A 144179-nucleotide genomic window follows, 5' to 3' on the forward strand; every position below is an offset into this window, starting at 1 on the left:
GGCCTGGAAAGCTGAAGCTCAGGCGCAGGGCAGGAACTGTGTTTTTAATAACATACCTGAATTCTGAAATTCTAAACCAAACGAAAGTCTGACAACCACATTTTACGTGCTAACATGAATCTCCTTGGCAAGATCTCCAGCCTGTATGATCACCACCAAGATGACAGGGAGCTCGATCCCTCACAGGTCAGCCCATCCATCTCATTGGAGCGAGTGTCCTGTTCATAAGGTCCCTCCCAGCCTCATGTCCCTCTGCGAAAAATGATAGGCAAGGGAGAAAAAATGAGAGTGGGATTGGCAGACGGGAAGAGGGGGAGACAGAGGAAAATACCTGGGCTCAGGGGGAGAAGGCAGGTGGCACTAGGGCGAGAAGTGGCCAGCTCTGGCTCCCTCCCCAGTGCAGTCGCCCTGGGTTATTAAAGGGAAGAAGAATGAGCCTCTGTATCTCAGCGGAGCAGGGCAATAGTCATCGGCAGCCGTTATTAAAATCTTTTCCTCACCAGTGAAAGGCACTTATCAATCTTCATCACCAACGCGCTCTCTTTTTCAAAAGGAAAATCAACTTAACAGGTGGGGACTGACCTTTCACTCCTCCTGTGAAAGAGTCCAAGGCTGCCCCCAGGCAGCTTCAAAACTGGTGCGGGGCTCACAGAGCACCCCCAGAATGGCAGGAGAGCAACTTTGGAGCTCAGTGTCTTGGTGCTGTGCTCACACTGCAGGGAACACAGTGCGGGTGGCAGTGGCGGCAGCACCTGGATGCTCCGGGTGCCAGGGATGACACACTGCTGCAGAGCGGCCCTGGATCCCTAAACAAGAAACTGTTTGGGAGGAGCCCTGCTGCATGGCCGCGGGGGCAGGGCGGATCCCAGCCGCAGCCTCCGCATGGGCGTCCTTGCCCCTTCTCTCACCTCCCTCCTCCAGTCCTCCAACCCGCAGAGACATCTCTCCTGAGCACGTCACTCCCTTGCTGACAGATGCTCAGAAACAGCTCACTGCGGCAGGAATCCATCTACACGTCTTAGCCCAGGCCCTTGGCTCAAGGCTCTTCCCAGACTGACCCCAAATGACCCTCCAGCCCTCTACCCATCTCCCCTGCTGGGCCGCAGGCTAGCTGCACTAGTCACTATTCCCCAATCCCATGCTGCTTTTGCTCAAGGCGGCTGCTCTGCCTGTAGTGCCTTTCTCCTTCTTCTCTGCTAGGTGATCTGCTTAACAACCCAGCTCAAATGTCCCCTCCTCTGGGAGGTCCTCCCTGACCTGTCCAGGCAGAGCTAATGATTTCCTCCTCCAGGCTCCCATAGCAGGCAGGCTACTCTTTTAACAATGACCCCACTATATTCTAGTTGGTTGTAATCCTTTGTTTATATCTGTCTCTCCTCATTACAGGGAGTCCTAGGAGGAAGGGGAGGAGGGCTGTATCTTGCTCCTTTTTGTACCTCCCACGGAACTAGGCGTAGTTCTTAATAAAAACATGCACTAGCTAGCACGTCCTGAGGGCTTACTCAGCACTCTGAAGGTCCTTCGTGTACATTATTTCATGTCATCCTCCAGGTTATTAAACCTGTTTCACAGATGAAGAAACTGAGGCTCGGAGATGTGAAGTGACCTGTCCAAGGACACACGGCTAAATTGTGGCAGAGCAGGAAGTAGAAACCAGCACGGCTTGAACTCAATAAATTTTGCTGATGGGCTGAATGACCCCCTCCCCCTGGCTTTGGTGCCAGCAGCCCCTTAGGTAGACTGGCAGGGGGACCTGTGGTGGTGTCTAGCTCCCGAGCCAGATCCCATCCATCCATGCCCTTCCGCATCTCTGTGAGCTCGGGCTTTCTCTGCTTCCAGGGCATAATACTACTTGCTCTGAAGTCTTTTATCCATTTTCCCCTGGACAAGGTAAGGCTCTGGAGAAAGTTCTCTGCCACCTCCCCAGAATGAGCCCCCATCACCCCACCCCTCTCTCTCTCCCCAATCAGCAGCCCCTCTGGCCATCACTTTCTGTGCCCTCCCCAACCTCAGCTCCTTGAGCAGTATTTCAGCTTCTCTCTCCTGCATCCCAGGCCCCAGTGCTCCTCCGGCTTCAGGCTAAGCCCTGGAAAACCTGCACAGGCTGGTGTTCCGGTTTCTGCCCCAGGTTTCAGGTAATTCTGGAGGGGATAGAGCCCAGCTGTCTCACAGCTTCTTCCTTCACTGGGGGATTCAGGAGGAATGCCTCTCTTCTTTAGCCCCAGTTTTCAAGACCAACTCTGATTTTAAAACTTGTAAACTTTCTGAGAACAGCAGCTGAGTTTCTTTCATCTCTGCAGGCACCACCATCCCTCGTCCAGAGCTGTGCACCCAGGTGATGCCCGGTAAATGGTGAATGAATGACTCCACGGAAAACCCCAAGAACACTCCATGGATATACTCTTCATCATGCAATAGCCTATCCTTGCATCAATCTTTTTATCACTCCCTCTGGTTCTAGAAATGATGGTGTCTCCTCTCCTCTCCAGCTGACGCCTTCCTCGTTATTGTCCCACTTCGTGGGGCAGCAACTCTCCAGCTGCTCCAGGGCAGGCCAGCAGCCCTGAGGACCCGCCCTCCCTGTGCTTCCGGGGCTCAAGGACACTGAATGGACCTCACTGTAAAAGACCAACAGGATTCATCTCACTTCTGTGTTCATGTAACAAAAGGTAACTGAATACCAATCATAAACTAGCACCTGCAATCAAGAGGGAATGTGGGTCAGGGCTACCCCGAGGGGTGCAATCGCCAGTAGGGCAAATCTCATTGTTTTGTTCACTGCTGGCTCCCTACTGCCTAAAACAGTGCCTAGTACATAATTAGAGCTCAAGAAGTATTTGTTGGGTGGATAAATGAATGAATGGCCATTGTGTTTCTTGTACTTTTCTGTTCATTGTAGACAAGTTTCTCTAATATCACCATCCTTCTACCTTGCTTACTCCAGGGACCTCTCTCCACCCCCACCTCCCAACCACACTCAGTTCTCACTTTCTCATCACCCCATGACCCCAAGTTCTGTGACACCCCTCTGAGGACCCCCAAAGCTCCCACTCATCCATTTCCATCAGCACAACTTTTCAGCCCCTGGGATCTTCAGTTTCTCCCCTCCTCCCAATTTCCTAAATAGCCCCATGTGTCCTGTCTTTGCTCGCGTCGCTACACAGCCTGCCCCACAATGAACCATTTCAGCGAAGAACTTAGTCATCTCTTGGTGACCCCTGCCGTCCTCACCCACCACTTTATCAGTCTTTGGCTTTGAAAGCTCCCCACTTTCATTTTCCCTGCGAAAGGAGATTGCCTGAGAGCCCTGCAGATCAGCTTCACTGCAAAGCCATGCTGACTAGCTTCAGCTGCTCGGCACCTCTTTAAAAAATGTGTATTTAAACAATTTTCTAAAGGAGAAAAAAATCTCTTCGCCTCCTCACACCAAATGTTTGTGTAATTCAGTGACCTTTTATGAACCATCATTGTATAAGCGTCATTTTCCAGGGTAGAAATCAACTCATCCATCCCATTTCGTACTCTACCTTGTTCACCTAACATTTGTCTGTATACACTTTCTCATGTATTGAGAACTCACATTTATCATTTGAAATGGTTATATAATATTCTACCACATTAATGTCCCATAGTTTGCTTAACCATTCCCCAGTTGTGGAGCATTTGGGCAGTTTCCAGGGTTTTCCAATAATGAACAGGGCAACAATGAACATCTTCTTGCAAATAGTGTCTATTTGCTTTTCAGTTATTTTCATGGTGTATATTCCTAGAAGGAGGATTATTGGGTCAAAGGCTAGGAACACTTTCACGACTTTTGTTGCAAGGTGCCAGGCTGCTCTCCAGAAAGACTGCACTAATTTGCAATTCTCCAGTCTTTTTATTCTTGCTTTGTAACCTCCTAGTGTATCCCTCCAGGGGTTGTTCCAAATCTTCTGGGCCTGCCTGGGGTGTTCAGCTACCCTCACCCTCCAGAGGTGGTTTTACTGAGAGAGTTATAGGCATGTGTCCTCGAGTCTCCTCAGCTTCCTTCCAAGGCAACCTTTCTATTTTCACCCTAGCTCCCCTCCTGGGCTGATCTGCAAGGGAGAGGTGTCCAATTTCCTCTCCAAACAAACCTCCTTCTAGCATATTTGACCTCATTTCCTCCTGTCTCTTCAAAACCATGCTGCATTAGTTATTCTCCTCTTCTCACATCATCTTTTTCTCCCTCTTCTCCTGCTCTTTCCCCATAGCATGCAAATATCCTTTTCCTAAAAGCAATAAGATTTCCCTTCTCCCCTTGAAGTACTCTTCTCTTCCATCACCATCCATCTTGCTGAAAGAATACTCTACATGTCACCTTCTCATCTTCCAGTTCCTTCTCAGCCTTTTGCTCTCTTTAGCTGATGCCCAACACGCAACCAAAGCGGCCAACTCAAGGCCACCAGTCATTTTCTTAATCACCCAAACAAATGACCTTTTATCAGTCATCATCCCCACCACCTTGTTGGCTGTTGTGTCCTCGTTGAGACTTTCTCTGGTCTGGGGTTCCATGGCAGAGCAATTTCCTTAGAGCTCCTTGCATCCTACCAGTGTTGTACCTGCAGTAGAATCTGTTCTGGGACCTTTTAGTGAACTCTAAATTATCCTTACCTCCCATTGTACAGCTGCCAGGAGAATTGGATGGAATTGATTTCATTTCCAGCTCTCATGGTGAGCTTATGACTGATCTAAGCCCTTTAGTATAAACCCATTCCTCTTCCCGCAGTGATGGTTCAGGGAAAAGAAGACCAAAGCAATCAACATGTGACATTTACATGTGACCTATGGTGACTCAACTAGAACAAAGCTCAAGACTTTAGTTTTATAGTTGAGGAAAGCCAGTTCTTTCTCTCCTCTTGGTATGAATGATAAAGCATTAAATCTAACTGCTGCTGGCCACCAGCTTACAACCTTGAGAGAATCTAGTGTAAAGGTGAAGCCAAAACACGGAATAGAGAAGGGTTTAGAAAACTGAAGCATAATGGATCCAGATTCCCGATTGAACCATGCCTGAAGCCCACTTTACTGGATTTTACAGTTACAGAAGTCAATAGATTCCTTGTTTTATTTATTTATTTATAATTTATTATTATTTTGAGCAGAGAAAGGTTTATCACAGGGCCAAACAAGGAGAACAGGTGCCTTATGCTCAAAAAAAACCCGAACTCCCTGATGGTTTTGGGGGAGAAGTTTTTAATAGGCAAAATTTAGGGTGAGGGCTACAGAGTGGGTTACTTTCTTCTGATTGGTTGGTGGTGAGGTAACAGGGCAGTGCTCCAGGGATCTTGTGCTCAGCCTGAAATTCCTTGTATTATTTAAATCATAATGTGTAGAACTTTCTGTTATTTGCAGTGGAAACATATAACCATTATAGCCCTCTTCACTATTCTCCCTTTATAATTTATATCTCATTGTTCTCACCCGTTCCAGTAGCTTCCATGATCACATCTATGTGGATGATTCCTCTACACTCCTACCTGACACCTGTCTCCTCACCTCCAACTCCAAGCACTACTAGCTTTTTGCCAGGTAGCTGTATGTTGTCTATGAAGCTTTAATCTTAACGTGTTAACACCAAGATTTTCACCACCACCGCCCAAGCTGGATCAACCTCGCTTCCCTATTCCCCTATATCTGATTATTCCTTTGACCAAGTTTGAAACTTTAGAGTCATCCATATCATTCTCTCTTTTATACCCCACAGCCAGCCGGCTGCCATGAGCTTGCACTTTTGCCTCTAGCTGCTTCTTGACCTTTAGTACCTCTCTCTCAAACTGACTCTCTTCCCAGTTGGTCTTCTTGCCTCCTGCATACCCCAGCTTCTGATCACCCTACACACCTTTATCAAAAACATCTTCCTAAAACTTCAAAGCAGTCAAATATTTTCAATGATTTCTCAATATGTTTCAGATTTAGTCCAGATTTTTCAAGCAAAATCTAATTCTTCCACAACAGGGTCTTTCCATTATCTTCCCCGTCTTATAATCCCTTTACTCTCTCGTTGGTGCCCAAGATACAGCCAAAGTGGGCTGTTTTCTATTTCTTCCACATCTTGCTGCCAATGAGATGAATCCCATCTGGACCACCTTCCCTTCATACTTCATCTATTAACATCCTACTCAGCCTTTAAGATTCCTTTCAAAAGAAATCTAGATAAAGTGTGCTCTGATTTCCCTGAATAGATACTTCTTTTTTTGAACACACCTCCAACCCGTCTCTCTTGTGTCACACATAAGAATAGAAAAACTGACTTTTATTTTTGTTTTCCCAAAGCACATGGCCTTGAAAGTAGTAGGTGCTCAATTAATGCTCATTAAATCAGCTTGAATCAAGGGCAACCTTATGGGAACGAGATGCCACATGAGGGTGCTTGAGAAGATTCACTAAACCTCTTTTTTCTTTTTCTTTTTTATATTCCAGCTAAGGATTTATCAAGTCAACAAATATATATTTAGTGCTTACTATGTGCAAGTTAACACTGGGATCTGGGAGAAGCTAGCTTTGAAATCTTGTACCCTGAGATGACTCAGAGCTGTGGTTCTCAGAGTATGGTCCATATGGATGTTCCTGGCAACTGAGGTCTGATCTACCCTCCTACAGTATCAATATTTAGGGCAAATTCTGAGCTGGAGAGCAATTAAGGCTAATGGGAAAAAAGCAATGGACTAAGAGTCCATAGACCTGATCTGGGCCTGGATCTTTCACTAATTAGATGTGTGACCTCGCACAAGTCTTTAAACCTCTCTGGGGCTCTATTACTTCTTCACCTGTGAAACAATAGGGTTAAACTCCAATGTTTCTCAAAATGTGGTCCTCAGAACACTTGCATCAGATTCATCTGAGTGGCTTTTAAAAATGCAAATTCCCTGGACTCAAACCAGTGCTGTGGAAAACAAATCTTTGGGGACAGGATCTAGGGGTCTGCATTAGAGCAAGCTCCCCAAGTGCTTCTTGTTCCATTCAAGTTAAATACCTTTAGAATTTTGGAATTACAAGGTTCCTCCTGTTTTAAAATGTAAGGGTTACAGGATTAAGTAAAAATTTGAGTTATTTTGCAGAGATCAGTAGAATGGTCGAGTGAGTAACCGAGAAGACATCTTGCCCTGACCGTGTCTGTGAAAGAAAGCTTAGGAGGACCCCTGTTCCGTGTCCTGCTACCCAGGCCACAGCCCCAGGACTGTGCTGCCGCTGACGCCTGTCTGCCCACTTGCCTCCTTTCTTATCCCTCCTTCCCTCTGTCCCTTTCTTTTTTCCTTTTTCATTCTTTTCTTTCTTCCCTGTCCTTCTCTCCTTGCTCCTCTATCTTCCCTCCCTCCAGTCCTTCCTTCTTTCCTTCTTTTCTTTTCCAGTCCTTCCAAAATCCCATCAGCACTTGAGTATACACATCCTGAGCAATGCATTTATTTGCACTTACCTAATGTACTCTTTTTTGGTGAAGTCTTTCCGGCTCCCTCAATCAGGTCTGAGCATTTCCTGCTCAGAACACTCACAGCACTTTGAACCAACCTTATGCCATTAATCATACCTTGCCATGCAATATTTCTAGGTCTACTCTATTGTACGCCCCTGAGGAACATGCTGTTTACTCACAAACACACACACCCCTTCTATAGTGCCCAGCCTAGTGCCTTGCACATGTCGATGGTATTTTACATGTATGTGCTGTACACTAGTTTAATAAGTATTGTCACAGACATCAGTGAATAGCAGACACTGAACGAGTATTTACTGAATGGACCAATGAACAGATCCCTCTACTTTCCTTATCCTTTCCTTGAGATCGTCTTATCTCCTGTCCGAGTGGCAGGTTTGCACAGTGGCAAGGCCACTGACCTTGGAGTCAGAAGCTTGAGTTTGAAAACGTGTTCTACCTCTTTAATAGCTGGGTAGTCTTGGGCAAATTGTTTACCCTCTCTGAACCATATTTTATCTGTAGGGTAGAATAATACCTTATTTTTAGGGTTGGTGATGATGAACCGCAATTATCTGTGAAATAAGTATGTGCCACATTTATGGCACATAGCAGATAATTTTAAAAAGCTAGTTAAATGACATTCTTCCCTTCCCCCAACGCTTCATGTCCATTAGAATGTCCCTTAGGACAAACACTGGCTTTTCTAATTCTTTCTCTCTGGGTTTGTATGCTGTGTCTTGGTGCACTGCATACAAAGATGTGCAGAATACATTCTGTGGACTCTTAAAAATAGTCAATGTCATAAGGTGAAACACATATGGAAAACACTCAAACTGAAATGAAAGGATTATATTTGTCAAGGTTCTTTGTTGCAAGGTCCATAAACCCAATTCAAACAATCTTAAGGAAAAAAAAAATTTAATTGGCTCCCATAATTGGGAAGTTCTGGAGAGCATCTGGCTTTAAGCGCAGCTGCACCCAGGGGTTAAAATACTGAAGTCAGGATTCTGTCTCTTTTTCTCCAGCTTTGGGCCCTGCTTCAATGGCTTCATCCTCAGGCAGGATCTCTCCAGTTTGTGGGAAGGATGGCTACTGACTTGCAAGCTGAAAGGAAGAGAGGCCCTTTTTATCTTTGTGTTGCATGCAAATCTCATGGAAGGATTTTCACTGACTCTGGTTGGGTTCTGTGCCCACATCAGGACCAGTCAGTGGGTCTAAAGGACGAAGTACGATAGTTGGCTCAGCCTGGGTCACATGCCCACCCCTGTGGCCCATGGGGAAGGACACAGTGGTTGACAGTCCTTCAGACCACAGGAATGAGGGAGAGGTAGTTCCTCCAAAAGATGGGGTGTCAGCAGACAAGACCAACTTGTTCAGCACACAAGTAGAAAATACACCATTTCCCATAAGATGCCTGCCTACTTTGTGTCATTTAAAGGGCCCAGCTTCATTTACTTATTAATTTATTCATTCACTGTTACTGGGGAAAATAAAATCATTTTGAGAGTGTCCTAAGCCCCAGGCCCAGTGCCAAGGGTTGGGGTAAAGCGGTGATGAAGACAAACATGGGTTTCCTCTGGTGGAGCTCAAAACCTCTCCCTGCATGAGCCGCCACAGTTTCTAAGGTCTCTCCGCTAACCGTGACCCTTGGCTTCCAGTAAAGATTTCTGGAAGAATCAATGGGACAGTATTTTAACTGGGAGGAGCATCACTTTATCCTGTTATCACCCACTTAGCACAATCAGTTTGCTGGCTGAACTGGCAGAGATCAGAGAATCAGAGGCTGTGGGATGAAAGGACTTGTAAGGCCAGCTCCCTCAGAGCATGTGCTCGGTTCTGGAGAAGATCAGGCTTGTTTGTTTGTTTGTCTTGTCTCTGTTTGTTTTTGTAATGAAAAAATTTTTTAATTGTGGTAAAAGGCATAAACATAAAATTTATCCTTTTAGTCTTGCAAAACTGAAAGTCTGTACCTATTAAACAACAACTCTCCATTCTCTCTTCCCCCAGCCCCTGGCAGCCACCGTTCTACTTTGTCTTTATGAATTTAACTACCTCGTATAAATGGAATCATACAGCTTTTGTCCTCCTGGCTTATTTCACTTAGCACTATGTCCTCAAGGTTCACCCACGTTGTAGTGCGTGTCAGATTTTCCTTCCTTTTTAAAGCTGAATAATATTCCATCGTATGTCTATACCATGTTCGGTTTATCCTTTCATCCGTAGATGGACGCTTGGATTGCTTCCACCTTTTGGCTATTGTGAATAACACTGCTACAGACCTGGTGGGGGAGATCAGTTCTGATGGCAGGAACCCAAGTGTTCCGGAGCTTGGCAGGATTCACATGAGATAGGACCCAAGTAGAACCCTAAATGGGCAAGTCCTGCGTGTGAAGGGGCAGCATGAGCGTTCAGAGTGCCCTCTTCGGGGGTGGGCTGAGGTTAGTGGAAGGGATGGTTTCCTGGGCCTGAGGCAGTGTGTCCATGTCTGAAGGAGAGGGTCCAGAGGAAGGGAAATGCCAGACTTTATCTTCCTCACAATTTGTCCAGCCCTGGCCCTGATTTCACACTTTGTTGATCAATCTTTAGAGCTCTTGTCAGGTCACTGGAGGTGACTTCCAAACTACAACAGTGTACTAATTGCTTTAGGAGGGATCTTTACTCATTCTTCAGGACTCACCGCCCTCCTCTGCCGAGCCTTCTCTCAAGGCACACCCAGCAGCAGACAGCAAGCCCCCGCCACGCCCCAGCAGAGCTCAGCTCCCCTCCTGTGCTTTCACCTAGCCCCAGCTTCACTTTCCTTTGCCAGTATTGCCTGTATCAGACTTGGTAATCTGTCTGTTTTTCAGTTGTCTACACCGGACTGAGATTTGGAGCCAGCCTTGTGCCACGTGCCCAGCGTTGTTCCTGGCACCTAAGAGGTAGGCGTTCAACGTGGCTTTGTTTGAAGGTGAAAAAGGAGGGTCATACTGATTAAGCGGGGGCTGCTCAGTGATGCCCAGCATCAGTAGATTGTTAGCTGGAGGCTAAGCCAAATAGAAGTGGAGTGTCTAGGGGACTTTGAAATGGCCACTGAAGACAAGGAACTAGGCGACCCAAGAGCAGGTTTCACAGCCCAATAGATCAATACCGTTCCTTCTAAGGAAGCAAACAGGATCGATGATGGCTGCCCCAGGTCACTGAGCAGATCTGAAGGCCACGGGGCCCATGGGTGGAGGCTCCATGTGGACCTTGCAGAATACAACGTGTACCCATTTGGCAGACTGAATGACACTTTACTGAATTTCGTACCTGCTATGTTACCCGAGCCACCAAAAGCCCGCTATACAAGGCTACAGCAACAGAGGAACACACAATTGAAGCGTTGAAAGCGTCTTTCAATGTCGGGGCTGGCATTCTTGCTGCTGTTCCCTACTCCTCTACCCACAGCAGACCTTGCCTATTGGCATCCACACACTTGTTTGCCAAGCAGAGATGCAGCCTCAAAATGTTCTCTCCAGTGTCTCAGGCAGCCAGCGCCAAACAGCGCTCACGGCTGAGGCTTAACGTGAATGCTTTCTGCCTTTTCTGGTCTAATCCAGCCTAACATCATTTCAGCAGGACTACTTTCCATGGCTTTCTAGAGGGCTGCTCTAGAAGCTTTGTGAGCCTATTTAGTTGTTGAACTCCAATCCAATTAAAACACGTTGTGTTCCTACCACAGGAAAGGCCCGGGGCTGGGTGTTGAGAGGTCCTATACCTGCCTTCTGGACGACACACAGTAAGGCTCTCCCTGTGTCCTATGACATTCCTTTCACTACTTGAAGAGGGCTGTCATGCCTTCCATCCCACCGCCCCCATTCCACCTCAGTCTTTCTTTTTTCTAGAGGAAATCGTCTAAGTGCTTCTAGCCATTTCTTATAGTATTTGGTTTTTCAGACCCCTCAGTCTCTGGTTAGCCTCGCATGGTCATGCTCCAATTTGTCTACATTCCCCTTAAACTGTGGTGCCCAGAACATACACAGTACTTCATCTGTCATCTTACTAAATCAGAGCACAAGCCAACACAAAAGGACATTTGGTTGAGTCTTGATGGGTGAAAAGGAGTTGACAAGGCTCATCAAGGTGTCTCTAGGCAGGGAGAATGAGAACGTCCATGAAAGTGTGACCATGACTTGTTTAGGGTGGATCACGCAGGCTCTCGTATGGACCAGATCATTTTATTTTTCATGACTTAACCAGTATTGTTAGAATTACAAAACCTCAGAGTTCCAAAGATCTTTAAAAGGCACGATCACCCACTGGAAGATGTAGTTGCCAGGCTACCACATTCCCTGCAAAAGATTGGAGGTCTTGAGTATCTTCTCTAATAGGGAACTTTGTTAATTTTGAAGGCAGAGCGTTCAATTTTTTGACTTCTGTGTTCAAAATTTCCTCCTTTTCAGTTGAAACCTGCCTGATTGTAATGTTAGTCATTTTGGGGGTTTATCGAGCATTTTATTTGCTCAGCACTGTCCTAGGCATTGTGTGTACATGGCCACATGTGTGCCGGGGAACATGAACGCTCCACAGGGGTAACTGAGGTGGAAGGAAGGACAAGGACAAATAAACTCATATTTTTGTCTCCTAGGAAATCACAGGCCAGCGGGGAGACACACAAAAGAGTAAAACAAACACTATCATCAAGACATGGGCTAAATGGTGTACAAATACAGAGGAAAAGGTAGTTACTTCCAATGAAGAGAGTAGAGATGGTTTGTTCTTGTGTCTACACAGCAGCCAGAGTCCTCTCTTTAAAAAAAAAATCAGATCACATTACTTTCCTGCTCAAAACCCTCCAAGGTTCCCATCACACACAGAAATAGACCCGAGGTCCTTACAGTGGCCTGTAGGATCGTGTGTGGCCCGACACTGGCCACCTCTCTTTGCCCGCGTGAATGTACACTTTTCCACTCTGATCACACAGACCTTCTTTTTTTTTAATTAACTAATTTATTATTTATTTTTGGCTGTGTTTGGGTTTTCGTTGCTGCACGTGGGCTTTCTCTAGTTGCAGAGAGTGGGGGCTACTCTTTGTTGCGGTGCGCGGGCTTCTCATCGCGGTGGCTTCTCTTGTTGGGGAGCATGGGCTCTAGGTGCTCAGGCTTCAGTAGTTGTGGCACACGGGCTCAGTAGTTGTGGCTCGCGGGTTCTAGAGCGCAGGCTCAGTAGTTGTGGCGCATGGGCTTAGTTGCTCCGTGACATGTGGGATCTTCCCAGACCAGGGCTCGAACCCGTGTCCCCTGCATTGACAGGCGGATTCTTAACCACTGCGCCACCAGGGAAGTCCCCACACAGACCTTCTTGCCTCGAACCTGCTAGTTGCTATCTTAGGACTTCTACACTGGGTGTTCCATCTCAGGAACCCTGTCCGTTGGTCCTCCCCATGGCTTGATCCCTCACTTCACCCGGTCTCTGCCCCATTGCCACTTGTGCAGAGAGACGTTGTCATCCTCTTATCCTGCCTTATTTACTTAATGACATTTATAACTACCTGAAATTATCTTTATATTTATTAACTGACATTCTCCTAGTAGAATGTAAGCTTACAAAGGCATGGATTTTATCTGTTTTGTTCCTGTTATATCCCCAGTGCCAAGAATAGGGCCTGACACATAACAGGTACCAAATAAATATTTGTGGAGTGAACAAATGAGTTAGTCTCCTCGAAAACCTATTCTAGTAGCCGTTCCTAGTAGCATCCAGTGTTCTTGCCTATAGTTTCTCAAAACAAGTCCAATCTTTTTGAAAAGGAGCCCAGTTTCTCATTTGAAATCCTGTGGCATTTCCTAATTTTTATGATTTCTCAGAGATTTTGATGGTGACTCTGAGACTGCAAATTCTTTCAGTTGTCTGCGAGATTTTCCTCCTAGGCTTAGGGACCTAGACAAATTGCAGGCACAAAGGATGCACATCTAGCATGAAGGTTACATTCTCAAGTCAGCATAGAAAGCTAAAAAGTGACATATTGGAATTTTCCTTGAATATCCTTAGCACTGCAACAAATCACTGATTCTGTAGTTCTGCACCCAAGGAATTGGTTTGTTTGCATTAGGAAGCCACTAGTATGAAAAATGTGGACCTCTGACTACCTGACTCAATCTCAGCCCCTTAGATGCTCTTCTTATAGGAAGTGTTTGGGAACCAAGTCTAGTGAGTGCTGGGGCCAGACTGTCTAATTGTGAATGCTGGCTCTACCACTTGCTATGCGACTATAGGCAAGTTACTCAACCTCTCTATGCATCCATTTCTTCGTCTGTAAAGTGGGATAATAACAATACATACCTGTCTCATAGGGTTATATTGAGGACCAAATTCATTAACGTGTATGAGGTCCTCAGACTAGCACCTGGCACATAGTATTTCAATTAATGTTAGCGATTATTTTACTATCTCCCATTTCATGTTCATACTGGGGCATATGCTCAGTGGGTGGAAAGGCAAGCAGAATGTGCTAGACTATTTAAATTGTACTTGCTTGCCCATTCTCTCTTGCTCTCTTTGTCTCTATTTCTCTCTTTCCCCAAATGCCGGTAGTTGAATTTGTATGATGTGCCCTCACCGTAAATTGCTTAGGTGCTTTCCTTCTGCTGGAATTCTATGCATTCTTATATTGATTTTCGTACCATTTCTAGTTTGAACACCTTTGTAAAGACTGGAGAAGGCGAGAAGAAACAAACATGGACTAGTTTGACCTCCTTGTCTCTGTCACCCGCATATTCCCACACTTTCTGCCAACAGTGGCTTAGCCTTTTCTTAATGTTCTCCTGCAAACATGGGTATTGAGTCCCTTTGACTGCTTTTAGTTTTTCCTGGAGCACTGACTCCTTCTCTGGCTTTAGCTTTTTCGACACTATTCTTACATATTCATGTTTCTCCCTTTCTTTTAGCACTGAGAAAGTAAAAAAATCAGGAAGAAAGGCAACACTGCAGAAAATTCATAAAAAATAGCCAACCAGTTTTGTTGTTGTTGTTGTTGTTTTTTAATGTGAAGAGCAGAAAAGAGAGAGGAGGCCTGAGGAGCTGGCATGAGGAGAAAGGAGCATTTGCTGTTATATAGGCAGAAGCCGCTGTCCTACAGCATGTGCTGAACTCCCTGGGGCCAGAGTGACAGGAAGCATGCAGGGCTCTTGGGGGCGCTCCCACCAGGTGTGCAAGCAAGTTTTGACCACATCTGGAAGGTTCAGTTATTACAGGTATTTGCTTTCCTTCCAAGCCCTGGGACAGGATTCCTTACTGGACTCGTTCATTCATTCAGCAAATACTTACTGAGCACTTATGTACCAGGCATGAGGCAAAACATTGAGGGTAAAAAAGATGAAATAGACAGTCTCTTCCCTTAGGTTGCTTATGTCTGGTGAGAAAGTAAAACACAAACAGATAATGTTCCTACAGCAGGGTAAGTACCATGTGTTAAGCCGGGTGCCCCAGAAGCTGTCCCAGGTGGCAATCCGAGAAGGACCAGTAGAGGAGCTGAAGCTGAAATGGGGAAGTAAAGAAAACCAATACCGGGTGTGTTAATGAACATGTTACTGCTGAGGGCAAAGGGGGCTCAGTCCCACTGGGGATGTCTCACAGCTAGTGTGGAAGCTATCCCAGTGTTGCCCCATCTGAGGCTGAGAATCTGGGGTATTTGCCCATTGACTCCCACCCTCTAGTCTGCCCTGACCTCTGGCTATGCACATGCATGGCCCTAGGCAATAGAAAGCTATGGGTGTGTAGAAATGATGGCTTCGATAGGATGTGAGCAGAGCACTGACAGTATCTGCTGCACGCACTTACAGGAACAATTACAAAGCACTACAGAAGCTGTAAAGAGGAGCTTTCAACTCAACCTAGTTAGATCTAAGAAGTCTTCCTGGAAGAGGTGACAGTTGAGCAGGGTCCTAAAGGATGCCTTACTCCAGAGCTGTTCAGCAAGGTCTGGGGCAGAGTCTTTGCTGTCTTGTCACACTAAAGATTTTGCACTGAGAGTTCTGGCTAAGATGAACAAAAAATCTGTTTATCTCTATGCGTGGGGTTTGGGAGGCTGAGAACACGGCGAGAATTCAGAGGGTTGACGTCCTCACAGTGCTGTCCCCTCCAGAATTGAGTCATGAAAGAGAGAACAGCAAGCAACCCGTGTCTCCTGCATTGGCAGGCGGATTTGTGTTTGCTCTTTGTAAAGAAAGCCTGAGGACATTTCTGGGTTTGCCCAAAACCTACCCTGGGTTTCTGTCGATTTGTGGATTAGGTGCTTCCTCAGAACATCCTTCCTTCCAGAGCGGTCACTCTGCAGTGGAGCCCAACCCCCAGATGCTCTCTGCACTCACTCCTTCATCAGTACCACCTCCCAGTTAGGCCGAGGATGTGGCAATCGGGCTGCCCAGAATTGCTCTCCCCACCTTCAGCTGCCCTGAGCAGAGTTCAGATTGCACATTTCCCGACACTCAGAGATACCCATTAATATTTAGCATGTTACATTTCCAAAGCACTTTGCTAACACAAATTGATCTTTTCGGCACCCCCTTGTGAGGCAGTTCAGTACTGTTAGCCCTACTGGGGACATCAGGCTTTGGGAAGATAAGCCACTTAGGCAAGGGCCATGGCTGGGGAGTGATGGATCCAGATTAGAATCAAAGGTCAATGAGACCAGTTGTCTGAGCCTCCAGGTGGAACTCCAGAGTGGCCCCAGTGCCCCCTTTCTGCCCAGGGTGTCTTGGAACAAATCCAGCCTTCTGAAGTTTTAAATAGAATGGGCTTGTCATGTCTAAGACTGGACTGTTACAAACCAGCTATTGTTTAGGGAGTGCTTATTATGTGCCAAGAGCTGGGTGCTTTACATAGAATGTACCATTTAGTTCTCACAACACTTGCCCACCTCTGTGATGTCACTACTATTATTATTTTATGCATCAGAGAACTGAGGCACAGAAAGATTAAGTAACTTGCTTAAAGTTGTCCAGTAATTGGTAGAGCCAGGATTTAAACCAAGCTATTCTTCAGAGAACTTTAACCAATATGAACCAGGCTAAGGGTGGGTAGAGGGACCGAGTAAAGCAGAATCACTCTTGCTGAAGTTCTGCCTACTCCCAGGCAATTCATCATATGCCTTGCAAGATTACTTCTGGAGGTAAAGGAATTAGGTGGGGGTGAGGGGGCTGTCTGCGAAAGTGTTCTTGAGGAAGGAGAGTGTAAAGGAAAGTTGCTGGTTACTTGATTTCCTCTGATTCTACCCTTGGCTCTGCATTACCAGACCTGCCTAAAAGGACAGAGAGAGGATTAGTTCATCCAATAAGCAAGGGTGGGGCCCATGTGCCATGCATTGTGCTTAGTTATGACACTCGTGCTGGTGGGGTAGAGACGCACGTAAATCATTATGATTGGGTCGGGAGTACTACAACCAAGCGGTATGAGAGCTCATGGGACAGAGGAGGCAGAAGTGACTTGTTAGTCTAGGGAAGTTGGGGAAGTTTTGTGGCGGTGACACAAGTTAGATCCTGGTGGAGATGGAGGAAGGAGAGAAAGGGCATTCCAGGCAGAGGGGAGAACATGCACAAAGGAAGGGAGATGTGAAATAGCATGGCAGTTTGGAGTGCAACAAGTTCTGTTTATGTGGAAATGGGCTTCTTGCTTTCTTGATTTGAGTAAGCCGATTTGGGGTCCCACTGCCCTAGATGAGGGGCCAGGTTACCAATTCTAGGTTATCCCTGAGAATGTAACTCTTTGTGACTTGTCTAGCCAAATTCTTGGTGTTCTACGGCTGAGTAGAAAAGATGATTGTTTAGCTAATATTTAGCAAGTTCTACTGTGTGCAAGGCGCTGTGCTGGGTGTTGTGGATAAGGGATCATGACTCTGAGTGCTATGGGGCCATGGGAAAGAGTCTGGGGCCGAGGGACTGTATGCCGGGAAGGAAATTTTGTAAAAGGGTCACTCTGCCCCTACTACTCTGCTAAGGGAAAAAAGAATTCGTGTTGCAATTTAAAAAATCTCTTTGTTCCCTACTCACCCCTGTCCCTTATGAGCAAAACCTTGTGTAATGTGTATGTCCCTTTTCCTCGCTGCCTCTCTAGCGTTTACCAAACCATTTCCCATCCATTATATACTTAATCCTCATGATAACCCAATGACGCAGGTGGCCTTGGTTGGTCTCCATTTTATAGGTGAGGAAACTGAGGTTTGGTGACTATCCAAGGTTACATGCTTTATAGCAGTAGAAAGTTTCCCCATCCTGATCTCATGTTTGTTCTATTACACACACCGCCTTGTCTTCTAAGTCAGCGGTCAGCACAGCCTCTGTGCTGTGCGTGCCAGGGGTTCCCAATGGCACCCTGGGGTGGGAGGTGTCTTGCTGTACATCCTGAGGTAGGTATTGAGAATGTTAAAATCAAGGCACAGATGGTGTTGCATTGGAACCTAAAGCCCAGCTGTAAATATCTGGCTCAGTTAGAGCTGAGCCAGGAAATTCTAAGTGACAGAAGTTATTACACTATTTTCTCAATTATAGCTCGAAGGAGTCAAGTTGCCCTCAGATCAGGATGAATATGGACATAATATGACCTAGCCCTTCCCTCCAAGTGACATTGTGGTTTTGGATAGTTTAGCCGGACAAGCCTTGAGGTCAAGAGGCGGGTAGAATAGGCTTGGTGCAGGAAAGCTAATTGTGTGTGCGTGTGTGTGTGTCGTGTGTGTGTGTTGTGTGTGTGTGTGTGTGTGTGTGTGTGTTGGAGGTACTGGCACAGCTTGCTGTTGGATTAGAGCATCAGATATGTGACCTCACAGCAGACAGTCAACCAAAAAAAAAAATAGTTGCTGCCATGCCCCTTTTTTTAAAATAAAGGTATTTATTTTTATTTATTTATTTTTGGCTGCGTCGGGTCTTCGTTGCTAAGTGCAGGTTTTCTCTAGTTGCGGTGAGCGGGGGCTGCTCTTCGTTGCGGTGCGCAGGCTTCTCATTGCGCTGGTTTCTCTTGTTGCGGAACACCAACTCTAGGTGCGCGGGCTTCAGTAGTTGTGGCATGCGGGCTCAGTAGTTGTAGTGCACGGGCTTAGTTGCTCCGCAGCATGAGGGATATTCCCGGACAAGGGCTCGAACCCGTGTCGCCTGCATTGGGAGGCAGATTCTTAACCACTGCACCACCAGGGAAGCCCTGCCATGCCCTTTTAAAGGTGGTTTCAATTAGAGCCGGGAGATTTTTCTGGGCTCCTAACTAAGGCTTGGGGTCTGAAGTCATTGTTGCTCATCAGAGTCCTCTGTCATGTTTTCCTCATGAATTACATAGGAGCTGTCTGGTTGACACTCTGCCCTCCTATTGTCCTAAAAAGTCTTATTTTTCCTCCAGTTGATACCCAAGACTGATACAGTTCTAGATAGTAGCACTTACTGATGCTAGTCATGAGGGAAGGAACCAAGTGCCCAAAAGCCCAATAAAATTTGGATCCTTCTGCATTTATTGGCTGCAGGTCACTGAAGGAAAGAATTCTCAAGTTAGGAGGGACCAATAGGGCCCACATTTCCAAGGGGCAGGCTCATTTAGTCTCTCTTTCCTAATAACATTTTCTCCTCCACCATCCATGCCATCTGGGTAATTATAGTATTATATTAGGAGGATATTGAAACTCCAAGGAGACTGTGAAATGTCCCCAGCAGAGTTCTTCTTTTATATATGCCTTGTTCAAATTGTCCATTTTGAAGCTAGGCTGTAGATGACCAAGCCCTAATCATTGAACAGACAGGCAACATGGAATCTCCAAGAGTCCGAGGACCAGATATCCTCTATTAGTTACTCAAGGATTCCGAAGGGTCACACTACTAAAAGAGGGGGACCTGGCATCAGGAGATTGTGAATGAGAGGTGATGTAATTTAGTGGTTGAGAGCTCAGACTCCAGAGCCAGATTGTCTTGGTTCAAATGTCAGGTTTGTCAGTTATTAGCTGCACAGTCTTGGCTCTCAGCTGCCTCCACTCTAAAATGACGGTAATAATAGATGATACCTTGTAGGGTTGTGTGAGGATTGACTCAGATCAGGCATATAAAGGGCTTAGCACAGCTCCTGCACACATTAAGCACCTAAGTGTTAAACGCTATTATTTCTTAAAGGGAGAATTCTTTTCCTGCTCTAGGGTGTTTCTCCTCCTTATGTCCTTAACCCCCCATCCCCCTTGTTTATATTTCTGAAGCCAGCTGCTCCAATATCCTCTCTTCTTCTGGTCAGGCATGCAAAGGAAAAACAGCTTGCACATGGGCATATTTTCTTCTGTATTGCTTACAGCATCACCTTAAACCAATATACCACAGTTCATTTTAATCCAAGAGCTAAGGGCCCTTTAAACCAGCCATTCCTTATTTATTCTGTTAAAAAAAAAATCAAGGTCCTTTTGTTTCACATTCCTTTATCGTATTTTGTAAGGCACCGAGCACATATTGGATGCTATGTAAATGTGAAATACTCTAACAATAGTAACTGAGACAGATGAGAAACTCAAGGAAGCAAAGTTACCATTTTGAGTTTAGCTCTTTATTGATGGGCTGAGTGATTTGGAAGAGACAGTGTGGCTCCAAAGCTAAAGAGCCCACAGGGATTAAGAGGGCAAAGGTTTGAATCTCAGCCACAGCAGCAGCTCTGGCGACCCCAGCCAGGAAGCTTCCTTTCCCTGGACCTCAAATTCTCCCCATGAATACTAGGATTAATTTCACAAAACCGTCTCCCAGGGATGTTAAGCCAGGGCTGCCATATGTGGTTTTACAGACTATGCAGTGCACAAGGGTGCCAACTGAGGGGGTAAGTGGGGGCTGAAATGTAGCCCACACTCTGCTCATCAATCTCACTGCTGCTCATCTGCTCAGCACCCTGGTGATGGACAGGGTCCACCTGGAGAAAGGGACACTTTATTCTAATTTGCACAAAGTAGTATATGGGCTCGTAGAGGCCCTGTGTGAAGCAAGGTGATAGTGATAGGGCACAGAGCTCAGCTCATAGAATGGCTGCATTTATTCAACACCCGGTTTTTGAACACCTGCTATGTGCCAGGCCCAATCTAGGGGCTGAGGATATGGAGATGAATGTAAACAATTTCTGCCCTTGGGTCCCCTTTCCTTCACCAGCCCATCCTCCCCTAACGTTCAGTCATCAGCAAGTCTTGTAGACTCAAACTGCAAAATATATGTCAAGTCCACTCAACTTTTTTCTTTTCTTTTTCAGTCTTTAAAACATTTTTTTTAACTTAAAAATATTTTTATTTATTTTTATTTTTTAGCTGCGTTGGGTCTTCGTTGCTGGGTGCAGGCTTTCTCTAGCTGCGGCAAGCGGGGGCTACTCTTCGTTGTGGGGCACAGGCTTCTCACTGCGGTGGCTTCTCTTGTTGCGGAGCACGGGCTCTAGAGTGCACGGGCTTCAGTAGTTGCGGCATGTGGGCTCAGTAGCTGCAGCACGCAGGCCCTAGGGCCCGCGGGCTTCAGTAGTTGTGGCTCTCCGGCTCTAGAGCACAGGCTTGGTAGTTGTGGCACATGGGCTTAGTTGCTCCACAGCATGTGGGATCTTCCCGGACCATGGATCGAACCCGTGTCCCCTGCATTGGCAGGTGGATTCTTAGCCACTGTGCCACCAGGGAAGTCTACCACCCACCTTTTTCACTGCCAGCACTTCATTTTATAATTTCTTACCTAGACTACTGCAGCAAATGGGCTTCTACTTCTACTCTGGTCCTCCAAACAAAAGCAAGAGTGACTGTATAAAAATGTCAATCAGATAACATTACCCCCTTGTTTAAACATTCTGTTGGCTATAATTTAGTCCAGGGTCCTCATCATGTCCTCAAGGCTGTGCACATCTGGTCCTAATTACCTTGTCACGTCATCTGGATCACTCAACCCACACTCTTGCCATCTGTATGAGTCAGGGATTCTTCACAGAAATAGGAACCAATAGGATATATATGTATCTCCTACATATGTGTATATAAATAGGATAAATATATATCTCCTATATAGCTGTATATATGTATGTGTGTGTATATATGCATATATAAAAGGAGATTTATTGTGAGGAATTGGCTCATGTGATCTTATTGAGGCTGAGAAGTCCCATAATTTGCTGTCTGCAAGTTGAAGACCCCAGAAAGCCAGTGGTGTAATGCCAGTCCAAGTCCGAAGGCCTGAGAACCAGGGAGCCGATGGTGTAAATCCCAGTTTGAGGGCAGAAGAATACCAACAGACTGATGTCCCAGCTCAGGCAGGCGGGCAAGAAGGGAAGGACTCCTCCCTTTCCCCTTTTTTATTCTATTCACACCCTCAGCAGATTGGGTGATGCCCACCCACATTAGGGAGGGCAAATAAGCTACTTATCTGAGTCCACCCACTCAAATGCTAATCTCATCTGGAAACATCCTCATAGACACACCCAGAAATAATGTTTGATCTGGTCACTCAGTGGCCCAGTCAAGTTGACACATAAAATTACCTTTCACACCATTCCACAAAACTGACCATACTGTCCTTCAAACAGCCTAGCTCATTCTTTGTGTGGTCTCATCCCTTTGGCTGGAACACTGATTCCCTGGTTCTCCCCTTGATCATCTCTTTCTCATCCTTCAGTGCTCACTGGAAATGTCACCTCCTCAGAGAAGCCCTCCTGGACCACCTTGTTAAAGTAGCATAGTATTCTATGTCCACCACCACTCATTGCCAGTATGTTCTACAACAAAGCAGCCCAGCTCAATTTGTAAGCACACAGTTCTTTGTTTACATTCTGTCATATCTGCTAGATTGTAAGCTCCATAACAGTAGGGACCATGTTTGTTTGTTCTTCACTGTAAATCCCTTCAGCGTTTTGCTAGTCTCAGGTGCACAGTGATAAATATCAATAAATATTTGCTAAATGAAGTCGTTACAAAGAATTTGTCTCTCACATGGGAGTAATCACTACAATACAGTGTAGAGATGCATTTTGAGACACAGGCAGTGATATGCTGGTAAACTGATGCTCAAAAGCAAACAAACAAACAAAACCCCCCTGATTTGTCATTTGCTGATTTCCACGGTGGTGTAAATACTCCCATCACAGCTGATTTCAAGTTACCAATGGTTTAAAAACGGACTTGTAATATTCCTGAATATTAAACAGCTTTTCAAAGCTGGAATGAGCTGGCTCTAGCCTATCACTGAAAGAGAGGTCAGCATGGGTGCAATGAGAACCCAGGAAAGAACAATTAGTTCATCCTGGGAGAGCTCAGCAAAGGCTTCCTGGAGGAGGTGACACTTGATTTGTGTTTTGAAGGTTGGGTATGTTGGCTCAGGCCCTTTGCCTCCAAAGTGGCTAACACAGCCCTGCTGCCAGTAGCCCATGTTCAAATGTGCCTGGCTCCTCTACTCAGCTAGCTCATCTCTGCTTGCCCGGGAGTTATCACCTGACATAGTCCAATCCTCAGAAAATCCTTCCATGAGCCTGGTATTCTACTGGTTTGCTTCGAATGCAGCAGAGTAAGACAGAAGTTAGTCAAGGGAGAAAGGGAAGGGTTTTCCAAACAGAGGAACAATTTATGCAGTTCAGCATTTCTGTAAATCTAGAAGTATATAGGAGGCAGTGGGAGGAGATTAGCTCCTGACAGGCTTTGTTTGATATGCTGATTCACACCATAGGGTGGGTGGCAGAGGGAAAGGGAAAGGAATTGATTACTTTTCCTGCATAATAATTCCTGCATAATTCACAGCTGGTAATTGTGGGGTTTTGTTTTTGTTGGTTTCATTTTTTTGGTATGGGATCATTTGATCAATATCTATCTCTTCCAAGAGACCATCAACTCCACAAGGGCAGGGACTGTCTTGTTCACTATTATTTTCTCAGTACTCAGCACAAAGCCTGGTATATAGCATCAACCAAATACATCTTGCTGAATGACTGAATCATCTGGGGAATGTTTAAAACATGCCGATATCCACCTACCCTGAAACAAGATCTGCTATAAATCTCTCTTCTCTGAACCTCCGAACCACAACATGTGTAAGGATGGAGAGTAAGTAGTGGGGCTGGTGTCCATATTTTGTAAAAACCACTTAGGAGATTCACTTCCATTTCTCTTCCCAAAGCCAATCAAGTGGATCCTTTAAATGCTTTAACCAAAAGTGTGATATGATTAATTTTTGCTGGCTGCATAAATAGGCCTGATGGCAGTAGGGAGGACTCAGAGGTGCTGAAGTGCTGGGACCAGTAAGGAAGCCCACGCTGTGACCAGGTAAGAAATGAGACGGGTCTGATTTAAATCTCTGGCAGTGGTGTGAAGAGGGAGCAGATTCAAGAGATACTCAGGACATAGAATCTACACAATTTGGTGCCCATTTGGACATAAGTGGAAGAAGGAGTGAGACAGAGGGAGGAATCTAGGTTGAAGGTTGGAGTGAATATTAGTGAATAGGGAGGAGGGAAGAGTCACTTGAAATTGCTACATTTCAGATGCCTGTGGGACACTTAAATGTTAGTGTTCTCCAAGAATTCTTGTGAACACTAATATTTAAGAAGCAGGTTAGAAAAAGAGTTGTTGAAGGAGACTGAGAAGAATGACCGGAGAGGAAGAAGGAAAACCTGAATAGTGTCAGAAAATAAGTGATAATGTCCAACAGCGTCAAATGGTGCCTAAAGCTTAAGTTAGATGACATGAGTGATGGCAACAAGACCACTTTCTGTGGGGGCAGAAGCTGCCGGGTAGAGGACGAAGGAAGCGAAGACAGCGAGTTCAGACTAATTTTTTCAAGAAACTTATCTGTGGAAAGAGGAGGGATGGTATGATTGAGCTGTATGTGAGGAGATTTGAGCCCGTTTACAGCTAAGAGGTAGGGGAAGGGTTGAGCAGACGGGACCGCAAACACCTGCCCTCGCGCGCCATTTTGACTGCCTCCTCCTCCCACGTGACCGGGAGGCAGCCCGCGGAGGCCGGCCTCGCGGAAACTACAGCTCCCAGAAGGCCCCGCGGCTCTGGGGGGGGCGGAGCCGAGGCCTGGCGCGCGCCCCGACGGCGCGAGCGGAAGAGCTGGAACTTTGAGGAGGCGGCGGATGCGGGGAGCGACTGTGCCGCCGGTAAAGATCCGCTGCGCGTCCTTGTCCCTCCCTCTCGCCGCACACCAGGCTGGGGCTCGTTGCTTCCACTTCTCTCTCCACACTTGGCACAAGCTTTCTTTCCCCTTTGTTTGTTATCGGTGTTTTTCTTCTCAAGTGAGGCGTGGGGCCGGCCCCCTCCTGGGGCGGAGGTTACTGGGAAGCTTCCGCCCTTCGACCCCAGCGGGCCCTGGGTTGCTGGGGACCCTCTCAAGGCCCTTTTTACTTCCCAGGGCTGCGTGCTCGCTTGGGGCCCTCTCCCCAGTTACTGTCTGCGGAGGGGCCGTTTCTTTTCTGGTTTCAACAGGTACTGAGCGGGGACGTGGCGACCCCTTTCTCTCCCCAGGGGTACGGGGCTGTGGACGGCGGGGGCCGCCCGAGACGACCCCGGGGCTGCCGGCGATTTCTCTGGAGCGAGTCTGCCGCGCTGCCAGGGAGCCCCGGGCTGTCGGCTGGGGGTGAGCAGTCTAGTAGAGAGGGTGTACTTCCTGGTTTTCTTGGGCCGCCCTCGGAAAACTCCAGGTCCGATTATTAAAGTTTTCTTTATCAATAAAGCCTCCTCTCAGGGTTGAGTAGGGAAGAAGCACGGGATTTGGAATCTGATGTGCTGGGAGGAGTTTCGGGTATGTCACTTGCTAGATCTGTGGTCCTTTGTAGCACATTTACCGCAGCCTCGTTTTCCCAGTCCGAAAAATGGGGGTAATCGTCTTTGGCCTGCCTGCCTTCCGGTGTTATGGGGTTCAGCAGAAGTGACATGTGCGAGAAAGCACGTTTCAAATACAGCAAGCTCACTATCTTTCTGTCTACACACACACACACACACACACACACACACACACACACACACACACACACACACACGCTCGCTCGCTCGCTCCCCTCTTGCTTTGTTATAGCCGTCCTTTCCTCAGTGCTACACAGGTACGAGTATCCCAGAGAGCGCTTAATGTTCCTCACATGCGCTAAACTGATGCCTGTCTCCAGATGGTCTGCTGTCTCTTCCCCGTTTTCAGATACTGCTTGTGCTAAACCTAGCTCTGATTGTAATACGGTACTCCTATCCTGTGTATACTAGCTGAAACAAGAAATATTGGGGTTATTTCACAATATACACATTGAGGTATATGTGTTCAGAGTCTGTGTTACCTTACAGTTAGAATTCAGAATCTAAACAGCCAATATTCCAGCCTAGTTTTTATTCTGGCTGTTCAGCTCTGAGACTCCAAGCAGGTGGCTTTTTGTGGTATTTTTCCCCTTGTAGAGAGAGAGGATTTTACAAACAACTTTTTGTGGGTTTGGAGGTATAGTAATGAGGTAATCTTGTATTTATCCTGCAATCATTGGTTGAAGAATACCTGAATGTGGTTCTAAAAACAAAGAGGATGGCAGTACAGTGACTTAGTTGAATATACAAAGTTGAACAAATTTGAGTTCAAATCCCAGTGCTGTGACTTCTAGTTTATGACTTTTGGCAAATTATTTCTCCTCTCTAAGCCTGTCTACTAATTTCTAAAATGGAGATGATAGCATTTATCTCACAAGGTGTCTGTCTATAAGGATTAAATGAGATGTGAATATAAAGTAGTGTTGGAGTGAGTACGTGCTCATTATTTTGTTGCTGTTGTAATTGATGACTATGATGATGGTAAAAAATGACGATGATAATTTTAGGTAAAGTATTTTCTTGAGATTCCATTTCTTTTTTGTTGTTGTTTGTAAAATGAGGATAGTTATCCTTAACTGATAAACTTAAAAAAAAAGCTGTAAATAGAAGTGCTCAGATTGCAGGGTTGTTTTTTTTCAATTTTTTTTAAGCAATTGCATTTTATCTAAAGATTATATTAGGCTATTTTTTACTTTTAGAGGTTTCCAAAATGCTCTTGTTGTTGGGGTGTGCTGTTGGACTGGTGCTTCATTTATAACCCATAGTAAGAATGCAGTTTTCTGTCTGAACAATTATCTGTGTTTATGACTTAGATATTGACTATTTAGTAGGACAGAGTTTTATTTTTTTTTAAAACTTTATTGGAGTATAATTGCTTTACAATGTTGTGTTTCTGCTGTACAACAAAGTGAATCAGCTATACATATACATATATCCCCATATCCCCTCCCTCTTGAACCTCCCTCCCACCCTCCCTATCCCACCCCTCTAGGTGGTCATAAAGCATCGAGCTGATCTCCCTGTGCTATGTGGCTGCTTCCCACTAGCTATCTGTTTTACATTTGGTGGTGTATGTATGTCCATGTCACTCTCTCACTTCGTCCTAGCTCCCACCCCCACCTTGTCCTCAAGTCCGTTCTCTATATCTGCGTCTTTATTCCTGCCCTGCCCCTAGGTTCATCAGTACCGTTTTTTTAGATTCCATATATATGCGTTAGCATACGGTATTTGTTTTTCTCTTTCTGACTTATTCACTTTGTATGACAGACTCTAGGTCCATCCACCTCACTACAAATAACTCAGTTTTGTTTCTTTTTATGGCTGATTAATATTCCATTGTATATATGTGCCACATCTTCTTTATCCATTCATCTGTCGATGGACACTTAGGTTGCTTCCATGTCCTGGCTATTGTAAATAGAGCTACAGTGAACATTGCGGTACATGACTCTTTTTGAATTATGGTTTTCTCAGGGTATATGCCCAGTAGTGGGATTGCTGGGTCATATGGTAGTTCTATTTTTAGTTGTTTAAGGAACCTCCATACTCCATAGTGGCTGTATCAATTTACATTCCCACCAACAGTGCAGGAGGGTTCCCTTTTCTCCACACCCTCTCCAGCATTTATTTGTAGATTTTTTGATGCTGGCCATTCTCACTGGTGTGAGGTGATACCTCATTGTAGTTTTGATTTGCATTTTTCTAATGATTAGTGATGTTGAGCATCTTTTCATGTGTTTGTTGGCAACCTGTGTGTCTTTGGAGAAACGTCTATTTAGGTCTTCTGCCCATTTTTGGATTGAGTTGTTTGTTTTTTTGATATTGAGCTGCATGAGCTGCTTGTATATTTTGGAGATTAATCCTTTGTCAGTTGCTTCATTTGCAAATATCTTCTCCCATTCTGAGGGTTGTCTTTGTCTTGTTTATGGTTTCCTTTGCTGTGCAGAAGTTTCATTAGGTCCCATTTGTTTATTTTTGTTTTTATTTCCATTACTCTAGGAGGTGGATCAAAAAAGATCTGTCTGTGATTTATGTAGGACAGAGTTTTACAGAGCATTTTTTGTTGGTTCCCCATCCTCCCCACCTTTCTTTTTTTTAAAGCCAGAGTATTTGACTGTAAAAGTTCATTCTAGTGGGTAGTGTCCAGAAGATTTGGTGACCGTCATTTTTGAAAGTGGAAACACTTAGTGACAGGTGCTGATGGTGGCACTGGTGTGTGTGTGTATCTGTAAGGAGTGAGAGTTCAGAGAAACCAAGGAGGAGTGCCTAATAGAGAAAACTGATGTGTTGGTCAAAGCAAAGTCTTAGAGTTAAGAATTGAAATGTTTACTTTTCATTCCTTCAGATGCTGTGTTGACTACAAGATGTCTACAGATGCATATGTTTCCTTTACTGTCTTTTTTGATGTGGTTTTCCCTGGCTCTGCTTTGCCAGTTTCATCCTGACATATAGTTAAGAATCAGCAAGATAACTATTTTTTTTACTACAGACTTGTGTATAAACTATGACAGTAGAGAGTCATTTCCATTAAAATCTACTTTGTGTGCTATAATGTGTTATTTTTTCCTTTATGTTTTAAACATTTTTGTTCTTGATTGGTTTTTACTTGAGTTTTTGGAAGGTAGACCCATTTTCAGGCTTAGTGAAAGATCGTATTATTATTATTACTATATTTAATTTTATTATTATATTTTTTCTTACAGTCATGAATTTTGGTGATACATATATATTCATTCCCAAAATGCTTCACATGATCACTATTTTTTTGTTAGTCAAGGTTAAGTTTGTTGACTGTGACCATTGAACCCTGAGAAACAGCAAAATTAATTGGCTAATAATTTTGAATCTGTGACCCTGTCCTCATTAGCTCCATAAGCTCAGTGTTCACAAAATATCTCACCAGAATGAATGATAAGACTGGTATATTGTTGATTTGGCACCTGTGCACTCATTAGATATAGTAGAAGTAAATGAACTAGTGGTAGAAGTAAAAGTATATATTTTTAATTATAAACCTATAATACAAGACTAGCCGTCACACTATGTATAAAACTGGTGACCTGTAGGATGATCTTTGACAATCACTAACCTGAACTACAATTTAGACGTTTCTTTTAGTTGTTGAATTGTATTGGTTGCAGGCTTCCCACCCACAGGAGAAGTGAGAAGAAATGGAACTAGGCTGTTCATGTCTTGAAAGAGAACCCTACTTCTACTATGCCACCCACCGAAAATGTGCTCTTACCTAGTGGGGAAAAACATTTAGAGTTTTCTGTTAATGAGCCCAGTAGGATGGATGAAGCCCCGGTAACTCGTAAGAGCTTATTGAATTACAGAGAAATTCCAGTTGTCAGAGGTTTAGATAGGAGAGAAGTTATAGGGTATTGCTTTGCAGCGGTAAGCCTGCATTTGAAGAGGATTTTCTCCTCTCAGTAAAAACATGGACCAGTTTCTCCCAGTTTGTGGTGTGTATTTTTCACGATCTCATGCTAGCCTTCTGTCTAGTTTTTCATTCTTCCAATTTGCTCTTCAGTTTCATTACTATCTATTGTTCCTCTTGTATCTCTTTTTTTTTTTTTTTTTTTAAGTCAAACATGGCTGGTTTTGGACTAGGGATAAAAACAGACAAGCAGAGAAACACTGTTGGAAACAGCAGGTTCTGGTGTCTAGTATTCTGAGGTTCCCAAATAACACGGGTTAACCTGTGCATATGATAATGGATTTCTGGAATGGGCAAGTGGCTGACAGTTCATGACTGTTTAACCTGGTTCAGAGGCAAAAATATGGGCAAATGGTGTGTGGTGCTCCTTAATATCAGGTTTGCCTCTAAGGAAAAAATATGTGTAGTGTTAATACTGGCTTGCATCTGGGCTGCTTCAAGTTCTTTGCCATGGAATACCAGAAGAGTATTAAAGAAAGAAGGGAAGCACTTGGATTTAAATCTTCACCTCTCAAATTTATACCAATAATCCTGTTTGTTTTTCTTTATCATCTGTAAAATAGAGTTAATAATATCAAGCCTGCTTATTTATAAAGATTAGAGGGAAAAGTTAACAAGAATTTCTTGGAAATGGGGTAACTATAGGGGAGAGACTTATAGAAAGGCAGAGTCTGAGAGGGGAAAACACACACACTGGGGTGGGTCACTTAGGAGAGATAGAAAGAGGAATACACACACACCAAAGGCAGAGAGTTAGGGTCAGTCAGAGATAGAGAGGGGACATTGGAAACACAGAGGGACAGTCAGACTGAGGCATTTAGAGTTAGAAAGAAGGGTAATCAGAGATGTAGAGAGAAGGGCTGACTTAGAAATGACAGGTGGATGCAGGGAGGGAGCTGGAGAAAGAGAGACTGTGAGGGGGAACAACCAGGAAGGCATGACCAAGAGATGGGAGCTTATTGAGTTAGTTTTTGTCTGTTATTTGGGGAGATCTTGTAGACATTTGTAATTAGCCAGGAAAGGGAAGAAATGCAGATATTAATAGTAAATCAAGTAACATGTTTATTCAGTGTTTATTACACTAAAATTTTCCCTTAAACACTAACTTTATTTTGCATATTAAACATATAAGCACCAAGCCGACTCTTGTTACAGGCTTGTTGACTACTTGACCGCTTCATAGTATAGTTTAAACCCATTTTAAAAAATGAAATAAAATGATTATTTTCTTTTTTAGAAATATTTTTTCTTAAAAATATCTAATATATGCTTACTGTAGAAAACTTGGGAGATACAGAAAAATTTAAAGAAAAACAAAACTCATAATCTCGCAATCTAAGCAACACATAATGAGGCCTGCATTTTTCATGTTTACTTACAGTCTTTTTTTTTTAGGTATTTATTAAAGTTCTTCTTCTTTCCTAACAGAACCAAAAAGCTGTTTGTAAGTCCAAAATCATTTTTTAAAAATTAATTAATTAATTTTTGGCTTCGTTGGGTCTTCATTGCTGCATGTGGGCTTTCTCTAGTTGTGGCGAGCAGGGGCTACTCTTCGTTGCGGGCTTCTCATTGTGGTGGCTTCTCGTTGCAGAGCACGGGCTCTAGGCGCACGGCCTTCAGTAGTCGTGGCACGTGGGCTCAGTAGTTGTGGCACACCGGCTTAGTTGCTCCGTGGCATGTGGGATCTTCCCAGACCAGGGCTCGAACCCGTGTTCCCTGCATTGGCAGGTGGATTCTTAACCACTGTGCCACCAGGGAAGTCCCCAAAATCATTTTTAAATTAACTATTTGTGGTGGAGTTAACTTTATATTCCTATTTTGGCACTTAGGTACTTCCATAAACTGTAGTATTTGTGTACCTATTTTTATTTCCTACCTCCCTAGGTTAGATTAATAACTAGGCTATCTGTTATTCATATTTGTGTTTTAGACTAACCAAGTGTCTTACATATAGTAAGTACTCAGAATATATTTGAGATGAATTGTTAAGTTCTCTAATTAGAAACTTTCCTATTTAAATAGTTCTGTCCAATTTCTCATCGGCAGACTGGATCTTCCTTAATGTTGAGAAAAGCTTGATTTTAGGCTGTGTGTGTGTGTGTGTGTGTGTGTGTGTGTGTGTGTGTGTTTAATATGAAGTTACTGAACTAGGAAAGGGGTGCTTTTTCCGGTTAGCTTTCGTTATGTAGCAAGCTACTCTGAAATTTAGTGATGTATCAATAAAACAGCATTTTATTATGCTATGGATTCTGCCAGAATTCAGACAGGGCAGTGTGGAGATGGCTTGAACCTTAGCTAGAAAGGCTTGAAAGCTGGTGGTAATTTTGTGGCTGGAAACTAGAATCTGGAGCCTTCTCCACTCATGTGCCTCACGATTGAAGTTGACTGTCCCCTGGAACACCTACATATGGTCTCTCCACATAGACTAATTGGGCTTCTTCACAGCATGGTGGCTGTGAAATTTTTGACATTGAGTTGTATGAGTTCTTCATATATTTTAGATATTAACTCCTTATCGAACATATCATTTGCAGATATCTTCTCCCATTCAGTAGGTTGCCTTTTCATTTTGCTGATGCTTTGCAAAAGCTTTGCAAAAGCTTTTGAGTTTGATGTAGTCCCATTTGTTTATTTTTGGTTTTGTTGTCCTTGCCCAAGGAAACAGATCCGAAAAAATATTGCTAAGACTGATGTCAGAGAGCATGCTGCCTGTGTTTTCTTCTAGCAGTTTTATGGTTTCAGGTCTTACATTTAAGACTTTAATCCATTTTGAGTTTATTTTTGTATTTGGTGTAAGAAAGAGGTCAAGTTATATTCTTTTGCATGTGGGTGTCCAGGTTTCCCAACATCGTTTATTAAAGAGACTATATTTTCCCCACTGTGTATTCTTGCCTCCAGTGTCATAGAGTAATTGACCATATAAGTGTGGGTTTATTTCTGGGCTCTCTATTTTGTTACATAGTCCGGTCAATCTTTGCAATTCTTCGCATTCTACTAGATGAACTGTATGTTGAGGAATGCAAAATATAGCAGTATCTATTTGAGGTTATTAGGCCTTCATGGAAGAGGAGGATCTTGAAGGAAGTGATAGAATGACAAATTGACTTGAGAGGACAGAAGAAAATTCCACAAAGGGTGATGAGACGTTAGAAGCCAAAAAGTACAATATATGTGAACTGAATGAGACAAAAAGGGTGTTTTAAAAATATCGCACAAATGGAAGGTTTGATTTCACTGATGATGAGTAGTAAAGAGATGTGATTTGTCAGGTTTACATGTCTGTGGGGGTAATGGAGAATTAATGGGAAGCTTTGAGGCTAGGCTGAAGAACTTAGATTTGATCCTATAGATGATGGTATTTTTGTTGAAAGTCATATGATGAAAACAGCATTTGAGAAAGGTTGTCCTGGTAGCTTTGTGGGATAACCTCAAGCAGGGAGTGGCTGTAGGGTATCTCAATAGGACAATCATGGAATGATATGGAAATAGAAAACATGATAGCTTTTGTGAAGGAAGAGCAATAAGAATGGGGTTAGAAAAGCTGAAAGAGTCGGAATACCTCAAAGTTTTGAGCCTGACAAATCAAGTGTATTGTGGTGTCTTTTTTTTTTTTTTTTTTTTTTTTGCGGTACGTGGGCCTCTCACTGTTGTGGCCTCTCCTGTTGCAGAGCACAGGCTCCAGACGCGCAGTCTCAGCGGCCATGGGTCACGGGCCCAGCCGCTCCGCAGCATGTGGGATCCTCCCGGACCGGGGCACGAACCCATGTCGCCTGCATCGGCAGGCGGACTCTCAACCACTGCGCCACCAGGGAAGCCCCAGGTGTCTTTTTTTTTAAGATCTATTTTGATGTGGACCATTTTTAAAGTCTTTATTGAATTCGTTACAGTACTGCTTCTGGTTTTTAATGTTTGGTTTTTTGGCCTCGAGGCATGCGGGGTCCTAGCTCCCTGACCAGGGATTGAACGTGCACCCCCTGCATTGGAAGGCGAAGTCCCAACCACTGGACCACCAGGGAAGTCCCTATTGTGGTGTCTTGATAATGACATTATCTGAGAAAGGATCTCAGATAGGTCTAGGGAGAAAGATAATGAGTTCAACTGCTAATACAAGTTTTAGGTATTGGATAATTTGAGTGGCAGTTGAAAAAATCTGGTGCTTTAAAAATAAAGAACTTAATAATATAAATGAATGCTGTCCCTTTGAAAGTAATCCATTTTTAAGACCGTGCATTTATTTTAGCAAATAAATATTCTTTGGAATTTGTCTTTTGGAACTGCTTTCAGAGCCAATAGAACCATATAAGAAAACCAGTCTCATTACTTTATGGTCATATCTTTTGTGCCCAAGAGTATTATCTTGCTTGATCACTCATCTTATTTACCATTTTTATTTCTAAGTGATATTTCACAGTTCCTAAAAGTTAATCTGCAGAGACATGAAATTTATTACCATGGTGGATATTTAAATAACTATCATCGTTGCTGAGGACAACCTTAAAAAGCTGTGACAGCATCCTTAGAAAAGGTGCTAGTGCATGCTGGTTAAGAGGGTGGGTTCTGGAAGCCTAGATTTGAATGATCTCTTTAGTACATTAGTTCTGTGTATTGAGTAAGTTACTTAACTTGTCTGGGTCTCAAGTTTCCTCATTTTTAAAATGAGGATGGTGATAATATGCCCTACTTCATAGGATTATTGTGAGGGTTAGCTCTTAGAACAATGCCTGGCAAATATTAAAAGCTCAGTAAATATTAGCTGTTTATTACCATCACAACAACTACCACTACTGCTACCACCACCACTTTGGCTATTCATCTTTTTTGTTTTAAAAATCACTTGTGTTCCTGTTTAATTATGTCTTGTACAAATGGAATGATAGACAGCTGGAGATAAAAGTAGAGCTCAAATAAATGATCAGACATATAGTGATGAGGTTTTATAGAATGTTTGACCTAGAACTTAGTGGGAGGAGAGCAGAAAAGACCAAGGACGGAATATTGGGGAATATTCATAGTAAGGGAGTGGGAGGCAGAAAACGAGCCGGCAGAAGGGCAGTGGAAGATTGTTTAGAGAACAAAAGAAAACAAGGAGTGTACATTAGTATAGAGGTTATATTAATTAGGATTAGACTTGTTTGCAACCAAATAACAGAGACTTAAGCATGATAGATTTCATTTCTCTTGATGTCATGAATTCCAGAAGTAGTCTAGGACTGTTGTGGTTTATCATGGTGTCATGTTGTTGCTCCACTGTGCATGGATTCACTTGATGGTCTGAGATGGCTGTTGGAGTTCCAGCCTTTTCATCCACGTTCGAACCAACAGAAAGGAGGAAGAGAAGAACATATCTCCCTCCCTTTAAGGATACTTCCTAAAAGTTATATGTACCACTTTTGCTCATATTCCATTGGTCACATAGCCACATCTTCCTGCAGGAGAGGTTGGGAAATGTAAACTATTTTGAATGGTCAGTGCCTGGGAAGAAAAAACAGGAACAATAAGGAAAATCCAAGGGTAGCTAGATGAGGACTATCAGGTAGATAACAGAGTTAATTGTCCTTAGGATAGTTTAATTCATTATTGGTAATCCTTGATAAGAGTTTCAGTACTTGGCGAAACTATGAGTATGAAACTACTCTTATCAAATTGCATCAACAGTACTTTATTTTTAGGGTATAATCCCTTCATGAATCCCTACTTAATTAGGATTATCAGTCTCTTATAATGAAAAAGATTATGGGTGTGTATATATACGTGTGACATATACATATATATTATATATATAATGTATATATCTTCTCACTTAACATTAGTGTTTGCCAGAATTTCTTCATATGGCAGCAGCATGCAGTAAAATTGATGATAATTAAGCCTCTGATATCTTTCTTTATTTGTTTTCAGCTTCTAATTTACCTAGCCTTCTATCCACTCTCCAATTTGGTTGTTTAGGGCCACTGTTTTTAATCTGTCTCTGTCCTTTTATATTACCACTCTCTCTCACTGCTGTTAATACTTCCCAAAATAGATAAATGAGCATATTTAATTAAATGTGTTATTTGCACTGTCCTGATCATTAATCAATTTGTAAGTAAGGTCAGACCTACAATCTTCCTAGTATTACCATGACTGAATTCTCTCTATCCACTAAATTGGTAATTATTTGCTTTAGAGTTTTTTTTTTATTTTTAAAGCTTCTATATTTTGTATGTTTATGTTCTTTTAGTGTTGGAAATATGAAGGTCTTCTAACAAAAAGGGGACTATGTTTTCCCTAGGATTTTTGTCCCTTTAAATTGAAAATGTTTTATTTATATATTTTTGAATGATGAACAATATATTTAAGATAAGAAATTCATATGTTGCTATTTATATTTTGTCAACAGACATATAGTTTAAAATAGATGTAGTTTAAAAAGGGTTTATAACAAAATACAGTGAATAGTTACTGTGTCATTCCTGCCCACTCTCTCTAGTCCTCTCCCTAAAGGTAACCACTTTCAATTCCTTAAGCTGTTCCTTCTGGCATTTACAAATCTCCGTATTTTAAAATAATATGTGTGTAATGCTGTCTTTTGATTCACCAATTTATTCATTATATGTTGTGTTTCTGTTATGATAAAGTTTTATTGTTCTTATAAATTTATTTATTTATTTATTTATGGCTGCATTGGGTCTTCGTTGCTGCGCGCGGGCTTTCTTTAGTTGCAGCGAGCAGGTCGTTGCGGTGCAGTGACTTCTCTTGTTGCGGAGCACGGGCTCTAGGTGCGCGGGCTTCAGTAGTTGTGGCACGCAGGCTCAGTAGTTGTGGCTCACGGGCTCTAGAGCGCAGATACAGTAGTTGTGACGCACGGGCTTAGTTGCTCCGTGACATGTGGGTTCTTCCCAGACCAGGGCTCGAGCCCGTGACCCCTGCCTTGGCAGGCGGATTCTTAATCACTGTGCCACCAGGGAAGCCCAGTTTTATTGTTCTTAAACCACAATCACCACTGCTACTCCTCCCCTGGCCTCCCAGTTTCTGTTACAATATTTGGTTAAATCAAATAGTTAATGTTGTGTTTACATTATGTCTGTGCAAATTTTATTTGCTTATAGTGTCTTAAATAGTGGCCTCTAAGTGCAGTTTTCCACAAGGTAAGTGACAGTAATCTGTCAGTTCAAATTTTCTTTCTTTTTTAAAAAAATTCTTGGAAATTTCTCTTCTGGAGACTTTCTTTGTCCTCCTGTCTGAGCCTACTGTTTGGGCCTGCTGCACAGCTCTTTTCCTGGGATGATTTTCCTTTGTTGTCATCCTTAGACTTTTCTCTGTTTGGGGTATGATTCCCAATATTGTTGGAACTCTTATCTTCTTCATTCTTCATTTACCCTCTTGCTTAAGTGGAGCACATCCTCTAGTAGTTGTGTTGTATTAAAAAGATGGTACTATGGCGGAGAGCCTGGGGATGACTGCCTTCAACATGCCTGTCTCTGTCACAAAACTTTAATCTGAAATGGTTGCATTCTACTTCTAGTTCACAGTTAGCATCCTGGAATTCCCATTCACCAATATTCCTTCACTTCTCTCTTGTGTTGGATATCCTGTTTTCCATATCCCGTGTCTTTCTTTGTTTTGATTTATGTGCCAGGTACTGTGCTAACATCTTTTTTCTGTTTAATTTATGTTGACATTATTTCACACTACAGAAAATTACAAGAATGAACAAAAAATTTACCCAGATACCCCAAATGTTGCCACTTTACTGTATTTCCTTTCTCCGTCTCTTCCCCCCAACCTGCCATATTTGTTTCTTGAACTGTTTGAGAGTAAGGTACAGACCTATTCCCCTGTATACTTAAATACTTCAGAGTGCATTTTCTAAAAACAAGGACATTCTTGTATGAATGCACAGTACAGTTGTCAATATCAGGAAATTAACATTGATTTAATATTATTATGTAGTCCACAGACTTTTTCACATTTCACTCATTGTCCCAATAATGTACTGTTTTATAGCAGAAGGAAATTCTGGCTCATGAAGTGTATTCAGTTGTCATGTCTCTTTAGTTTCCTTTAATCTGGAACATTTCCTCAGTCTTTGTTTTTGCATGAGATTGACATTTTTGAAGAGTACAGGCCAGTTAATTTGTAAAATGCTTGTAATTTGGGTATATCTGCTGTTTTCTCATGACTGGATTCAGGTTATCCATTTCTGGCACGAGTACCACAGGAGTAATGTTATGCTTCTCAGGGCATCATGTCAGGAGGCACAGGATGTTGAAATATTAGTAATGTGATCTTGGATCACTTCATTAAGGTAGTATCTGCCAGGTTTTCCACTATTTTTCCTTTTATAATTTTTCTTGGTTGTAAAATATACATAACATAAAATTTTATCACTTTAACCATTTTTTAAAATTTATTATTTTTTTAACATCTTTATTGGAGTATAATTGCTTTACAATGGTGTGTTAGTTTCTGCTTTATAACAAAGTGAATCAGTTATACATATACACATGTTCCCACATCTCTTCCCTCTTGCGTCTCCCTCCCTCCCACCCTCCCTATCCCACCCCTCTAGGTGGTCACAAAGCACCGAGCTGATCTCCCTGTGCTATGCGGCTGCTTCCCACTAGCTAGCTATTCTACGTTTGGTAGTGTATATATGTCCATGCCACTCTCTCACTTTGTCACAGCCTACCCTTCCCCCTCCCCACATCCTCAAGTCCATTCTCTAGTAGGTCTGCGTCTCCATTTCCGTCTTACCCCTAGGTTCTTCATGACCTTTTTTTTTTTTTTTCTTAGATCCCATATATATGTGTTAGCATACAGTATTTGTTTTTCTCTTTCTGACTTACTTCACTCTGTATGACTGACTTTAGGTCCATCTACCTCTCTACAAATAACTCAATTTCATTTCTTTTTATGGCTGAGTAATATTCCATTGTATATATGTGCCACATCTTCATCCATTCATCCGATGATGGACACTTAGGTTGCTTCCATCTCCTGGCTATTGTAAATAGAGCTGCAATGAACATTTTGGTACATGACTCTTTTTGAATTATGGTTTTCTCTGGGTATATGCCCAGTAGTGGGATTGCTGGGTCATATGGTAGTTTTATTTGTAGTTTTTTAAGGAACCTCCATACTGTTCTCCATAGTGGCTGTATCAATTTACATTCCCACCAACAATACAAGAGTGTTCCATTTTCTCCACACCCTCTCCAGCATTTATTGTTTCTAGATTTTTTGATGGTGGCCATTCTGACCGGTGTGAGATGATATCTCATTGTAGTTTTGATTTGCATTTCTCTAATGATTAATGATGTTGAGCATTCTTTCATGTGTTTGTTGGCAATCTGTATGTCTTCTTTGGAGAAATGTCTGTTTAGGTCTTCAGCCCATTTTTGGATTGGGTTGTTTGTTTTTTTGATATTGAGCTGCTTGTAAATTTTGGAGATTAATCCTTTTTCATTTGCAAATATTTTCTCCCATTCTGAGGGTTGTCTTTTGGTCTTGTTTATGGTTTCCTTTGCTGTGCAAAAGCTTTTAAGTTTCATTAGGTCCCATTTGTTTATTTTTGTTTTTATTTCCCTTTCTCTAGGAGGTGGGTCAAAAAGGATCTTGCTGTGATTTATGTCATAGAGTGTTCTGCCTATGTTTTCCTCTAAGAGTTTGGTACTGGCACAAAAACAGAAATATAGATCAATGGAACAGGATAGAAAGCCCAGAGGTAAACCCACACACATATGGTCACCTTATCTTTGATAAAGGAGGCAAGAATATACAGTGGAGAAAAGACAGCCTCTTCAATAAGTGGTGCTGGGAAAACTGGACAGCTACATGTAAAAGAATGAGATTAGAACACTCCCTAATACCATACACAAAAATAAGCTCAAAATGGATTAAAGACCGAAACGTAAGGCCAGAAACTATCACTTTAACCAGTTTTAAGTGTACAGTTCAGTGGGATTAAGTGCATTGACATTTTGTTTGTAATTTTGAGGCATCTTTGCAAAAATACTTTGAGATTTTATAAATATCCTGTTACTCCTTGAACTTTTACTCACTAACTTTAGTATCCATTGGTGATTTCTGCCTGAATCATTTTCATGATGGTTCCTAAATGTCGATTTTCTAATTCCATCATGTCTAATACACTTATTTATAATACTTTATTTCATTATTTATTTTGACGCTGTTCCTGATTTGGCCAGTGGGAGCCCCATTCAGGCTGATTCCTTCTCCTTTTGCCTTGCCCTTGTCATTCTTGGAGCACTTCCCCACTTTTTACCACAAGGTGTTCTAGGCTTATCTTGCACTCTCCCAGCCTGAGTCCTGCAATAAGTTATTTCCTCAAAGAGCTCTGGTTTGTTTTAGTAGAGAATGGCTCTATAAGCCAGGATCTGGACTCTAGATGTCCATTGACAGTGCTGCTGGGTGTCAGTATCATTGCCTTTAGGCCCTTTGAGTAGACATCTAGGAAATAGAAATATGTGATATGTGTGTGTGTCCACACACGCTCATATACATCTTTATCTGTCTACTGAAAGCAATGAGTTTATATTGATACCTCTGATTCCAGTCCAACACTACAGGGTTTATTCATTCTGTATTTATAACTCCCTGTTCCAAAAGTGAGAAACCTGCCCCCATTATTCATGTTTTTACTTATTGGTCTAATCCTGGAATACCAGAAAATAGTTTAAGAATTGCTAACTCATACCACTACTTAAAAGACACCTAGTAAGTAGAGTTCAATATTTGTTTATAGTTTTTTCCTGTAGCCTATGGGCATATAGTCTAAATCTCCACTGGCCAATAAAGTAGCCACTAACCACACGAATTGAGATGTGTTGTGAGTGTGAACTGTACACAGTTTGTAAAGTTAGTATGAAATAAGAAATGTGAAATACTCATTAATATTTAAATAATATGGTGGTTATGTGTTGAAATATTTTAGATATGTTAGGTAAAATAAATTTATAAAATAAATTTTACCTATTTTTATTTTAATGTGGCTACTAGAAAATATTAAATTTCATATGTGGCATCCATTGTCTCTCTATTGGACATCACTGAGCAAGAAACCATGTTCAAAAGTTACTTGGATTAGTTTTCTCGCCCCAACATTCTTCCTAAAACGTGGTTATGTTAGTTATTTGAAGTACAGTTCATTTCTATTGTATTCTAAGTTTTTCTCCCCATCCTAATTGATCTTATTTATTTTTGAGCATGTGAAACATTAATATGGTTCCAAAAGTCAGAATTGTATTTAAAAATATATATATATACTCAAAACATTGTCACCCATTTCTTCTTCCTTTTCACCCTGTTTCCACCCATCCTCTATAGGTAACCAATCTTATCATTCTCTGAATTATCCTTCTTGTGTGTTTTTCCCCCAGGAATGAGGAGATACGTGTTTATTTTCTTATTTCTTAACTTTTTACACAAAATTTAGCATACTATAGATAGTCTTTTGTACTTTGCTTTTTTAATTTAACATTTCACTTAAATATATTTTGGTATCCATATCGTATCAATTTGTAGAGCTCGCCCTCCCTCCCTCCCTCCCTCCCTCCCTTTGTCTTTTCCTCCCTCTTAGGGTTGCATAGTACTCTATTGTGAGGATGTTAACCATTCTCTATGGCCATTTCCAGTATTTTGTTTTGTTTTTTGTTTGTTTGTTTGTTTTTTGCAGTACACGGGCCTCTCACTGTTGTGGCCTCTCCTGTTGCGGAGCACAGGCTCCGGACGTGCAGGCTCAGCAGCCATGGCTCACGGGCCCAGCCGCTCCGCGGCATGTGGGATCTTCCTGGACCGGGGCACGAACCCGTGTCCCCTGCATCGGCAGGCGGACTCTCAACCACTGCGCCACCAGGGAAGCCCCATTTCCAATATTTTGAATTTATAAACATTGCTGCAGTTTATAACCTTGTTTATATATATTTTTGTATGTTGGAAATGTATGTTTGGGTAAATCCCTAAAATAGGAGAGTTGGGTCAAAAGTTTAAAAGCAAATATAGTTTTCTTAAGTATTGCTAAATCCCTTTCTGTGGGGGTTGTACGAATTTGAATTCCCACCAGCAGTGCATGAGTTTTCCCACAGCCTCATCATCAGAGTATGTTGGTATGCTTTTAAATTTTTGCTAACCTGTTTATAGTTCAAAAGGTAGTATCTCGATACAGTTTTAATATTCACTTAGTAGTAGTTAATGATCTTTTCATAGACTATATAAAGGCCATTTTAATATCTTTTTGTGTGAATTGTCTTGTATTTTTAAATTCATTTTTCTATCATGTTTTTGATGTTTTCTCCCTCGATTTTTAAGTGTCTTTAAAAATATATATATATATATAAATAAATATATATATATTAGGTATATTAGCTGTTTATAGTGATATATGTTGCACATATTTTCTCCCAGTTTGTCAGTTGTCTTTTACTGTGTGTGTGTGTGTCTGTGTCTGTGCATCTGTGCATGTGTTTGAGCTTTTATGTGGTCCAATTTTTCAGTCTTTTGTTGCATCTGAATCTTGGGTTATAGTTAGAAAACCTTTCCCTTTACCCAGGGTAAAGAGGAATTCACACACGTTTTCTTCTAGTACTTGTATGGTTTTAGTTGTTACATTTGGATCCCTGATTCATTTGGAATTATTTTAATGCATAATGTATGAGTTACTAATCTTTTTCTAGATGCTAATTACTTGTTTCAACATATTTTCTTTAAAAAGTACAATCTTGCCCAATATCTTGAAATGCCACCTTTATCCTATATTAAGTTTCCATTGAGTTTATTTCTGGACTTCTGTTGTTTTATACCAGTTTGTTTATTCCTGCATCATTATCACACTTTTAATTATAGAGGCTTGATAGTATATCAAGGGCTAGCTTTAAAATTTTTTATGTTTTATTGGCTATTCTTACAAGTTTATTTTTCTGTTGAATTTTAGTATCAGCTGTCTGTCTCTAAAAAAGCTTGCTCATATTGAGATTTTTATTGGGATTACATTAAATTTATAAATTAATTTAGGAAGAACTGACATCTTTATGATGTTGAGTTTTCCATCCAAGAATGAGGAATATCTTTCCATTTGTTCAAATCTACTTTTTGTCTTTCAGGAATGTTTTAAAGTTTTCTTTATATTGTTTTTGAACACTTCTTGTTAAATTCTCCATTTCTTAAAAACTTATTAATATGGTTTGTAGATTTTTATGCCAATATTTGTAGAGCTACATTATTGTTTTTTTAAAAATAAATTTATTTTACTTATTTTATTTTTGGCTGTGTTGGGTCTTTGTTGCTGCACGCGGGCTTTTCTCTGGTTGCGGCGAGTGGGGGCTACTCTTCGTTGTGGTGTGCAGGCTTCTCATTGTGGTGGCTTCTCTTGTTGGGAGCACAGGCTCTAGGCACGCGGGTTTCAATAGTTGTGGCACACGGGCTTAGTTGTTCAGCGGCATGTGAGATCTTCCCGGACCAGGGCTTGAACCCGTGTCTCCTGCATTGGCAGGCGGATTCTTAACCACTGTGCCACCAGGGAATCCCCACATTATTCTTTTTAATGTCTGTATTGTTTTCCATAGTATAAATGTACCATAATTTAACCTGGCCCATAGAGATGGACATTAAAGTTATTTATAATTTTTCACTATTATAAACAGTGGTGGAATAAGTATCCTGTAGAAATCCAGTTATTTCCTTATGACACATTCTTTGAAGGAGAATTGCCTGGTCCAAAGGTCCTTTGATATATAAAAGATTTTGAAATATTGTTAAAATGCTTTCTACATTAATAAAATGTGTACCTCCATGAACAGTGTGGAGTCCTGTTTAGTCTGTACTTACCAAAACAGGACCTTATTGCTCTTTTTTTCATCTTTAGCAGTTTGATGGGTAAAAAAATATATTTATTTTGGATTTCTTTGCTAACTGATGTGATTTATTTTTTCTTTGCTAACTGATAAGGTTTATTTTTTATTCATCCATCCAGCCATCCACTCAAAATATTCTTTTTTTTTTTTTTTTTGTGGCATGCGGGCCTCTCACTGTTGTGGCCTCTCCTGTTGCGGAGCACAGGCTCCGGACGCGCAGGCTCAGCGGCCATGGCTCACGGGCCCAGCCGCTCTGCGGCATGTGGGATCTTCCCGGACCGGGGCACGAACCCGTGTCCCCTGCATCGGCAGGCGGACTCTCAACCACTGCGCCACCAGGGAAGCCCCACTCAGCATATTCTTACTGAACATCCACCATGTGCCATCCTAAAAGTTAGAACTATAGTAATGACTAGAAGTTGAACATCTTTTTGTGTTTTGATCATTTGTATTATTTTCTTATCTCTCTGTCTCTCTTTTTTTGATGGCAGTTAGTAGATGTTTTGTCCCCCTCAGACTAGTTCTCAGAGGACTGAGAATGAGAGAAGATGACATTTCCTTATTCTGTTTTGTTGTTGAGCTTCTAAAAAGTGTGTGTTTATTTTCAATGCACTTTCTATGGTAAATCATTGTGTTAAACTGTTAGTATTCATGAAATGAGATCATGAAAGTTAAATGCACAGACAGGTGTCAAAGAAGTGATAACTACATATTTTTATAAAAGTAACTTTTATTACTGTTATTTTCCAGGTGAGGCTGCTATCTGTCAGAAGGGAACTTTTTGTACCATTTGCCTCAGACACGGTCTATCTGCACGTTCTAGAGTTTTATTATTCAAAAAATAAATGTCACTTATTTGGTAAGTCAGTTAACTATACTTATGTATATTTTAGAAATATTGTTTATTTACTCTGTTTGCTTATATTTTGTTTTTTAAGTGTCATTTTATTTTGTAACTCTCGTGTAAAACTAGTTTGAAAGTGGCAATATCCTGAAAAGCATTCAAGGTCTTTTGAAGATTTTCTTGCTTCTATTTACTGTCTTTCTTAAATTTTGGTTTTGTTGTAGAGAGAACAGGGGCTGGTTAAATACTGGAATTAGTTCTCAAAGTTGAATTACTATCTTTGCTCTTTTCAGTCTCTTTCTACTGTAAGAACTGAGAATTAACATCCTTCCTGTCCAGCTCTAGCTTCCCTGTAGTTCAGTTAGGGAGCAGCAAAGATGCAGTTTTATTGTAGAGGTTTGATGAACTGATTCGGGAAGACTAGATGGGCAATTAAATCCTCAGTAAAGCATAATAAAGCAGAATGAGTAATGCTATCAAAGAACTTAGAAATGAAAACTAATTAGATAACTAGTAAAACTGATTTTAATTTCTAAAATATTACTCTATAGGTGTTTATTTTTAATTAATTCTTTTTTTCTAAGAAGACTTAAGTTGATATGACCTGCTGTTCTGTGAGAGGTTTTTCACATCCTCTGATGATCTTTTCAGTCTGTTCCAGCTTCTGACTCTCATGTGTAGCCAGTGGCAACTGGGAAGCTGATATATAGGATGAAGGATTTTTCAGAGGGTCAGGCACAGCAACTGTCAGAAGATGACTGTACTTGTGTGCTGCTGAAGCACATGGCAAAGAATTGGATGGATAATGAAACGAGACTGGTGATTTCCAGAATTTCCTTTTAATGTTGATATTGAGAGCTGAGCTTAAAACAAAGTACTGTCAAATAAAATTTAAGGATGAGGAGCCATAGGCACAGAAAAAAGGGGAAGGAAGATTCTCCTTTGATATGTTTTTTGGTAGCCTCTTTGCTTCTGTTAGCATTGGAAAGCTGACTTCAGATGTTCCTAGTTGATGTGCATGGCTCGTGTGAGTAGAGGCATGGGATTTTATTGTACCTGACTCTGAAACGGCCCAGATCTCAGAGCAAACCAAGTGAGTTTTAATCTTGGTTATTTAAAATCTCCTTGTACCTGTCTTATTGAGAGTATTTTTTTTTTTAAGAAGAAACTAATTTGCAACTGGCTATAAAGAGCGACATTGTGTCCGGGCAAATGCTGTCCTAACACACTGAGCTGTCCCACAGGGGTAATTCTCAAGTCCCCAAACACAGTGCTGACAATCTGTGGCAGCCTGTGAATTGTTGGGCAGCAGTTGGGGAGGATGGACAGCAGAGTGAGGTGGTCGTGTGCAAGTTACAGAGGAGATGGGAAGGGGGAGAAATGAGAGAAGAGCAGAGCATCTCAGGTTCTGTGGGCAATTAGAATGGTAGCTATTCTCCTTGTTAGCTCTGCTGATACAATTGTGAAACGAACAGCTGGAGTTGGTTTTGGTGGGGTAGAAGTAGTGTGTGTTACTTTTCCTTTCAAGCTGTTATTGTTTCATTCTGTCTTCAAAACTGTAAGGTTAGATGTTCTATTGATGAGAGTAGGGATTGGATGGATTGAAAAGTTTTGAAGAGACTAGAAATATCACTTCATGCTGGAAAATGAAACTATAAAAATCAGTGTAATGGGGATGGGTCTTATCTTTTCTAGGAACTGTTGCAATGGTAGTAAGGCCAGTTACCATATCTAGATCCAAAATGACTGGGCTTTTATCTCAGACAAATGTATATCCTGTTACTTATTTGTTTATTAGATTTTATACACATATCCATATATCACCAGCTATTTGTTTCAGAAACACTTGGCCAACTATAGGAGTCCTCATCAGGTATCAAGGCATGAGTTTCTGGGTATTATTTGGATTGTGGAGTAGAATATAATGTGGGGCAGGCTTTGGTTCAGTTCTTTCTCTGGTTCTGAGAATGGTTATACAAAATAAGTGTATTTGATTGCTCCCCTAGATGTAATGTTTGTTACTGAGTATGGGATTAGACTTGGGGCACAGTGTTTTGGAGCCCATCCCTCCTGTTGATCCTGTTTCTGGGTTTTGGTTAAATGTTACACTTGCTCATTGATACCATCGGGTTAAGCAAGCATAAGAGAGATGTCAGTGTTAACATTGTGTGCTGTCTCATCACCTTTACCTGATGGTACCTATTAAAAAAGATGACAGGGTAAATGAATGGGCAGATGGTGTAAGGGAAGGTATGGAGAACTAGAGACACAGTAATAGTATCACTTCTCAGGAATTGTCTGTATGGTCTAGACTTGACTCTCCATTGCTTGGGGTACTGAATGTCTAAACCTAGTGTTGAAGGCCCTCCAGGCTGAAAACAATCTTTCTGGCAGAATGTTCCACACTTTCCTATATTGAACCTTTGGCTCTAGTAGTTTCTATAGCTGTCTCCAAAATAATGCTTTTTTAAAAAAGATTTATTTATTTAATTTATTTATGTTTGGCTGCATTGGGTCTTCGTTGCTGCACGTAGGCTTTCTCTAGTTGCCGCGAGCGGGGGCCACTCTTTGTTGCGGTGTGCGGGCTTCTCATTGCAGTGGCTTCTCTTGTTGTGGAGCACGGGCTCTAGGCGCGTGGGCCTCAGTAGTTGTGGCACACAGGCTCAATAGTTGTGGCACACGGGCTTAGTTGCTTGGCAGCATGTGGGATCTTCCCAGATCAGGGCTCGAACCCGTGTGCCCTGCATTGGCAGGTGGATTCTTAACCATTGTGTTACCAGGGAAGTCCCAAAATAATGCTTTTTGCTTACTGCCTCTTCAAATTGTTCAGGCTATTTCTTTTACTTGGAATATCTCCCTTCAATTCTCAGTCTACAAACCAGCTTCCAGTTCCTCCTACCTTATGACATCTTCTTCAGCTATTCCAGGCCCTAAGTGATAGCTCTCTTTCTATCATTTACAACTTTTCTCTTTGTTTGGCAATTATATACTACCTTAAAACAACTTTTTTTGTTTTTCTAAAATTTCTTATCTTCCCAGTTGAGTAGAGATAACTTAAAGAGGAGGCTACATTATTCATGTGGTTCAAACCATGTTCTTACCTGTGGTCCAACTTTACAGTTTCCACTGTCCCAGCATAGGTCTCAGTACAATATGTGCACTTAATAAATATTTGTTTGCTGCAAGAAAATACCATCGCCTATTGTTAGCTTTTACCAACCTTTAACATTTATCTTGCTTTTTGTATCATAAAAATAATAGATTAGAATAGGATTTAGTACCTGAGCCATGTTTGTTCAGTAGATTATTCTACTTTGAAAACCTTTTGTAGCACTCTGTACAGTCTTCCTGATCCTTAAAGGGGCAGTTCTCTGAAGATAACACTGTATTCTAAGATAATTGTTTGTTATTCTTGAAACTCTAATTAGTAAACTTTCAATCTGCGTATAAGAGAAGCTTTTATTAATTATCTGATGTTTTCTTTGCCTGCTTTAAAATGAAGCTTGCTTCTTTTGGTGTCTCAGTTTCTTAGCCACATTTGGCTTTCACACTTGGTACTGTAGCTACAAAGAGGAAGGAGACATAGAGTTGTTGTAACTATATCTCTAACATAAGTACTCCATCTCCTTTACAATTATTCTCTTTTGTTATTATTGCACTTTGGTATTTCTGTTTTTTAAAACTATGCTATGCTTTATTTTACCCCATTTTTTAGAATGCATGTATTCTAGTCTACTGTAGTAGTTAAGTGCAGGGACTTCGAAATCCTAACCAACACTTGGAAGCTGTGTGATCTTAAGTAAGTTTCAGATTTCTCATCTGTAAAATTGAGAAAATAATAGCTACCTCTTAGTATGTACTTGGGGTCAAATGAGATAACATATATAAGACACTTAGCACAGATTAAGCCTAGTAGTCTCTACTTTCAAAATTTACTTAATGGTTTATTAGCTTTAGTTTGTGAATCCTAAAGGGGAAAAAAAATCAAGCTTAATGTATGTCAGGTTTGAGGCACAGCCCTGAAAGCCTTATTCATTTCAACTCTTTTATTGTCAAGTACAGGATATCAATGCAACCCAGGATAGACCCGGGAGAGGAACTAATTTCAAATAAGTCTAGAAGGACAGACCAACCTCCAGATGTATAGTGAGGGAAAGAAATTTTAGGAGGGAGTTTTCCTCTCTCCTCCCTACCACCAGGTATATATACAGAGCTGGTAGCAGACTTTTCTCTCTACATTTCTGTTACACATTATATTGCTGTTGTTCAGTTATATTAAAGCTTTGATCTGACTACCTTTTGAGGTGGTCAACAGTAGGTGCAAACATTAAATTTGGAACAGTTAAGTTGGTGAACCATGGGGTTACCACATCAGTGGAGTGTGAAAGAGACTAAGCTGCGGACTGTTTCCCAGCCTGTAAAGCATGAAATCAGTTGGTGCCAATGCATGGCGACTGTGGCCAGTGGAGTGTAAAATAAGTTGGGAGTGTGAATTGTGTTATGTTGTAAGAAAAACCTTTTCATGCCATAGTTTGTTTACATATTTTGGGGCCCTCAAGATCCCGTTGGAATCATCTATCCAGACAATCATCTTTCATTGTCTTGATACTCACATTTTTTGTGAAATGTTTCTTCCAGTTATGCAAGCTATATTCTTTGTTCAACTGCATGCACAGAGGCGAAGGCTGTAAATGTCTGAAGCAGACTAATATTAAAATACTGTAACTGTTATATTCTGTTTAAGATGACATCTGAAAATACCTTGTGCAGCAGGTATTTTATGTACAAGTTTCTTTTCTTTTTAGATTCAGATTTGAAAGTGCACTCTATATTCTGCTTTGAAGGCTCCTGCAGTCTAGGAACTGTGTCATCAGTTTCACTGGTCATTGTTCCCATGTTCCCATGTGCCTCTGGAGAAAGGGAAGTATGTAGAGAAGGGTAACGTTTTCAAATGGTCAGGGCAGTTGGCAGGAAGAAGTATAGAGATTATTCTTACGGGGAATAGAAGAGAGGGAGTTCCTCTCCTGACACCTGGTGAGGTTCTTCACCATATGGCTTTGAGGATGAGGCAAGGTGAATGAGGAAGTTTCAGAGATAGTAGTAGATTATTATTGTCAGCACTTTTAAGTCTGGAAGGTTATTGGGAGTAGTCATGCCATGAACGCATTAATCTTTCATTCTTATCCTAGTTGATTTTCCTGTTTTACTGCAGCAGTCTTTGAGCTCTCTTTGGTTGCTATGCATTTATACAGATTCTAAGCAAATTGTTGATACTTATGAAATTAATAGATGATTGTAAGAGATCATCTTGCTGAATATCAGGCAGTCTAGTGTAGTAGTTATAAGCAGGGGCTTTGAAATCCTAACCAACACTTAGAAGCTGTGTGATCTTGAGTTATTTAAGCTTCAGATTTCTCATTTGTAAAATTGAGGTAATAGTATTTACCTCATAGTGTTATAGTTGGAATCAAATGAGAAATTAGATATATGAAATATGTAGCATGGTCCCTGTCATATCTAAGTCCTCATTGAATGGTAGGTAGCTGTTTAATTTTTCTTTCTCTTCCTCTGCTACTACTGTTGGTACTACTTTGCCACTACTTCACTTTCGCTTGTAGAGCCTACACCTTAATGGAACAGAAAACGTAATTAGATGTGATTCACAGCAGCAGATTTTGAAAAATATGTCACTGTTCTCTTGCTTAATCTATTGCTTAATAGATCTTTCTTAACCAAATAGAAACTCTATAAAAAGACTTTTTAGTGAAAGGAAAGGATCTTTGTGTTGGCTTGAGATAGCCTTGTAAAAAAATTGATTATTCTAAAGTGTATTTGGTTAATGCAAATAAAACAGCTTTTCTATGAACTTAGGGAGTATATAGAAATAAAATAAGAGTTTAAAGAATTGTCATTCCTTATTATTCACCTAGCACCAGTTATTTTTTCTGAGGAGTTGCCTTTTTTTGAATTCCTAGGAGAAATGTTTTGTCTGGTCCTAAGAATAGTTGTAGTAGAGTTCTTGTCCAATGTTCGAGGACATTTTTGTGGGAATGGGAGGGAAAAGTCATCCTGATCATTTACTAATGAAGATGTGCATTAGTGTGAATAATATATTTGGTTTTGATGTGTATTATGTGATTTTTTTTGTATTTTGATGTGTATTATGTGATTATTTTTGCAGCACAATTGACTTCCTGATTAAACTTTGCTCAGCTAGTATATCCTGAGTATATATACTAGGTGAAAAACCGGTTAAGGCAGCTATGATGGTGATAAAACTACTTAGTTTAGTTGATGGGAGATCTGGGCTCTGGTCTCACTTACCACTCAAACAGCTACAAGTCTTAAGTAAATTCCTCAAACAGTTTCCTCATCTTTAAAATGAGGAGGTTATAGGACATGATTTTCCAAGGTCTTTTTCAGCTAGCTGTAAGGTATAAAGATCTGTATGGAGTAGCTTGACAATCAGGAAATGCAGCAGTGACACATTTTCACCAACAGAGGGTGAAGTCCAATCAGTCAGCTTGTGCTCTGTATTTGACCAGGATGTGACAACCTTGGAAATTAAGAGGACACATTGCTCCTCTATTCATTTAATTTAAGTTGTGGAGCTTCTTGCTGTTACGATTCTACTTGAATTAGACATCTTTCTGCTTTTTTTCTTTTCAACCTTCTAGGTAAAGAAGGGAGAAGAGAAAGGTAGCGGTTTCTAGTTGTCAGGGATTCATCTAATTTTGTTCTCTAAGGTAGAGAGTGACTCTCAGATGACCCATCGGCAACTTTGATGGGAAGCACAATAGTATGAGTGGCTAAATTTAAATTACTTGTGGACACCTTCCTCCCCACAAACACACAGGCACACATACAAATGACATTCAGTCCTTATTACCCTCGCTCCCTCTGAAATCCCAAGGATGAAAGTGGGATGTCTGAGAAATATAATAAAATAAGCACAATACTTTTAATTGAAATCTGGGTTCCAGTTTTGCTTTGCTACTTAGTATCTATCTAACCATGCACATTACAAGCTCGGATCCTCAATTTCTTTATTTGAATTCTGACCTATACAGTCTTTTTCAATAATGTAATTTAAGATTCTGTAAAAATTCTTTAATGTTTATGTGAAGGACACTGCTATTCTTTTTTTTTTTTAACATCTTTATTGGGGTATAATTGCTTTACAATGGTGTGTTAGTTTCTGCTTTATAACAAAGTGAATCAGTTATACATATACATATGTTCCCATATCTCTTCCCTCTTGTGTCTCCCTCCCTCCCACCCAACACTGCTATTCTTGATAAGACATTATAATTAAGCAATATCTTATAAAAATAGCACATGATTTTTTTTCTTTTTTTTTTTGCTAGGAATAGAACTATAGGTGTTGTTAAGGCACAAATATTAAAGTATTAAAGTAAACTACCATTATGGCAAGAAGAACGATAATTGCCACTCCACTGAGACATTTTTCTAACCCCCAAAACAAATACAAACAAATTCTCTGAACATTGGCTCAGAGTGGCAGCGAGTCAGTCAAGAAGGGCAGGACCACGAGCCAAGCCAAGCTGATTTGGGGTATAGTTGATAGTGAAGCATTTAGAGAAGTCATCTGGGGATGAGTGAGCTTAGAAAGAGAGGGCATGGGGGGCCTAGGAATCTATATCACAAAGCTGGATTCAGAGTCCATTTCTTTAACCACATGAATGGAAGTAACTTTGATATAGAGTCCAGTTGTATGAGTCTGAGGGCACAGGATAACATGGAAGGAACAAAGAGGGCATGTAGTCCAAATAAACAAGCTGAGATAAGTGTCTAGAAGGTGACAGACAGTGGATGTAAAAGTGTGCTTGTGAAAACAGGCAAGGATTAGTACTTATGATTTGATATGTACACAAGAGAGTAGAAGCCAGCCAGGCGAGCTAGATAGAAACAGCATTTTAGGATTATGTGCAAAAGACAAAATTTTAATCTATCCTGGTTTTAATCACCCTCCTTGATGTTGGTAGTCATGCCAACTTGGTATATCCAGGGCACCACACGTTTGAAGCTAGTGATTATATATCACTGACAAACTCTGCATGGTTTGTATGCTTCTAATAGCTTCACACTCCACTGGATATGCATAGTCACAGATCTGTTCACTACAACTGCAGAATTCATTTCACAGAACTGGCTAGTAAAAAATTTGGCAGGCAAGTTAGCTTTTCAAGTGCTCCTAGGAATGGAGCCCAGCTGTTGGGCTTTGAGCTGTTGGAATTCATTGGGTTAGCAGCTAGAAAGAATGGACTGTAACATTTTCAGCCTAGTTCCTGACAGCAAAGCAGAGGTGTTAGAATTTCTGTTCTAAAGGTTTACACTGCAAGTAACTTAACCTGATTGCGTGTCTTAATATTACTGGGCTTCTGACCGTTGAAATATGGCTTGGATCGATGGTGGTTTGGAGAAAGTAGAAAGAGGGCTATCCATCATTCAGAGGCTTCATAGAAGCTGCCTGATAATGCTGCTTTCACCAAGCAGCCATCTGTCCATCCATCCATCAGTAGGATGAAATGAGATTTAGCGGAACAGGCAGCCGTAACTCTGAGACACTTTCTAACCAACGCTTGCAGCCTTGGCCTTAGTCTGACCACAGAGCACCGCGCTGGGGTCTGGCGGGATGTGACAGCAAGTGCAGTCACATTCCCGCCACTGCCAGCCTAGAGTGTGTGCAGTGCGAGGCTGAAGGACAGCCGAATCTCCCATACAAATTTGACTAAACTTTGGGTGACGAGCAAACAGTAATTCTCTTTCAGGTCCATTCTGTTTTACAAGTTGAGCAGACTCTTTTGATGGAGAATGTTTTGTTTGACTTGGAGAAGAAATAGAATTAAGAGCTGATTTAATTTCTCTGGAATCCTACCACACAGTTTAGCCTTTAACCCATGTCGTATATTGGCAGCCGGCTTTGTAAACGCTAATGAATCAGGAAGATCACCTTTTTCTCAATTGTAAACACTGTGGGTACTTCTGCTGGCAATTCTCAGTTCGTCATGGTAATGAGGGATGAGGCTAAATTAAATTCAGGGATAATTCAATGATTTTATTTTATACAGATTCTTTTTCCTCTAAAATTGAAATTTTTACCTAGGTTGTTAGATAGCAGAAATTGCTTATTTCTCTCTACTCTGTATTAGTGGTGCCAATATGAAAGAAAGGAAAATGTGGACAGGAAAAAGGGTAAAAGATTAGAAGCAAGAAGCTGGATTACCCCTAAAATAGATAATCAGACTCTGAGTATTGAATGTTAACTGTTATCTTCCTGCTTTTCCAGTGCACTGAGACTTCTGAGAGCCTCTTGGTCAGTATCTGTGCTCATGTTACCTATCCTGGTGACTTCCCTAGCCATGGCCACGTTCCTTGACTGTTTTCTTTCAGTGGTCACTTTAGACCTCAGCTCTTGCCCTTTGTTCTGAAGCCTTGCTTTTCATTTTAGATTGGGGGAGGGGTCGAGGGAGCCTAATGTACCGGAGATGCCTCGGAAATGAGAGCCTTGGATGACTTCCTGGGCCTATTGATCCACCGGCAGTTTATGCATCCTGACATTCATAATCTCAGTAGGCTGCTGATGTTCCTGATTAATGGGCCCAGGGGCTGTCCATCCGTCACTTCACATTAATTACCGAAGAGGTGTTTTTCCAGTGATTTACCTGACAGCGGGCTGTGATAAATACCCCTAAGCAGAGTGGGCAGTAATTTATCACAGGGCCGCCCCCCACCCCCACTTACCCTTCCACCTAACCACGGGCCAGCATTGGGACCTGACCAAAGAGTAGCCCCTCCCCATAAGCTATCTATCTCCATAATTGCTTGTGGATGCATATTTATTGGGGCATGGGAGCTGGCAGATAGCATTCTAGAATTTGTGCTAAAGATGATGAAAAATAAATCTTCCTAGTAGGAAGAGTAGTAACTGGTATGTTTTTTCATGGGGCAGAGAAGTATATATAAGCTGCCTTTCTGTTACTTTTAAGAAATCTGATAGAAATATTGCCTGCCCTACTGTGCATGTCCTGTAATAATTGCTCTGTGAGCTTTAAAGAGGGGAGAAAGCACAGTTTTGTCTTTTTGGTGTTTGTAGTCTGTTCAGGGAGAATCTGAAGAAATATGAGAAATAGAGAACATTTCAAGGCACTAATATAATCTTGGGGGGATTGGGATAGAACTCCAGGGTTCCATTTCCTACTTTGTGGCCTTAGAAAGTGAAATTTAGTTAAATATTTAAATATTTGAGCGTTTTCCATGTGTCAGACATTGTATTCAACTCTGGAAATATGAAGATGAATGTGATATAGCAGCAGACCTCAGGGAGCAAAGTCTAGTGCCCCTAGCTTTAGTCTCTCAAGCTATAAAGTAAGCTTTTCCAGAACGTTGTGTAAGTATTTTAAATTAATTTAAAATTAATCTGAAATTAAAGGGATTTAAAATTAATTTAAAATTAACTTCCACATTGATTTTTTTCTCTAAATATTTGTTGGGTACCTTTTGTGTTCCTGAGGATACAAGAAGCATTTGAGAAACAGTATCTGCCTTCAAGAAACTATTATAGAGTATGAGAATGACATTCATAAGTAAAACAGGAATATAAGGTTGTTTATAATGACAAATGAATACCATAGGTAATGAATGTACGTGAATTCACAGAAGGGTGAAATCAGCGTGTCTTCAAATAAAGATGTAAGTCTTTTGAATGACTAGTAACTAGGAGTGTTTAAGCTGAGATAATTCATGGAGGATATTTCAGAATTTGGAATGAACAGATCATGAGGCCATTTGGGACAGAATGGAGGATTTGTGTCTGAGAGTGGTAGAAATATGATTGGAACAGCAGATTGACACCAAATCGTGGAGAACCTTGAATGCCGGCTAAGTTTAGTGACTCTAGTGAATCACTAAGGTTTTTGAGCAAGGAATTATGAAAAAAGGTGTTTTAGAAAAAATTATTATATATTCATGTGCCAATGTCATTTGGAATTGCCAGAGTATCTTAGAATACACCCTTCTTTTCTAAGGTTGTTCAGAATCAGAATATCCAGATTTATATAGCTCCCTGAATGCAATGCAAAGAATTGTGTTTTGGTTATATATGGAGTAAATAATAGAGTTGACAGTCAAAGGAGACCAAGTTTTACAGTTTTTACTCATGCAAAGTTGAGAAGACAATGGAAGTTTTAAGTAATGACTGCACAATTAAATTAGGAAAGACTGTAGCCTGAAATCCTGAGCGAAATTGATCTTTAGTCATGCTAATATAACATCATTGAGGCTGCACTGCTTACTCACTGTATAAAATAGGTATATTTTAAAGGCAAGAATCAAAAATTAAAGAGTCAGGGGGGTCAGCTATGTTTTGGTAGGAATTTCTAGAGAATGTGATTAGTTTTCATTTAAAAAATTAAGATATAATTTATATGAAGTTCCCTTTTCTTAGAGTACATTCTGTGAATTTTGACAAAAGCATAGTCATATAACTCCCATACAGTTAATATACAGAACAGTTCATCGATCCAGAAAATTCCCTTGTGCCCCTTTGTAGTCAACCCCTTACTTGAACCTGAGCTTCTGGCAACTGCAGATACATTTTCTGTCCTTAAAGTTTTGCCTTTTCCAGAAGCCATATAAATGGAATTGTATTTCCCTACTGATATATGATGTTGAGCATTTTTTGGTCTTTATATCTTCTTTGGTGAAGTGTTGTTCAAATTGTTGTTTGTGGGCTTCCCTGGTGGCGCAGTGGTTGGGAGTCCACCTGCCAATGCCGGGGACACGGGTTCGTGCCCCGGTCCGGGAAGATCCCACATGCCGTGGAGCGGCTGGGCCCGTGGGCCATGGCCGCTGAGCCTGCGCGCTCTGCAACGGGAGAGGCCACAACAGTGACAGGCCTGTGTACCACAAAAAAAAAAAAAACAAAAAACTTTAAAGAAAGATGTTGAGTATGTAAGCTTAATTTATATATGAAATACTGAGGCTCAAGGTACCTTAACTGTCCTGAGGTGAATATTTGAGCAATTCAGAGTATCATATTCTATTTAATACTCCCCTTGTGTTTCTAATAATATGACAAAGCTGGTATTGATAGAATTTCTAATCTTATAATTGCTAACTTTTTGTTACAGGATTTAAAAACTATTGTAAATATGCCTTTATTACAGTTAAACTCCGCATCTCTTATTTTCATCATCAGTTTCTCCCTTCCTATTGGGTCATTCTTCCTCACCTCATTCCAGTGAGGTGTTTATCTCCCCAACTCCACTGAAACTATTCCGATGTCACCAGCAACCTCTATCCTGTCAAATCCAGTAGAAGATTCTCAGTTCTTACTACTTGACTTTTCAACATTTAATGCAAATGATTACTCTTGCCTTTTAAAGAAATTTCCTTCATTTGGTTTCTAGGATACTACATGCTTCTGTTTTCTTCATATTTTTTTCCTCCATCTCCTGTGCTTGGCTGCATCTCCCGTTCCTGACCTCTAGAGTTGTAGTTCCCCCATGACTCAATTCCCCCAGCCTTTTCTCTCTCTGTCACTCCCTGGGTAGTTTTATTTCTGTTCTTGGCTTGAATCTTTATGGTGATGACTTCCAAATTTTTATCTCCAATTCTTACACCTCCCCTGAGCTTCAGACTTATATTTCCAGTTGCTTCCTTAACAACTGTACAATGTCCAACAGGCATTCAAATTTAAAGTGTCCATGTCACAACTCTTGATTCCTCTTTTCTTATTTCCTTCCCCAGTCTTCCCTATCTTAGTAAATTTAACCGTCATCACCCAGGTTGATCAGACCGAAACTCTCAAAGTGACTCCTCTCTTCCCGTTACATCCCATAGAACCATACCACCAAGTTTTTGTTAGCTTTGCCTTCAGAATATATGATTAATCCAACCTTTTCTTGTGACCTCCTTTGTTACTACTCTAGACTTGCTGCATGTCTATTGTTAGACTTCCAGATTTTCCTCCTCATTTCTTATCCGTTATTGTCAATTCCTCACATTTTTGCTAGAATGATCTTTAGCAAAGGTTAAGTGAGATCTTGTCATTCTCTTGCTGAAACCTTCCAGTGACTTCCCCACACATTCAAAATAAAATCCAAAGACCTTGTCTTGGCCTGCAGGTCCCTGTTTGTTCTGGCCCTTAGCTGTCTTACCAACTTCGGTGCCCCTTTTTACTCTGTTACCGCACTTGTTTCCTGTTATTCCCGGAACATTTCAAGCTTGGCATGCCTCATAGCTTTTGTACTTGCTCTTCTTTTTTTCCTGGAATTCTCTTTTCCAGATAATTTCTGTGACTCACTGATTCAACTCAAGTATAAACTCAGGTATTAAATCCTCAGAGTGGTCTTCCCCACTTTTCCATATGGTCTTCCCTTCTAAAATAGCCACACACCCATCACTCTGTATTCCTGTCCCTCCTTCATTTTACTCCATCACATTTACCACTGTCAAACATTATAATATATATTTAAATGTTTATTTTTTATCTCCACCATTACAGTGTAAGCTCCATGAGGCCAGACTTTGTTTTGTTCATTGCTGTGTTCCCAGTGTCTAAGAGGGGACTTAGCACATACTAGGTATTCAATAAATGTTTGTGGAGTGAATGGGACCCCAAATCTCAACTGGGGGTTGGGAGAGCATCACCTATTGAGAAGTCTTACTTGCCATGTTTTAACAGATAATATTTATTTAGTGCCAAATGCAATGCTATGAGACAAAAAGACACTAACCCTACACTGAAGGAACTTACTGTTTAGAAGAGAGCCAGACATGCAAACACATACCTGTAAAGCAATATGATAATTGTTTTAATGAATGTATTTATAACGATATGTAGTGGGAACTTATGGGCAGGACCGTAGTATATCAGGGAGTCAGTGATGAAATTATAGAGGAGGTAACCTTTAAGGTGAGATTTGAAGGGCAGGTATGAGAGTATCAGGCAGACATCAGACTGAGAAAATAATGTGTCTTAAATCACAGAGATGTGAGAAGGCAGCTGGGCATGTTTCTAGTACTATCAGGAGTTGGAATCAATGGACTCTAAAGTCTGATATTAGGAGCGGCTGGAGTTGAGACAGCCCGCTGAGGCAGCTAGGCAGTTTTAGTGTGGCAATGGAGCTAGATCATGTAGGGCCAAATCTGCTATGCAAGATACTTTATGTACGTGATAAAGAGCCACTGAAGAGTTTTGAACAAGGAAATGACCAAATCTGACTTGTATTTTAGAAAATCACGGGAAGCAGTATAGAAGTAGAATGAACAGGGCTTGTTAATTGATTGAAATGTCATAGATAATGACTTCCAGGTTTCTGGCTTGAACTGCTGGGTTGATAGTGATACCATTCACCAGACTATGAAATTAGGGAGGGAAGGACAGTGAATCTTCTGAGGGGATGCCTAGAAGTTAAAAGTGTATAATTATATTTTAGTGCTCAGAAATCTATTGGTTTACATGTGTCACTTAATATATTTTGTATATTACATTTAATTATAAACGTACTAAATCTGCTTTTAGGGTACTTTTATTCCTTTACAGATGCACATATATGCTACCGAACTGAAGGATGTTGGCGTTTCTTAGTTTTGCCCACTTCTAAGTAGACCAGTGAGAATGTGAATGCTCTTGATAGTCCAGTAAAACAAAGGCAGTTGTTAAATGATTCTAAATCTAAGGCCCTGCACAGTTTTAAACATATATGAAAAAATGCTCCTAAATTTGTTGAGGGTAGATTTCACCACATGGGAATGTCCAGTCAGTCTTATTTTCTGATTTATGAAATATAAGTAGACTTTACTTCTTTTGATGCTTTATTTTTTTTATCATTATGAAATTTGGGAAAATTAAATTGTTTGTGCAGAGATAAGCTTATCTATACATTCATGTTTTAGTTGATTCCTTGGTTTGGTACATTCCCTTTTTGCTGAAAGTGAAAAAAATCTGAAACAGGCAAGACACAAGAGGAAAAGCCAGACTGTGTTCTTGTGGCATTAAGGACATGGCAAGATCTTAGACTAGTGCAACGGTTCCATTAGAAATATAACACAGACCAAAAATATGAGCCACGTATGTAATTTTAAATTCCCTAGTAGCCGTATTAAAAAATATAAAAATAAACAGATGGAATTACTTTCAATGTGTTTTATTTAATCCATTGTATACAAAATAGTATTATTAAACATATAATCAATTTAAGAATATTAATGAGGCATTTTACTTTTTATTTGCTATACCAAATCGTTGAAATCCAGAGATATTTTACAAACACAGCACATCTTAATTTAGACTGGCCACTTTTCAAGTGCTCAGTAACTGCATGTGGATAGTGGCTAGTGTATTGGACAATGTAGTTCTAGATTATTCTTAGACCAAAAAGTAGAGGTTGCTCAGCGTTCTGCAACATTTGTGAGATTATCTTTCCAATGTCAAGTAATTTCTGTTCTGTTCGTTTTATTATCCTATGAAGTATATTAAAGAGTTGCCCTTTTCTCCATTCATCATTTTCCTACTTACAGTAATTTTGTCCAATAAAGATCTGTTTGTCAGTTTTCATTACCTTTGCTTTCTCCTACACCAATTTATGGTAATGGCCTCTTATACTAAAGCAATAGCATATCTTTAAATTTTAGTGATTTTGTTTTTAATTACAAAAATAACTACATTTATTGTAACAAATTCAAACAAACTGAGGTAAATGTATAAAAAGATAGTAATTCTTAATTCTTTTCCCTCTCTCATTTTCTGCTCTCCCAGATGTAACCACTGTTAACAGTTTAGATGATAGCCTTTCTCCCCTTAGGAATATATATTTATGAGAAAACTTTGTTAAATGAGAAAATTGGTACTTCGAAAATATGTCTTAAAGTGGACCTATTTAAAATGGAGACTAAAGTTTCATAGTTATTAATGAAAAAAACCTGTTAGGTTTTTTTTTCTGACATGAAAATGTTTATTTTACCACATATTTAATAAAATTGAGGTTGTAATTACAGTTGTGCTAATTCTTAGAATTAACAAAGAATGATATAAGTGCTTTCTTTGTATAATTTTTTTTCACTAAAATTGTGTGATAGTCTGATAGCATCCTTTACTTTGATTTTCTTAGTATTTATCATACAGATTAGACAAGAGCTTCAGTTTTACCAAAACTGTTGAGAGCTTTAACAGTTTCTCAAGAGATTTTTCTTTAGCCCTTGACATTTCCTTTCTTGATTCCTGTCCTGTCATCATCCTTGCTAGATTTCCCCTTCTTCAGTTGTTCACTGGTTTGATTCTGCCAGAACTTCATTCCCCAAGGGTTTTGCTCTGAGATGAGTACTTCCTTCAGTATTTTTATAGACTTCATGAAATCCTGCATTCTTTTCAATATTTGTATTTTCACTTTACAATTGAATTGCATTGTGTTTACTTTGTATTATTGGTTGCTTACAACATTAGACTATTAGTGAGAGATTGATGGGCAAAGCCAGGATACATAGTTGCAGTAGATGTTAGTGTCAAGTAGAAATGGATTTTATATGTGATCAAGGCACATTTTGAATATTATTGTATTATAAGGACTTTTGATTCCTTGTGTAAACTTGTAACTTAAGGAACTCAACTGCCTATTTAAATAATAGCTAACTTTTATTGAGACTTTTAACATGACTAGCAAGTTTCTCTATGTGCATCGTTTAATTAATCTGTTCAATGTGTCTATGAAATAGGTCTGTTGTTATCCTCATTTTATACTTTGAGTAAACTAAGGCTTAAGGTGGTAACTTCTGCCACAATAAAATTAAGTAATTTGTCTGATATAAGGGCTAGTCAAACGTTGGGCTGGTAACCATAGCCTATACTTGATGGTACACTTTTGTGCAAAAACAAACAAAAAAAATGAATTGGATTGTAATTTTCTTGTTTCAGTTAGTATTATGTTTTGGATATCAACCCATTATGTGGATGGGCTGTAATTTTAAGACAGTTCCCCTATTTAGATTTTCTTTACAGTTTTTATTTATTTTTTATTTTACTAATGTTGACGTTCTTGGTAACTAAGAGGCTTGGATTTTAATAGCCATGTGGGAAATAAGAGTGGAGGCATTGGGCCTGAGAGAGATGAGTTGGAACTGAGTTCACCACTTAAAGCCTTAAATCTCAAAGTGTTATACCCTCATTCAAAGAGTAGACTAGGGAAAAAAAATTATGCAGAGTTACAGAAAGAAAATAAGGACGCTTGTCTGTTCTCACCTGGGTTCTGAGTGAGGGGGGAATGTTTCCTGAGATTGTATAGCTACTGTTTTACTCTCATCTGGGTTTGTGTTTCATATTTATATTTACTGCATCATTCAGAAAACTTCAAACTTAAAAATTCACATTAATGAAGAATCAATGTATAGAGGAATACTTACAGTCTGGCTGTATGGAATTCCCACTGATAAAGGCGCATTGATGCTGAACTCACTACCCAAAGTTACAGCACCGCCACCACCAACAAAAGAAGACAGTGCTTTAAGTAAAAGTCAGAGACACAAGAGACAGCAGAGTTAAATCCTCAGGAACTTCACAAAGTAGAACTATTGAATAATAAATATTTAATATTAAATAATTAAAACCAATTAAAAATTAATTTAAAAGTAAATGCCACAGTTATAATAATGAACATTAAATAATAAAATAGAAATGTTAAAAATGATTAAAGATAAAAGAAGAAAACAAATAGAAGAACAACAAAACTATCAAAAACATAAGGCCAGGGAGAACAGAGGCAGGGTGGAGGATAAATAGGACTTCTATAATAAAACTTTAGTCATTAAAATTAAAAAAAAAAACTGATTGGATAGGATAGAATGCAAAATAGACAAATGCGAAGAGAAAACTAGTGGTTTAGAAGATGGATCTGAAGGTACTGCCCTGAATAAATAGAACTGGTAAAATTCAAAAGCATAGTGTTATCCCAGTAGAAAAATAATACAAAACACAAACTAAAACACATAGTACACACTTGAGAACACCATACACATAATAGAATATCTTGAGAATCATCAGAGAGGAAAGAGAGACCACTTACAAATCAGTGACAAACTGACAACAGATTTCTTAACAGTAACAGTAGAAGTCAAAATCCATTAAAGAATGGGAGCAATGTAAAGATATTTTCAGACAAAAACTAAGAGTATATATGAAGGGATTGTAAAATAAAACCATTGTACAGTTGTCTAGGAGACAGATACAAATAATGATCAACTTGAGATATTTAGACAAGTACTCATGTTATTGATAAAATGATAACAGACTAGGAATATAGTATAGAGCTTTCTGAGCAGTAGAAGAAGAACTCCATCAACCTGAAAGAAAGCAGGAAAAGAAGAAAACTACAAAAAGTAGGATAAATGGAAAGGAAGCACAAAATAAAAAGGTAGAAATACTTCCAGATGTATCTATTATCACAATAATGTTAATTGACTAAATTTGACAGTTTGACATTGACAGAATGTCAAATTTGATTGACAATTTGACAGACATTAAATAATTCATAATTTGATTGTATACTGTTTGCAAGAGACACCTGAAACATGATGACACAGAAAGTCTGAAAGTAAAAGGATAAGAAGAGATACCTAAGTAATATAGTTGCTATAGCTATATTACTTTCAGACAAAATAGACTTTTGGGTCGTTCCCCCCCAACCCCGCCAATAGAAGGGATCCCCTTTAGGGTCACCAGTAGAAGGGATCACTTCATAATGGCAAAAGTAACAATTTACCAGGAAGACAGAACAATCCTAAATGTAAGTATCTGATAACATTACTTTGACAAATTATATAAAAATTAATATACAAATGTAGAGAAATCAATAAATCCACAAACACAGTGGGTATTTTATCCATACTTTGCAGTGATTAAGCACAGACAGTAAATAGTATGATTTGAACAATACTTTAATAAACTTGATTTTATGAATACACATACACAGAACCCCAAAATTTAGCTGTTATACGTTATTTTTAGGCACAGATGAGACAGTTACCAAAATTGACCATTTACTAGACCATGAAACAAAATCAACACATTTTGAAGACTTGATCTCATTTATACCACAGTGTAATTAAGTTGGAAATCAATTTAAAAGTAATTAAAAATATATATATATACATTTGGCAGACACTTCTAAATAACTTATGAGATGAAGAAAGCATGGAAATATGTATTTTCATTATCATGTCATTGCAAAAATCAATGTGAGATTGACTATGAGATCTGAAAAGGCTTAGACACAGTGACTAACCAAGTAGCAGTGAATTCCTGTAGTGCCCATGTTAAAATACTATTTTTCACTAAAGTGAACTAGGGCTTCTTGAAAAAAGTGGCTGATTCCAGCTCTGGTCTAGTATGACAAGCTGTCATACTACAAAGCAAGGAACTATCAAGGATAACTTGGGCTTGTGTAGAAAGGACCATGAAGGGGCTGCCATTGGCCAAAGATAGTTTGAGCTTCAAGAGGAATAATTATTGCACTGGATTGAAACAAAATAAATGAAAATCTGTGAGGTTTTTTTGTTTTGTTAAAATCAACAACAACAAAAAAATGTTGGTCATGGAACCAATTCATTCAGAAACTGGTAAATAAATAATCAAATATTCTGTCTTATCTATATAAACTGCACCTCAGAATCACAAAATAGTTGATGAGGGAAAGTTTACTGTAAAAGAATTCCAGCTAACAAATGCACAATGAATGTCAGAATTAGAATGTCATCATTTTGCAAACCCTGATGAAATAGTGTATCTTGGCAGTATTCCTCTAAAGCTATTAAAACTACTGGGTAAAAGACTGAGAGGGAACTTTATAGTGGACGGTTCAGGCTGATGGACCTGAACCCACTGATCAATGTGTATTATTACAAAAAGGAAATAATCAGACATTATTGCTATCTGATGTGATGCAGTAGGAAGTTCATAGCACCACATATGACATATTCTTGCTATAAAAAAATTAAACCCCAATTTTATCAAGACTCTAGATCAACCACTACTTTTTAGGAAGCACAGAGATTATACATAAAAACTTATTAATGCTAAAGAGTACAATGAGCAAACTCAAGAATGTGGGAAATTCTAAAGGACATATAACCCAGTTTCTTTAACAAATGAATGGCAAGATGGGAAAACAAAAAACAAAGCCAGTGTGACAGGCACCTATGAAAGACCAATGCAGTGTGTAGATCTTTTTGGATACTGATTTTAACAAAACAGCCAGTGATGGTGTATTGGAGCATCTTCTACTGGTGTAAGAGCTAACTGTTTAGGAATTTTTCAAACTGATTATTAAACCTATCCATTATTAAAAATTAAATTATAGCTCATTATTAAATAAGTGACATTTATAAAAAGTTAATAAATATTTAAAATTCATCACTTCCTAATTATTTCATTTTACTATGATCTGTGCTCTTGAAGTTATTTATGTATAGTGTACCTTTATGGTTGAAATACTGTGTCGTGGTGGGCTACTGGGTGTCCTTTTCCCAACTCCAGGTTCATTGATAACACCACATTGGTAGCTTGAAATTAGCCACGGTAGGAATATTTACATCACAGAGATCAGCAAATGCCATAAATCACAGTTTGATTTATTGCTTATTGATTGTCTAGACTTAAAGTGATGGAGAAATGGTAATAATGGTGACTTACAAAAGTGCTATGTCTTTAGCTATTTATCATATTGTGCATAGCTCAAAAAATTGAGAATATATTCTTTCATTCAAAAATGATTATCCACTTCCATAAAGAAGTCACATCACTCACACTGGTGACATCATTGATATAAGTGGAAATAATACTCCAAACTACACTTGGAAAGCCAGTTGCTAAACATTTACCACCACAGTGCTGGATGGGCATAATTGAATTCAGTGCTTTGGTAAGAAATAGATAATAATATAAATTTATTATACTGTTATTCAGCTTTTGAAATAACCATGATGACATGTAGACATTAACTAAGAAAAAAAGGAGGTTGAGTTTTAAAAGCCATTTGCTGTAGCACAAAATAATTTTAAATTTGAAGCCTTTGATATATGTCTGTTGTGTATGACAAATAGAATCATAATTTAGAGTTTGAAGAACACTTAAAATTAATCCAGACCAATCTGCCTTACAGATAGAAATTCTTTCTCTAGTATTAGTCCATCGTCTAGATTGTATTTAAATTATTCTAGAGACAGAATACCTGATAATGGCGTTGGAGAACTCTAAAAGTAGAGTTCTTTTTTATATTGAGGTAAACTTTGTTTTCTTTTAATTTCTACCAGTTGGTTCTGGTAACTGACTTCTGGGCAACCAGTCTTCACGTATAAAGGTAGCTGGGATGTTTCCATTTAGACCTTTTTGGGTAAGGAGTATACCTTTACTTCCTTTAACCATACCTCGTGTTGTATATTTTCTAGACTTTGTAATCTAAGACTGTTGCCTTTCTAAACATCCACATCACTGTCTTTTGGCTTTTATTGACTTTGTAGATGAAGTAAAAGCCTTCAGATCTTTTTTTTTTTTCTGTGCAAATTATACATTTTATTCTGTGTTGCTTGATTCTTTTTTTTTTTTTTCTGTTAACCCAATGCAGGTCTTTGTATTTATTCATTCCTAGTCTTCATATTGCTTTCAGCACAGCATTCCAGATTATAGAAATGATACTAAATTGTAATTTAATCATTTTTGTTATTTATTAATCCTGTCGATTTTGTGTCGGTTCACATTCGATAAATACTGTGTTCATTGTTTGCATCCAAATTATTGTTTAAAATGTTGAATTTTAAAGGGCAATGGGGACATAGTTCTCTGTTACATAACCCTCTCTAAATTTGCTTCTACCCATTATCATTACCTTTTATTGTGAGTCCACCTACCAGTTCTTAGTAGCCCATATTTTACCATCTTACAGTTCATCATGATATATTTTGTCAGGTGTTTTGCTCCCTGAGATCAAGATACATTGTGTCTATGGCATCCCCTCCAGTGAAATATACTTTAGTACTTCTATTTTGAAAATTAGACGTTTTAAAAAGATTTGGCATGGCTAAATGTTGAAGTCATATTCTTCCACAAATGGAAAGATAGAAAAGCCATGCAGAATGATGAGCTAGATAATAATTAAGACATCAAAAGAGAAAAGGGACAGGTGGATCACTGGAGACACTTGATGATCAGGGCCATGGTATATCCCTGGGCTGAAAAGAAAATTGCCTGGCCATGAAAGTGGAGCTTCTTCACTGAGGAAGCATTCTGATCAGGTGAAATTTTAGGGATCTGTAATAGAGTGGACAGGATTTGTTAGCCTTTCCCTCTTACTGTCTTTTTCCTTTGAAAGGTATGTGGTGAAATATTAACAGTGGGTGCTTCTGAGTGTATATGGGTGTTTCTTTGCTATGTGTAGGACCTTCTTATTCTCTTTGCTCTGGGCAAACTAGTATGTACTTCACAGTATTATTTTGAAGATGAAAAGAATAACTCAGTATGAGATGGTCTAGTACATTTCCTCATATTTTGTAGATAGTAAATAAAGTTTTATTTAACCTTTGTTAAATTTTTTCTCCTTGTTAAATTCCATCGACCAACCATGGTAGAGGTTGTCAGGGAGTTACCAGTGAGTTGTCCCATCACATTCCTTGACCTCCACCCTCCTTTATCCTACCCAGACCCATTTTATTGCTACTAGAAGGAAGAAAAATTTATAGTAGGTCACTTGATTAAATAGTGTTAATAGAATGATGACTTTCTCTTTCCCACTACCTGTTTCTTTCCTAAAAATCATAGTTCACAAGCAGCATCTTCTAGAAAGCAGTCCATGATTAGTTGTCTCATTTTCTAGCCCACATTCAGGTTACTCTCATTCATATGTTACTCTTAAAATCATATTTATGTATATATATTTATGTTGAACAAATGTGCTTTTAGGGGTTCTCCTTGAATGTATTCTTCAGTGTAAATTTTGAGCTCCTAAGATGGTTGTGTTTTATGAGTACCTGATAGCCTATAATCACTTTTCTCATCTGTTTTAATTCAGCTGAAGACAAGGCTACTTGTTAAAAAGTAGAGAGAACTTGGAAGGTAGAGGAAAGAGGCTATATGGATAAAATTCATGGGCTCATGAGTTATTTTGGAATTTACTCTCCTTAGTTGCTTACCTGATTGCATTAATTATTTTATGGCAGGTTTTACTTTTTTTTTAACTTAAGGATTTCTATAGGATGGATTAGTAGGCCCTCTGCCTAGCCTTTTAAAATCTCTTGGCTCAATACATTGTAATTAGTTTTTGGTAATTGAATCTTTCTCTCTTTTTTCTTGCAGATTGAGGTGGTGCCATGCAGCAAGAAGCAGAGAGATGCAGAGTTCGAGTCAGGAGGCCTGACATGGCACTTTATGTACCCAAAGCTCGAAGGGGTATAGTAGTGCACAAATCAGGTGATGAGGGAAAAAGCTGTGGTCCACCTAACTCCGTGGTGAAAGAAGAACAAAAGGAAGATTCTTTCTCTCAAAAGGGGATCATTAGAGACAAGCGTGAGGCTCAAAGACTAAGTATTAATCCAGATAAAAAGGAACACAATCGTAGGGAAGGAAAGAAAGCTTCAACAAAATTTAATAAAGATGCGTGGCTTCAAGAAAGAAATAAAGATAGTGTTTGTACTAAGAGGGCAACCACAGAATCCAAAAAAATATTATCCCAAGGACATCAGCAAAGAGTCCCAAATCCTGGGATTATACCTATCATACCTTTACAAAGACATTTTAAACCAAAGAAGGTAGAGTGTTTGGAGGTTGAAACCAGAGATGTGACAGAACAGGATGGGTTGCGTCAATCTCAGTCTTGTTCAGAAATCAGTAAGGCTCAGGTTCCAAACAAACCATTCCAAAATGTGGAATTCTGTGATTTCAATAGGCATGAACTAAACGGGGAAACATTTGAAGATAGAAATTCGGAAAGCAGAATGGAAACTGAAGCCAGGGTTGCAGAGGTACTATCCCAATTTCCTGGAGATTTTAGTTCTGTGGTGAAACCTGAGAGTATGATTGCACCAGGAAAACCAAGCTCTGATTCTGGAATTGTACAACAAGGCATGCAGACATCGGGTGGAATGCTGAAGTGCAGCAACGGAGGCATCACCCCTGATTCTGTTCCTGGAAGTCCAGTTGGTATCATTGATCAGACTTGCGTAGACTTGGATGCTGAGAATGTTGGTGATACAGCCAACAGTACAGATTTCATCTTGGGTCAGAAAGGTGTAGATTCCATTCCTGAGACTATGGGTCACATCTCTCATCAGATGGCTATAGTCAGCAAATTAGAGAGCATAAATGGCATCTTTGATCCAACAATGATTAGAGAGTGTGAGGAGAATGACAGCACTGCTGATGAGTTACGTGTAAGGTGTGAATCTTCTGATACAGCTGTCCTTGCTCATGAAACATATACAAATCATGGGTCTAAGAGTGTAGGTGACATTACCAATAAGACATGTATGATGGACATTACAGATATCATATCTGATCAAATAACTGTAGTTGCTGTTAGAGTAGCTCATGAGGCCTGTAGCAACACAAGTAGTTTCTCAGACTATTTAGAAATAAGTGCAGATACATCCCCTCTTCATGCAGCTAAAAGGGGGAATGACACTGAACATTTCAGCAACCTGACTGCTTGCTCAGATATTTATGCTGAGAGCGTTTCACCTAGTTTCACAGAGTCAACAGGAAAGTTGATAGAGAGCTTGTCAGATTGTGCTTCCTCCTTACCTGTAAAGAAGATTGCTGGTAGTAATTGTAACACTTTTTTGGACTCTGAACTCAGTATGTTAAATGGGACAAAAGTATTTTCAGACAGTGCTTTGGGCAGTGATCAAGATTGTACTGGTGATATAACAGAGGCATTGCATGAACTTAAAACTGCTGAAGAGTTCAAAACAAAAGAAGGTGGCTCAGAGACTACAGAATTTGGTGTAACCTTTCCTGATATAGAATCAGTATCTGTGGAAACATCCATGGAATCGAAAGCAACTGATATGTCTCACACAGAAGCAAGTGCTGCTACTGAAGAGAGCTGGGAGTCTATGTTTAATGATGATGGTGACTGCCTGGACCCACGTCTTCTACAAGAGGTATGTTTTAGTGGAAACTGGTTGGCTCTTAGGTAGTTCATCAATTCATAGGACCTAGGATTTTGGGGGTAATTTTGATAGACATATTTATACATTCACACACATTACATCCAATGTAACAGTTTTGCAAGAAACTGTTAGGTTGGCCAAAAAGTTCGTTCGGGTCTTTCCATACTATCTTACGGAAAAACCTGAACGAACTTTTTGGCCAACCCAGTAATAGGATTGTAGATTGAGAAAAGAATATCTGATAGATCTTTAAGAAACAAAGCATACAGTGTTGAACTATATCTATTATAGTCAAATCCTGAGAGATCTTACTGAATAGGTTAAAGATGAATTTAATGGATTCTGGCTAACTGTTGAGAAGATACAGAGGGAAACTTCTTCCAAAGGGCTTTTCTGTGTTGACAAGATGTATTTCACACTGGCCTATTTGAGGGGAGAAGAATAATTTATTATTCATATTTACTTTATTTTTCCAGCAGATGTTGGAATGATGTTAGACACTATAGAGGGAAGGGAAGGGTGTAATGAAGGTATGATTGTTTTTTTAAGGAGTTTGTGCTGAGTTGAAGAGTAAATGATTGTTGAATATGCTGGCTAGTTAGAGTTCATAAATACAAAATGTTGGATTTGAAGGCATCTTAGAAATTATTTAGTTCAATTTTTTTCATTTTCTTAGTTTAGACATTCCCTCTTCCAGCATTTAAATTCCTTACCATAAATAAGAATCATTGGTTTTGAATAGTAGAATCATTCCCCCTTTTATTCCTTATACCTTTGCCCAGAAAGGGAAAAAATGATTTTCCCTATAAAATCTCCAGTTTTGTAAATGGGGAAATTGAAGGTTAATGGTTGTATCTTTAAGACAAGCAGAATCAGTATTTCAATCTACTTCTGTCTTAATCCAGTATTTATGTTCTTTCTACCAGACCACTTCCTCCCCTATAAAATAGTTTTGTTTGAGTGACTCCATAGAGCCTTTTAAATACTAAGTGATGAGTCTTTTGATTCTGAGAGTTGAACCAGAAGTACAGAAAAATGTTCACAAGCATGTATAAAAGAGACACCTGAGACTGAAGAGGGCAGCGCATTGGACAGAATTGACTTTCCAGTACCATGGACTTCCTCCTTATTCTTAGGAGGTGTTTGCATGCACATTTGTACCACAGTTAGTACTTCTTATGGGCAAGTCAGGAAACAGCAGGTCTTAAACATTTCTTAAAAGAATATAGAGCAGAAGGCACCTACAAATTAACATTCATGAATCCTTTGAAATTGCATGCAAACTTTTATATGTAAGTGCAGTTTTTCATAACTTTTATCGGATTCTCAAAGGTGATAGTTCCCCAAAGTATGGTCCCTGGACCAGCAGCATAAGCAGCACCTGGGAACTTGTTAGAAATGCAGACTCTTCAGCCAGGCTGTCTTTATGTTTACGAGACTTTCAAGTGATTCTGATGCACATAAAGTGAGAATCACAGCCCAAAGACAACATACAAACTTAAATTATATCAAGATGTGAGTGTGGTAACCAGAAGTGGCTGTCAGCTCATAATTAGAAAGCAAAACACTGTTCAGCAGAGGTTTTAGACCCAAATCAGGCTAAGATGTACTAATAATATGGTAAGTTAGGTGAATATAGAGAAGTAATTAAGGATCCAGGCATTGGGAGAAGGCCTTAGTCTGGGGAAGGAAGCAGTGTTCTTAGGAGTTGGCAAAGGGACTGCTTAAGGGGGTAGGAGAGCACAGGTGTACGTGGGAGAGAAGAAACAGCTTCCTACAAAAGAAGGGCATGGGACACAGAGCCTTTTGTACATGGTACACCTAGTAAATATTTACTGAATGGATGTAGGCAGTAGGGCAGAGTTGCTTTCTGCCTTTTTAGGTTAGCCTCCAGGAGCTTTCAAAACATCATTGCTGCCGGAACTTGGATTCTGTGTGGTAGCTTAGGGATATGGCTTCTGTATTGGCGGGATGGAGGTTTAGGTGTGCAACTCTGTTGTTCAGCTCTTAACACTGTTTAGGTGCAAAAGAATTTAGGCAACTGAGTCTTTTGAGAAGCATAATAATATAGCCAGAGGACACTAGCCTGACCTAAAGCTGGGAATGGCAGGAAAACGGAGCAGGTAGTGTTTTAAGCTGATGACAGCCAGTGCCTGCGTATTGCGTTTGTGTATCTTCTGAGGTGTTTGGTAGAGATTGGAGTCTGTGTGGAGGCATGAGGATAGATGAGAGCAAGAAAGAAGTTGGATTGAGAATGCAAGTAATGGATCCAACTCCAAGCTATTGCCTCCTGTGCTCTGAGTTTTAGAAGATGTGATAATAATAATGTTATTAAAAGATGTCACAAATCCAAGAACATTAATAGCTTTGGTGACTATTACTCCTAATTTATTATTTATACTGTTCCAAATGTACGTTATTAAAGGCTAAACCAGAGTGTCTGTCTACCTTGAAAACTTTCCAACCAAAGATTTTTGGCTCTTTTCCCAGCTGGCCTATTTCTTTGTTGACAATGGCTAGCCATACAGGTATGCCTAGTACTTCTAATAGGCAGGGAAGTATGCTCTAGAGCAGGGTGTGGTAACCATTGGCATGTGAAGCAGTTTCCTGTGACATTTGAACTTCTGAAACTGCCTGAAGGGGTTAGGTCATTGTTGAGCTCCCAGAACTGCAACTCTTGATGAGTCTCCAAAGATTACACATCTCCTAAAACAGTGGTATGGGATGCTCAGAAATTGAAGTTGATAATTGATAAAGAAAAGGATGTTGGCATGACTTCTTTTAAACCCTTTGAGATCTTGGTACCAGCACACAGGAATTATTGTTGTCTAGATAAAACTTCCTCTGCTGCCTCCTGTACTGATCAGCAAACCTGTTGGTAGGAGGGTTAGTAAGATACCAGCAGCATAACATTGATGTTGATAGACACTGACATCTGGTCCCTTCACTGGCCATTTCTGGTCCTGATGCGTTTTTAGATAGCGGTAAATATTTAGGTAGGAGTTTCCTTTTGTTATAGAAGGTTGCTAACAAGGTATGACCATGGAAAAGAGAAAAGGAACACCATTCATTCCCAAACCATCTTCCTTCTGTGTGTGCCTACTCATGTTCATACTTCATCAGTGGTATCTTTCCATCTGGTCTTCCCAATCATGCTGGGAAGACGAGGAAATCCAGATATGTCTCCCCGGCTTTCTCAGTCTTCCTCTTGACTAAAATTTAATCTGCCACAGTGTTTTCACTGTTCAGTCTGGATAGCATCTTCCCAAGAATGCCAGCATCAGTTTGCCATATTAGCCTTTCTGTACTGTCTAAATAGGAGCCAAGTCCAAGTTGGTTCAGGATATTCACTTGGTCTCTGCCCATATATTCGTGTACCATATGTTACTATTCATTAGAGGAAACTAGAGCTCTCAAACTTGTCCTCCGGCACTGGGGTCAGTAAGTGATCATCTGACATGCTTCATTATTGTAGCTTTCTTTTTTCTTACTTCCTTTGGTTCTCCTTTTCTGCATTCTTATTCACTTTTGCCCTTTCTTCTCTTTTACTGTGCCTTAATCCAAAGCTATGGCCATGGATTTCTCTCATTGATGATAATCAGTGATATTGAGATGTTGCTGATACCTATTGTAGAGAAATATTTTTTTTAAGATTTATTTATTTTTGGCTGCGTCAGGTCTTAGTTGCAGCACGTGGGATATTCACTGAGGCATGCGGGATCTTTCCTTGTGGTGCGTGGGCTCTTCGTTGCGGGCTGTGAGCTTCTCTCTAGTTGTGGCACGTGGGTTTTCTCTTCTCTAGTTGTGGCACGCAGGCTCCAGGGTGCATGTGCTCTGTAGTTTGTGGCACGCAGATTCCAGAGCGAGTGGGCTCTGAACTTTGCGGCATGTGGGCTCTAGTTGTGGCACGCGGGCTTAGTAGTTGTGGCACGCAGGCTTAGTTGCCCGGCGGCATGTGGGATCTTAGTTCCCTGACCAGGGATTGAACCTGCATTATAAGGCGGATTCTTTACCACTGGACCACCAGGGAAGTCCCTAGAGAAATCTTTAGATGGCACCTTGAATGGCATTCTACTCATTCTGTGTTAATAAATTTTATGAAGTCAGAGTTTGCATTTCTGGCCTTGGTTTCTTGATAAGGTCAGTGGAGGCATAGCCTAGATATATTAGATAATTTTATTTGCAGATAGGAAACACCACTGAAGACATTATCTACTCTTATATTTAATGTATAAAATGTTATATAAAGCAACTATACTCTAATAAAAATTAATTTTAAAAAAAGTTGGAGTTTAAAAGTCTGAATTTATCCTTCTGCTGTTGTAAAGGATTTATGCCCAAAGCAGTATAGAAAAGGGATGAAAGCCATAACTTATGCTGTATATTATACACTGTAGTTTTATTATCTTTTAAGGGAACTCTTTTTGGATGTGTTGGAACTTAGGTCATGAAAAATTTGAAAAGGCTTGAAATACTTTTAAAAAAATAGTGTTATTTCCCTATTTGCCAAAGATAGGAAGTTAAATGGGTGAAACATTTTAATTCTAGCTTTTGATTTATTCACATTACCATGGACAAACATGAAAAATTTACTTTCTTCAGTTTCTACTGAAGAGTAGAAACTGAGTTAGTAAGCAGTTAAGTAGCTACAGGGTAATAGTGGAAGAGAAAATAGAAACAAAAGGTTTGAATAACCTAACCTACATAATTGAGAATTACCTATATGGGTTAATTCTGTAAGTAATTATGTGAATAGACATGGTGATATTTGAAGCAACCGCAGTAATGTTATACCATTAACTCCTGGTCAAGTCTCTGTTGTCCAAGTCCCTGTAACCTCCTGATATCCCTAATATTTAAATTTGTTATAGCCACAACTATAGTTTAAAATGGTTTATTACGTTTAATTAAAAGTACCTGGGGCTTCCCTGGTGGTGCAGTGGTTGAGAGTCCGCCTGCCAATGCAGAGGACGCGGGTTCGTGCCCCGGTCCGGGAAGATCCCACATGCCGCGGAGCGGCTGGGCCGGTGAGCCATGGCCGCTGAGCCTGCGCATCCGGAGCCTGTGCTCCGCAACAGGAGAGGCCACAACAGTGAGAGGCCCGCGTACCGCAAAAAAAAAAAAAAGTACCTACAGAAGTGTTCTTATTCCTACCTTCCAAGATCAGAGGCAGGATTATAACATAGGCCTTGAACAATAAGGACTAAGACCTGGAACTTTAACCTGTCTAAGAGAGAAAACTGTACGTCTTTTTTAAAAAAGTGGAATGTTAGCATTGAAAGGGACCTGTAACATAATGTTTTATGTTTACCTCTTGCTTTATAGATAAGGCAAGTAAGGCCCAGAAAGGTTGTTACTGACCTAGCCAAGGTTAGTGCCAGAGTTGGCACTAGAATCCCAGTCTCCTGGTTTCTAACCCTGGGCTTTTTCCATGACAGTAAGCCTTTGCCTCTACCTAAAGCTCTCAGCCAATCAACAGACATTGTACAGCTATACTGTGCCCAGCTCTGATATTGGTGATATGAGGGATAAAAGAGAAGGATAAGAATGTTTAAGGAGTTTATAGTCTTGTGGAGCTGATGAAACTTATTCTCAGAAATGTCTAGAAAAAAATAAAGAAGTATTCTATCTCATTGAATTGAAAATGCTGTTGATTGTGAAATATACCATTATTTTATGTATCACTAAGAAAGAAATTAAACTTTTACACAATGTTTACCCTTTAGAATTTTAATTTTATACATACTGAAAGAGCTCTTAATTAGACATAAATTTTTTTATCATGTCATCTCTTACATAAAGAAAATGTAGGTGAAATAAATTGGTTCTCATTTCCTAAAACTTTGTGTTTATAGTCCAACTCTTTCTAATGATTTTTTTTGAATTAGAACCCAAGTGTTCCTTTTTCTTCCTTTTTTTTAAGTTTAATTTTATTTATTTGTTTTTTTGGCTGTGTCGGGTGTTAGTTGCAGCACGTGAGATCTCCATTTGAGGCATGCAGGATCTTTCGTTGTGGAGCATGGGCTTCTCTTTAGTTGTGATGTGCAGGTTTTCTCTTCTCTACTTGTGGCGTGCAGGCTCCAGGGCACGTGGGCCCTGTCGTTTGTGGCACCTGGGCTCTCTAGTTGAGGCACGTGAGCTCAGAAGTTGTGGCGTGCAGGCTTAGCTGCCCCATGGCAGGTGGGAACCTAGTTCCCCAACCAGGGATCGAACCCATGTCCCCTGCATTGGAAGGTGGATTCTTTACCACTGGAACACCAGGGAAGTCCTAATAATTTTTTGACTCAGTCATTGATACTGATGTCTTTCCAGCCTGTTACCATCTTCTGTTCCATCAACAACTTTGACGATACAGCATTTCTTAAAAGAATACATAAAAGAAGTAAAAATCATTGTTGCTGGATTCTTAAGCCAGCTTTGCACTTATATAGGGCTATTCTTATATTCAGATTTTCTTCCACCCTGCTGACCACCCTTTCTGCAAATTTTGGTACTGGTGCTTTTGGTGCTCATTCATATTCAGACAAGCAGTGACAATATGCATGATTAAGATGCATACTGGTGTTGGAGATGTTAAAATGTGCATCTTAGAACTGATGAAATACGGTATATATCCAGCTGCCAAGAGTTATGATACGGTAGTATAGGGAATGGAGAAACCATCAAAATAGAGTCAATAGGGAACGCTTCAAGAGGAGATAAAGATTGAAGCTGGGTCTTAAAAGAGAAGGATCAGGAGCAGACAAGGCATTCCAGGCTGTGAGAGCTTGTAAAAAATATGGAACGTTCCCAGGCTTAGGTCCTGAATTTGTCACTATCAGAAGTTTAGATGATCTGTTTTGAAATTTTGTTGTTGTTTTCCTTTTATAATTTATTAAATTGGATTTTCTGCATGATTTATATAGCCAGAACAATTAAAGTTTATTGGCAAAGGGAAATTAAAAAAGTGTCATTTTCCCCCAAAATTTCAGAATGCCATCCAGAATCATTTAAAAAATATATATTTCATAAATCAAATTCTTATTGATGGGGGCTCTATGTAGAATCAGTCTTGATAAGCATGCATTTGGACAAAGTAATTAACTTGGGGCATGTGCATTTTATTCATTCCACAAGTATTTTTTGAACGCCTAGTTTGTGCAAGGTAACATGTGCAGGGGGGGAATATAGGGATAAATATGACACATCCCTTGTAGTTGAATTATAGAATCAGAATATTGCTGAGGAGACTGAAACTCCAGCCTTTCTTTCCAGCCTTACTCCCTGTATTGGTTTGCTAAGGCTGCCAGAGCATATTGCCCTAGACTGACTATGGCAAAGTACCACATAAATTTGTTTTCTCACAATTCTGGAGGCCAGAAGTCCAAGATCAAGGTGGCAGCAAGAGTTAGATTCTTCTGAGGCCTCTCTCCTTGGTTTGTAGATGGCCGTCTTCTCCCTGTGTCTTTACATGGTCTTCCTTCTGTGTCTGTGTCCAAATTTCCTCTTTTTATAAAGATACCACTCAGATTAGGGTCTACCCTGTTTTAACTTAATACCTGTTTAAAGGCATTATCTCTAAATACAGTCATTCTAAGGTACTGGGGTTTATGGCTTTAACTCATGAATTTTGAGAGGACACAATTAAGCCCATAGCACTCCCCCAAGCCCTCACATTATTTAGTGTAACCACACTGAACTGTTTAATGAATACCACACTCCTTGCATGCCTTTGCACACTTCTGCCTATGGTACTTTTCTCTGTATAATTTCTTTACTTGGGCAGTGAACGAAACAAAGTTCATTCCCCTCTATCCACTGGTAGTACCTTCTTCATTCTTATAACTTTATTACATATTAAGATTCTTTGTTCAAGTTCTTTCTCTAATGTTATGTTCAATGTACATTAAATGTTGGTTAGGTGGTCAGGTTGAGGTTGGAGGAAGAGACAGGTCTTGTTAATATAGGGTGTTATACAGTGAGTACTGTAAAAGTAGTGCAGATGAGGTAAACGCTGTAGAAGTCTAGAGGAAGAGTCAGATTATACATGTGACCAAAAATAATGTGATCAAAGCAATAGGCAGGAAGAAGCAAAATGTGTTTAGGCATAGTATTACTCTTTGGTTGGAATGTAGCATATTTTAAGGGATGACATGACATAAAGCTAGAAATGTATATATTTTAGTACACTATTAATGAGGTAATAAATTACCACAAACTACCGTCTTAAAACGACACAAATTTGTCTTTTACAGTTCTGTAGGTAGAAGTCCAAAATGGGTCTCACTGGACTAAAATTAGGGTATTGGCAGGATTGTGATCCTTTCTGAAGACTCTAGGGGAGAACCCATTTTCTTACCTTTTTCAGCCTCTCCTACACACTGCCCACATTCCTTGGCTCATGGCCCCCTTCCGTTTCCAAAGCCAGCAGTGGCCAGCCAAGTCTTTCTCATATTGCCTCACTCTGACACACTGACTCTTCTGAAACAATTTGCTTTTAAGGACCCTTGTGATTATATTGGGCCCACCTAGATAATCCAGCATTATCTCTCTATTTTAAAGTCATCTGATTAGCATCTTTAATTCCACCTGCTACCTTAATTCTCCTTTGCCATGTATCATGTTCATAAGTTGAGGGAATTAGGACATGGACATCTTTGAGAGGCCGTCATTCTGCCAACCACAGGTAGGTTGGGTCCAGGTTATGAGCTTTAAATACAGCCATTGAAGATTTTTAATCAAAGGAATGTCATGATCAAAGCAGTATTATGGGAAGTTTAATCTATAAGCTATATGGTGTCTCGAATATAGGACTGGAAAGAAATCAGCACCCCTGAGTTCTTTTCAGCTTTGCCATTGATCCTCCCTCCATCCCTCCTTTCCTCCCAGAACTGCTTGTATCCATAAATCCTTAATCAGAGGGAATTAGTTGTCCTGAACATTGATATAGCCACCGTTTCTGATTCTGTTCACTGTAAGGCCATTTCATCATGTTACGGAAGGAATACTAGACCAGCGGTCAGGAGACCTGAGTTATGATTCAAACTTTATCAGTAATTTGATTTGTAACCTTAGGGATGTCCTTTAGTCTCTCTGTGATGTAATTTTCCATCCTTATAATTGGGATAACAGTAGCAGCTGATCTAACATGCCCATCTGACAGATATAAATATAACTTTATTCCCAAATAATGTAGCATATATTTATTTTTTGTTTGTAGAGAGTAACTTGCGACTTCAGAACTTTTTGTTTTTCCTTTTGTATCTTGAAGAACCTAGTATCAAACAAAAAATAAAAAGCTCAGTGATCCATGCCTAGTTGACCTTCTGCTCTCTGCACCCTTTTTGTCCCCTTCTACAAATAGGAATCAGGCAATTATGTCATAGCAAGTCAGGTACTATTTTTTTTTTTAACATGTTTTTTGGAGTGTAATTGCTTTACAATGTTGTGTTAGTTTCTGCTGTATACGAAAGTGAATCAGCTATACGTATACATATATCCCCATATCCCCTCCCTCTTGCATCTCCCTCCCACCCTCCCTATCCCACCCCCTAGGTGGTCACAAAGCACCAAGCTGATCTCCCTGTGCTATGCGGCTGCTTCCCACTAGGTATCTATTTTACATTTGGAAGTATTTATAAGTCCATGCCACTCTCTCACTTCATCCCAGCTTACCCTTCCCCCTGCCCTCGTCCTCAAGTCCATTCTCTAGGTCTGAATCTTTATTCCTGTCCTGCCCCTAGGTTCATCAGAACCATTTGTTTTTGGGTTTTTTTTTTAGATTCCATATGTATGTGTTAGCATACAGTATTTCTTTTTCTCTTTCTGACTTACTTCACTCTGTATGACAGACTCTAGGTCCATCCACCTCAGTACAAATAACTCAATTTTGTTTCTCATTATGGCTGAGTAATATTCCATTGTATATATGTGCCACATCTTCTTTATCCATTCATCTGTCGGTGGACACTTAGGTTGCTTCCATGTCCTGGCTATTGTAAATAGTGTTGCAATGAACGTTGTGGTACATGTATCTTTTTGAATTATGGTTTTCTCAGGGTATCTATGCCCAGTAGTGGGATTACTGGGTCATATGGTAGTTCTGTTTTTAGTTTAAGGAACCTCCATACTGTTCTCCATAGTGGCTGTATCAATTTACATTCCCACCAACAGTGCAGGAGGATTCCCTTTTCTCCACACCCTCTCCAGCATTTATTGTTTGTATATTTTTTGATGCTGGCCATTCTGACTGGTGTGAGGTGATACCTCATTGTGGTTTTGATGTACATTTCTCTGATTCCTCCTGTGTGTCTTTGGAGAAATGTCTGTTTAGGTCTTCCACCCATTTTTTGATTGGGTTATTTGTTTTTTTGATATTGAGCTGCATGAGCTGCTTGTACATTTTGGAGATTAATCCTTTGTCAGTTGCTTCGTTTGCAAATATTTTCTCCCATTCTTTTTTTTGATAAATTTATTTATTTTATTTTATTTATTTTATTTATTGCTGCATTGGGTCTTCGTTGCTGCATGTGGGCTTTCTCTAGTTACGGCGAGCTGGGGCTACTCTTTGTTGTGGTGTGCAGGCTTCTCATTGTGGTGGCTTCTCTTGTTGAGAGCACTGGCTCTAGGCACGCAGGCTTCAGTAGTTGTGGTGCAGGGGCTTAGTTGCTCCACAGCATGTGGGATCTTCCCAGACCAAGGCTCGAACCCGTGTCCCCTGCATTGGCAGGCGGATTCTTAACCACCGTGCTATAGTCTTTTCGTCTCGTTTGTGGTTTCCTTTGCTGTGCAAAAGCTTTTAGGTTTAATTAAGTCCCATTTGTGTATTTTTGTTTTATTTCTATTTCTCTAGGAGGTGGGTCAAAAAGGATCTTGCTGTGATTTATGTCAAAGAGTGTTCTGCCTATGTTTTCCTCTGAGAGTTTTATAGTGTCTGGCCTTACGTTTAGGTCTTTAATCCATTTTGAGTTTATTTTTGTGTATTGCTTTAGGGAGTGTACTAATTTCATTCTTTTATGTGTAGCTGTCCAGTTTTCCCAGCACCATTTATTGAAGAGGCTGTCTTTTCTCCATTGTATATTCTTGCCTCCTTTATCAAAGATAAGGTGACTGTATGAGTGTGGGTTTGTATCTGGGCTTTCTATCCTATTCCATTGATCTATATTTCTGTTTTTGTGCCAGTACCGTACTGTCTTGATTACTGTAGCTTTGTAGTATAGTCTGAAGTCAGGGAGCCTGATTCTTTCAGCTCTGTTTTTCTTTCTCAATATTGCTTTGGCTATTCGGGGTCTTTTGTGTTTCCATACAAATTGTGAACTTTTGTTCTAGTTCTGTGAAAAACGCCATTGGTAGTTTGATAGGGATTGCATTGAATCTGTAGATTGCTTTGGGTAGTATAGTCATTTTCACAATGTTGATTCTTCCAATCCAAGGACATGGTATATCTCTCCGTCTGTCGGTATCATCTTTAATTTCTTTCATCAGTGTCTTATAGTTTTCTGCATACAGGTCTTTTGTCTCCTTAGGTAGGTTTATTCCTAGGTATTTTATTCTTTTTGCTGCAATGGTAAATGGGAGTGTTTCAGATTTTTCATCTATTCCTATTCATTAGTGTATAGGAATGCAAGAGATTTCTGTGCATTAATTTTGTATCATGCTGCTTTACCAAATTCATTTGATTAGCTCTAGTAGTTTTCTGGTAGCATCTATAGTATCTTGTCATCTGAAAACAGTGACAGTTTTACTTCTTCTTTTCCGATTTGGATTCCTTTTATTTCTTTTTCTTCTCTGATTGCCGCGGCTAAAACTTCCAAAACTATGTTGAATAATAGTGGTGAGAGTGGGCAACCTTGCCTTTTCCCAATGTTACTGGAAATGGTTTCAGTTTTTCACCATTGAGAACAATGTTGGCTGTGGGTTTGTCATATGTGGCCTTTATTATGTTGAGGTAAGTCCCTCTATGCCTACTTTCTGAAGGGGTTTTATCATAAATGGGTGTTGAATTTTGTTGAAAGCTTTTTCTGCATCTATTGAGATGATCATATGGTTTTTCTCCTTCAATTTGTTAATATGGTTTATCACATTGATTGATTTGCGTATATTGAAGAATCCTTGCATTCCTGGGATAAACCCCACTTGATCATGGTGTATGATCCTTTTAATGTGCTGCTGGATTCTGTTTGCTAGTATTTTGTTAAGGATTTTTTGCATCTATGTTCATCAGTGATATTGGCCTGTAGTTTTCTTTTTTTGTGACATCTTTGTCTGCTTTTGGTATCAGGGTGGTGGTGGCCTCACAGACTGAGTTTGGGAGCGTTCCTCCCTCTGCTATATTTTGGAAGAGTTTGAGAAGGATAGGTATTAGCTCTTCTCTAAATGTTTGATAGAATCTGCCTGTGAAACCATCTGGTCCTGGGCTTTTGTTTGTTGGAAGATGTTTAATCACAGTTTCAATTTCAGTGCTTGTGATTGGTCTGTTCATATTTTCTATTTCTTCCTGGTTCAGTCTCGGAAGGTTGTGCTTTTCTAAGAAATTGTCCATTTCTTCCAGGTTGTCCATTTTATTGGCATATAGTTGCTTGTAGTAATCTCTCATGACCCTTTGTATTTCTGCAGTGTCAGTTGTGACTTCTCCTTTTTCATTCTAATTCTGTTAATTTGAGTCTTCTCCCTTTTTTTCTTGATGAGTCTGGCTAATGGTTTATCAGTTTTGTTTATCTTCTCAAAGAACCAGCTTTTAGTTTTATTCATCTTTGCTGTCGTTTCCTTCATTTCTTTTTCATTTATTTCTGATCTGATCTTTATGATTTCTTTCCTTCTGCTAACTTTGGGGGTTTTTTTGTTCTTCTTTCTCTAATTGTTTTAGGTGTAAGGTTAGGTTGTTTATTTGAGATGTTTCTTGTTTCTTGAGGTAGGATTGTATTGCTATAATCTTCCCTCTTAGAACTGCTTTTCCTGCATCCCATAAGTTTTGGGTCATCGTGTTTTCATTGTCATTTGATTCTAGGTATTTTTTGGTTTCCTCTTTGATTTCTTCAGTGATCTCTTAGTTATTTAGTAGCATATTGTTTAGCCTCCATGTGTTTGTATTTTTTACAGATTTTTTTCTGTAATTGATATCTAGTCTTATAGCGTTGTGGTCTGAAAAGATACTTGATACAATTTCAATTTTCTTAAATTTACCAAGGCTTGATTTGTGACCCAAGATATGATCTATCCTGAAGAATGTTCCATGAGCACTTGAGAAGAAAGTGTATTCTGTTGTTTTTGGATGAAATGTCCTATAAATATCAATTATGTCCATCTTGTTTAATGTGTTATTTAAAGCTTGTGTTTCCTTTTTAATTTTCATTTTGGATGATCTGTTCATTGGTGAAAGTGGGGTGTTAAAGTCCCCTATTATGATTGTGTTACTGTCGATTTCCCCTTTTATGGCTGTTAGCATTTGCCTTACGTATTGAGGTGCTCCTATGTTGGGTGCATAAATATTTACAATTGTTATATCTTTTTGAATTGATCCCTTGATCATTAGGTAGTGTCCTTCTTTGTCTCCTGTAATAGTCTTTATTTTAAAGTCTATTTTGTCTGATAGGAGAGTTGCTACTCCAACTTTCTTTTGATTTCCATTTTCATGGAATATCTTTTTCCATCCCCTCATTTTCAGTCTGTATGTGTCCCTAGCTCTGAAGCGGTACTATTTTTTAGACTTGTTTTCAAGAGCAGGTTACTAGGCTTATAAGAGTCTTAAAACCCTCACTTTGGGAAGATAATTTAATTTAGTTGATTTTGTGGAAGCAGGTTCTACATATGAAGGAATACTCAGATTTCACTTATGCTTTATAAACAGCAAGCAGGCCCTTGGTAAAAATCATAAAATATTTGTGATTCATAACTCAAAATTATTTGCTGAGTTGTTTGCAAACTTTCCTTTCCTGTGGACTGTAATGGATTAGAATGAATCAAATTGTAAACCTTTCCCCTCTATTGTTGCTCTATCAAACATTTATTAGCCATATGAAAGAAAAATATATGAAGGTTGGTCATAAAATATGAAGGTTTCACATTGACAGTTGTGACAAGTATTGTCTCAATACATGTGACTCTCAACAGTAAATGTTTCAGTTGTCTACAGTAGAGATATGATGCAAACTACAAATGTGAGCCATGTATATAATTTAAAATTTCTATGAGCCACATTTAAAAAGGTAAAAATAAACAGGTAAAGTCAAGAACGTATTTTTAATATATCCAAAATATCATTTCAACATGTAATCAATATAAGAAATTATTAGTGAGATCTTTTATTTTTTGTATTGTCTTTGAAAGTTGATGTCTATTTTATACATAAAACACATCTCAATTCAGACTAGCCATGTTTCTAGTACTCAGTAACCACATGTGGCTGGCAGCTACTGTGTTGGACAGTACAGGTCTACTGCAAAAAAGTCATTGCATCAAATCTTAGGGCCTTTCCTGAAATACATCTGTATTACTGTGTCTAACCCCTGTCTGATAGTGGTCTCTACCCTGCCCGCCCCCACTCCCCTCTCACAATCATGCTCTGATCCTCACTTTATACCATATTGTCTTCTCTTAGACATTTCCCCCTTCTGTGCCACATATTCCTTTCTCTTTACCCCGTCAAGGCCCCCTTGAATGTTTTGTTGAAATTCTCAGGAGAAAACACCATTAATAGTATGGCCTGCTACCTCTCAGCCTACCTCCCCCAAAAATGTGTTGCCAGTAGACATGCAAGCTGATTCCAACAATATCAGTACCATGGGAGTATGAAACAAAGTTCTTCTACTCTTAAGAAAAGTTAGGAGTCCCTGATAATAGTGGAGTCTTGAGTGTTATAGGAAAAACTAGTCAGGAGTATGTTACTTGTAGGCTTTATATCTATTTTCCCATGAAATGTAGAGTAGGAATTGTGTGTTTTGCTATTATTTACACTTTGCATTTATTTAATCAGTATCAGAAGCTGAAGTGTTTAATAATTACCTCAAAAATGGGATGGAAGTATACAAGTTCAAATTTGCTGACCAGATTAGAGCAAAGGGCCATAATCAAATTTCCTTGCCAGACTATCCTGCCTCTCTTTTTTCTTCCTCTTTATAATCAGTTCTTATAGTTCCAAGGTACTTGTAGTTAGGCATTGTTTACCTCTCACAATGCATTATTTAGCCCCAATTTATAAATGCATGGACATGCAGTGGTTTGTTTGGTTTGGTTTTTGCAAAGTAACTCAAAAAGTCCATGCCAGAAATTCAAAAATGAAGCAAATAGTTCCAATGACAGTAGCATTAAAAAGTTAGAAATAAATTTAACAAAAGAAGTGTAAAACTTGTACCCTGAAACTACAACACATTTTTGGAAGAAATTAAAGAAGACCTAAATAAACATCCCATGTTTATCTTCTTTAATATTGTTAAGATACTACCCAAAGTGATTAACACATCCAGCTCAATCCCAGCTGTCCTGTATTTTTTGCAGAAATTGACAGAATGATCCTCTGATTCATTTGGAAATGCAAGGGACTCAGAATAGCCAAAATGATTTTGAAAAAGAACAAAGTACGAAGACTCAAACTTCCTGATTTCAAAACTTATAAAACAACAGTAATCAAGACAGTGTGGCACTGGCATAAGGATGGACTTGCAAGTAATTGCAGATTACCCTCCTTTCTGGGGCTCTGAGTTATTCTAAACTGATACACCAGTCCACTCTAGGCTTTTAAGAATTTGTTAAACATTTAGCTGATATCTTCTTGCCCACTCATGTGGTGGCCACTTCTTCCCATGATCTGCCAGAGGCAAAACAGTTTATATATTCTGTTTCTCTTTGGAGGGACATGTCATCCTGTGGATTTCAATTTCCTTGTGTACTCTGTGTTGCATACTCAGCTGTATGGTAAACTCAAGAAAAGTTATGATTTTATAGGTCAGTTGGTCTTTTCTCATTGTTACGGTGTGAGGAATATTCTCTTCCTGATTTCTACATCCTAAGCAGGGTAGAAATAACATGGTGATTGGCCTATAATAGATTTAGCACCTAGTTAAAATATGTTTAAATTGGGTTGAAATTGAATTCTTACTTAGGTGACACGTAGTGTGCTAGCACTTAACTGCATCATCTCATTTAATCTGCACACCATAGAATAGTAGAATTTTAAGTATTCTTCATTACTATTAATTCCTGTATTAACCTGCTTTATGGAAATTCCTTTAGGTAGCTCTCATGCTACGGAACTTAAATATAATTACTTGTGCCACTTACATTTGTCATAACAAATTTCTTTGTAAGCTACTGTCAACGAAAGGTAGACTAACAAAGTGTTTTTATTCTTAAAAATTTTGTTTTGTTTTTGTTCACTTTCAGAAACAAAACTATGGGTCTGATCAATAAGCTCAAATAAAACAAATGTTATTAATTCATCTCTTCAGCTATTTTCTGAAATTCATTTTCTAAGATGTGTTGTTCATAACTCACCACATTAATCAAAGTATTCCACAAGTATAATATAAGCTGGGTGATAGAGCCCAGTCATTATTGTGTTCATGAACAGAGACAAATGATAAAGGTTAAGGAATAGGAACATGGAGACAAAAAGGATTGTTTATATATGGGAGGATATTTTACAGTGCTCTGGCTTGATGTAACAGTCACATATATGCTTCCTCCTCTCTAGTTATCAGGGAATATGAAGAATAGAGAAAGCATCCAAGAACCTATATTTGATTATTACAACCATGAAGTTCCTGATATTGACCTCAGTGATTGTGAATTCCCACATGTCATTGAAATTTATGACTTCCCCCAAGAATTTCGTACTGAAGATCTTCTACGGATTTTCTGCACTTATCAGTAAGTACTTGCAAATGATTGGGGATGTTAGGGAAGGTGGAATGAAGTTTTCTTAAAATGTCTTCTGAAAGATCATCTTTTTTGTTTTTCTATTCCTGGTGTTTACTTTAGCATCAAGTTTGTTTATTGTCTTTTCCAAGTCCGTTAGAAATCCGTATCAAACCACTCTTCTTCTCAGTTCCTTTAAAAAATGCTAAATAGTCTTTCTAGACCCCATTTTAGCATTTAAGAAGAATGTCATCAATAATGACTTTGGAATCTGTCTTCATGGTACATTTAGTCCATTTATATTTATTGTAATTATTGATATATTTGGATGTATGCCTGCCATCTTTTTTTGTGTGTTTACTTGTCCCATCTTTTTCTCTTTTCTCTTGCCTTCTTTTGGATTGATGAGGTATTTTTTTCTCCTTCCGTATTTTTGGGAAATGATCCTGTTTCTATTGTTTGGTGGTTACTTTAGAAATTATAAAATGCCTGCTTAATTTATCAGTGGCTAAAGTTAATATTTTTACACTCTTTCCAAACATTCTAAGGGTTTTAAACTCCATTCCCCAATTCCATTCCAGTGTCTCCCAAACCTCCAACTAATATGCTATTGTGATTTAGTATTTTGAATCTTTTTTTCTTTTTAAATTCCATTTGATGTTATATTATTGTTTTATATTATCAGCATTCAGATTCATCCACTTTCTGTATTCTTCATTTATACCTTCTTGCATCTTATACCTTTCATCTGAAATCTTTTTCCTCCTGCATGAAACATGTTCTTTAGTATTTAATTTAGTAACAGTCTGCTGGTAACACACTCAGTTGGGTTTTGTTGTCATCATCGTCGTTGTTTCTTAATGGCTTTATTTCAGCTTCATTCTTGAAAGACATTTTTGCTGGGTAGAGAATCCTAGGTTGGTAATTGTTTTTCTCAGAAACTTGAAAATTTTATTCTGCTTTCTCCTGGCTTTCTTAGTGTAGGATGAGAAGCCAGCTGAAAGTCTGACTATTGCTTCTGAGAGTAATCTGTCTTTTCTCTTTGGGTGCTCTTAATGTTTTCTCTTTGTCTTTGGTGTTGTGCATTTTCAGTATGATGTGGCTTTGTGTTTCTTTTGTTATTATTATTATTGAGCTTGTATTTTTCATTGGTTTTGGAGAAGACTAGACATTCTCTCTTCAAATATTGCCTCTGTACTAGTCTCTTTTATATTCTCTAAGATGCCAGTTAAACGTAGATTAAACCTTCTCACTTAATCCTCGTGTTATCTCTTTCATATTTTCCATTTCTTTGTCTCCATTACATGCTGAGTAATTTTTTTAGCTCTAATTTCCGCTTTCTGATTTCTTCAGCTGTGTTTAATTTGCTGTTAAATCTGTCCATTGAATTTTTAAACTTCATTTTATGTTTCTCATTTTTCAAAGTTCTCTATTTTTCAAATCTGCACGGTCATTAGTTTCTTTTTTTTCTCCAAATATTTCCAAGAAGTATATTGAACATAGACCTTCTATAGTCTATGTCTGGTAATTTCTTTACCTTAAGTCCTTTTAATTCTCTTTCTGCAAATTCTCACTCATAGTGCCTTGCTTCTTTTTTGGAGGTTTAGTTACTTTTTTAAAAAACTGTACAGCTGACCATTTCCTTCGGAATTTTACTTATGAGAATTGAGGCTTACAGTAAAAGAAGAGGATATCTCCTGAGAGGATATGTGTTTTCTTCTGCCAGGCACCAAGGGCCCTAACAGTCCAAAAGAGCTGTAAATTAAATTATTGATTTGAGGTTATTCTGACCACCGAGATAGAAATAGTCAAGTAGAGAATGATAAAAAAATGATTGTTATATGTCTCAACCAGTTTATTTTAACAGTACATATAAATGTCCATTTACTTGCCAGTCTTTGATGTGGTGCCAAGGCCTTTTTTTTTTAAGTAACTAGTCTGTTGATGGCAGACTATCTTCTATTGAGTTCTTATATGTCACCCTGATATCACCTGTGTCTTCCAGCAAGAACTTTAATGTCCCTTCAGAGTCACCTGAGTGCAAATTCCTTATAGGTTAAAATGTTTTTTTTCTCTCTCTCTTTGTAAAATATTTTTTGGCTGTGCCGCATGGCTTCCGGGGTCTTAGTTCCCTGACCAGGGATTGAACCCAGGCCACAGTAGTGAAAGTGCCAGGTCCTAACCACTGGACCACCAGAGAATTCCCTCTCTCTCTCTCTCTCTCTTTTTTTTTTTTTTAAGCTCTTTTGCCCAAACATAATTGATAATAGCTGTTTTGGTTTTTTTAGTGACTTTATCTTTCTCTAGTCTTCCAAACCATAGACACAACTTTTCTTTTTCACACTCATATTTCATCATTTTAATTTTATTTAATAAATTAAATTATGTAGTGAAAATGTAAATTAAAACTGATATAAGTGGGTTTGAGAATAATTGCACTACCTCTTATATATGTATGTAATTCATACATATGTATGAGAAGGTAAAAGAGTCAGAAGTATACCTCTGTATCTTTAGCTTATAAGAAAAAATAAGCTTCAGGAATAAAGAAATAATCCCAAAAATAAGTTATTAAGAAAAAGATTTTCAGGGTCTGGAAGAAAGTCATTACCAAGAAGGGATTATACTTTAATGCTCCAATCCTGACATTAACAATGAACCAGATCTAACAATGAACCAGGTCTATTGTCTGATATACAAATTTAAAGTTAAAATTCAATTCATGTACCTCTTGAATTAGGGTATAGCTCCCAACTTTTCCTTAAGGGTTAGATAGTAATTATTTTAGGCAACTCTGCCATCGTTGCACAAAAGTAGCCATAGCCAACAGGTGTGGCTACAGACAATGAGTGTGGCTGTATTCATTGAAACTTTATGTACAAAAACAAGCACCCTGTTTTTTTGTAAAGCTCTAGAACAGGCAAAACTAGCAGCCAGGTATCTCCCTTAAATTTTGTTGGTTGAGGGGACAGGAGTAGCACTTATCAGTTATGTAACTAAAAGAGATCATGGAGGACAGTTAACACTCTCTGCCATAGATCTTACACTAAACGTATAGTGTAGATCAGTCAGTCTAATTCATTACAATTATGTTAAGACTCGGTATCAGGGTCTGTTCCAGATAAAGTGCATAATAGGTTTTAAAAAGCAGTCAATGAGATTAAATCCAAAATTAGAACTACCTTAGGTTGTCATTAATAATGATGACTTTTAAGACCAAGGATCGATTTTGTTGATGTCTGGAATTTCCTGAAGATTAGTTATTTCTTAAGAATTATTAACTTCCCTTGCTTTGTTCCTTCCTAATCTTACCTGCAGATCATTTTTCCATGAAACAGGAAAACATTCTCAAAAGGGGGAAGCATTTTAAAGGGTTATGAAATTCTGAAGTCTAAAAGGCCCTCCAGAGCCCATCTAAGTTTTTCTCTTTCTTTTGTCAACTATCTTATAATATAGACTTCCACTGTTGAACTTTCTCATAGTCTTCAACCCCTGTGGTCATTTTACGCCATGGTCAAACTGACCCTTACATTCAGGAAATTGTCTAACTAACCTTCAAAGCCTCTTTATTCCTTTTTCCTTCAAAGGAAATTTTTTCTTGACTAGTTGTTAAAGAGGGAAGATATTTTAGCAGTTGCCTTTTTTTTTCCTTTATAGTGCTTTATAAAAAAAAAGAAAAGGTCATGGTGCAAAAGCGTATAATGATAATGCCTGTTGAGTCAAACACCAGAGTCAACTTCATATTTTAATCACATCTTCATCAATATTAATCATCTTCCTGATGAATATTGCTATTAATAATAAAAAATAATGGGCACTATTCATTTATTAGATGTCCACTAAGTGCTCAACACTGTGCCCTTTACCTTGTCATGGATAATCTCACTTCCGTTTTCACAGCAACTCTGTTATGAAGGAACTGTACCCATTTCTACAGATGAGCAGACCTAGCTTACAGAGAGTTTAAACCTGCCCATGGTCTGAAGGTGGCAGAACCTGAGTTTCCCTTTCTTACTTCACTTCTACAACTGGAAAGAAAGAATAGGTCAGCCTCTCTGATTAGAGTTGTCCCTTTTCTCCCTTATTTGATTGATTGATTGATTGATTTTGCTTTGAATGACCTGTCTCCCTCTTCCTCTCTGTCTCTTGTCTCTGTCCTTGAGCCTACATTTGCATTAAATCCAGGTGACCTTCCCTGCCTACCTCCTCCTCTAATATTCTTCTACCCCTCCTATGCTTCCTCATTCCACCTCTTCTAGTTCCAGTCCCCTAAAAACATCTCTTGTAAATAGTGTGATAAATACTTTACCTCCCCAGGGAACATGTGAGGATTAATTAGTTGATGTCTGTAAACTGGCTTACAATGTAAAATACTCCCAGGTAGTTCTTTATGATGGTATTATTGCTTTTAAAGTTCAGTGGCTTCTTCTGTACCCCAAGCCATTTTGTATGTCATTATCCCCATTCCACCTGTGTGCTTGTTGAGTGTTTCTATCTCATCATGAAATGCTTTATGAGACTCTATTTGAAAGATGTTTTTTAAAAGTAAATTTTATTTTAAGGAATAAAATTCTGTTCTTTTGTTGCAGAAAGAAAGGATTTGATATTAAATGGGTGGATGATACACATGCCCTAGGAGTATTCTCCAGTCCGATTACAGGTATTCACCCAGTGGATTTCAGTGTGCTTGTTGTCCGTTTTCTCCTACTTTCTCCTACAAGTAGTCTCCTAAGGACTGCTTGTCCTTATTTGCTTTCTGTTCCAGCCACCTGACATTTTATTCAGTCAATACAGATAATTGGCAGGTAGAGGTTTTTGAGGCATGTTACTTTGGTACCCATTTGCTCCCCCTCTCCCTTTTTATCCTAATCCAGTGGTGTTTGGAGAGAGAGCTCCTTCCAAGGTTATTTGCTGCATAGCTGTCAGTTATGATAGTGCATGGACAGATTATAGGTAAAGATTTAAGAAGCCAGTATGACTAAATCTTAAAATATTTTTGATTCTACCCCCCTCCCCGACAAATGAATTTGCAGTAGCCCTTTAACCTGTCCAGTGAGCATTTGTAATACCTACTTTCTGAATATATGATTTGGCCTTTTCACTTATATCATTGGCCTCATGATAGATCTGATGCAGACGCATTCAAAGAAATTAGAGATGTTGATTCCTGTCTGAATCACCTAAAATAGGGGTCTGCAGACTTATTCTGTAAAGAGCCAGATAGTAGATATTTTAGGGTATAAGGTTTCTGTCACTACTTAACTCTTGTGTTGTAGCCAGAAAGCATCCCTAGACAGTATGCAAATGAATGAGCATGGCTCTGTTTCAGTAAAACTTTACAGAAACAGGTGGTTGGCTGGATTTGGTCACAAAGCCATAGTTTACTGATCCCTGTTCTAAAATAATCACTGCCATTTTGTTCTTTACGGATTTTCTAGAGCTTACCATTTCTTTTGCTCATGATGAAAAATAAAGCATAACATCTAGGAAATACTTTTAAGAACTAGCCTTAAATTTTTTTTTTTGCATCACTCTTCTTCATGTCTTCTACTTCTTTATATTTATTCTCTTAACAGCTCGTGATGCTCTGGGTAGTAAACATACCATGGTGAAGATCCGGCCCTTGTCGCAGGCCACGAGAGCAGCCAAGGCCAAAGCTAGAGCTTATGCTGGTAAGCCTATAATCTCAGGAGCTTTTTCTTGTTGATAGTGGTGATACTGTTTTTTCCAGCACTTGTATAGCATCCAGAGTTCTGAGGACATATCACTTTTATTTTTAGTGTTAAAGGAAATATTATTTTAAGGCGAAAAGGCTGTGTTGGAAATATAGCACTGGAGTAGCCACTTGGAGAGAGTGGGAGATACTAACTGCAAGCAATGCAGCAACCATTTTCTGATGACATCCTTATCTAGTTTACCTCTGTGTTTAGCTGTCTGATAGAGTCACTATAAGAAATTGTGTTAATACAGATAATGAAGGCAGGGTTGTTTGTGCTTTGCCATGTTAATTTCCTCTGCTCTTCATCTATCTGGCTTGTATTAATTACTGCTGATACAGCCCTTGTTAGTCTATTTGGTATGTTAATTACTGAGTTAAATCACTTGGAGCTAAAGTGCTTTTTCTTCCTTACTCCCTCCTGCTCCCTCCCTTTCTCCCATTCAGAGTTTCTCCAGCCAGCAAAGGAGCGTCCTGAGACTTCAGCAGCCCTAGCCAGAAGGTTAGTCATCAGTGCCCTTGGGGTTCGAAGTAAGCAGAGCAAAACCGAACGGGAAGCAGAACTTAAGAAACTGCAAGAAGCCCGCGGTGAGTTTAAGTTGATGGTGTTTTCTTTAGTCCCTTTAGAGTTCACTATAAGGCATGTGTTAAAAAAAAAAAGAATGAAGCCCATTCCATTTTGGCATTTCCATTTCCTAGAAGCCTCCTACATATATTGAAATTGTTTTCATGCCTTATATTTAGGAGAAAGACATTTTAGAATTTGTCTGCCTGTTCCACACCAAGGCATCTTAATCCATGTTCCTACTGTTGTTTTCCAAGAGATAGGTTCAGTCATTTTAGCTTATCCATGGCTATTTCTATAGTTCTTGCTCCCGACTCTCAGAAAAATATTCCTATGAAGACATAATAGTCTCCCAGGCAGAAAACATTATTTGCTGTGGTTTTACTGGGCCATGATTGCCATGATATTATCAGATGGTTTAGATCTTAGATAGAAGACAAATTAAGGAGAAGCCAGCATCTGACATTGATGATAATAACTGTAGAAGGTAATTTTTTCTTTAAAGACAGTCCTGAGTGGCTCCATTAGAGCACATCTAGGTTAGCCTAATCTTCTGATTATTTTCCAGTACTTAAGAGTCCTCAGAATATTTCAACTGATCCACAAGCAGGGTTTTTCTTTCCCTATAGTTTGTAGTTGAGGTTAAATGTCTCTCTCCCCTTTATAGGCTGTTGACTTGTACGTAAGGCTTGGGACTCCGGTTAGCACTTAAGTGCTTTTTATCAACCTTCAGGCTTTAGACAGTCTGATTGCCTTAGCCCTCGATCTGTGGAATCTGTGAAGACAATTTATTCCGAAAATTCCACTTACCGAAAAGTAACTTCATTTTTCCATTAAACGAATGGAAGTTTCAAACTCCTTGTTTATTGCCGGTCTAACAAGGCCATTAATACTTCCTGTCCACTCTGCTTTGGTGATAGCAGGCAGCTTGCAGACTCTCAGCTGCACTGGCCAGATAACCAGTGACAGAGGGTGTCATGGCAGGTGCTAGAGTTTCAGAGTTGAACCCAACTAATTTTTGAAACCTTAATGATTATAATGAGGCAGTTTTGATTTTTTCCATGCATTCTTGACTCAAAGGCTTCCTACAGACTATAGAAACAGGGGAAGATTCCTCTGGTTTTTATATATGGCACTGTCAGAGCTAGATTAAAGTAGAATGTGCAGTGTCCTTAACCCTTTATTAATTGGTTATCTCTGAGGAAAATGATTTCTCTGTGATAACCACAGTTATCTCAGAAAATCAATAGAGGGTAATAACAATGGTATCTATAAAAGGAGATGTGATTCTTTTTGCAATGTTTCCTGCTTCCCTATGTGTGTAATATCACTTGTATTTCTACAGGTACTGCAATAATAGTTTTGTATGGCTGTCACCTGAGTATCCCCCTCTGTTTCTCTGTAGGCACATCAGCATACTGTTCCACTTGAATTTGTTTTAAATGCTCAGCTATGCAAAGGACATTTCAGTGATGAAATTAAAAATGAGGCTGTTGGCTAAGTGGGTACACTGTTACTTACTTTTTTAAAGAAGGCTAAGTTTAGTTGTGAATAGAGACCCACGGTGGTAAGTTTCTCCTATCCATTGGTCCTGAATCTTTACAGGTTATAGAGGACTCTTCCTTTATTATGTTTCAGAACTCTCCCATTCTTTATATCTGAGAAAATGCGTATGGAAAATTCCTGATATAGCTTTCTGGCTTCTTTATGCATTGAGCATATACTTTTGTAATTGCATGGAGCCCAAGACTTCTCACTTAAAGATTTTTTTTCTGTGGAAATTAAAAGTACTGTTTAGGTATTAAACAGAACAGATACTTCTGTTCCAGTTCTTCTTCCACTGGAGGGAAAGGGGTCAGTACAGCATAGGAAATAACATTATAGACTCTGGAATCAGACTGCCTGGGTCTACATCTAAGCTCTGCCATTTACTGGCTATGTCACCTTAGGCAAATTACTTACTCTCTGGAGGCCTCTGTTTCCTCATCCATAAAATGGAAATCAAGTGAGATAATCCACAAAAGATACTTAGTCATCTTTAAAACCGATAGGAACACTCTCCCTCCTGTTTCTCTAGGCCTGTAATAAGTGTGTGATAAGTATGAGCTGCTGCTGTTTTTAGTAATAGTAGCAAAGTATCATTTTATGGTGAGTCCAGCACAGATTCCAGTACATATTTTTTTCTTGTCATTACTCTTTTTATTTTCAATTGCCTGTGATACACTATCAACTACATTTGGAATTCACTGCGTACCTACCCTGTGCAAGGCATTGTGCTCCCTAATTAGGAAAGTTAGAGAAACGGCAAGATGTTGTTCCTCTCCTTAAGACTTGCAGTCTGGTGGGGATATCTGCCTTGAGTAAGAAAGAAAATATGAACCTGATATTTTAAGCAGTTGTTTCTCCTCTCTCTTCAGTTCTGAAGATTTTAAGATTAAAAGCCACATAGAGGTTTTTGCAATTAAAAGGACTGGAAGGAAATTCCTGACAATATAACATGTTATGATAACTCTGGATGGGGATGGTATTATCTCCAGTTTAGAGCTGGCCCAGAGAGGTGAAGTAGCTGGTCTAAGGTCACCCAGCTGGTAAATTGAAAGGAGACATTTGAACCTAGGCCTCTCTAATTAAAACCCATGTTCCTTTTATAATAGTGTAATCCCTTTTGAAGGAGTTTTGGGGTAATTAACATTTTTTTCCAAAAAGAAAAAAACATTTTAAGGTCTTCAGAAAATAAAATATGACAGGCTTCTTTTTAGTTATCCTTTCCAATGGTTAGAGCTGTTACTGTCAGAAAATTCTTCCATAGGTCTAACTTAAATCTGTACAATAGTTTAAAACAGTTTCCTCTTCTTTTTTATTTAGTAGAAATTCAGGAACATCTGGACATCATTCTGTTCTAACAGCCTTTAACTGTAAAGATCAGGGCAGATCATTTAGGAGTGAGAGGATCTGGGCTATAATAGAGTTTTTGCCATTAACTAGCTATATGACCATGGGCAATTTTCTTATACTTCTCTGTGCCCCAGTTTCCAATGTTTAAAAGGTGCTTTACGTATTTAGAATACTATTATTTATGTGACTCTTGGGAAATTAGTATTCATTATAATAATATAAGCCAGTAGTGACAAATGTGTACTATGTACTGTTGCTCCCCATTCATTATCCATGACAGACAGTGCTAATCAGTCATGACACTCTTGGTGAGTTTTGACTTGACTGTAGCCAATAGATCAGAATTAGCATAGAAATAGAAATCGAAATCTTTGTGCCATCCTGATATAGGTACTTTTATTAATAATACTGTAGAATAATTTCCTAGCCTTTCTTTTTCCCACTTCAAGAGTTCTGCTGTCTGGCACAGTGCCTAGTTCATAAAGAGATACTCAGTGTGCATATTCATTGACTGAATACATGAATGACATTTGTTACTCTTAATTTTTCTTCATATGTCTTATTTCACTCATGATTCTACTCTGAACGCTTTCAAGTCCTCCATGATTTTCTTTATAAAATCCAGAGTTGAACATTACATATGGAACCCTTCTAATTATTGAATTTTGAATTTGGGATTTTGAGGTATAAATACTTTCCTGATAACTTCCTTTACCCTACTTTGGTCTTCTTACCCTTTTATTGAGAAGTCTTTGTCTTAATCCTTAAAAAGGAGATTAAGAAATTAAAGCTACTCTGGGGAGAATCGAGAAAAAGGAAGTGCTCAAATCATTTTAAGCAAATCATATTTTATATATCTGGAAAATAAGAGCTTTAGTCACAAGTCCCTGAGTGTGAGGAACAGATAGATCTTTTAGTCTAGCAGAGCGCATGACAGATTAGAACTATACTAAGAGTGGGAAATGAAAACATAGATCGTCCTTGAGTACTTTGTATTTGACTTAATCACGTTTTAAATCAAGGATTCACACTAAATGATAAAACCACATTTTAAAGACCAGACTCAGGAATACGTGTAAAATTTCCCCATGTTCCACTTATCAGAACATTTGATTCCCACCTAAAGTTGGAATCAAAGTTTTCAGAATAAGCCACTCTCATTTTCAAAGCCTGCCATAATTTTATTTCATAACTTTGTTCCATTTTATTCTTGGGGGGTATATGATTAATTGGCTGGTTCTGAAAGGCCATCTTTTGGGTCATAGGCCTGAGAGGCAGAGTTATGTAAACAATAATTTGATCCCTTAGTTTGATTAATGAAATCACTGAGAACTTAAAAGTAAAATCATCTCTATAGGATACTTAGTCAACTGTAATAAAAATTTAATCACAGTCAGCTGCCTTCTGAAATCCTTTTTAGGAATTCCATTATTCTGCCTTCAAGAACAGTGCTGCGTTGCTGACTCATAATCTAGGTCTTACGGCATTTTCTTGGTGTCTTTTCTCCCTGGACGTGAAGTTCCCTTCATTTCTAACCACATTTCCTTTCATTTTAATCTGACCTTTTTCTGTGGGATGCAGTATTTATCCATATTTTTGGTGTCACCTGCTGTTTAGTAAACTTACGTCTCTGGCCTATATCAGAGATGAAAATGTTTATGGACTGACTGACCATTTCACCAATTATTGCTAAGTAAACAACACGTGTTATACTTAATACATTGATAATCATTCCACCCTCTAGAGTTAAATGCTCCCTTAACACTTATGTGAGCCAGACTATTTTTTCCCAGTATATTAATGATTAATACATACTTGGTAAGCCTGAAATCTAAAACGAAGAGGTTATTTATGTTACCTCTCCTTGATCTACCAGGTCTGTCAATCCATAAAAGAAGGCAGTTAGATTAGTTTGACCAGACTTGTACTTCAAGTCTTCAGGTTGATTATTACTCTGTAGGTGGCTACAAGTGGATTTTGTGATGATTTTTCTTCATTATTTTCTTAGGTGTAGAAGTAAATTTTGAAGGTTTTAATTTCCATCCCTTTTCTTTATTTTTGTAAACACGACACCAAACTGGCCCCTTTTTCATCTTTAGCACTTTCTGTTCCCTTAGTGAGAAGCCAACTTATTTAATGTAATCATTTCTGCCAATTTATTTATTATACTGAGAAATAAAAGTCTTCAGGGCCAGCTTACGTTAGTGCTTTAGGTTAGTCATTTCATGCTAACATTATATTCTTCTTTAGTTCCTTGCCCTTATGGCTGCTGTTGGGCTTTCTCTTACTTTTTGTAATTGGTGGAGTTAAAGTTAATAGGAGCTTTTTTAATACAGTCTATCAGCTGTTACCTACTTTCTTTTCTCTTTGATAAAGGGGAAACATGTTTATTCTTTATCTTTCGCAAAATACTTTTTTTCCCCCACATTTGTTCCTTTTCTGTGTAAATATTTTCAGATCCTCTCTTCAGAGGTCAGGACAGTAGAAAGTATGCTGATTTAAGAATTAAGGACCTGGGTTCCAGCTTCAGGTTTTCACTGATTATGTAATCTTAGGCAAGTTACTTAACATCTCCAAGCTTCCATTTTTTTCTTTAAGATGAAGAAAATATTTTTAGGTCTCATCCTAACCTGTATTTCTGTATTGTGTTCATGTTCTATATTTATAAATTTAAGCCTCACATTTTCACTATTTCTTTGTGCTTCTCAGTTTGTCTCTCTATTCTTGCTGACTTTATCATATGGTTTACCACCAGAATTTCCTCTTATATTTACATATATTTGGTAATACAGATCTACAGTCTTTTGTTGGAAAGCATTAGTGTAGGAAATGTTTCAGAATTCTAAACTTTTCCAATTTTAGAAAGATAATATATTAATACATGTTTCATAACACCAAAATCGAACACATTAGCATTAATATTTCTGTGGCCTTATGTCCTTTCAGGTTATATTTACCACCAAAGGAGTTTTGACCCCAAACTTTTTAAAAAACAAAAAACTTTTTTTTCAGTGCTACTTCAATTTTGAAATCGTGGATTATGGACCAGTCATTCGTTTTTCTACTGCTCCTGGATTTCTTTTCCTAAAGCTTTCCATATTGCCTCTCTGGTTTAAGTTTCTGAGTTTATTGAAAAATCTGAGTTCTAACAATTCACTTTTCTAGTTTCTTCACTTTTTCTTGGAACCCAGGACCACTTTTTGATTGTTTTCATCCAAGGTTGCCTTTGCCTTTAGATCCTCTCCTAACTTTTCTCTGTTTGTAAGAATCAGAACCACAGTCAGCCTTCCTAAGAAATCCCAGAATCCTTTAGACAAGCCAGTTATCCTTCGTGCTATCTCCCTGGAGAATCTCAACCCAATTTAAGCCTGCCTTAAAGCTGAGTCACATGACACTGAGCCTTCAGTTTGGAATTTACTGACGCCCATTTTTTGCCTCTTGTAACTTTGCTGCTATTTTCAGATAATGCCACAAGATGGTGCCCAAATAGCAGCAAATTTCTCTTTCTCACATTTCCAAGTGCCAGTTAGCTAGCTTCCTTATCAAGTTCTTTGCCCTTAAAGTTGAGTCAAATATAGTATAGGAATTCCGTAAGGGATTCTGCTGATTTGGAAAGATATGTCAGAATAGCAAGAATTAACTCTAAACTCACCTTGATTTCTGTAATCCCCCTGGTTCATGACTTGCAAAATCTTTTAGTCGAAATAATTGCCCTTGGAAGGAAGCACTTAGGCTTAATCATCTACATTTTATGGTGTCAAGATCAATGACTGACTAGCCATGAAATTAGAACTGGTATTGTGGCACCTAGTGAAGTACTTGGGTCACCACACCGTGTATGGTCTTTATTGTCTCAGGTATTGGTGAAAGTGTTAAATGGAAACTAAGCTTCTGTGTTAAAATTTGAAGATGGATTGTCCAGATTTGTGCATTTTTTGTTTTTAGAAACAGTTCTTAGTTTCCCTCCATTATATGTGGTCATTTTTCCATGTTGGAATTGGTGTTCCAGAAGATTTCTGGCTCCTGAAAGTGCTCTGAAAATATTGAAATTTGATTTTCCTGTGAAATTTTTTTTTCTTTTTTTTTTGTAGAATTGTAGTAGAGAGATATGACTAAAGCCCAGTGGCTACTATTTCCATTTGAGCAAGAAAGTAGAAGAAAAATATTGAAACATATTCTTGATGCCTATTGAAATATTTATATAGATCAGTAGACTGGGAATAATGGGCAATTTTACTGAAGCACTAACACAGTTTAGAAAGATAATTAAAATAAATATATTATCAGCAAGACAAAAATCTGGATCCTGCTCGGTTCTGACTTATTCCATATGCTTTTTATTTCTATTAGCCACAGATCTTTCTCTATCTATTATATAGTAAGAGAAACATTGTTCCCACTTACAAAGCACTTGGAAAGTTAAAAATATTGACTCTTGGAATCAGGTAAGAGAAAACTAGGGAATTCACCTGTCTCATGATTAAAGTTCGCCTTGTAATTCAGATTAAGCGAAAGTCACTGGTTATGTGAAGTTATACTTAGCCATCTTAACACTGCCCTTATTTACAGAGAGAAAACAACTGGAAGCCAAGCAACGGGAAGACATCTGGGAAGGCAGAGACCAGTCTGCAGTTTGAACATCATTTGATGACAGGGATAATTCCAGGAATTCAGAAAATATTTCCAGTCTTCAGAGGATTTTTCCAGAGCTCTGTGTACATGCAGATGTGCATGTTAATGAAAGAAAGAGATAAGCAATCAAGACAAGGGCTGATGAGGTATAGGAGGAAGACAGACTCCTGTTTGTCTTCACTCCTAAATGCAGTTCTTTGGAACTGCCTTAACTGTGTTGGACGTGGAAGGAAGCCATCAGCGAGGAAGAAACTTGGAAGATGTGACTTCCAAGAGTCCTCTGGACAGGGCAAGTCACACTTCCAAGATGTTTTAAGCAAATGCAAAACAGAGGATTCAAACCTGTGGTGATGGGAGATTACGGCACCGGCACCGCAAAGGCAGGGTGTCCCTTAGTACCTCACAAAGCCGAGAACAGCAGTATTGCAGGGGGCGGGTGAGGTCGGCGGTCAGAGGGGAGGGAGCTGTTAGTACAAGGAGATGGAACGGTATCTGGAGTGCTTGGTATTCACAGAATCTGCACTGCCGGTTCCAGAACCCCAGAGTTGGTGAACTGCAGCAGGTGTAGGTATTTGGACTCCAGAGCTTGTACTAAGCTGAGTGCCTGGGGCTGCTCCAGCCGCATGGCAGCCTGGGGCGCGCCCGCTTCATTCCTTACAGGAAGCCGGTCTTGGGAGCTGTGTGCCAGTTCCAGTTTAAGCAGTACTATCACGTTGTAAGAGAAAGATATTAAAGCCCATTTTATGACATACATCACTCTGCTGTTGGTCAGTTTTGTCATGCCCCTAAAGAAATTAGAGAGCAGTTCTTCCCTTATCTTCACCCCTGTAATGCTGTGCATGGATTCGGTGGATCTGTTGGTTTCATTGATCAGCAGTAGAGTGCTGATCATCTCTGTGCCCCGGAGTATACTACAAAATACTCTCCTGGGATTGGTATGTGGTGGCTCCTCTCCCCTTCTTGTCCTCTTTGCACATCCCCACCCCACCCTCTTGCCTTTTGCCATTTTTGTCCAATCTGACATCCTGCAGGAGGCATCTGGCACACAGCATGTTCTTGGTATGATCTTCTCTGCCTTTGCCAGAGGCATTTGGCAAAAGCCATACCAGCTCGTCCATTATAGTGAAGAGCAGCGAGTCAAACACACACCTCTGGGCAGTAAGAGATTTCCTAAAAGACATGGACAAGTCAGAGCAGTCAGCTCAGGCTTTATCCTTCTCATATCTGCATTCTCAGTGTTTTTGAAGAAATCGTAGTGGTAGACCTCCAGATGCTGAGAGAGCAAGAAATGATGTCTCATTGTGCTTTCAATGAGGGCAGCAGCCTCATTTTTGTATGATTTAGTGCCCATGACAATGATGGATTATTAGCATTGCCTAGAAGATGGTGTAGTGGGGCTCCGTCCAAACGTTCCTCAAATGACACTGGCCGTGGATCTTGATCCCTGCCGCTGTTTCGGTCTTAGAGCCCTCTTACAGTTCCTCAGCATTGTTTTTCTCATCCTTTGTCTGTTCTGAAACTGTCCCTTGTTCATGTTCAATACCTCCATTCCAAGTTTGGAGGGGTCGTTAGGTCCTCTCGACCCCCTGCCCCAGCACTGCTTAGGGCAGCTGGCTGTACAGCTTGTGCTGTCATCGTAGAACAGAGGGAAGTCTGTTTGAACAGTATGGCTGCATTTGAAAGGAAATGCAGGAAACTAGCCAGGTTTCATACTGAACAGTATACCTCTGAGGTAGACCTTTGCTCTGTTTTGGTTCTTCAAGGCTGAGAATGGCCTTGGGTGGTAAAAAAAAAAAAAAAAAGTGATTGTTCCTATCACTTGCCTTTGAGGGCATTCCCCTTTCTGGCAGCATTTTGGCTTCTAAGGGCATTGTTAATGGTAACACATAGTCCCGTGTTTATTACCCAGTTTTCTTGTAGTACTCATAATTTCAAGAAGTTACTTTTGTCCTCATTCTAATGCTGTGTACTTGGTGGCTAGTAACTTACACTTTTTTTCGGTAACAGTCAGCCACCTCTAACTTTTAGATTTATCCTTATAAGTAGATCCAGAGAAAGGATTTTTTTAGCCAAAACTGAAAGCTAAGGAGTGCTCCTGCATCGGCCCTTAGTAGAGGATGTGCTTTTTAGTTTTATTTTTCCAGTAGCTGGAATTGATGTATACTGGCTGGAGGTAAGAAAGAGCACCTGCCCTGACCCAGCACGGACTACTTGAGCTTGTCCAGACAGGAATCAGATCCTTGGTCATATCTACACCATGCCTTTGTACACTGAGCTAACTGGAGAGCACCCTGTAGCTGCCACTGGCTCCTTTGGTAGATATTTGAGAAGACAGCTAACGCACTCTGCTGTGTGTTATATGTTGCTTCATGTATGTTGAACTTCTGAATCCCAGTATCACCTGGAATTTATAGTAGATAAGATACATTCCCCTTGAGTTCCAGTATACTCCTCATGGAGTGGAAGTCTTTGCGGACTAGGAATAAATTAGGCATCTGAATGGTAAGCTGAGGTTCCTAGTTCTTCAGTTTCTCTGAGACAAGAATGCCGAGGTGAAAATCATCAGACATTTTTGGTTCTGTCTGGAATTCGGTGGTTGCTGTTCTGTTAACATTCCTCATCTAGTTACAAGTCACGCCAGCCGCATCTTCCCATATCCTTCCCTTTCAAGTCAGAGGTGTAACAGCACAACCCTTGTATAGCTTTTTCCAAGAATTAGAACTGGCTGCACCTATCAAATGTGTGATGTGGGCAGCAAGACTGAGACCAGAGCCGGTGGCTGGCTGCCTGGCCTGCTTTTTCTGGCCTTCTTGGAAACTTGGATCCAGCCAGAAGCTGTGGGTAACCTCCCTGCCTGAAGCCAGTCATCAGTCACCACACGCTCCCCCGCCAGCTACACGTTCTTTCACAGACCATTGGGTGCACGTGCGAGTATAATGTTGTTACTGTTTGGGAGATGTTTGCTGGATCCAACAGGAAATCAGTCCTTCCCTTGTTTACCTAAACTGCCATGCCAAAGTACAGTGCTCCCTCTGCCCGAATGAAGGAGGTGAGGGAGTTGAGAAGAGGGATGGTAGAGGAGAAGGAAAAGCGCGCTTCTTTGTATTCACAGAGGATACCCCAGAGCGGGTCCCTTTTTACCGGCTAAGGAAGGGCAGCTCTCATGTGTGAGGACGGGAGGACTATTGTAATCTTGCCCCATCTACCACCATTCACTGTGGCCTTGCAGCCTTGGTTGTAAAAGTTTACCATCTTTGGACTTTTTCTTCTTTCCTCCTACTTTTCATCCCTTAACCTTTCCAACCCATGTTTCACCACGGAGCCTAGGGAGGGAATTGCGAAGCAGACTGTAGGCTGATGCCGGAGAAGTGCAGTGGGGCTGTTGTGAGTAGTATGTGGGCTCCACACATCTTAGTAACCAGGTCACCAGGAGTGAAAAGGGGTAGAGTTAGGGTGCTGGGAACTGCCAAGAATCACAGCCAGTCTTGTCTTTGTAGCAGTCCATAGTGAGCAACCTTTATTGGCATTAGGGCATCAGACCTGTAAGGATCATCTCTCAAGTGTGTCTTAGTGGAGACAGGATTAAGAATCATGTCCAGGAAGACCATGGGATTTTATACCACCCCTGAGCAAGGGCCTGCCAACAGCCAGGTCAAGCAGGGATGGTGGCCTTTCCTAGGTTTAGTCCTTAACTAAATTAAATGTTCCCCTTCTGACCTCTCCGTAGTCTCCTGTCCTCCACTCTACCAGACCTGTCTTCTTTTTCCTGCAGAGATGAGCGGCCTGTTTGACCCATGTTCTTTCCACTGCAAAACTTTATTCAATGCAAAATTCACTCCAGAAGCCTGGGGGACCCGACCTTTTAGGCCGGTCCTGAGGCGCACAGTGACCTTGCCTGCCGGGGTCAGGGCAAGTGTTCTTCCCTTGGCAGAGGGCCTGGCAGCAGCTGGGGTCCACAGCACCCCGGGACTCTTTATGTTCGGCCTCCTCTTGCTGCTCTGCGGGAAGACCATATCTGGCCACTCCTGTGAATCTTGCCCCGTCTCAAGCACTCAGTAACTGGTGGTTCGGGCCCGTCAGGAGATAAGGGGATGCCTGAGGCCTAAGCTTCCAGGGATATTAGAAACACCCATATGTACAGTAGGATAAAGGTAAGGGCACTAAAGAACAGACTCTTAGAGAGTATGGTAGCTGAGTTCTAAATGCGGACCTATCAAGCAAGGGACTGAATTCACCAGCTTCTTTGCCAGTTGTGACTTTGATACAAGTTGTGTTGCACAGAGCTCCTAGCAGAGAGCTGACCTCTCCTCCTGTGTATTTCGGTCCTCCTCCAAGACATTTGCAAAGCACCATTTAGATGGGGGACTGGGCCACAGTCCATTCCTAAGGAACTGATAGCTCCTGAACCATGAACTCGGGCAAGATCCGGGAAGGACTGGGTCTCCTATGGAAGAGGAGCTCAGCTGAACAAAGCCCGAAGGCCATAGTCCAGAGACCAAAGGCCCTCAGGGGATAGACCCAGAGCCATCCTGAGGGAGCAGTGCCGCCCTGGTGTGGTGATCTTGCCATCAGAAGGCTTCCTGAGCTGGTTCTTGGTGCCGCTTGGCACTGGCCCCTTACCCTCTGAGTTAGGGCTCTGTGAAGGGCATGGCTCCAATAAGCTGAGGTATCTGGTGTGTGGGCAGCAGCTGGGGGTGCGCAGGGGTGCCTTCAGATGAGGTTGTTCCTGAGACGCTGCTCCTGTTCCGGGGAGTGCTCTGTGTTAGCTCGGTGTGCGTCCCCTGCGGACCAGAGGAGGGCAGGTAAGTAGTCGACCTGACCGGAGTCTCATCCCCTCCCTGACAACTTCACAAACACCAAGACATCCTGCCCAGCTCAGCCTTTCCATCAGGTTAGTCGTGGGCACAAACAGTCCGTTTTATGGAAATAGATGCCAACAGATGCGTAGCTGCAGGGACATCGGGAAGATAGGCTGTTGAGTGGAAAGGGTTGTGCTGGTCACTCTCCCTCGCCCCCTCCCCAGGTTCATTCTCTACCCTTCTTGTTCTCTCATGCCCTGGAGACCTGACCCCTAGAGACTGCCGACTGATGTAGGTCACTGGGAAGAAACAGCACGAGATTAGAGGATGGAAGGAGAGAGGCCAGGGCATTTCTTCCCCTGTTTGTGCAGTGATGGTCTCCTGCCCGCTGCTCCCTCCTCCTCAGTGCTAGCGCTCGCCTGGCTCCAGGACACACTTTGCCCCTTCAAGCCCAAGGTGATAACAACATTCCACTCTTGCTTATCCCTGGACATCTCAACACTCCTCATCTCCTTAGTCCTACTCACACCTCAGTGTAGTCCTCTCATTAAATAACCTCCTGCTCGCACCTGGGTGTGGCCTGTGTTTCCTGCAAGGACCCTGGAGGGGTCAGAGCTGCGTAGTGTTCTTTCCTTCCTCGCTGCCCTGGCCCCCTTACAGCCTGCCAGCAGCATCACGGAGGCTGTGCCTCCACGCCGGCAGCCTTAGGTTCCAACCCCTGATCGCTCTCACGCTCCTGTCTCACTTAATGGCAGCAGAATCTACACAGTCTCACGATTTTCAAATCCTTATATTCCTCTTCTCACTGTCTTCCATCTGTTGCCAGAGTTATCTTTTGAAAATCTGATCTGATCTTCCTGCCTCCTTGGCTGAAATTTGTTAGTGGTTCCCAGAAGCCCACGGGATCAAGTCCATTCTCTCAGCAGGAGCCACCGTAACCCTCCCTGCAAAGAGCTCTAGTAGGTGTGACTGCATAGCCCTATTTTACAAAAGAGACAACTTCTGAGGGGGAGATTTCCTGACTGTCTTAAAGCCAGAAGGTGGTGGAACTGGATTTGGTGCCCAGTGAAGCCCTCTGAAGCCAAATCCTATGCGCCTTCTCCTCGTCCCCTCTCTGACCTGTGCCTCTCCTTGCAGCCAGCTCAGATGTCCCTTCCTCTGCGAAACCTCGGCTGGCCTCCAGGTGGTTGTTGGGAGAGCGCTCTGCTTGCTCAGCAGTAGTTCACAGCGCTCTGGGGTACCCAGTAGGACTGGGGTTACCCATTTGCATGTCTGCTTACCCTACCTGACAGCTCTGCCTGTTACTCCTATTTATGTTCCTAGTGCCTGGCAGTGCTCAACACAGAGGTAGGTCTTAATAAATGTTTGTGGAATAAATGAGCACACCTCCACCCTCTGTGTGCAAAGCGTGGGAGTGACTGCACACACCCCACAGCAAATACAAGCACTTTAAACTCTAAGGTAGAGGAACTGCTTCCTTTCTGTACGGGCAAGTGAGGCAGCCACCTCCTTACTCTGCTCCCCGCTGGATTGTTGCTTCTTTGCCTGAAATTACCAATCCTGCAAGTGTCCTGAGCCCTGTTCTCCGTGGTCCACGTCCTGTAAGCAGTGATCAGGGCTGGCGGTAGCAACACGGATCCGGGGGACTTCTACGTTTGCCTGTGAGGCAGTCAGCCTGGGATGGAGGCAACTAAGAAAGACCCTATGAAAGGAAGGGGAGAAATAACAGACTGGAAAGGGGAAATCCTGACATGGCCTGAAGTAACAGGTAAGATTCCAGGACAGATGGCAGACTGAGATTACAATCCAAACAACCTTAAGGACAAAGAGGCATGTGGGAATAGTTACTGGGTGGGGCTGATGCAGCTTGTTCCAGAAATCTATGAACTTCTATGAAGTTGTCAAAGGCAATTCATCTCTGTCCCCTCCCCAGCCTTGTACACACACTGAAGTCACACACAGGGACACAGGGTCTTCCAGCTCCCCGAGCTCGCACAGGGCTGGTCTCACAGTGGCCCGCAGTCACCTGTGTGGCAGTCGTGCAGCCAGACCCGTTGCCCGTCATATTTGCAGCGGCACCGCATCACGTTGTTCGAGAAATCGGACTCTGCCACCTCGAGCTTGGGGTTCACGACCACCTGGAGTGAGAGATGGGCCAGCTGAAGACAGGTGACGTGGCTTCTGAGTTGACAGTGGCTGTGACATCCTTTACATTTCATGTAGTCTTGCAAACTGTGCTCCTCTTCTTCATTAACCCTTACAGCCACCCCAGGAAGTAGGCATTAAGGTCCTTATTTTATAGATGGGGACTGAGTTGTGACGTGCCCCTTGTTCACTGAATCCGGACTCAAACCTAGGTCCCGGATTCTGATCCCTTCCCCTATGGTGTAGCTCCTTCAAGCGCCAGACATGTCAGAGATCCTATTTATGAAGCTCTCTTTCTTCATTTGACCTCAGGGAGCTTTTGGAACATCTGGAAGAAATGGAGCTCCTGTGGGGAATCCCTGAGCTCACTTACCTGGAAGATATAATCCCCAGGGCCCACGTCTGTGATATCCACCCACTGGCAATCAATGTCATGTCGGTAGGTGTCCCAGCAGCCAACGGTCACTCCCTGTTCCCCAAAGTTGGCACATGCGTAGCGCCTCTGCATTCCTGTAATGGAGGGTGCTGACAGTTATTGAGTCCCTGAATTGTCAATTAAATGCAATCAGACTAGGGGCCTGGGCTTCAGCTAAATATCTTGCCTGTTGGAGCCAGAATTCCTACCAAGCATGAATCCAGCACCATAGCAAAGCCCATCTGTGACAGAGATTATTTCTTTGGATGCACTAGTGGAAATTCCTGTTGGCCTAGGAAATGTGATTAGAAGATTCCAGCCCTACTACGCTAATTCATTTGCCCATACAACCCTGAGGAGAGCCAGTGTTTCACCATGCCATTTCTAAGGGCTAGGAACTGTGGGTGTGCGAATCAGACTATCGATCCATGCTAAGTCCCAAAGGACTTAGAAGTGAAACAGGTCTGCAACCATTATCCAAAAGAAAGCGTTAAGCATTTCAGAAGTGGTACACAGTATGTTGGGAATGCAGAGGAAGTAGAGAGGGTAAGAAATTTATCTTTTTGAATCGCCTTGAGTGCTGACTGTTGCCAGGCTGGAGTCTCCAGCTGCCTGAGGCTGTTAAGCAGGGCAGAGGGGATCCTGAGCCCAAAGGGGCCGAGGAATCTAACAGAGGAGGATATGCCAACAGGAAACCACATACCTGTAGGGCAATTTGTGTCCTCTAGACAGAAGCTGGCCTTGTGCCCCTCAGCCACCTTGGAGCCGTTGAGAGTGAGCAGGTCATAGTGGGTGAAGACCTCAATGCTGTGGTAGTGCCTGCAAAAGGGGCAGAGCTGTCAGGCCGGCCGCAACAGGAGAGGGTCCTCACAGAGGAGCTGGTAGGGAAGGCTGAGGCACTAGGCCGCATCCTTACCCAGAGAGGAACGTTACAATAGCAGGGCAGTGCCCTTCTCTCCCCCAAACCCAAGATGAGTGTGACCCGTGGCCTACTTTCCTGGCACCCCTGCCAGGCAGCAAGACAGCTGCCCTCGTCACCTAGGGTCTCACCCGGGTGAGGAGAGGTCAAAGGTCCAGGAGGCTGCCTGGCTACAAGGCCTGAGGCCTGCAGGTGGAAAGAAGAGACACGTCCAGGGACCAGCCCAGGAGCGGAGTTGCTGAGTGAGGAGGGATGCTTCCTCTGCTCCCTGCCAGCCTGGGCCCAAATTGCTACCATTGTTTCCAGTTCTAATGACAGCTCTTCATGCTGCCGGGAAAGGTACTTATTTTCTCAGCAAGGCCAAGTCCCAAAGTCACTGCCTGTTCCTCTCAGCTTTCCCCACCCACGGCTGTGTCCTGAAGAAAAAAAACACCCTTTTCCATTCTGCCTTTGTCACAGACATCATCTCTGCTGCTGTCTGGGCTGGAGGCTCCTGATAGGAAAGAACGCTCATTGTCTCCTTCCAGCGCCAGCAGCTCTTCCTTGCGGGCCTCGCTTTGCTGCTGCAGAAACCAGCAAGCTTCTTCTGCACAGCCAGCATCCTGGATGGGATGGCTATTTTGGGTCTCCAGGTTTCTAGGAGTCCCCACTTCACCTGGCTTTTAAAGACAAGGCCTCAGGGCCAACAGAAAAATTGTCCACTATCATTCTAACAGAGACCAGCTCTGCTGGCAAGGACTGCTCTGTTGGAGCAGTGGTGGAGATGGACATGTGGGTACCTCCTGGCCAGGCGACCGAGTGATGGAGAGGGCAGGTTGGTGCTCCTGGGATTCCTCACTGCCGCCCAGAGGCAAGGCCAGTGAGGCGTCTAGGAAGGAAGGCTCTTTCCCAGAGCGCACGCCCCTCCCAGGAAGGCTTGCCCGGAAGAGACCAGACCGGTTGGCTCCCTGGACCCTGGTTTCGTTCCCCTAGAGCCGAGGCCTAAGCAGGCACTAACCTGTGGCACTGGTGCCAAATCCAGCTGTGGCGGCCTGTCTTGGGACGAAAGTCGGCCCGGCCCAGGTTGTGGATCTGTGAGGAGAAGCGCAAGAGGCGCCGGTGTCCGTAGGGCCAGTCCATGCGGTCAGCGGACCGGGAGAGGCAGTTCTCTTCATGGGCACAGTACAGCTGGCTGAGCGGGCGGTCCTCCAGGTAGGCCGTCTCCTGCACTAGCTGGGCGTTCAGCACGAGGTCTGCAGCACCTGGGCATGGTGGAGACCCAGAGGCTAGGAAGGCAGCCGGTTTGGCTCCCTGGCCTAGGGGACAGCCTTGCCTCCAGACTAAGCTCTTTTGGAGGCGCCGGAAGAGTAGGGCGGTTTAGGAGTCAGGAGATGTGAGTTCTAATAGCAGGAAAGATCTATCACCTTAGCCTAAGCTTGCTGGCTTTGGGGCCAGACTGCCTGGGTTCCTCTCTTGGCTTGGTTGTTAGTTACACCATTAACTAGCTCTGGGACTTGCTCAGCCTTTTGTCTTTCATTTTCCTCATCTGGGTGACGGGGAGAAGAAGAAGATTAGTGTGATGGTACCTGTAACGTGCTTAGATCATGGTTGGCCCACGGTAAGCATGCGGTTGATGTAAGCTAGTATTTCTTCTGTAGAATGCGTTTCAGCCCATAAGTGCCTCTGTAGCCTAGCTCATATAACCCCTCAGTAAGCTCTGCTGACCCCTAGCTTGTTACCTCAGCTCACTCTTTCTCTGGGCCTCAGTTCCAGCAATGCGAGGGGCAGAGGGAGAGGGCTGGAGAGCTGGAAGAGTTAAGCGCCGAGCCTGCCCCTGGGTCCTGCCGTTCTGGTGCATTCTGCTGCAGCTCCTAAGCCTGTGCTTCTTCCAAGGTCCCTGTTCTACCCTGGTTGCTATCAGGGGTGTTCATACCAGGGCATCCTGTGCATCCTCCTCCGAGGCATCGTGGACATTCTGGTGCGTAAAAATCCAACATGCTAGCGCCTGTGTCTCCATAAGCTGTTCAGTGCCTCTCCCGTTCCCTTCCTGTCACAGGGGCTCTTACCCTCCTCAGAAGCCAGCGTGTTGTCCCTCACTGTGTCAGTACAGAAATGAGGAGATGCACAGCTTTTGCATGTAACGTCAAGAGAGAAATTTGCCAATTCTCAACGTCTGTTCATGCAAAAACTGGGTTACACTTTAGATTTGGGGCAGAGCTATCATATGGGTGAGCCTTGCACTGACGATGGTGAGACGGGAACACAGGTTTATTTCAGGGGACAGGTGTCGAGGGTGGGAGCTTGTTTGCTGGATGGTGTCTGTACTACCACTAAATGCTCTTGGAATTCCTGAGGCATATTTTGGAGAGAGCTAAGGGTATGCCCACTGACAGACCCCAGAATTCCTGAGGGAAAAGAGTGCTTTCAGAGAGAAGAAGAGAGGGTAAAGGCAAGAAAGAAGGGAGAAAAATTACAGAGGAGGAATGGGGATGACCACAGAGATGTCAGGTCGGCTGTCTGTACTCAGCCGTTGTGAAGCATCAAATGCATTTAGGAGAAGAGCTGCCACTCCAGGCGGTAGGACAGAGGGGTACAGGTTCCTGGGAGGGGAGAGACGGGGAAGCAGGCCCCAGTGTGCTGGGAGCAAGCCCCATCGCCCTGCAAGGGAGGGTGTGTTGTAAGGGCTGGTGCTCTTCCAGCGTGCGCTGGACAGAGAGGAAGTCCTAGAGCTAGCTGACAAGAGTTAAGGATGTCTTGGCATTGAAGCCTGGCTGGGAAGAAGGTCAAGTGGCCACTCAGGTTGGTGGCAGCCTGCAGCCTTTGGACTGGATACAGTTATCCTGGCCCAGACCAGGTTGGCAGATGTCAAACAGATGCTTCTACCCCAAGAATCTGGGGGTGTGGGGCAGACCGATGCCTCAAAATGGTCTTGACCTAAAGTCTTTTGGGTAAGTCCCACAGCTCACCATAGGCCCCATGTGTCCTCACATTTCCATACCCTCTACAACAGTTTTCAAACTCTTTTCTTACTACAGACTGTAGTAAGAAATATATTTAATGTTGTGACACACATAAATAATTCCAAGAGAAAAACATTACCCTTACTAAATGTATCACGTCATTGTTTTCCATCCTGTTTTTTTAAACTATTGGTCGTGACGCAACGATTGGAAAACACTGTTGTGTATCCTTACATTTTCACATATTCTCTGTTTTAATGCTCACAGTAACTCCATGAGATGGGCAGGGCAGGGTTTGTATCCCCGTGTGGCAGGTGATTTGGCCACGCACGTGGTAAACGGCGGAGCTGGTGTTCTGCATGCAGCCCTCCTTCCACTCCCTAACCCTGCTGGCCTTGGAGCTGGGACCAGCACTCAGGGCCCTCCCTGAAGACAGGAGGTGTGGGCTTGCAAAATTAGGGGAGCCCGGGCCAGCCTGTCCCACCGGCCCGTCCCGTTACTCACTGTCTGTGCAGGAGACTCCGGCTGAGAAGTGCCCTGCACCGTGGGAGCAGTGCACCGGCCCGTGCCTTTGGCACTGCTGCAAGGCCAGCTCTGTGCCTGAGCAGTGCACCCCGCTCATCACCACTTCTCCGGCCCCCGGCGTCCCCTGCCAGTACCAGGTGTCCTAAGAAAACAGCCAGCATCACCCAGTCAGGGCTGAGATGTACTCTTAGAGTCACCTGACTCCCATCTGAGGCTTGGACCCCATCAGACCACCCACACCGGGCTGTGCCCAGCCTTGGCCTGAAATCTTCAGTGATGCTACTTTGGACCCCTCTGGTATTAGAAATGCCTTCCACGTGTCGAGGCAAAAATCCACTACTACGGCTTCCACCACTGGCCCTGCTGCCATCACTCCCCCTGACGGCAGACCTCAGCTGTTTGAAGAGGAAGGTCCTGTTCCCTTCCTGTTCACCCAGGCCTGTCCCATTTCCCCAGCTGTTCTTCAAACAACCCTAGATGGTCGGTTGTGCTCGGGGTTGAGCCCAGTTCTCCCGGGTGAAGTATGCCCAGTATTGCCTGGCAGGCCAGTGTGGGCGAAGTTGAAGAGGTTTCTCCATGGCAGCCATGCCCCAGGCCTCTTGATTTTGTTTCCTTGATATCTTTTCAATCTATCCACTTGTTTCCCCGGGTCCAAGCCAGCACCATTCTCAGCTGGGCTACTGCAATAGCGTGTTTCTCTGCACTCATGTTAATCTCCACCCCAACTGTTTGCCGAACAGCAAGGAAGAAATCTTTTAAAAATCTGCATTGCGGGCTTTGAATGGTGTGGCCCGTCTCCTCCTTCACCCTGGCGCTTCACACCACTCCCTCTTGATAGCCGCACTCCACCCCCGGCCCCTGATTTCCTCAACAGAGTCAAGCGTTCTCCGGCCACAAGGTCTTGGCGTGGGCTCTTTATTCCTCCCCCACCTCGTCTGGCTCACTTCTATTCATTTTTCCTACAGACACAATTATGTGCCTGTTGTGTGAACGTTTTATGAATGACTGCATCCCTCACTTGACTGTATGTGGCGACTGACTGCTCCGTTAGGCAGGAACTGTGTCCTGTCCACCACAGTATCCCAGCACCCAGCATTATACTGGCACATAGTTTCACTCATAATTAACTGTTGAGTGAATGAATGAAGGGTCAGCAGCTTTAACACAGGAAGTTTTGGAGCACAGCAAGGACCTACCTTGATGGCATGGTTGGCAAAGCCCAGACCAAGCTGTCGGCAGGCCACCATGGCTTCGCTGAGGCCCCAGTGGTCGCTGCACACGGTCCCCCAGCGCTGGACTCCGTTCACGTCCACCTGCACCTCCACCACCCCCTCCTCGGGGCTGCGTCCACCGGCCAAGCGCACCTGCAATGGTCAGGGGTGTGTGAGGGGCGGGGCCACCTTAGCAGGGGAGAGCTCAGGGCTGCCGGCCTGGAAACCTGCAGCCCTGGACATGACGCTCGCCTCTCTGGCTTAGTCTCCTCTGTAAAGTGAGGACGTTTTATCAGATAGTCCCTAACGTCCCTGCCCGCTCGAGAAATCTGACTGAGTGCCTGCACCTGGGGCTCTCACTCTGGTACTTGCCCTCCTGCTACCTGAAATCCTACCACTGACGACAACGTGCCTATTGCCAAGGGCTTTCATAGCTATCGTCCCGTTCACAATGACCCTATGGGACAGCTGACCCCATTTTACAGAAGACAACCAAGGTCTGAGGCGAGAGACTTGCCCACAGTCCATGTTAGCGTGACCCTTGAACTCTGACCACCCCACTCAGCCTCCCAGTGCCACTCCCGGGTGCTGACATCCTGTGGCCCTCTGCCCTAGGCACCGTCTCTCTCAGCTTCACAGGGGACCTGAGAGGGTGGGGTGGGAGAGCCCATGCACCTGAAGAGTCCCACTGATATTCTGACATCTCTGAAGGCTAGAACCTGGCCCTGAGGGGAAGTAGGCCAGGCCAGGGGAGACTCCCAGAGGAGAGGGCATTCCAGGCTGGCTCCAGGCAGGCTCTGGGGCCCAGAGCACCCGCTGCCTCTCATGAACCACTCCCCACTGGCTCCAAGCAGTGTCCCAGGCTAGCTCGAGGCTCACCTGATCCTGGAAGCCCAAGTTAGGGATGTTGCATCTCACGGCAGCATCATTGTCATGCTGGCAACCATTCTGGGAGCCTTCCAGGGAGGGGCAGTCACTGAGGGTCCGCTCATATCCCCCGCAGCGCACCTCACTCAGGTGGATGGGCCCCAGCGCTGCAGAAGGGAGGGAGAAAGGCCATGGGAGGCTCCATCTCTGCAACCCCACACCTGCGGCTCCCCCTCCACAGAAGGGGAGAACCAGCCTGGGCCCTGGCACCCCAGGACCACCAGAGGGTGGACCGGTGGCACATCCAGGCTCTCCCACCCCACCCCAGGCCTCCTCGCTCACCTTGGCCCAGCTGGGCCCCAAAGAGGGCCTCCCGAGCAGAGCCGAAGCCGAGCTGACGACACACGACGCTGGCGGAGATGAGGTTCCACCCGTGGTCGCAGACCGTGCCCCACCGGCGGTTCATGAGCACCTCTACCCGGCCCTCGCCCACCTGGGCCCCCGAGCGGAGGCGCACCCTCGTCTCCTGCTGGGAGAAAACCCGGCCTCAGGGAGGGCCGAGGAGGCAGGGGTAGGGGCTACACCACCGGCAGAGCCCCCTCAGGACAGGCAGAGCCAAGGCCTGGAGTTCTGACTTCTGTGGCTATTCCTCTGAATAAGCTCTTTCTCGACCTCCCCCTTCCTCGGTGACAAAGAGCGGCCACAGTAATCACAAATTCCAGCCCTAACAAAAGAGCCTTAGGAGTTGGGGGTCCCTGGGCTTCACAGCCTGCCACCTGCTCACTAGGCGAGTCCCCTCCTCTTGCCCAGCCTCACTGCTGCTTTGTCCTTTGGGGCTGAACCCAGAGCAACACTTCCGCAGCAGATCTGTGAAATGATTTTAGAGACCCGTGGGGACGTGTGTCAATGAAATGCACAGTGGGCAAGTCACTTCCGTTCTAATGCCCTCCCGCCCGCTCCGATTTCATCGAGGAGACCACCTCACATGGTGCTGCCCTGCCCCAGTGCCTCACCAGCACTTGCTCATTGCTTTTTATAACGAAGGGCCAGGCTTGGGCTCCATACCTGCGGCCCTCAATGGGATGTAGCTACAATGTAATTATAGTTGTCAGCTTTCCATTTATGGTAGGGTTATAAATGTCCCTTTTAAGTAAATCCCAAAGTTCAACGTTCTGTGAGTTGCTCTCCTCCTCCCGGTCTGAACTGATGCCCCCTTGATAGGGGTGGTTCGCCGTTCCTCCCCTACCTCCCCATCAGCGCCTCCCCGTGGGGTGGGGCCTGTGCCTCCAGGCCTGCATGGGACCCACCTCTGTCCAGGACTCCTTGCTCCCGGGCTTCGCCTTCAGAGGGCGGAAGCGGGGCCCTGCCACACAGCTGACCACAGCGTGCATGCCCCCCGGGCAGGCCGGCCGCAGCTTGCCCTGGGCTGGTGCCACCTGCACCTGGCAGTTGGCCATGTGGGGCTCTGTTCCCAGGCAGTTGACCCGGTGGATCCAGAAGGAATTCTTCTTTGTCAGGCTCTTCAGTCTGGAAGACAAGGGAGACTGAGGGTAGGGGAGGGGTTGAGGGCTGTGCTCAGGACTCAGGGAGGCCAAGGCACTGGGGCGGGGAGAGGGGACTGGAGGGGAGGAGAAGGCAGGGGAAGCAGGCCCTTCATGCCACACCCCTTTGCACCCTCCCCTGAGGGTGCTGCTCCTTACCTAGACTTGGGATCCTTCATCTTCGAATTCCAGACTTTCCTGGATGGGAACAAACAGGCGGGGAGTCAAGTGGGTGCAGAAGTCCTACCCGCTGTCACCCTGCCTCTCCATACTTGTCCTTGAGTCTGCACTAGACTCACAGTTTGTAAGCTTGTTCATTAATCTTACTTCAATGCTGAGCTTCACCACAGTCCTGAGAGAGTGGCCACCCCACAGGTAACGATGATCTCCATTTTACAGGGAAGGAAAGCAGGGCGAGCAAGTTCCCCTGACTAAGCCCAAAGTGGGTGTCTCTTCTGCACCAGGCTGCCCTGGGGCAGGCAGCTCCAATCTCGCCCTTCCCCCAGTCCAGATGAAGGTCAGCCTTCAGGGGGCAACCGGAGAAAAGGGGCCCTGGGAAAAGTCCTCTGGGGACAGGTGGAAGTTGAAGGCCTTTCTGGTGGGAGCTGCCCAGGCAGAGATACTGAGGCTATAATCAGGGCTGCCCTCCTCAGGGGAGGTAGGCAAGCCAGCCAGGCCCAGATGTGCAATTACCGGGCAGCAGGGAGTCAGGGACCCAGATCCCAGTCATCCCCAAGGATGGGGCCACGTGGCTGGCCTTGGAAACCAGGGTCATCTAAGTCAGAGACACGGGACAGACCAACTAAAAGTGATTGGGGATGGGCAAGGGTAGATGACTCAGATGTTTCGTGGGAGGTTTATCCCTTGATGAGAAACATACGAAGTTTTCACTGACAGAGCTGGTAAGAACTATGACTCGTCATCATTTACAGGCTAATGCAATCTTGGGACAGTTCTGTCACGTTTCTGACAGAATATTTTTATGTTTCCTCTCCCAAATGCCGCCCCACCCCACGCCTGGCTTGGACGCAACCCAGTCAGAGCCTGGCTTGGATCGCAGTTGAGAAATTCACTGAGACAAAGTTCAGACAATTCCCTGCGGATTGGATAATTGAGGCCCAGATGCCCTACCAAGGCCCACAGCTCGTTGTTGGCAAAGCTTAGACCCGAACCCAGGCCATCTGTACTTGTGGGCAGCACTGTATCTTTACTAGTTAGGTCTAATTTTTTAATCAGGGACACAATTTTACATTTATTTACATTTCACTTGGGGAGTACTCTGCACTACAGTCAATTCTTTTTATCTGATTGGCAAGTACGATGTTTATTTTCTGATTGTTTCTAGAAATTTCCCAGGGTCTCCAAGTTCATCCTCACTCTTGTCTTAATTACTGAGGGATCCATAACCCAGGAAACCCAGGCACATTGCTCCAACTGGGCCTGTTTCCATCCCAATCCCAACACCCACTGAATGTCCTCCCACAGACACTACTCCTGCCAATCTCACTGCAGCCTCCAAGGTCCCACGTCACACACAGACACGTGCACGCGCGCGCACACACACACACTCAGACGCTTCCACAACCCCGCCTTCCGCGCGGCCCTCCAGCCAGCCGTCCTCCTACCTGTAGTAGTGGCTGACGACAGGCACCTCGCTGGGGAAGCCCAGCATCCCGCACACCACCCTGCTGTTGTTCCTGGTCCAGCCCTGGTCACACACCTGCCGCCAGTGGCCCTCGTACTTCACCTCCACAGCTCCCTCGGTCACCAGGCTCTGCCTCTTGGCACTGGCAAGGATGGGCTTGAGCCGCACCTCCTCCAGCCGCCGGCCCTGTGGGATGCATGGTCACCGTGGGCCCCAGGATTCCTGCCCCCGCTGAGCCCGCTGCAGGTCTTCACGTGGGAAAGCTGGGGCTCGGAGCACTTAGAGATCACCCCACCCAGTGCCCTTATGGGACGGGCCAGGAAACGGAGGCCACGTGGCTCCGTCCTTGGGGATGATGGGGAGGCATTTGCTGAAAGCCACACAGTGAGTAGGAGGCAGAAGCTCGGTTTGTTTAGGGTTCTTTCGTCAACTCCAGAGAGGACCAAGCAGATCCACGCTCTCCTGGGGTCAGGATGGGAGCCCTTGGAGTCTGGGAGGCTTCCACCAGGCACAAGGGGGCCTTCTTCACGCCACCCTGGGGAGGGCAGAGGATGGGCACAGACCAGCTGCCTGAGACCACCAGCAGGACCCTCTGGCCCACGAGACCCCCGCTCTAACCCTGGATGACTTAGGCCAGTGCGAAGCCCCCCGTCAGGGCCCGCCCCATTCAGTGGGCCGCGGCCAGCTGTCCTCAGGCTGAGGCTGTCTGACAGCAGAGGGCAGAGTCAAGAGACCTGCCCTGCCCACTCCTGCTGTTTGGCTTGGGCTGTTCTTAGCTTGGAGCTGTCTGTGCCAGGAAGAGACAGCAACTGTGGCCGGGCCTTGTGGGTGAGGCAAGCCCTACCTGCTGCTGCCTCCCTCGTGGGGAGCAGCTTCAGTGATTCCCAGCGGGCCCAGCCCCTGACTCCCTGCCCGCCCTTTCTCAAGCTGGGGCCCTCTACCCATGCACCTGCTCCAGGCCACAAGCAGGCCTCAGGGCCCCAGGGATGCTTCTCAGCCCGCGCTCTGCTCACTTTCTTCTCCTTCCTCCTTCCAGGCTCACCACCTGGAGGTCCTCTGTCCCCTGACCCCCTCCTCAGCTCAGGCCAGGGCCTGAACGGCCTTCTCACCTGGGGCCCAAGAGCATTGGAGACCCTCTCAGAAAGGTAGCCACGCTGGCGCTGCGGGTGGCACACCACCCCGATGTCCTCCGAGTGGCTGCAGTCACTGACGCCCCAGCCATTAGACCTGCACTGGTCCAGGGAGCTCTCTGTGCCCACACAGTGAACGTTGTCCAGCCAGATGGGTCCTGTGTGGGAGGGGATGAGTGATGCTCAGGGACAGGCACAGAGAGGCAAGTCATGGGCTCTACCTCCTGGATAGGACCCCACAATTATCAACATTCCTCTTCCAAAGCCTGAGTAGAAAATGGGGGTGGAGAGAGGAGGTGGTTCTCCTGGGAGCTTGGTATCTACATCCCTGACTAGTGTCTCCTCTTGGCCTCAGGTCCCATAGAATCTGCTTTTGGAAAATGCCAGGTAGGTCTGTTAATTAGATCTACCTGTTCCCTCATTCATCCATCTAGTCATTCACGCAACAGCATTTGCTGAGCACCTATTGTGTGTGACTGCTATGTTCAAGGAACTGAGAGTTGAGTGGTAGTGATGGTGGTGATGGTGATGTGAGAATGGGAGAGTAGGACAGGTCATTTGCAGCTGGAGCACTCAGGAAATGCCTCACAGAGGTGGTCACTTGAGCTGGGTATTAAAGGACTGGTGGGAACGTGACAGGTTCTATTGGAGCCTCAGGGAGCCCAGCCCCTGAGAGAAACCCGCTACCACCTCCTCGTCACCCTGCAGGGGAGCACCGGTCACTCACCCTCCCCTGGGCCATACTTGGCACTGTGGGCCCAGGTCAAGGCGGCTTCAAAGCCCAGCTGGCGGCAGGCCACCGTGGCCTCCTGAAGCGCAAAGTCGTCATCGCACACGGTGCCCCACTGGCCCTGGTGCAGCACCTCCAGGCGGCCCTCCTCCGGCCTGCTCCCTGGGCCCACCAGCCGTAGCTTCATGGTGCTCAGTGACTGCAGCCTGCTGGGAGGGGTCTGGCCCAGCAGCAGGAGCAGCAGGAGAGGAGAGAAGGCAGCTGGTAGGGACCACATTGTGGTGACTCCAAGGGCTGCTGGGGTCAAGGCACCTGGGAACGAGTAAATGTGACAATGATGACCACGTCTACCCCTGACCTCGGGTCTCTTCTGCTAGCAGAGACAAAGGGTAGCACAGGTCCCTCCGAGAGTGTGTGTGTGTGTGTGTGTGTGTGTGTGTGTGTGTGTGTGTGTGTATGTGGTGGCATGGATTGGGTCTGGGCTCTGAGATTAGTCGATCTGGTTCAAACCCACCATTCCTTGGCCATATGACCTTGAGGAAGTTTAAGTTTAGCCTTCCCGAGTCTCAGTCTCCCCGTGTGTAAAATGGGGGTAGTGACCCTTATCCCCCAGTGTCGTTGTGAGTGTTGAACAAAGTATGGATGTAAAGTGCCTACATAAAGTGCTTATCACGAGCCTACCACATGGTAAGTGCTCAGAGAACAGCTGTTTTTGATGTCGTCTTATATGTAGAAGGTGGGGGTGCCTACACTTTGAGTCATGGGGAGCCCCCAAGGGCTAGGCTGTCCGAGCTGGAGGAGATAGAGGGTATTTGGATCAACTTCCTGACTCTAGACATAAGGAATTGGGACCTAGAGAGTTTAAGAGACTTGCCCAAGCCACACAGCAAGCTCCACCTCTAGGTCCACCTACATGCATAATTTGTACATTGAGTCAACGAACATTTTTGAAATATTTGCTTCAGGCCAACTATTAGGCCAGGCGCCGGGACACAGAAGTGAACACATCAGACACTTCTCTCTGCCCTCATGAAGCTCAGAGATGAGGAATCAGAGAAGGGACACTTAACCAGGGCCTTGTTGGATGCATAAGAGTTCTCTTATTCCCCTTCAGAGAAGGGGAATTCCAGGTAGAGAGAACAGGATGAGGAAAGAGGGAAACAGGGAAAGAGGTGAGTTTGTGCAAGAGCAGGGAGTGCCCTTTCTTAACCCTGTACTGCAGTATTGGGGGCCTGGAGGGGACTGAGGTGGAGGGACAGGCTGGGGCCAGATGATCAGGGCCTTGTGCACCATGCAGAGGGTTTGCCCTTCATCCTGTAGGAAGTAAAGGGCCCTGGGAGGGTTTTAGGCAGTGACCATACACAGGAGAGGGCTCCCATCTCCAGGAAGCTGTTGTCATATGCTCTCTGGGTCCTTACAGGGGACGAGTTGGGGGCTCCCCCTCATACATTAGCAGCCTTGCTCCTAGGAGCAGGGTTGGGAAGAGCACAGAGGACGGTCATCCCTGGTTGGAGCTGGTAGAGTATCTGCAGCCACCAGTGCTGAAGCTCCTCCACGGCCAGCTCTACTGCTGATGGGAAGCTGAGGCTGGCCTGGAAGTGGATGGAGAAAGTTTGGGTCCTTGGCTTCCTCTTTGGTGCTTGAGTCTTAAAAGAGCTCATTCTAGGGAGACTCCCTCTTTCTCCCATGGCCACTGCTATTCTTGGGGGGATTCCTTAGCTGGTCAGTCTCAGTAGGGAGCGTCTTACAGGGCCCCCTGCCATTCCCTTCCCCACAAGCTGGTTTCTGGCTGAGAATCGGTCCTTATTCCTGGCCGCACCCAGTCCCACCCCCTTCAGCCAGCAATCCGCCTGCTTTGGCAAGCGCAGGGCTGGGGGCAGTAGCTCCTAGAAGTGCACATGATGAGCTCTGGAATGACGCTCCACGGGAACAGGGACTTTGTATTGTGCCCCCAGTGCCCAGAGTAGCGCCAGGTATGTAGGTGGCACCCCGTATCTGCAGATGCGTGCATGCAGGGGGGCACAGCACTACGCTTAGGCGTACAGACGGAGTCAGGCTGCCTGAGTTCACGTCCCGCCTCCACCAATTGGTTTCTGGGTGGTCTTGGGCAAGTGATTTAGTTTCTCAATCTCAAGTGATTTAGTTTTCTCATGGAGTTTATCCCCTCTATAAAATGGGGGTAAGATTCTTGTGAAGATCAAATGAATGAATACGCGTTAAGCCCTTAGAAGAGCAAGCTCTCATCTGACAGCTATTATTAACTGCAAGTGAAACAGCTACTACAGAACCATTGGTCTAGGTTGGTCCCAGCCTCTCTTTGGAAAAAGAAGGAATGGAGGCCGCGTTCCCAACTCAACATCAAGTCCCCAGTACTGCTACCCTTCTTTGAGACACTTCCTTCTCAGACTTAAGCACTGTTTTCTTCATGTCCCTCCCCACTCAGGAGCCGGGGGAGGCTCCCTGCTGGCTGTCACCGCATGCAGAAGGCTCTCTGCTGCTTGGGATGTTCCCATTCCCTCCTCCCTGCACCCCTAAGGAGGAGGTGGACAGCTAGGGACTGAGCCAAACCGAAGTCACTGTGGATAGAGACCTCCCCCAGATGACAAGAGAGGATAGAAAGATTGGGCTCAGGGCCCACCAGCTGTTAGGACCCAGGGGTCACATTGGGTCTGGCCTGAGAGATGACCCCGCTCCCTGTCAGCAGCAGTCAGGATGCTCCTCATTCTGCCACCAAATTAGGTGACATGATTCAGATGCTTTCTCCTGAGACTCAGGTGCAACACCTCTAAAATGAGGGGGTGGCACTGGAGGTCCCCCATCTATGATATGGGCCAGGGGGTGGGCTGGGCAGGTCAGTTGTGTAGCTGTGGCTGACATCCCCAGAGTACTGTGGAGGTCTTATTAGAGGCTGTGGACACTCCTGGGCCTACAGGCCCCCTCCCCTCCAAGGGGCCTCCGTGGGGACAGGGGTGGCCTTCTGCTGAAGAATCCTGGTGCTAGATCAGCTCCCTTCTATGAAAGCCGCCCAGGAGGTGGATGGGCGGTAGCAGAAACCGAGTCATATATAGGGAGAGCCCACTTCCCAGCCTTCCTGCCTACTGCAGGTACCTCTGCAGCTTTCGCTCACATCACACTTGTCTTCTCACATTTCCCAAACACATCCTTCAGTTCCCAGCCTCCAAGCATTTGCTCTCACTGTTCCTTCTACTTGGGGTACCCCTTCCCTCAATCTCAGATTGTTAACTTCCTACACATCTTTCCACACCCAGTTCAAATGCCACCCCCTCCATTAAGTCCCCCGCCCAGACCCCCACCTTCCTAGCACTTGGTGTCTTTGCTTCCTGTCTCCACAACCCAGGGGAGTGTCTCCCATAACTGCTCCCCCAGAGCTGAGCAAAAAGAGGACCAGGCTGAGAAGCCTCCCTCAGAGAAGGAAACAGCCTCAAAAGTGGATCTTTTCCAAAGTGAAGGAGAAAGGGCTAGAGTGAGGCTGAGGAGGAGGGCAGGTTAATCACAATAAGTTTATTATACATTTAAAAATATTTATTGAATACTTATCTCCACTTTATAGGTGAGGACACGAGGTCCAGAGAAGCTAAGTAACTTGCCCAGCCAGGATTCAAACCCAGGCAGCCTGGCTCCAGCGCCAGGCTCCCAGTCAGGAGAGAGATGGACACGGGAGCAGGGGAAGAAGGAAGGGAGGCAGGGAGATGAATGAAATTCCACCCTGTTGCTGGTTGATTTATGACCCAGCCGTGGTGTGAGGGCATTGGGCTGGATGCCAGTGCTGAGTGCAACCAAGTGGCAGATCCAGGATCCTGCCAGCTTGGAGGAGAGAGGCACCTGATCCAGGAGCTGCCCGAGGACTCTGGCACCTGGCTTGACCTGGCCTTGCTAGAGAGGCTGGAAGTGCCCAAGGGTATTCAGGAAAGAGCGCTGGGGTGCTGTCCTGGTGGGAACCAGGCTCCGGAATCACTGGAAGCCTCTTCTCTCTAGCTCTTCGAGGAGGGGGTGGGGTTTCCCCTCTCAGCCCTGATTGCCTCCCTGGGACCACTGATTGTGGTGACCTGACACAGTGCCAGCAAATGTCCACCTGTCCAGGCATAGGACATGTAGAGTTTGAAGCCCTCTGCCCACCCTCCATCTCTGTCCCCAGTCTCCCCCCGACCCCCAGCATACTCAGTTTTGGTCTGTTTTTTTCAGAGAGCCCGGCTCCACCCTGCCTCTTTGTCCCCTGTCACAGGAATGATGTCTGAACCCACCTGTCCCTTCCTCTGCCTCCCCCTACCCTGCCCCGGGAGAGGCCAGAGAAATGGCTACACTACACGCAGCGTGTCCACAAACAGGACACGCAGGCACCCCGAGGCCACGACGCACCACCCTGGGCGGCCATGGGGCCAAGCTCCCCAACTCGGTCACTTCCATTGGCAGCAGGTTGGTGAGCGACTAGGGGTCTAGGCTAACTGTTCTTGGGACCCCCACGCCTGCCATTCCCAGCCTTCAGGAACCCTCAGAGACTTGCTGACCCCCAGAGAGACAGAAGTCGGACAGACAGGCAGGACAGCGAGAGACAGACCTGGCCAGTGGCCAGGCAGGGGCTCACCAGCTGGAGTGCGACGTTGCGGGGCTGGGGCCGGGGCTCCGCGGCCGGGCAGCGCCAACGGGCCTCCTGGGGCACCCTGGGGCCCTTTTATCCAGCTGCGGCCCACGGGCGCCCGCGCCCCGCCCCGCCCCGCCCGCCCCGCCCTCCAGCCCGCCAGCCCGCCAGCCGCGGAGGAGGCCCGCCGGCCCCGCCCCCGGGCGGACCTGGACGCGGCGGGCGCCCCGCCCTGTCCGACCCCCCCCCCCCGAGGGCCCGGCGACCCCCTCCCCCGGACGCGGCCCGGGGCGGCCGGGCGCCCACTCGCAGCCCGCCGGCCCGGGAAGTCCCGGGGTCGCTAGGCTGCGGGGGTCGGGGCAGCTGTTTTCCGTGGAGGGAACTGGCGCGCTACAGCAGGAGGGACTGTGGGAGGATCGGCGTTCCCGGGAAAAGACTGCGGCTCGGCGCCAGCTGGCTGCGTTTGCCCGAGTGCCGCTGTGGCCTCGTGAGTGCCTGCCGGAGGCGCAGCTTCCTCTTCTGCAAAGCCAGGTGGTATGGCCACCACCAGAGTTGTCCTGGGGATTACATTCAGTGGGTCCCTAAGATGCGCAGCGCGCTTCACGTGGTAGCGCCTCACTGTCCCACCGGCTTGTTTACTTCGGACAACGCAGGCTCCTTTCGGCGGGGGCGGGGAGGGGGGCGAGGTGGCTCTGTTCAGATGAGGTCGGGATGGTGGGGTGTAGGTGTGCTGTCTTTGGGGTAACAGGCAGTCCTCTCCATTGCCCTGGTCCCTCGAAGTTTATTGAGTACTGCGGGGGCATGAGGCCCCTTGTACAGTTGGGAATACTGAGCCCCAAGAGACACGACTTGCTCCCCAACGTAATAAACCATAATGGAACAAGCTGAAATCCTCCACTACAACCCCTTACAGAGCTGAATGAGGCAGCCCTGGCCCTTGACAGGCTCGTAGGCGGAGAGTGTATGCGGAGGGTGGGGTGCGGGGAGACGGTGGAATAAGACAAAAGTAGGAGGGGCTGACAGAGGGGAGTCCCATCAGTTTTGGGGGGCACCCAGACGCCTGAATCCCAGCCTGGTTCCTCCAGATTCTTTCCCCCAGTCCTGGTTCCTCCCAGTTCCTCAGTGCCCCGGTCTGTAAAATGGTCAGAGTTCCAGCCTCCCAGCTTCCTCCCTAGGCCCAGATCAGTGCAGTTTGATTCCCCTTGTTCCCCCCCCACCTTGCCTGACGGTCTTCCAAAGGCTCCATCATTCAGTACATCTTTGATTTTCTCCTACTTGCTGGACAGGGGGCTAGAGTGCTAGACATTGCAGGGGGTGGATGGGAGGGGCTTCCCAGTCTGGTCCCGGAGGCAGACGCAAGTAAGCAAACATCACTATAAGGCAGAATGTGATAAGGGCTAGGGTGGCAAGGTAGACCTTTTTGATTCCTGGGTGACAGCCAGGTCACACTGTTCACCCCTGGCTGCCCATGCCCCAGATGTCCCCCCAATGCCCTGCCCCACCCCAACTGGGCTCAAAGAGTACCCTGTGATGAATCAACAGCAAAGAATGCTTCCAGCCTTGGTCAGTGGCAGCAGTAGTGGCCCAGCCCCTCCCCCAGGAACAATGAGCCCGCTGTGGGCTGGGGTGCCAGGTATGCCTCGGCCCCCTCCCCATGCCCAGCCACCTCTAATGCTGAGCCAGGAACAACACGGGAAGCTCGAAAAACATGGACTCCATCTGCTGCCAATCACCCTCCCAGGCCTGGCCGCCCAGAACTAAAAATACCCTGGAGGCCAGGGCCTGGCCTGGGCTAGAGCCCAGGGAATGAACGGATGCTGCCCAGAAGTCCTTTAACCTACAAGTCTCTGGGCAGAGGCTGAGGCTGGGGAGCAGTGGAAGGAGGGACTTCCCAGGGGGTCAGTGTGAGCCCCCTGCTTCAGAAGTGAGGGGCTCAGGTCCCAGGCCCAGCTCCATGACGTGCTAGCGGTGGGATTTTCTCAGCTGAGGGCCATCTCCTCATCCTTAAATGCTGTTGCTCTGGGGGTCAAATGGGACAATTCAGTTCATCTCAATAAGCTTTGACTTGATGGAGACTGTCCGCTTCCTCCTTCGTGCCTGACTGTGCTCACAGCCTCAGCTGCCGCCAAAACCCTCTGCTGCACTCTTGATATACAGGTCTGTGTCCACCTTGACTCTGGGGCCCCCCTTGAGCTTCTTATTTATCTCTAAACGCAGTTTCTATCACAGGGCTTAGCACCCATAGCAAGTGTTCAATAGGTGCTGATGGATTGAATAAATGGGCTGCTTTGTGCTTTGAGCCAAACCTGGTGGAGAAGCAGACAAGCTGGATGTGAGATCCCTGTCCTCAAGGAATTTGCAGAGTGGTGGGAGAGACAGACCCACAGTCAACCAAACAGATGAGGCATCAACGTCATCATAACAGCTTGCAGGTGTGGAGCTGTTGTTCTATGTATCATCTTATTTAATCTTAAAATCCCTGTGGACAATACTTTCATTACCCTCCTTTTACTAATGATGAACTTGGGGCACAGAGAGGTTAAGTGAGTTGGCCAAAGTCACACAGCTCCTATCGGCAGAGGGTAGCAAGTGGTAGATTGGAGCCTAAGCACAGGGCTGTGAGGTTACAGAGGAGGGAAGTCTCAGCATTGAAGCCTTCATGGAAGAAGAGCCTTGGAGGGTGGCTATGATTCACTAGCTAGAGACGTGGGAACGTGGGGTGGTCATGAATAAAGCTTTGGAAGTCATGGAGCACTTTACAGATGTCAGGAATTTCCCATGTCCCCTCACCCCTCACCCAGTCCCCCAGGGCCCCAGGTGTAAGCTTTGCCATCTGTCCACCCCTCTGAGTGAGGAGCTGAGAGATTAAACAGTAGCTAACACGAATCCCTTCCCCATGGGGTGTTCCTCACCCCCGCCCAAATCAGAGCCTGGCCTTTCCTCCCAAGTGGGAAGGCCCGAATCTCCTGCACAAAGCTGTGATCTCACACGTTGCCAGCAGCCGCCCGGGGAGAACCCGGCTAGAGTACCCAGTGCCATGCCCGCTGGGCAAAACTTCCTCCTCAGCAGCCTTTGGGACTCAGCCCCACCTCCCTTGAGACTCAGTATGGAGGAAATTGTACATCTTGGGAATTGGGGACCTGAATTCTAGTTCTAACTGACTGAGCCATGTGGCGTCAGGCAAGCCATTTTGCTGAGGCCAGTGTACGGCCTCCAGCATCCATTTGTCCTGCCTTTGCACTCCTGCCCTCTGACATCCCAGGGCCAAACTGCTCTCCTCTCTTCCCTGCATCTCGGCTGACCCTGACTTCAGTAAATCCTGCGCGGATGGATCTTCCTAACGTGTTGTCATGCCCTAGCTCAAGAATCTTCAGTGGCTCGCTGTTGCCCACAGGATACAGTGACTCCACTGTTGCTTCTCCTGTCCCCTCTGTTCCTTTCTTCTCCTGACTTCATTTTCCACCTTCTACCTGTTCTCCAGGCCTAACTCCAATTCTAACTTCTCCACAAATTCGTCCATGAAACCTTGCATAAATGGTCTCAAAATATAAGGGGCTGGCCGAGTCACGGAGCTGAACAAGACACAGTCTCTGCTCCCCGCCTAGTGGGCGAGATGGCTCGAAGACACGGCAGTGGTGGAGAGCAGACCGTGATAACACAAAGCAGGACAGATGGAGGAGGAGAGACCATTTCAACAGAGGACAGGTTTTCCCTTTGCTGAGAGCTGTTTATTAGGCTTGTGTTTAGAGTGGGGTTTGGGGAGTGGGAGCTGAGGGGACCTTAAGAAATCTTAGGGATGGGGGAGCGAGGAGGTGGATCTAGCCAAGCTGGAGAGGCTCACCAAGGAGATGGGCCCTGGGGAGACAGGAGCGAACGGTCTGCTGGGTAAGGGGAGGACATGTGAGGGAAGAGCTGGCTCAGTGGAAACGTTAGCAAGCTTTTCTTTGTGATATGGAATGTCGTCTTCCTCCCTGTTCCTCTGAAAACTTCCGGGAAATCTCTGTTACTCAATAACATTTGCAGGGCTTGGGCATGAGTCAAAGGGGGCCTCATACCGTATGTCCACGTATCTAAGAGTTAAAAATCAAACTCACTCACTGTCAAATAAAACATGGTCTGTCCTCCTGCCTTGACAAATACACCTTTGGAAAGCCCTGGAATAGGCCAGGTGTGAATCCAGAACGTTCTACTTCTTGGAGTTCTGTGTCAAACATGTTATTACAGGGAGTATCTACCCCTGGCCCTTAGCCCCAGCCTGGCCCACCTGCCTCCCTCTCCCACCCTCTGCTCCATCCCACACGGCAAGGGTCCTTCTGCTGTGACAGAAACATGAGCATACCAGGCCCTGTCCAGACCTCTGCAACCGTGGCCCTTTGGCCCCCTGAGCCTGGGCGCACAGCCTGGGTGAAGTCTACCCTCAGGAGGAAGGGCTGGGAGCTGGCTCGGGCCTCTTGGGCAACAATTCCCCGAGCCTGGGTTTAGAAATTGGGTGTGGGCTCCAGGTGGCACATCCCCTTGGCCCTGTGAACGCCACATCCTCTGGGGGACCATGATTGGACAAGGGCCACAGTGATGCCTCCTGAAGCAGGGAGTCCTTGCCCAGTCTAAGGACAGCCTTGGGGGCGGGGGGGAAGAGGTGCCATGAGGAGGCGGGGATGTGGCTTCGAGGTGGGCTCTGGGGCTGCGGATGGGGTATCAAGTCACTCAAGCTCTGCTTAGAAAGCCTCGGGCCGGGCTTCCCTGGTGGCGCAGTGGCTGAGAATCTGCCTGCCGAGGCAGGGGGCACGGGTTCGAGCCCTGGTCCCAGAAGATGCCACATGCTGCAGAGCAACTGGTCCCGTGAGCCACAACTACTGAGCCTGCGCGTCTGGAGCCTGTGCTCCGCAACGAGAGAGGCCACGACAGTGAGAGGCCCGCGCACCGCGATGAAGAGTGGCCCCGGCTCGCCGCAACTAGAGAAAGCCCGCGCACAGAAACGAAGACCCAACACAGCCAATAATAAATAAATAAAAAGAAAGCCTTGCGCCATCCAGCCCCAGAGCCAGGTGTGGGCCCCGCCCTACCTCAGCAGGTATGGGGCCATGGAAGCTTTCCCAGGAGGGCTGGGGGTGGGTTTGATTAGAGCTGGGCTGTAGGAACCTTAATCTTTCCGGTACTATCTTGAGCTGGTATAACTCTTCACGGATTCATATCTTTTGGTGGGAGGGGGTAGGGCCTGGGAAAGGCGGGGAGCTGGGGCGAGGACAGGGGGGATCTTAGTAACCAGTAAACTGCTAAAAGGCAAGAGCCCGACTGAGACTCCCCCGTTTCCACCTCCACCTCTGCATCCCCAGCACAAAGGCCCTGAGTTCCCACAGATGTTTGGCTGTTCATCTGATTTGATACCAATAGTTTTCCCTCATCTTTGCCCCATAGCCTTTTTTCTGCCACCTCCCTCCCCAGGAAGATACCTGCTCTCAGCTCATTACCTCGTGTCTCAGGTTAAGTCCTAGGCTGAGGAAGGCTGTCATCCTCATTATCGTCCTCCTCCCCACCCATCATCATTCCCTCCCTCTCCCTCTAGACCCCTCCCCACGCCCTGCTCCCCCCTTTCCTTTTCTCTCCCTGCCTCTTCCCTTTCAGCCACACACCCCTCTCTAAACTCCCCCCCAGGGAATTCCCTGGCGGTCCAGTGGTTAGGACTCCACGCTCTCATTGCCAAGGGCCTGGGATGGGTCTTCTCCAGGCCCCTTAAGAATATGTCCCCATCCCGTTCTCCTTCTTCCCCCCAGTTCCACCTGCAAACCCCAGGTTTCCCTGTCTCAGCAGCTAAACATGGGCACAGTGCTTCTACTCAGGTGAATGAAAGTCATAAGTTCTGGGGGAAATGAGATGCAATGAAGACTCAGTGCCACAGTCCCGAAGCCCCCGAGGTCCCTTCAGAATCTCACGCAAGTCTACTACGCTGACCTTCTCACCCGCCAGTAATTGAACCCCTTTTTCCTCAAGTGACACCAGACAAGTTAAATTAAAAACCATTTCTTATTCCGTGCTATTTTCCTGGATCTCTTAAAATGACTAATACAGTAACCTCATTGCTTCTCCAGGTTTCCTGTGGCAGATGAGGTCAGCTGGCCTTAGTGGGCTAGACCGGGAACCTCGCAGTTTGCACAACACTCCCTTACCCAGGGCCTTGCCTCTTCTTGGCCCCTTTGGCAAGATCGTTGACTACTTGGGGGCCGAGCCAAACTGAACACGAAAGTATTAGTTACCACTCACAGCCCCAGATCAACCATTTGTGGATTATCTCTGGAATTAATTGAGGCCGTCAGTGAGAAATATGAATGAGTTCTGGAACAGAGCTATAGATCAGAGAGAGGTACACGCAACCTAAACACGGTTTTGTATTCTGTTGCATTTGACTCTGTTGATCTAGAGCTTTGCACACGTTTTTAAGGTTCTTTGTGAAGAATTGGTTTTATCTCCCCAGCTAGAATGTAAGATCAAGGCTGGGACTGACAGACTACGACAAAGGGTTAATTTTCCACGCACCAGCCAATGTTCAGCTTCCAGGAGCCAGGAGGGGGCAGCAAGGAGCTGTCCCGTGGGGAATTTCCCTGACCAGGCCTGCCCCAGGGCAGAGGGTGGGACCTGCCACGATAGAGGTCAAGGGAAATCCCTGGGTGAAGCAGGAGCTAAGCCAAGACCGGGCCGAGAGCCAGAGGTGACACGGGGAGCCACGGGCATCAGGGCGGTCAAAGGCCAAACCAGCGAGTCTGGGGGCCTCGGGGTGAGAGACAAGCTGCACCAGAAGGCAGGGCTAATCTGATGGGCCTGTTCAGACAACACCAGACAGGGCAGGAAGCAGGCTGGCAATCTCAACTCCAGCCCGGCAGCGCTCCGAGTGTGGTCCCAGACCAGCAACATCAGCGTCACCTGGGTACCTGTTAGAGACGCCAGTTATCAGGCCCCACCTCAGACCCACTCCATGAGGAGCTCCCTGGATGCGGCCCAACATCTGTGTTTTAACAAGTCCTTCAGATAATTCTAATGCCTGCTAACATTTGAGAACCACCTCTAGACCACACCCTCAGAAAATGTTTGCCTGACGGAGTCTGGGGCCCTGTGGATGCCATTTTCCTAGGAGTCTCAGGCCTGTCTGGTGGGTCAGCCCTCTCGGCGTCCCTCCTGCATGAAGGACCCCCTCCTTGTACGACGGGCTGATTTTTGAGGGTCACAGTCTTCTATATCGCAGTTATTCCCAAAGGGATTTCAGTCCCTTCATGGTGGGGTGGGAGGGCCATATCGTCTGTCCTATGTAGAGTTCTGCCAGAACCTCCGTGTCCCTGAGGAGCACATCATTGGCGTGTGTGGTGGTGGATTCCTCGTTATTGTCCTTAGGAGGCCCTATGTGTGCTGGGCCAGGAGTGGGAGGTCAGGCCAGCATCTAGATTCTGGCAGAATCTTCCTCCATGACAGGAAGTTCAACATCTCTCTAACCCCACAAAAATCTACGCCGTGGTGAACATAAGACTGAATGTCTGGGGTTGGCCAACAGGTGTCATTGCCGTCCATCAGCTCTGGGCAGGCAGAGGGGCCTGAAGCCCCGTGCAAATGCCCCCTCCTTCCCCTTGTAGGTCTTGGCTTTCATAATGCACAGTGAATCCTGAGTTGCAGGAACAATTCTTAGTCCTGGACCATTCTGGATACACCAGTGGCCAGAGAGGAGTTAAACAGTTACAAGGTTGTTGATTTGTTCACAAAGGAAACTGCCCAGAAAGTACAACAAAAGCTTCATTTCCTAGCCATTAACTGAAAACCACTCTTCCTAGGACAGCTTGACCCATAAAGTGTTGACTGAACTATCCAGAAAAAATGTAGATAAATGATGTCTCCTTTTAGCACTGAGTGCTAGTAAACACGGTGGGAGAGAAGGAATTCCACCAAGATATCAGCAGAAACTTAACTTCTTAGGGGAAATAATTTCCTCTCCTCATTACCAATTAATAAGCATATGATTCTGCCCACCAGCCCTCTTTGAATTACTGTCACTGTGGTGAGGTGGTGTGACGGGAGCTTGGTGTTAACGCCTTATGCTTTGGGCAAGGATCTGTAAACCGGAGCTAATGGGTGAACGTTTCATTGAGATGGGAGCATTATCCTGTACGAAATATTAGGCATGGATCTGTCATATTTGCACAGAGAACACATTGCTAGGCACAGGCAAGGGGCAGACACAAAGGCATAAAGACCCAGTTCCTGCCCTCATAAGTCATGAATTATATTTATATCCTTATGTGAGTTATGTGAATTCCATCAGCCAGTGCAATCTGTTTGTGTGGATCAGATGGTTCATTTACTTATTTGTTCAGTGATATTTGCTAAGCACCTATTATATATGTAGCCACTTTGGGAAATCCAGAAAAGTAAACTTAACCCAATTTCCCAGGCTCCAGGGTACTACTGGGGTCACAGTAACAGTAAAGCCCATATTTTCCAGATTCTTCTCTCTATTATTCCGGTAACACATTCAGCACCCACCCCCCCTCCAACCAATCTCACTCAGTTTACGTCTAGGAGTTTTCAAGGTGTGGGCAACATGCGCTCATAAAGCAGACTGTAAGCTACAGTTAGGTTGCAGCATCTTCCATAATCTTCCACCCAGCTTTATACCCCCAACCCTGCCCACCACCACCACTGATGTCCATTACCTAAGAAGCTTCTAGAAAAACTTTTCACGTATTTGTAGCTAGTGCTCATGGGCCAAAAATGCTGAGCTCCAAGCCAGAGGGGCTACTTGTTGATGCTTCTAAAGCTGCCGCCTCTCAATGGTGCTACCTGCCCACAGAGTGAGGAATCGCCTCTCCCGGACAGGGCTGTGCTGTGTTCCCTGTACTCTATCCTGTTTCCCTGGCCTCTGGCCTATTTTTTCACCAATATCACACTGTGTTGTCATCGCTTTAGAGTAAGTCTTACAACGGATGGTGACTCTTCCAACTTTGTTCTTTTTCAAAATTGTTTTAGTTATTCTAATTCCTTAGCCTTTCCGTATACATTTTAGCATCAGCTTGTCAATTTCTACCAAAAAAAGCCTGCCAGAATTTTGACTGGGATTGTGCTGAATTTATAAGTCGGTAAGGAGAAGTGGTATTTTAAGAAAATTGGGCCTTCTAATCCATGAACACGGTATAGGTCTCCGTTTATTTTTCTCCTTTTATTTATTTAATCAGTAATTTATACTTTTTGGCATAAAGATCCCACATATAACATACATTTGTTAGATTTATGCCTAAGTATTCCACATTTTGGTACTATTGTAAATGGCACTTAAAATTTTTTAAATTTCCACTTGATCCTTGCTAGCATATAAAAATACAATCAAGTTTTACATATTGACCTTGTACCCTGTGAAATTGGCCGAATAAGATATATCCAAGTCCTAACTCCCTGAATCTATGAAAGTGACCTTGTTTGGAAAAAGAACCTTGGCAGATGCAATTAGGTTAAAAACCTAGAGATGAGATCATCCTGGATTTAGGGTGAGCCCTAAATCCAATGACTGGTGTCTTTATAAGAGAAAGGAAAGGGAGATTTGAGACACACAGACAGGGAAGAAGGCCATGTGAAAATGAAGTCAAAGACTGGAGTTAGGCTGCCGCAAGTCAAGAAACCAGAGCTGCCAGAAACTGGAAGAGCCAAGGAAGGATTCCTGAGAATCCTTGAGAGGGAGTGTAGCCCTGCCGACACCTTGATTTCAGACCTCTGGCCTCTGACTGTGAGAGAATAAATTTCTGTTGTTATAACCACCTAGTTTGTAGTAATTTGTTACGGCAGCCACGGGAAGCTAGCACACCAGCCACGGACTAAAACTTTTGCTGTGAGAGGACCAAGTACCCCAAAGATGTAGCAGCTACCCCATTGCTGTGTCGCCTCTGGTTGCTGGGATGTGGCCACTCTGTAGTCTGCTGGCCTCATGGACCTCATCCCTGATATGACTCAGCTGGCCATATCTGTGGTTTTTGTACCCATTCAATATGGCCTTGACCTGCAAAAATGTTCCTATAAAAGGGTTTCATCTTCAAGGAATTCATGGAAAAGACTCTGACAAGTACAGGTTTCTGGTAACCGACTAGACTGCTGAACTGAATGAATAAGCATTTTCAGAACTCCGATGGAAAACTGACGAATTCATAAAAGTGCCGACAAAAGATCAAGATGAAAAAAATTAACTACATGGGACAGTGAACTGCTGAGGATGATTATAACTTTTGTGACTTTCCATTTGAATAAAAAAAAAAAATCCCACAAGGACTCAGAGGCAATATGGCCCTGACCTGCACGGTGACCCCACTTTCGGTAACCCTGAAGTGGCTTAGTTGCCCAGGCCCTGCCCTGACAGAGACATGGGATACAGCCTCTTATCTGTCATCCTTCTGACCTTTCAGACTATAGACACCAACTTCCGCTAACTTAAACAAGAAAGGGACTTATGGGAAAGAAACAGGAAAAGCTAAATAACGCAGGCTGGTTAAAGGCAGGCTAACAGCTTCAGGGAACCTGGTTATTAGCAGGAACGAAAGGGCAGTTGACTCCGGCTGCTGCCCGTGGAATGGCCTCAGGTCGTCTCATTCAAGTTTAAATTCAACCCGAGAAGGTCTGATTGGAGCTGATGCTGTTCTGTGCCAGAGCTTGCTCAGGGTCAAGGGGGTGGGGTGGGAAGGGAGCGCTTCGACAGTGTTACCAAGGCATCCTGGAATGGAAGGGGCGGAAGTTCCTCAAAGGGAAACTGGAGTCCTGATACCACAAAGGGGAAAGGGTGCTAGGCGGGCAGAAACCCCAGCTGCCCAGGCCAGGGGCAAGAGCCAGCCCCCTGTTCCTCTTCCCACCCTGATTCCCCTCCCCCAATCTCTACTCCTCCTGCTCAGTTCGTCAGAAGGAGTAAGGAGAAGCCACAGACTGTTTTTTATAACTTCAGAGGATACCTCGAGTCAGCGATGGGCGATAATTAGACTGTGATCGGTCTATTTAAGCATTTCACTTAATCAGTGACAATCGCCTATGCTGTCTCCAGGTATTGATGATAGAGTCCCGCCTTCTGGAAATCTCAGAGCGTACCTCCTGGCATGCTACCACAGGCACTGGGGCTCTCACAGGCGTGTGGACACCCTGTGCTGAAGCCAACATTTCCATGTGGTTGCTTGAGATACTTTTTCATCTTGATTGTTTCTGGCGACAGGACAAAGTAGCAGCTCCTCTTGCTAATCTGAATCTAAGTGGGAAGGAGCGGCCCAGTTAATGGTGCATACAGACGCTCCCAGGTGGGAAGGATGGAGTTCGCTGTTCCAGATGCCCTCGCAGAGAAGAGACGGAACACAGCCTAGAGATTGGCCGTGAACCCTTGTGAGGATGACAATTGAGAAGAGGTGACCCTGGACAGACACCAAGTCACCCCATCCACCCATAATCATCATGGCAGCAACAGGGGCTCAGGCCTGTCCAGGAGCCCCACTGAGCAGAAGGCCTGGAGATGCCACAGGTACAGGCAGCGTAGAAAGGGGAGGAAGGGCTAGGTCAAAGCAAGGAGGCAAGTTGCAGCGTTTCAACCTGGCTGCACGTTAAAAAAGACCCATGCCTCAGTCTAGCCCAGACTCACTGTATCAGAATCTCTGCAGTGGTGGGGGCAGGGGGGCGTTTCAGGGCATCTGTATTTTCTAACTTCCCAGGTGACATTTTATTGGGTATCGAAGGTTAAGAATCACTGAGTTAGCATGGTCCTCAACCTGAGGTCTTTGGCGGGCCTTGCGGGTATCTCTGATGTCCCCTGATGCAAAATTATCTGTATGTAAGCTTTTCTAGGGAGAGGAATTTATTGCTTTCATCAGATTCTCACAGTCTTGTGACCTTGCAAAGGACACAAAGCACTGAAATAAAGGGGACAGAGGGCCTGAGCCAGGGAAGAGGAGGGAGGACTCGAGCCACGGTGATTCTGATGCCAGGAGTCCCTTGAAGCCCTTCTATCACGACCCCACAAAATGGCCCTTCCTCCTTTAGCTCCGCAGCCAGATAGCCCGGCCAGCAGCCCTGCCGGGTAACTTCTCTATCAGCTGCTTGAAACCATCCGCAAAAAGACACGATTTGGAGGCAGATGTGAAGCAACTAGGGATCTGCCTCAGGCCCCTCTGACCCAAAATTAGGGCAGCAGGAACCAATTCCAAACCCCGAAAGGCAGTGGTTCTCAAAGTGTGGTCCTCAGATCAACAGCTTCAACATCACCTGAGCACTTAGTAGAAGCGCCAATTACCAGGCCCGACCCTAGGCCTCCTGAAGCAGAAGCTCTGGCGAGGCCCAGCCATGTGTGTCCTAACAAATCCCCTGGATGAACCTCATGCACGCTACAGTGGAGAACTGCTGCCATGGGGAGTGAGCACCTGGTCGTTTGTTGATGGATTTGTTCTGGGTCAGCCGAGTGCCCTGGTAAGGCTGATCCAGTAGGCTGAGAGCCTCCTTACTCCCACTGAGACAGGCTCAGCGGAGGAGGCCGAGAATAAAAATACTTCAGAGGCCTGTGCTGGGTGAGAAGAGGGTTGGGCGGCCATGCTCGTTTGCTGCATCAGAGACCGCAGAGGCTGGCGAGTGCAGCAGGCTCTATATCCTGTTTCAGGCCACAGAGACCTCCGTATAGATAGTTCTAGCAGCCAGCTAAGGAGCGCTGTCTTTGCTTTGGGAGATGCAGGGCCGGAGATGTGCTTGCTCATCAGCAAGCAGGTTCAGGTCCTGTGCGGGAAGTGGGAAGGGGTGAGGGAGCCGAGTGCAGCATCCGTGTCCTTCAGAACCCGCTCACCGGGGCCCAGAGCGTCTGCACCGTGCTGAGTTAGCCCTGATGTCTGCAGCACAGAGGCAATCCTGCCCTTGAGGGGCTGCATCCAGCTGGGAAGAGGAGACCTGCACGCAGGGAGCAGCCCTGTTTGGAGGGAAGAACTTCAGTGGAGGAGGGGACATGAGCGCCTGGGGAGTGTCTGGGAAGGATGGAGGGGAGTCTTGCACTATGAGCAATCCCAGAGGGATTCCCATGAGGATACAAACAGGGCGGGCGGGCATCTCCACAGCCTCCCACACAGGCCTGAGAACACAGAGACTCCTGGCCTGTCTGGAGCATCAGATCAGTGCAGGGGACCAAGGGGAGGTAAGGCTAGAAAGGAGGGTCCGGTGCTGGGGTGAGGGAGCACGACAGCCCGGGTGTGGATTCGGGACCCTGCCCTCTGCTGCAGGCTTAGTGGGGCTGCAACGATCAAGTGGTGGGTCAGGAAGAGCAGTTTGGCAGCGCAGGCTGAGACCCCTGAGTGGAGAAATAGCTGGGAGGTTACCCCAGGTGTGAAGCGAAGAGGACCTTCAGTTAGGGCGGGGGCAAGTTAGCGAGAGAAGCTAACACCTGAGCTAATGGCCTGGTGATTAGTTAAAGGCTTTTCATTGACGTGCGGAGCATCAACAGCTCGGGTCATTGCTCCCTCGTCCTGCCCCCAGCCCAGGGCCCAGGCCTGGGAAGTGAGACATTGTGAATGAACCCAAGGATCTGTGCAGAGAAACATGGTAGTTTACCAGGAAAGGACGGAGGGAAGATGAAATAACCCATGGCACAGCCCTGCTGTGGAATATGATGCAAGAGAAAAAGAATGAGGCCGATCTCCACACACTGATGCAGAGTGGTTTCCCTGCACTTTGTAGAGTGAAAAAAGGCAAGTTCCATACCAATGCCTGTGGAACAATGCCATTGGTGTACATGGTAAGAACCTCTTGTCATATGTGAGCGTGCAGATACATTTTTAAAAAGTGGTCCAGAAAGATGCACAGCCAATGACTGATGGGGTTACCTCCAGGGAAGGGAGGGTAGCTACAGCACGGTGTGAGGAGGGCCCTGACGCCCCATTTTTTTGTAGAGCTGGGGAACAGTGGTGGCCTGCAACGCATGGCCAGGAGGGGTGAGATGAGAATGAACCCCATTTCAGGGATTCTTAAACCCCGCTGTGCACCAGAGTCACCAACGGTCTGGTTTAATGCAGGTTCCTCAGCCCCATCACAGCCATACTGAGTAGGATGTTAGGGTGAGGCCTAGACATCTGCATTTTACCCACCTTCCCATGATTCTCATGCTAATGGTCCTTCGCAACACTCCCAGGGCAACTCTGTAAAGCTGCCCTCCTTCCCGTAGCTCGGGCGCTTGGCCCCCAGCCTCGCTGGGGAACTGGGTGGAGTTCAGAGGTGGAGAGGCCAGGGGAGTATTGTGTGGGGCAGCCCTTCCTTTGGCACATACTCTCCAGTGGGATAAACACCATTCTTAACAACCAAAGTCACTCAGCTCCGAGCCGATTGCATTGAGCTGGATGCCGCTGCCGCCTCTGGGGCCTTCATATATATTGAGGGACAAAGGTAACCACTCAAACTTCCCTGGGCAGTTTTTAAAAGAGATCTGAGCTACCGAAATCATCCTTCCCAAATTCATTTGGAATTCAAAGCAAGTGGGGGAAAACTGGCATTAACTAAATATTTAATTGATGCCCATTAAGGCTGGAATATTGGTTTTGTTCAATATTATTAGTTTAGTTCAATAATATTAGTTCAATAATATTAGTTCAAATTTATGACATGGTTGTATTTTTTATAGCTACACATATATTGCATATAGGCCATTGGTTCCTCTCATGTAATAAAGTGTTGGGCATATTTATGCCCATTTTATAGGACCAGGAGCATAACTGAAGTACTGCAGGTGATTATGGAGACATACAGTATTTGCTTTTATGATGCTGGTGGTGGTATAAATTTGCTGCTAAGTCACCACCGATCAGACCAGTAACCACCAATTACAACCCTGGGCCTCTGGGAAAATGTGGGCCGCTTTACTACAATCCGTTTTATTATGCAGTTTTCAGGTACCTGTTGAGACAAAATGGAGTCTGTTTGTATATTTACAAGGTCGGGGGTGGTTGAATGTCCCCTCACCTCATGTGGCCGAAACAAAGTCCAGAAGCAAACTTCTGTGACTTAAAACATGAGTTTGGAGGGTCACCGAGGAGCGGAGTGGGTTATGAGGGGTAGATGCACGTGTGGATGGGGGATGGAGGAGATAGGAACACGCAGCTCCCCTCTTGCATTTTCGCTCAGCCTCCAGAAGCCCTTGCCCTGGGCCCCTGACCTCTCAGCAGTGACTCTTTCCACCTGCGAGGAGGAGATGCTGAGGAATTCCTGGTCTTCTACAGTCAAGGAAACTGATGCTGAGTCAGTTTGGGTTCAGTGGTTAAAACGGGGCCAGAACTAGCCCTTCTTCCGGAGCAGCTCTTGTTTCCAGTAAATCAATTTTACATAACTTTAAATTTCTAGAGTGGCTGAAGTAGGACCCAGTTTGTTTTAATTAACACAAGAGCTGGGAGAGAGTTTGGAGATCTGAGGTCCAACATCCATCTCTGAAGTTTAAAAAACAACAATAACCAAAACCAGGCAACAAACAAAACTGACCTTTTGCCTCATTTGACCCTCAGAACAGCCCTCCAATGGAGGGCTGGAACACATCCAGCTCTGACAGCCACAGGAAGGGGGATTTCACATGGAGGAGGGTCGTTCTGGGGGCATTCTCGTGGAAGCTGCCTTTCTGTTCTCCAAACCAGCAGGACGGAGCCCTGCTTCTGGCTCTGACTCTGCTTTGGGCTCGGACCTATTGGGTGGCACTCCCCTCAGCTCTCGGAGGAGTGTCCACCTCCTTCCCCCTCATGGAGTTGGGGTGGTGTGAGGGCAGCAGGCCCCAAGGCTTTGTCTGGACTGGCCGAGACGCTCCAAGGCCCTTTTTCCTCTGGGTGCTGGGGAGTAGCTGGGTGGCCATGGGGACTGAGGTGTGACTGACGTACTGTTGTCCCTCTGAGCCCTGCTGGGGTCCTGGAGAAAGGAAGTCAACCCTCCACCCGACTCCCTACCCCCAAATCACATGCATACACAGGGCCACCGACTCCTGGTCACTCTACCCTACGAATGGGAAAAGACTTCCAGAATCAAGTCAGCCTGGATTGGCCAACTGAGCCCGGAGCACGTGGGCACGGATGACCCAAGGATGCAGGACAGGGCCCCCAGGGTGGTGACACTGACGTTGGTAGTGGCCTCTGGCCCTGTCTGAGCTGGAGCTCTTGGGGTGACCCACATACCACAGGGCCATACTGGAAGCAGGAGGAGAAAAGGCCGAGACAGTGCTTTTAACCAGCTGTGGTTCCAAGACGGGGGCTCCGTGCGTGGCAGCTCGTGTCATGAATGACAGGCGAGGCCTTGGCACAGAGTGGGGCAACCCCAGGCGGGCCTGGGCCGCTGGCCTCTCAGCTGCCAGTACTTTTCCTCGCTTACTCATCAGGCTCAAAAACAACCCCACCCGCTGGTGGTGAGCGAGGCGCTGCATTTTTCACTTTGGGCTACAATTCTGTGGAAGAAATATCAGCCTGGGAGGAAACTTTTGGCTAAGTTCAAAGGGAAAGCCTTGGGGGATAGAAAGTCCTTTGAAACCACACTTGGATGGTGACTACCTGACCCAGATTTTCCCTTTTCAAAAGTACACTCAGAGCTCAAAGCCCCGGTGTCATGTAGATACGGGCACGACAGTCTTGGGGAAAACACAGCAGTCAGGCACAGCTGCAGCCTTGCTCAGAGAAACTTCAAGCCTGAGTGAGGGTCAGGCCAGACGCCAAAGGGCAGGCCGGCTGCGGACACTTCCTGAGGGGCCGCTGGGGCCTCCTGGAGAGGGTGAGGCTTCAGCCCACCACACTGTCCCCGGCTGGCTCCTCTCCTGGGGCTGGCTTCTGTCTGGACACGAGGCCCCTCTCCTTTTTTCCCATTTTCTGGTCTCTTCATTCCCGCAGACCTAGAGGTGGTCCCAGGAAACACTGCTGCCAGAGCAGGAAGGGGCACAGCAGGGAGGAGAAGATGACCAAGCGAGTTACTACCGTGGGCATCTGGGGTTGAATTCTGCTGGGAAACAGCACAGACCGGCCACTCAGACTTAGCCCCTCCGGGAGCAAGGGAACCGGGGTATTTATGCTCCATCAGGCATTGGTTAGGGCGATTCCGTCGATCCACGGCAGAGCAGCTGCGGTGCCGGCAGCCGTGGGGGCTGGGCTGCCAGCTCGGAGGCAGACGAGGCTGAGGGACAGCGGCCTGGTACAGTGTGGCCGCGCCGCTGGGCTGCATTTCTGCGCCTGGCCCGTGCAAGCAGCTGCTCCAACAGTGCTGCAGCCCTGGAAATGGGCCGACGCCCCCAACACGCTGCTGGCATCTCTGTGACAAGAAAAAGCGCTCCCGTCCCTCCTTCCATTGGGCCGAGTGGCTTAGGCCCAGCAAGGACAGCAGCTGGTGGAGGCAGAGGCAGTGCCCCCACCCCCGAGGGGACGCTGTTCAGGGGGAGATTTTCCTGGAGCGGGGCTTGCCCCTCTCTCCCTGCGTCCGCATCGAGTCCTCCACAGGAAGGATGGAGAGGTGCTGGAAGTGGAGGTGATGAGCCTGCAAGCCGGCCTCGCCTTGGTTTCCCGTCTCCAGAATGGGGTTGTCTGGCCCTGAATTCCAGGGACGCCGGCTAGCAGCCCATGGCCATGCCGAGCTTGAGCCTCACCCCAAACCCAGCTACTGGGGGGCCCTTGCCGTTCCACGGGCGCCCGGCAGACTGTAGCTTCGTGTTCACACCGCACCCGGAGCCTTCTTAACTCTCCCCACCGGCTGCAGACCCCACGGCTGCCAAATGTAGGCTCTCAGCCCAGCCCTACTCTTCTAGATGGGGCTTTGGGGCGCCCAGGCTGGGACCCTGCATACCAGCGGGTCCCTGGTAGGTTCTGCTGATGGGGAGGCCGGGGGGAAACAAGGGGCGGGGGGAGGGGGGAGCTGGGACTCGCTCCTCCCGGACTGGATTTGCTTCTTGTTCTGGTCACCCTCACACCAACGGCGGTTCACATCCTGGCAGCAGAAGTCAGTTCCAGTTTCCAGCTTTTCTGCCTCACTTCTAGAATCAGCCTCCTTGTGCCCACTCAGATATGCCAGGCCAGCTGGGCAGCACCCCTCCTCAGAAGCCTGGGGCCCAGCTCCTCCCCCTGAACCCCTCTTTTTAGCTTCAGCACCCCCACACCCCGAAACCTTCCTTGTTCCTGCCCTGGGGTGGCAGCTGCTCTTGCACTTACACTGTGTTTTCTCAGTGTGTCTCCCCTCCCTTTTGTCTCCTTCTCAGTCATCCAACACCTGTTTAAGCAATTCTCTAGATCAAATTCTCTCTGTTAAAATAACTGCTGTGGTTTCTGTTTACCCTACCAGACACTGACTGATACAGACCCACGGCTGCCAACAGACTACGCGAGGAAGTTGTAATTCACTGTCATTTTTCATCCGTCAAAGGCGTAGGTGTCTGCCAGCTTACCCAGTTACCACGCTGCAATGAGGCCGTTCCAGCCCAAAGCGAAAAAACCCGATGCCTTGGTCAGCCTGTGTAACCTGATCATGAGCAGAGTATGTGTTCCCTTCTGTCTTTAGAAGTGGTTAGGCTTCCTTGCAGGGTCCGTTGAGATCCTTCGGGTGGGGGGTTCAGTGGTGAGGGAGGAAGACCACGATGGGAACATCGATCTGGACTCAGGTCTCCTAATTCTTGCAGGCCTCTCTGCTCCCCAGATGGCCGTGACACCCCTCCAGGCTTGAGACTCCCATGGTTCCCTCCCAGTGCCACCTTCCGTCTTCCCACTCAGTCATTACAGGTGGTCCCCTCGGTGTGGTGGAAGGGTCCTCACAGGGCCCAGACTGGGGCTAAGGGGGAGATTCCAGCACACACGGCAGCCAGGGATGAGTTTTTCCCAGCTCGGCGGCAACAGCATCCACAGTCTTGGAGCTGGAAGAGAACATAGGGATCAACCACTCCCACCCTGCCATTCTACTAATGGGGAAACCATGACCCAGAGAGGTTAGGCAGCTTGCCCAAGGTCACACAGCTTATTAGCGACATGCCCATGGCTAAGGCCAAATTCTCTGTCTATGTGGGGGAGTTCCAAGGTCTCTCCATGAGCTATACTGAAATTACTTAGCCTGCAAGTCTTTGCAGGCCAGCTAAGGTTAGCTTGTTTCTGCGCAGTATCCTTCTCTCCTAGACTTCCTGAGAATTAGTATTTTCCATCTAGTTCTCTCCTTCCCCTGATTTAGCCCTGAGTTTCCTCTGAGCTTCCCTGTCCCTCTAGCTTCTTCTTATTCTCTGCTTCTGGTCCAGCTCTCCTGATTCTCTGATGGTCCTAACTGCCCTCTCCCACCCAGGCCCAGGCCTCTCTGTCCCTCTTAGGGGGGCTGGGAGCTCTCTCTTTCCCATTCCCAATGAACTCTTAGCAATTAGCCTTGGCTGCTGATTTATGTAAACAGTGGCTCAACGCAGAGTATAACCCTATAATCACAGCAAGTCCCTGCCCCGCTGCCCCATGGGCATTGATTTAGCTGTCTGTTTTTTCTCAAATTGCAGGCTTGTGGGTACCATTTTTCTGAAGGTTCTTGGGAAGATGGGATGACACCCTTAAGAGTACAGATGCCATCATCCTGTGGATCAGCCTGGGGTGCTCCCCAAGGCATTGTTTTCTGGCGAGCTTGCCAGTGCAGAAAAAGGAAAGCCATCATTTCCTTTGAGGAGTGAAGCAGAGGCAGTTCTTAGAAATCACATCTAAAGCTTTTACACCCGGGCATAGCACAATAGAGCCTCAACTTATGTTTGTGCCATGAGACTGTTTACCCTAGTTCAGGGCTGTCAAGTCTGAAGTAAATCCAAATCACTGGGGAAGCTGTTTAAAAATAAGTTTCTGTCCCTCTACCCCCTGACCCAGTACCACTGAGCTTTCAAAACAGTCCCTGGGAAGGGGAGGGGTAGTGGTCTTAGGATCTGTCTATATATATATTTTTAATTTATTTATATTTTATTTAATTTATTTTTTTGGCTGCATTGGGTCTTCGTTGCTGCCCGCGGGCTTTCTCTAGTTGCGGCAAACGGGGGCTACTCTTCATTGCGGTGCACAGGCTTCTCATTGCGGTGGCTTCTCTTGTTGCAGAGCACGGGCTCTAGGCACGTGGGCTTCAGTAGTTGTGGCATGCGGGCTCAGTAGTTGCGGCTCTCGGATCCTAGGGCACAGGCTTAGTAGTTGTGGAGCATGGGCTTAGTTGCTCCGCGGCATGTGGGATCTTCCTGGGCCAGGGCTTGAACCCATGTCCCCTGCATTGGCAGGCAGATTCTTAACCACTGTGCCACCAGGGAAGTCCCAGGATCTTTATATTTTAAAGACTCTCTGAATGATTCTCATGTTCAGCCAAGTTGAGAAGCACTGCCTAGACAAATAACAGAGGCTGCTGCAAGGCTGTTAGGACTCATTGGTAGGAGAAAAGGATGCAGGGAAGGGTTTGAAGAACCTGGAGGATGAAGCTATGCAGTTAGGCATTTTCGGGCTGAACGTTTCTCCTAGAACAGGCTGTATGGGGGCAGATGCTAGATTCGGGTCTCTCTAGGTATGTCCAGCCCTTCTTGATCAAGAGCATCTCGTTTGGGGTCATGCTGCCTCTGGAGCAGTGACAGAGGCCCAGTCACTCTGACATCCTCCCTGCCAGGGACACAGGATGACTCTGGGGTCTTCTGTGAAAATACAAGGTTGCAAAGTTTCCCACTGCGGCCCCTACATAGTGAGAGTTATCAGACGGCACTGGTATGTCCCACTTTGACAAGACCATTAGCTTTTTATTTTGCGTGAGTCTGATGATAAGAAAAACACATGTAAAATATATGTGACTAAAGTACCTTTGTGTCTATCACACCTAGAGCCCTATCTCTCTACCTATCATCATCATCTATTATCTATGTACCTACGGTACAACATTTTAACAGCTTTAATGCATCAACCAGCATCTGAAAGTGGTTTGGACTGGAAATCCAAATGATACTACTGGATGTGCATTCACCCTGTCTCCCATGGGAATGGCTCTCCCTGCCCAGTAGTCATCTTCCTGTTGGGTGACCTGCCCCTAGTCTGGCTTGTTTGGGTCAAGGGTCATTCCAAACTGGTCCGATCTGGTTTGTTTGTTTTTTTTTTA

General features: G+C 43.7%; 2 protein-coding genes across 3 annotated transcripts; one reads left to right on the plus strand and one right to left on the minus strand.

Moving 5' to 3' along the window:
• Window positions 1-24420: 24420 nt before the first annotated feature.
• Window positions 24421-100377, plus strand: R3HCC1L (R3H domain and coiled-coil containing 1 like). Of its 2 annotated transcripts, XM_030759230.2 has the most exons (8): window positions 24421-24499; window positions 43722-43830; window positions 67175-68979; window positions 85655-85830; window positions 90408-90478; window positions 91395-91490; window positions 91982-92122; window positions 99564-100377. In XM_030759230.2, the coding sequence occupies exons 3-8, from the start codon at window positions 67189-67191 to the stop codon at window positions 99629-99631; spliced, it is 2343 nt and encodes a 780-aa protein (XP_030615090.1). In that variant the 5' UTR covers window positions 24421-24499; window positions 43722-43830; window positions 67175-67188; the 3' UTR covers window positions 99632-100377. The 2 variants fall into 2 exon arrangements, with proteins under 2 accessions (XP_030615090.1, XP_022424826.1); XM_022569118.3 differs by lacking the exons at window positions 24421-24499; window positions 43722-43830; window positions 67175-68979 and adding an exon at window positions 81813-84627.
• LOXL4 (lysyl oxidase like 4) lies at window positions 92064-118804 on the minus strand. Its single transcript, XM_089897992.1, has 14 exons — window positions 118490-118804; window positions 117742-117920; window positions 116613-116818; window positions 115147-115185; window positions 114754-114973; window positions 113789-113975; window positions 113459-113613; window positions 112565-112732; window positions 111348-111510; window positions 108902-109145; window positions 107689-107804; window positions 106944-107080; window positions 106452-106563; window positions 92064-104407 (listed from the first exon to the last, which is right to left on the minus strand). Exons 1-14 carry the CDS (start codon window positions 118767-118769, stop codon window positions 104337-104339), a joined length of 2277 nt encoding a protein of 758 aa, XP_089754118.1. The 5' UTR covers window positions 118770-118804; the 3' UTR covers window positions 92064-104336.
• Window positions 118805-144179: the final 25375 nt, after the last annotated feature.

This window comes from Delphinapterus leucas, chromosome 16 (assembly GCF_059928025.1).
Source record: "Delphinapterus leucas isolate spDelLeu-1000000601 "Yukka" chromosome 16, BTC_Dleu_Yukka2, whole genome shotgun sequence".
NCBI lineage: Eukaryota > Metazoa > Chordata > Mammalia > Artiodactyla > Monodontidae > Delphinapterus > Delphinapterus leucas.

What these genes read in the sequence shown, in the direction of transcription:
- R3HCC1L (XM_030759230.2), top strand. Translation starts at nt 67,189, where the DNA reads ATGCAGCAAGAAGCAGAGAGATGCAGAGTTCGAGTCAGGAGGCCTGAC. An exon ending in CGGATTTTCTGCACTTATCA is followed by an intron (nt 85,831 to 90,407) that starts GTAAGTACTTGC and finishes CTTTTGTTGCAG; the next exon opens with AAAGAAAGGATTTGATATTA. An exon ending in CAAAGCTAGAGCTTATGCTG is followed by an intron (nt 91,491 to 91,981) that starts GTAAGCCTATAA and finishes TCTCCCATTCAG; the next exon opens with AGTTTCTCCAGCCAGCAAAG.
- LOXL4 (XM_089897992.1), bottom strand. Translation starts at nt 118,769, where the DNA reads ATGTGGTCCCTACCAGCTGCCTTCTCTCCTCTCCTGCTGCTCCTGCTG. An exon ending in CCAATGCTCTTGGGCCCCAG is followed by an intron (nt 116,819 to 117,741) that starts GTGAGAAGGCCG and finishes TGCATCCCACAG; the next exon opens with GGCCGGCGGCTGGAGGAGGT. An exon ending in TTGCCAACCATGCCATCAAG is followed by an intron (nt 111,511 to 112,564) that starts GTAGGTCCTTGC and finishes CTGTTTTCTTAG; the next exon opens with GACACCTGGTACTGGCAGGG.